Below are 140,431 nucleotides of genomic sequence, written 5' to 3' on the forward strand. Positions count from 1 at the left end.
GATCAGGAAGGTAGCAAGGCGCCTGGGTGACTCAGTCGGTTGAGCGGTTGAGCGTCTGACTTCAGCTCAGGTCAGGATCTCATGGTTGGTGAGTTTGAGCCCCGCCTCGGGCTCTGTGCTGACAGCTTGGAGCCTGGAGCTTCATCAGATTCTGTGTCTCCCTCTCTCTCTCTGCCCCTCCCCCACTCATTCTCTCTCTCTCTCTCTCTCTCTCTCTCTCAAAAAATAAATAAACATTTAAAAAAATTAAAAAAAAAAAAAGATCAGCAAGGTAGCAAGATCTGACCCAGTTGGCAGGTAACACGCAATAAGCTTGGGTTCCCCAGAAAAAATCAGAATCATCGGGAATTAGCAGTCATAGAAATAATCATCTGGTCACTGAGGATAACCAAAGCATGCTAATTTTGAGGATGAGGAAAAAGATTTGTCTGGAGGTGGTTTATGGTGGTTGGGCTCCCTCTGAGAAACTAGGTAAGAGGAGCATTGGGGACATTTTCTTTCATATGAGGGATCTCCAGGGAACCCTGTAGTGGCTGAGGCGGAGGTTATGTTGGACTCAGTGATGGCTAGGTAAGTGTGTCAATGAATGTACATTCTCAGAAAGGGGTCCATGATAAAACTACAATGGAAAGGACAGGACCCTTGTGAGGATAGACTGGAGCAGGTGTGGGGTTTTCTCAGAATGCCTAGTTGCAAGGTTTAAAATGGTGGCGGGGGAGGGGCACCTGGGTGGCTCAGTCAGTAAGCTTCAGACTCTTGGTTTCCTCTGGGGTGATGGGCTAGGGTCATGATGATGCCAGGCCCTGTGTCAGCCTGGGGCCTGCTTGGAATTCTCTCTCTAGCCCTCTCTCTGTGCTCCTCCCCTGCTCACGCTCTCTCTCCCTCAAAATAAATACATAGACAAACTTTAAAAAAAAATTTTTTTTTATATTGCCACACCTTTATGGTTTTTCCAGGCTTATGTTTCTGGCCGTTGAGGTAAGGGGAAAGTGCTTGGTCAAAATAAAAGCCAAACAGTCCAAACCACTGTTTGTCTACTATATCCTGTATTTTGTCCCTTTCCATGTGAGCTGTGTGGTTTAAACCACACACAATGATTCGAGAGATAAACTTGGGGCCTGTGGAGCAGACGTCTTGGTATTTCCAAAGTCCACCTGAATGGCTAAAATATCCAACTCTTCCCCATCCAATTCTTTCTGAGTCTGAAGCTGTCCTTTGGGCCATGTGGATTTCTTTTATGATTTCCTTAGGAGTCATCCTAAAATAGTTTTCTCTCTCACAAGGGAAGGTGAATAATCCTACCAGGGATCTAGGTGCTCAAAGAGGATACAAGGGTGTAGTCCCAAGGCCTGGAGACTGCTTGGATTTCTTGGGTGGTCAGGGAGGAGACTGCTGATTTAGCATACTTATCAGTCAATCTATTTCCTTAGGTCTCCTCTGAATTTTCTGTACAGTGTCCCTCAGTTTTTACCATAGTAATCTGCTGGGATAATAACAATGCCTCTAGGGGTGCCTGGGTGGCTCAGTCGGTAAGCGTCAGCCTTCAGCTCAGGTCATGATCTCATGGTTTGTGAGTTTGAGCCCTGTGTCAGGCTCTGTGCCAACAGCTCAGAGCCTGGAGCCTGCTTCAGATTCTGTGTCTCCCTCTCTCTCTCTGCCCCTCCCCTGCTTGCACTCTGTGTCTCTCTCTCTCACTCTTAAAAACAAATAAACATTAAAAAAAAAAACAACCTAAAAAACAATGCCTTTAGAAGTCCTGCTGTTTGGGGTCCATTTTTGACTGGGGTATTGGCTGCTGTCAGGAGTCCCATCTGTTTTGCATACCTGAATCATGTATTACCCCAAGGGCATAGCAGCCATAAGTGTATGTTAACCTTTATTCCTTCTGCTCTTATGCAAGCCACAGTAAGAGCAATTAACTCAGCAACCTGGGCTGATCTGACACTTGGCAGGGCTCAGTATTCTAGAAGTTTATGTTGATCAGTGATGGCATATCCAGACTGGAAGGCCACATCCTCCTTCCAGAGGTAGGAGCCATCGAAATGAAGAGTAAGGTCAATGTGTGTGGGGGGCGGGGATGGGCGGGGGTTGGGGGGTTCTGATTAATCTCACCTAGGACAGGACCAGGGACTAGTGTTAAAGACACCATCTTGAGGCATCTCATTAGTGGGTAAGGGAAGAAAGGTGGCAGGGTTTTGATGGTGATGTTTGGTGATGTGAGAGAGAGAGAATAGTAAGATTTCATAAGAGGTAAGTCAAGATGCAGAAAAGTACTTATGTGTTTTCATCAAGCAATAGGGTCTGTGCAGTAGGAGGAACATGCATATCGAGCAAATGAGCTAATGCTAAATCAGAGGTAGGTCGGACAAACTTGATGGTTGTAGCCATGGCTCATAGGCAAGGTGGATATGTCTTAGTCACTGGGTCGAGGTCCTCCATGGCCATTATGCTTTTTGGACAACACTCTGAGAGCATGACCCTTTTGTTCATGCACAAAGAAAATGGCAGGGAGTAATTGGTAAGCCTAAAGGTGGGAAATGGAAGTAGAGAGAGAATCCTCAAGGTTTTCAAAAGCATCTTTGGATAGGGGGCCCCAGACTTCTGGGTCTGAGGATGACTCCTTAGTCATGACATAGAAGGGTGAGGCAATCATAGAGAAGGTAGGTATATCTGCATCCTACAATATCCCACAAGACCCAAAATACCTATCAGTTATCGTCCTCTTTCAGGGAGAGGAAAATGTCGCATAGGGGAGCCTTGGTCTGTGAAGATAGTTTTTACCCTACAGCTGAAACACCATGACCCAGATGTCAGACACACAAAGAGCATAGCTGAAGTTTGTCTTTAGCCACTTTGTGGCCCTTTCTTGCTAATGCCTTAAGAAGATAGCTGTCAGAAACGTCGTCATAACTGTCATTCTACTCTTAGCACCACATTGTGGCCCTTTCTTGATAATGCCTTAAGAAGGTAACTGTCAGAACGTCGAAGGAAGTCATCTACATACTGGATTAAGGTGGAGTCTTCTGGGATTTTTAGTTCCCTCAAACTGCCATGTGGGGTGTGTGAGAAGTACTAGGAGCCTCTGCAAAGCCTTGGGGCACAACCGTCCAGGTACATTGGTGGTTATTTCCCGGGTGAAGGCACACAAGTATCGGATTCCTTACGAAGGGGAATTCTAAACAAGGCGGAACACAAATTGAAGACTGAAATATTAGGGGTTGGAAGGAATAGCAGACAGGATAGTGTTAGGATTAGGAATCAAGACAAATCTGGGTTTAACTGTTTTATTGACAGATCTTGGATCTTGGGCTGATAGTTTTGCCTATTTGGTTTGTTTGGTTTTTTTTTTAATGGCCCAAAATCCATTACATGGATTAGAAGTGGGTATTAGAAGTTTTTTTTTGTCTAATAAACCTTGGATTATTGGGTGGGGACCCTCATGTCCTTCTAGCTTTAAGTGATATTGAGGAATCCTGGGGAGGGGCATGGAAAGATCTATTTCTACTTTAAGGGGTTCTGTATCTATATGCGTCCCTATTAGTGGAGTTTTGTGGGGTTTTTTGGTTTTTGTTTTCGTTTTTGTCCATAAAGAAGAAGGAATCCTGTCTAATAGTTGATTTAAATAGTCAGTGACATAGGTATTAGTTGAAGGGGGCAAAGGACCCCAGGGAAGTCAGACACAGCTATTAGGGGACATAGACGTGAAAGGGAGGAGTCAGGGAGCTGTAGGAGGAGTCCTTCCAGCGCAGGATAAACTTTTATATCCCACCTCATGAGAAGATTCCTTCCTAACAGCCTTCCACGGCCGCAGAACTGAGAAGAAAGTAATGCTGAGCTTTAAGAGGTCCCATGGAAATATTAAGGGGTTGAGACAGAGACAGTTTATGAGGTAAATTATCAAAACTCACCACTGGTAAAGTTTGGTGACTCCGAGGAAGGGGGCAGGGGACAATGTGGTGCTAAGGGTAGACTGTGTTGCCATGGGGGGGGGGGGGTCAATGAGAAGTGTGGTGGGTGTCCTTTAACGTGGAGGGTTATTTCTCCTTGTGAGTTTGGTGGCAGTTGAGGGCACTGGACGAGAGTCCAGTGTTTTCTGGTGAGGAAGGGACTTGGGCCTTTTCCCTCCTTTTGAAGCCTGGCACTCCCAGACCCAACATCCTTTTTTCTTACAATTTCAGCAAGCGTTTTGATCAAAGGGAGATCCTGATTTCAGAATTTGCTGTAGATTAAAAATTTCAGGTCCTCCTGGCTGTTTTAACTGCAATACCATAAGCTTGCTTTCTGGATTTCCCAGTGTTTTTGAACTAGTATGTTCTTAATGCTGGGCTAATGTCTGGCACTTACACACGTCTGCCTTTTACCAGTTAATATTATTTTTCTGGAATGTGTCATGGAGCTCTAGTCTGAGACCATTTCCAAAGCTTGTGGCCAGAGCTGAGGCTGTTTGGAAAGGCGGGTCCAGCCCCGGGTGCTCTTTCCATGTTGTCTCTGATTGATGGTGATCATTAGGCACATTTAGTTTCTTTGTTTATAACTTTGAATACATGACCAATCAGTTTTGGTGAGAGAGACCTGAGGGGTGGCTTCTAGTAATTTTTCTTTCCTCATTTTCTAATGGGAATTAGGGGTAGTCTGAGACCCTTGATGGCCTTCAGGTAGGGTGTTCCTTTGGCCTTTCCAAACCGAGGGGTGGCATCCCCCAGGCCAAAAGATAGGTGGATAAGTTGATGTAAACCAGGGAATCTGGAGAGCATGCTCCCAGAACAATCCTAAAGTATTCAACAAATCTTTTCCTTTTCTTTTGGGAATTAAGAGAGTCCTTGACGATGACAGATGACATGTTAATTCTGAGATAAAGGTTTAAATTGGTTGCACCCTGCCTTCCTCCATAAGAGATGGGGGTGCACCTTACAGTTACAGGGCGTTGAAGGACTGGGGTGGTCTTGGTGAAGAACATTTTGGGAGAGCATGACGGATATGAAGGAGAACTAGGAGGGGAAAATGGGGGTGCTGTGAGGAGTTCTAGGGGGTTTACCGAATCAGAACAAATTTTCTGAAGACATTGTTTAAGAAGTTCTATAGTTTGAATGAGGTTTGAATCATTTAGTTGCTGTTCAGCTTCATACAAGTGAACAAAGCAGACCATTGTGCATCAGAGACTTTTGTTCCTTTTTGCCCTAGGGCTCCCCTTAGGTGGACTAATTTGGTCCTATCCCAAGAGCCCCCCAGAGGGCCCATTGTAGCTCAAGAGAGTTTTTAGTAAAGTTTTGCTAATGAGAAAGAAAGTGGACAGTATTCCGCTGTACAAGCATATAGTCATTAGGAGTTTGAGGAGAGGTTTCAGTTGGTTGAAAAGCTCCCATATTCTTCTTCTTCTTCTTTTTTTTTTTTTAAACATTTATTCATTTTTTTGAGAGAGAGAGAGAGAGAGAGAGAGAGAGAGTGAGCAGGCATTTGGGGGCAGAGAGAGACACACACACACACACAGAATCCGAAGCAGGCTCCAGGCTCTGAGCTGTCAGCACAGAGCCTGATGTGGGGCTTGAACTCACAAACCGTGAGATCATGGCCTGAGCCAAAGTCGACTACTCAGCTGAGTCACCCAGGTGCCCCTTCTTCTTCTTCTTCTTCTTTTTTTTTAATGTTTGTTTATTTTTAGAGAGGGAGAGAAAGCATGAGTGAGGGAGGGGTAGAGAGAGAAGCAGAGACAGAGTCCCAAGCAGACTCTGTGCTGTCAGTGCAGAGCCCAACGCACGGCTTGATCCCACAAACTGTGAGATCATGACCTGAGACAAAACCGAGTTGGACGCTTAACTGACCGGGCCACCCAGATGCCCCAAAAGCTCCTATGTTCCTGATTAATGAACTTTATACTTATGAACAGAAATCCCTGGGATTCTAACCCAGCCTCTGTTCCTTACAGAATCTAGCCTTTTATAATCAGAAAAGCCTCGGACTAACCCAGCCTCTGTTTACCCAGGACTCTAACCCAGCTTCTTACAAACAGCTGCTTGGTTGGGACTCTGACCCAGCTTCTAGAGTTTATTCAGAATCCTGAGAATCAAAATCTGGCCTCCCCCTTCAGGGGACGTTTATCTGGAGTGGTGGATTCTAGAGTAGGATTCATCATTGAATACCCAAACCAGCAAACAGACTGGAGACGAAAGGTCTCTGTGTGTACCACGAAGCCTAGTTGTCATGTCTAAGAGTCCAGTGGTAGTTCAGATTTGGGTCACAGCACCAAAAACCATTAAAGAGAAACAGAATTGGATAGAAGTTAAAGCAGTGAAGATAGATTTTACTGAAAAACAAACAAACAAAACCAACAAAACAAACTATTGCAATAGGGGAAGTGACTTCAGTATAGACCTGGGCTCAATTCCCAAAACAACCAGAACAAGGCAGAATTTATAACCAAAGAGCAAGTGGGGAGGGGGGCATTGGTGGATGGAAAATTATTAAAAGGAGACATTAAGTCTGGGGTGGGTTCTGGCTGAGGCAGGCCAGGCCAAGATCAGATATCACCTGGGGTGGGGGGGTAGTGGGGATGGGGAGTTTGATCAGATTATCAAGGGTGGGGATTTCTCACTAAACTGATTTTGCAGGTTTCTTGCTAAAACTAGATTCTAGCAGGAAGTACACATAAAGGCCTTAGTTCTTCAGGGAAAAGGCTGGGACAATTGTGTCCATTTCTACTCCCTTTTCTATGGGATCCCTCCTTTGAGAAATGGATTTCTAAATGGTTTTAAAAGTTGAAGTATAGTTAATGACACAATGTTATATTAGCTTCAGGTGTAGAAATTCAGGCGTAGTGATTCAGCGGGTCTATACATGTACTATGCTCTAAATTTCTAAAGTTTTTACTCTGAAATGTATAGTGGTTGTCAGAAATGGACAACAGGCTTATTCTTGGTTTAACTGAATGCACTGCAATCTTTCACTGTATTTATTGCCAATCAACCAATTAAAAAAGAAGGGTTAGAGGGGCACCTGGCTGGCTCAGTAGATAGAGCATGCAACTCACATTGTAAGTTCAAGCCTCATGTTGGGTGTAGAGATTACTTAAAAAAAAAAATCTTTAAAAAAATAAGAGTTTGAGTTTAGGAAGTTCTTAGTAAAGAGAGGGGCCCAAGAACCATCTTAGAAGCCAGACAGCTTGGTCATTGTTTTTTCTCTGTTGGAGGTTCCTCTCCTGGGGTAAATCCTACTTAAGGAGGAGGCATCCCTTGTGACTAGACCTTGAAGCTCCTGATATTTGGATTCTGGCCCCTACAGGCACCTCTGGGCTTCCAGGTGGGTTTGTCCATCTATCCATGACATGGGTCTGTGGTTCTGTCAGATCTGGCCAGCACCCAAGGCCTGAGGGGACTGGCAGGACAGACCCATGTGGGCCCTAGCCTTCAGTCACCAGCTTTTTTTTTTTTTTTTTTTAATGTTTATTTTTGAGAGAGAGAGAGAGAGAGACAGAGTGTGAGCAGATGAGGGGCAGAGAGAGACACACATACATAATCCAAAGCAGGCTCCAGGCTCTGAGCTGTCAGCACAGAGCCTGATGCAGAGCTCGAACTCACCAACCAACAAGATCATGACCTGAGCTGAAGTTGGATGCTTAACCAACAGAGCCACCCAGGCACCCCCAGTCACCCAGCTTTAAACATTACCCACGTTTTGCTAATGTCATTTCATCTAGAACCTCCCCCTACTCCTTTTGTTTTCTTGGAAACTTTTGAATTAAAGCACAGACATGTGGTTTCATAGCACAGTTTCACTCTGAGACCCTGAGGTGCCGTGAGGGTCTCAAACAGCTGGGGATTAGAAGCCAGGCCTGGGGGCTGCCCAAGCACTAATTTACCAGGCAATCTTCAGCGAGCTGTTTCCCCTCTTTGGGTTTGCCTCCTCGTTTGTACAAGGAAGGTTCTGGCTCAGGTAGTGGCTGTGGTCCCTCAAAAAAGCAAGGCGCTGTGGGTTGGAACAAGGCCCAGGCCCCCCCACCCCCAACCCCACCCACTGTGGGCCCTTCAGGCTCCTGGTACCAAGACAAGGAATAAACAAACAAGCCGAGGTAATTTCCCTCTTCCTTGGAAACAAAGCTGGGGTGGTCTGGAGAGGCGTGTGGAGAGAGCCAAGAGTGCCAGGTGGAAATGGGCCAAGGAGGCCTCGATGATCACTTCCCTGCCCTGCAGGGAACATCTGAGGACACCGAGGCCAGATGTGTTGATTTTGCACTCTCTCTGGTGTGATAAAAGCCCCATCAAGAGCAATCTCTCTATTCCGAGCCAGCCTGGGGAGGGGTGGCCCCCGGCCTGTGCTGGTCTCGTCTTCTGTCTTCGAAGCACATCTCCTCTTATGGAAGAGCCCCAGCTGCTTCTGCACTGTCAGCGGAGCGCTGGTGAGCAGGCGGCTTCAGCAGGCACACTCAGTGTCTGGGCTCCCGCCAAGCCCCTGACGCCCAGCCTTCTGCCCAGCCTCCTGCCCGGCCTGCCGACCCTCCCCCCTCAGTGAGTCTCCTACTTCCTTCCTCTGCCACCACCTGCCATTCCCCACTGAAGAGCCCTTTATTGATCTTGGCCCATTTCTCAAAGTTGCCCTACTGTAATTCCATCCGGGCCACATCCTCCCCTGGGACCAGCCCAGCCAGTCCTCTTGGGTTTGTTAATGGTGGTGGGGCTCTCCTGGGGAGAGCCAGTGCCCAAGATGGGGGAAAATCAGGTGGTCTGTGCCCACAGAGCCTGCCTTGAAAGAAGCTGGCTTCCACGTTGAAATCGGAACGTGCAGGAAACCGGGTGACTCTGCTTGCACTTCCCAGTCTGACAAGTGCGAAATCGGGAGTGGGGATCCTGCTCTGCACACCCTGCTTGCCCCCTCACCCTAAGCATCCAGACACAGAGCCGGTAGCGGTAAGTGCTGGCTGCACAGCAAATTCACTGTGTTCCTTGCATGCCAGGAAGATGCCTGGCTGCTTCTGCCTCTCCAGTGTGACCTCAAAATCCAGCACTGACTGAGCAGTCGGAGTTGAATCAGCAGATCAGTGCAGTGGGGTTGGGGAATCACAGGATGGGATTTCCTGCGTGTCTGGGCACTGAGGGGGAACTTGCCTTGGAAAGTCCGGAGGTGCAGGAGGCAGAGCGAGAGCCAGAGTAACAGGTCCCCTTGCCTCAGGCCTGGGGTGGTGGTGGTGGGGGGGGCGCAGTGGGTTGTGTGCACAGGGAGAGCAGTCCTGACCAGGAGCCCCAGGGCAGGATCGAGGTCAGGGTGGACCAGCGGTAAGACATTTAACCTGTTTCCCTGTCCAAGTGGAAGAGTCATTCCTCCCCATCTTACTTTTCCGGGTTATCACTGGGAGAACAGATGACATGACCCTAGAAAGGGCTGCATTAACAGCAGTGTCAGGTCTGAATGTCACTGACGAGGGGTGGCCGCCCCCCACCACAGGCCAAGCCCTGGGCCAGATGTGGTTTGTGCTACTTGTAGGCCCAGCAGGCCGGGTGACCCCACTGTCGTTTGACTGAGGCTCTGTCAATGCCTCTCACAGCCACCTTAGCAGTCATAACGGATTTCCAAGAGTCCCTCCACACCGTGAAGCAGGCTGGGGAAGGTGGGGGCAGAGGAAAGTCCTCTTTTCACCTAGTTGAACAGAAGCAGTCCCAGACAAAAGCCAAAATTAAAATTGCAATTTTCATTTGTTGAACATAATTTAAGACTACCACATAAAAATATCTCTTTATCCATCACCAAAGATCCAGGTGACAACCAGGGAGGACTGGCCTTTTGCTCTGGTGAAGGCTTGATGAAAAATAAAGGCCCTGGGTGCCCCCTGACCCCACCTCCATGGCCCCCTCAGAACGCCTGCAGCCCACAGCAGGCAGCTGAAGGCAGCGGAAAGAGAACTTTGGGGGAAGACGCCTCTCTGCCTCTTTGGGAAAGCTGATGAGAAGCCAGAGGTCACAGAGCGTTGGAGGCCTGGCTTAGAGCCACCAGCCAGGCCAAAATGAAACATCTGCTCACGTCTCCCCAGGCACCTGGCTGGGGGCGAGTGGGAGGCAGGAATGGAGAAAACCGATGTAGAACCACAAATTAGCACTCTGTACCTTGGCCCTGAAATGCCCTCTGCTGGCACAGGAGGGGTGAGACTAAAAATAAATAAATAAATAAAAGTGACACGCTTCGAGGAGGGAGGGTGACAGACCCATTCAAGCACCTGTGTCTAGCTTGAGTGGGGAAGAGCCAGGACATGATGGTTTTAAAAGCCCTGGTGGCGGCCAAGGGCATCAAAATCCAAACAGCTGAAGGGGGAAGGGTGTGGGAGAGGGGCCATTTGTTGGAGGGGCTGCAGTGGGGATTCTGGCTGAGTCTGGGCGGGCTCATCGGGTCACCCTACTTTCTTTTGTGCGGGGCAGGTCCACAGACCTAGAACTAGGAGGCCCAGGCTGCCCTCTACTGGTGGTTCCTGACAATGACCACACGTACCAGCGCTGGACCTGCGACCCAGAAGGGCCAGGAGAGAACCAGCCCCCAGGGACCCGGGCACCCAGAGACCGCAGCCAGGCCCCCCAGTGGGAGGCTGGGAATGTCCCCATGGACTGGGCAGGCTCTTCCATCTCCACCCAGCCTGCAGAGGGGCCTGGGACGAGGGCCTCTGGTGCTCACTTCAAAGGCATCGAGAAGAACTTGTGCCCAGACTTGCAGCGGACCTGCTCAGCGTGCACACGCAGCACCATCTCGGAGTCTTCAAACTCGTCCACAATTGTCTTCCACCGGGAGCCGAGAAAAGACAGTCACGTTAAAGGGAATCGGGGACCCAGAGGGCACTGGAAGCCAGACCAGCCTACTCAAATCCTTCAGAGGTTGGGCCCGGTGGAGGGAGACTGAGGACCGTGCAGGCTCTAGGCTCTGCGCTCCGGTAATCTCATGAGGTCAGTCCTATCGCCCCAACTTGGCACAGGAGGAAAAGGGTGCTGAGAGCCCCGGATTATGAACCCAGTAGAACTGGAATTGGGGTCGGATCTGCTGGAGCCTGAAACCAGGGCTGTTTGCCCCCACAGCATGATTAGGCCAAGGGCAGAGGTGGCTGCTTGACGATGGCCCAGGGGCTGTATCCCTCCTGCACATGCTTTGTTTGGCTTGCGACATGTTTTTTTAAAAAAAATACACATTAGTTCCACATAAAAATCTGGACTTCTGGCCTCCCTTGAAAAACAAGTGCTAGCAACACTATGTCCGCATTCCCACACGACAGCCCTTCCCTGTTCTCTCCTCTGGCGGAGGTGGTGTATCAGCAACTCTGAAGGCACCGACGGCAAAGTGAGATACATCACCTACTTATCAAAATACGAAAGCTCCCCGGGTGGACGTTCCCTACGCCTGGCATGTTTCACTCATTTCCAACACGAGCCAGGCCCCTGTGGGCACCCAAGCCCTTGGCCTCTGGGTGAGGGGCAAGGACTTCGGGAGTGGCTTCTGGCATACTCTCAGACCAGTGTTCTAGGGTCGTGCTTCTCAAATTTTAACGTGCACACAAATGCCTAGACATCTTGTTCAAAGGCAATTCTGATTTCTTAGGTCTGGGTTGGGGCCAGAGAGTCTGGATTGCTAACCGGCTCCCAGGTGCTGCAGCCACGGGACTGCCCTTCAAGCAGCAAGGAAAGGTGAGGAGGCCCCCTCCCCAGTCAGCTGTTTCTAGGGATTCCGGTTTGCATGCCTAACCCTCAGGGCCCGTCAGCTCCCCTGCCACTCCTGGCATGCATCCCGTCACCCTCTCAGCACCCTCTGTGCTCCCGTAGCGGGAATTCACCTGCAGCTCCCGCAGGCACTGCCCTTCCAGCTGGAGACGCGCGTCACCCACACACCAGGCCAGACTGATGTGGAAGGAGGGGTCCTGCGGAGGAATAGCAGGGAGTAGGCGGTCACCTGGATGCCTTGGCAGGTCCGGACACGACCGTAGGTCTGTCACAGTGTTGTCACAGGATCCCTGCTGGATCCCTGGCCTGCTTCATGAGAGACCAGACCCTCAGTGTTGATCCCAAGCACCCTCTGCTGATAGAGAAAACAGCCCGGGGCTGGCGCTTGCTATGGGCTGAATTGTGTCCCTCCCCCCCCCCCCCAATTCATATGTTGAAGCCTTAACCCCCAATGTAATGGCATTTGGAGGTGGGGCCTTTGGGAGATAATTAGGTTTAGAGGAGGGTATCAAAATGAGGTGCTCATGATGGGGTTCATGCCTGTGTGAGAGCAGAAAGCTGGCTTCCTCTCTTTCCTCTGTATGAGGACAAAGGGAGTAGACAGCTGTCTATAAGTTGGGAAGAGAGTCCACACCAGAAATGGCCAGAAATGGACCATGATGGCACCTTGATCATGGACTTCTAGGCTCCAGAATCGTGAGAAAATAAATTTCTGTTGTTTAAACCACTCCATCTACAGTGTTTTGTTATGGTGACCTCAGCTGACTAAGACAGTCCTGTTCTGAGAGGCTTTCCTTTACACAGAATCATTAGATCTGGGACATGGAAGAGAACGCAGGCTCCAGCTCTTTTTTCTGTCTAAAGATTTCAATAGGTGACATACTTTCTAAGATGAAATGACAAAAACTAAAATGTCTAAAGTTATAACTAATAATCTCCACTGACACTCATGCTCCTATACGTCAGCATGGTTTTAAAAGACTGTATCAAACCCTTTAAAAACCTGATACTCCATTTGGAGTTCAAGTACCCCTGGAGGGCACAGGGCGAGGGGCAGGAAGGCCTGTGAAGCTACAACTCTTCCTGGTGTGTCAGTTTTACTAAAAAAAAATTTGGGAGAATTACTACTTCTTAAAAAATAGATAAACACGAATCCATATGGAGTACAATGGGTAAGTCTTATGCATATCTGAGATATAACAAAGATTTGTAAGAAATGTTGGACTTTCCATGGGCTGCACCTGATTACACCTCAGACCCCTCAACCCCCCCAGAGGTGTGTCCCCTGAAGACTGGCATTCGGGACACTTCACATGGGCCAGTTCTGGAGGGCTTGCTTCAGTTTGCCTCCAACAAGGGCTTCTTTAAGGATGGTTTTATTCCAGTTCTAGGTGGGCTGGTGGAGAAGAAAAGGCTGTTACCTGGTAGAAAGTGGTGAGGTCAAATTCCTCCATGACTCTGTCTACCTCTGAAACCAGGTCCAGGAACTGGGCGTGCCCTGAGGTGACCTCGAGCCCAACAAACGTTCTGGGGAAGGCAGAAGTGGAGACAACACGGGCATGAGATGCAGCCACTGAGAACATAAACCATCCCCGCTGGGGCAGAGGACGTGAGAGAAAGCAGTTAGGTCGGGGCCACAGGTTCTTGCCCCATTTCCTGGCTGGCTCTTTCCTCTGTCTGTAACCCTCCCCCAGAGTCTCACAACCCTTCAGGACTGCCTTCATCTCCCCCTGCCATGTCTACAACCCCCAAGCTTCTGTGGCCCTGCTCTCCGCCATCGCATCACTCCTGAGTCTGGACCCTTGGCTCTTGGGTGCCAGCTACCCTCCCCTCAGCTCTCAACATGCTCTCATCTTTAAAAACCCTCCTGTGAGCCTATATCTTCAGCCACCCCCCTCCTGGCCTCAGTAAAACTTATTAGTTGACTTGCCTACTGTCACTATCTGTAATCCATTACCTCCCAGCTTCAACCCACTCCACCACTTACGGAACACGGTTGGCTCATTCAAGCTTCATGACTGCCCACTGATGGATGTATCAAGGACAGGCGTGTGACAGTGTGGAAATGAGAGGTCACGGAGGTGAAGGTATGAGCTAAACGTTCAACTGGAGACAGAGCTGGGCAGGGGCCCAGGTTTTCTTCCAGTGGCAGGCTTTTGTTCACTTTACCAAGATGTTTTTCTCTACCTCTGTCCCTCCCCCCACGTTCCTCTAGTTATTTTTCTTAATGAAAGGTTCAGATTTGGGAACAGATGCTTTTATAGTCATAGAGTTGGTTAAAGCATAAACAAAGAAAAAATTGGGGCAGACAAGGCCAGACCCACCTTGTTTTCTCTTGGTTGGTATAAATCTTTACCCGGTTGGCAATAAAGAAGAATCTGGAATTTAGAAGAGGAAAGACCACATTTCAGAAAGAATAATTTTAAAAAATCAGAAAAAATTTATATTTAAAAAAGAGGATTTTGAAAATACAGTTAATTCATTTCACACTTCATTTTGTTACCCTATTATACAGATGATATAACTGAACACTAAAATATTAGAGCAAGATAAGACCTTACATAATCACCCAGTTAAAGTTAACACATAGCTTCACTCAGATGCTAGCAAAAATTTTATCTTATTTATTTTTAAAAGATTTTTATTATTTTTTTTTAATTTGAGAGAGAGAGCATGCATGCAAGTAGGGGAGAGGGGCAGAGAGAGAGAGAGAGAGAGAGAGAGAGAGAGAATCCCAAGCAGGTTCCACTCTCAGCATGGACCCCAACTCGGGGCTTGGTCCCACCACTCTGGGATCATGACCTGAGCTGAAATCCAGAGTTGGATGCTCAACTGACTGTGCCACGCGGGCGCCCTTAAGATTTTATTTTTAAGTAATCTCTACATCCAATGTGGGGCTCGAACTCACAACCCTGAGATCAAGAGTCAACTGAGCCAGTGAGGCACCCCAATATATCTTTTTGAAATTATCAAATATATTTTATTTATTTATTATTATTAAAAAATTTTTAATGTTTATTTATTTTTATTTTTGAGAGAGAGGGAGAGAGAGAGAAATACACAGGATCTGGAGTGGGCTCTGCGATGGCAGCAGAGAGCCTACTGTGCAGCTTGAACTCACTACCCATGAGATCATGACCTGAGCCGAAGTCTGACGCTTAACAGACTGAGCCACCCAGGTGCTCCTTTTTTATTTCTTTAAAGTAATCTCTACACTCAACATGAGGCTTGAACTCACACGAAGTAGGAAACGCCATGCACCAGCAGGTGAGCATCAGGGGGAGCCAACTCAGTGATCTAGGCGCTATTCTCTGGTCCCAAAGTGAGCAAGAGGATAACGTACATCTGTGCCCCCTCAGGGACCATTATCTCTTGTAATGGCCCTTGGGCCAAGTTTCCAGAGGTCCCAGAAAGGGAGTTGTCCAGTCAAAGAACCACCGCATGCAGGGAAGCCCAGGGCCACGGCTTCTTGCCAGAAGTTTCGTTCACTCACAGTCTTCACAGCCCAGATGCAGGGTGTCAACAGGTCATTTTTACCACAAGTAACATGGCCCCAAACACAGCTGACATTCCACCTTTATCCAGAGAACAGAGCTGGAAGCAGGGGAACGGAAGCATTCTCACGGAGAAGGGGAAAGGGTTTTGTTAACTGTACTCACAAACAGAGAGCATGTTAGCCAAGTCGGACCAATCAAAGTCATTCCCGTGACTTTTGCTGAAGCCATTAGAAAAAAGGGCTGTCTCCCCAGGCTGGTAGACCAGCAGCCCCAAGTTGCCGGTAGCCTTCTTTGCCTTTGTGAGAATGAAGCCCAAAGTGGAGAGGGCCTGAACTAAGAGATGGTGACAGTCAGGTGCCATCTGACATCTGCTGGTCACCCCAATCCACGCATACATGAAGCCAGCACTATTTTCAGCTTTTTAGTTATAACAGCCTATAAATTCCCCCTCCCCCTCCAGTTTAAGCCACTTTGGGTTGGATTTCTGGTACCTGTGACCAAGAGAGTAGTGACTAATATACATATTGCTCAATAAATTTGGTGGCGACAATAAAAAAGGTCAGGGGAGGGAGTCGAATGAGGCAGAGAGAGGAGTTTTAGTTCTGATTCTCAGACTGACCTCCTCCCTTCCTCTTCTGGCCCTCAGAAAGGGCTGAACCAAATGGGCAGTTCCCTACCTGGGAAGAGTACATCTATGGAATCCCTGGGCCTAAGGCCTCCTGCATTGTGGGAGTGAGGCTTGCGCTAGAAGATTTCTGTGCTTCTCTCACCCATCTACACAACGAGGCTTTTGGTTAACACCTCATTTAAGAAAGGCTCTGCAAATAAAACCACCACTTGGATGGCTTCTTAGGCTCCTTCCGGAACCAACATTTAGAGAATCCCTCTCTCCTCCTGTTCATTGGCTCAGCAAACATCCACTTGATGCCTACAGTCAGCAGAGCACCTGGAGGAGAGATGCAGGGGATTCAGAGAGAAGTCGCATTCCTGGGCCTGCGGGCGCTTGGCTCCATAGAGGGAAATGGACATGGCAATGACTGGGTATGAATGAAATAAGCACAAGGGTATGCGCCGCCATAGCATGGGATGATCCCTGGGACTGAGGAACTCTGGGGGAGACGCCAAATTGCGGAGCCCCAGTGAAGGAGCGGGGCTTTGAGCTGCCCAAGGGTAGGAGGAAAGGCTCTCTGGTAACAAGAGGAGAGAGATATGAAAAGGTGAGGAAGAAAACGTCTTAGGCTGGCAGACAAAACCGGAGGCAGGGTTCAGTTCTGATCCTTCGCCAAGTGCCATGCTGCTCACAGGTCCCCTTGGAGGCAGCCACTACCGCTCCTGTGACCTGCCCACAGGTAAGGACTCGAGTTTTCCAGAACTTAGGTCACATGCCCAAGGTTGCTCACGATGAGGCATATGGCAGGCGGCTCCAGGAGATGTGCAGCATTCTAACCTTTACGTCTGGCCTGCCGGCTGGGGTAGTACCCTCCACACCTGCCCACCCACAGGAGCTGAGGACAGGAAGAGGAGCGTGGAGAGGAGGTGAGAGGCAGATGAAACACTGGGCACTCACCCCTGGAAGGAGGCCACGCGGTCTTTCAGAGCCTGCACGAAGGGGAGGATCCAGTGATGCCGCAGAACCACGCTCTGGGACAGGCTGAGGTGGAACGCCTCCATCCGAACCAGCCGGGGGACGTAAGTCTGTGCGCAGGGCAGCAACATGTCGAGCAGGTCCAGGAACTCCTCCTTGGCTTCATCTGGAGGGAAGAGCAGATAGGGTGGGCCATTCTCTTAGCCAGGGTGGTGTGACTGAATGAAGAATCCCAGAAGGCAGAGGAAGGCCTTTGTTACTCTGCATTTTAGGAGGAAATGACTTTGAGAGCAGCCTAGCTATATGTATTTTAATAAAACTTTAATATAATTTAATGGTTAAGGAAGTAATACACATATGCCCACTGTAAAGAATTTAAGTGAAAAAGGAAATATGCAGGGGTGCCTGGGTGGCTCAGTCGGTTAAGTGGTAGACTTAATTTTTGCTCAGGTCACGATCTCACAGTTTGTGAGTTCGAGCCCCGCATTGGGCTCTGTGCTGACAGCTCAGAACCTGGAGCCTGCTTCGGATTCTGTGTCTCCCTCTTTCTTTGTCCCTCCCCCACTCATGCTCTCTCTCTCTCTCAAAAATACACAAATATTAAAAATAACTAAATTACAAATATGTATGTTACAAAATTGTGTGTTGTAAAATGTACACTCTCAAGAACAGAAATTTTATTTTATTTATTTAAAGCATTTTTCTTTCTTTTTTAGTAATCTCAATGTGGGGCTTGAACTCACAACCCCAAGATTCAGCTGCGTGCTCTTCTGACAGAGCCAGCCAGGTGCCCCAAGGACAGAAATTTTAAGAGATGAGAAAAAAAGGAATATGTAAAGAGGTTCTAATATTTTTCTTCCAAATGGATCATCTTGACCTCTCCCCCAAGGGGAATATACCCCACTTTCAAGATCACTACCCTAGGTATCCAGACTGCCAAACCTGGATGCCTATCTCCCCAGCCTTTAATTTTATTTTAAATGCTTATTTTTGAGAGAGAGAGAGAGAGAGAGAGAATGAGCAGGGAGAGAGGGAGAGAGAGAATCCCAAGAAGGCTCTGCACTGTCAACACAGAGCCCAACGCAGGGCTCGAACTCATGAACTGTGAGATCATGACCTGAGCCAAAGTTGATGCCTAACCGACTGAGCCACCCAGGCGCCCCTCCCCAGCCTTTTCTCAGTGTATGTACTAATGTATGTATTTTATTTGTTGAAAAGATGACAGTGTACCATTCAAACTGTTCTTCCACCGGCTTTCTTCATATAACATGATATGCTGGATGGCCTTCCTCTCAGCGCAGAGGGCAAGCTCATGATTACAGCCTCATAGTTAATCCATAATCACAAACAGCACTTTTTATCAAGCCTCCTATTAGATGTTTAGAATCTCCTGATAAACACTTAGAATGCTCCTAATTTTTCACAAAGACAAACATCACTACAATGACCACCATTGTATGTTCACTTTTTTTTTTTAATCAAATGTATGACTAGAGCTGCATGGTTAACAGTCTGCTCACACCCAGTACGTTACTCGATTTGTCCAAATGGCCTGCTGAGTAGGCAGTACAGGAATCATTCTCATTCTGTGGATGGGGAAATGGAGGTTCTAAGAGTTGACCTGATCTAATGCAAAATACTAAGAGCCATCACTTACTCTGTGTATGGTGCTAAGAGCCTGACATAAATGATCTGATTCTATCTTCACAAAAGTCCTAGGAGATACCTGTTCCCCATTTTAGAGATGAGGAAACTGAGGTTCTAAGAAGTCCAATAGCTTACTAAAGGTTACCCAGAGCAGTGGGTAGTAAAGGAAGGTCTGACTCCAAAGCCTGGGCATTTTTTGCCTGCCATTCACTCATGAGGGCTGGGAGGAGAGAGGGACTTGACCCCAGCACATCTAGGGCCCTCTTAGAAATAAGCTGCCAGGTGCAGCCACACTCTGGGATGGCCTTCACACTCTGTCCTAGACCCTCCCTTGGTCACCTCCTCATGAGTGAGAAAACATACCCGGGGTTAATAAAAAATATTTCAGGCAATGAATTTGAAACTGAAACCAAGTTTACAGAAAAATTCCCCAATTCTTGAAACTTGTTCTCTCTCTGCTAAGTCCATCTCTCTCCTACCATCAATGTCAGAAGTTTCTGGTTTCTTCCTTCTGGTTGGGGCCAGCTTCCTCCCATCAAGAGGCACCTATCAGTCTCAGCCACTCGTCTTTTACACGCTACTCACACGGCACATAGACGTGGGTGGCCCAGTTGCCCCGCTCGTGGGGGAACGTGCGCACCCGGCCCCCATGTTTTGCACTGTCATCTTCAGGCCCCTCCTCGGTGCCCAGGAACATGTGCAGCACACTGTCAGGTACTGGCAACCTCTGGCTGGGAAGGGGGCTCTGGGCACTGCAAGAGAAAAAAGGAAAATGAGCACATTTATCCTCCTAGAATTCTCTACCTCTGTACATATAAAAGTTGTAACCCCTTATACGGGATGACTGTGTGCACCTACTTCCCACCAGGTGCTGTAAGCAGCTTCCAGATAACCACAGAGCTCTTTCCCCAGGGCTGTCTCACGGGTCGCTCACCAACCCCAGGAGGCGGACTTTAGCTGGGAGCATGGTTTCCATGGGAGACAAGTGGGCAGGCAGCAGTGTGTGGTTCAGAGGTCACATTCCCTAACTGGACAAGACTGAACTGCAGTAGCACTTCTTAGCTTTGGGGTCTTGAACAGGTCATGTGCAGTGTGTGGGCCTCAGTTTCCTCATCAGTGAAGTGTACCTGATAAAGCTATCGTGACATCAACCCAGATACTGCTTGAAAGGCGCTCTTCAAAGCACCAGGCATGGCACTTGAGAACTGAACCTCCACGAAATAAAGGCTTCGACGGTTTTGTTCACTGCCGAATGTCCCAGTCCCGAGCCTGGCCCCGAGCTCAATGAGTATTTACTGGATGAATGAAAACACTCTCCGAATGAGGAAACAGACCCAGGGGTGGTGTTGTGGTGCACCCCAGAGGCGGTGGCTGGACCCGAGCGCATGTTACCTGCCTCCTAATCTTAGCCTAGCCAGGAGGGGGCACTCTGGGGCTTTGTCCAGGGCTGTCCACTGGATCCTCCTTTCCCGCTGCTTCTCTTGTCCTATCCTGGAGAGCCGCCCCGCACCATCGCCCCTTCTCCCCAGACGCTCGGGTCCCGTCGGGGTGTCGCGCTAACCAGCACCCTCCCCCAAAAGACTTCTTCGCTCCTTACCGAGGGCAGCTTCCAGCCCCCGGCTGCGCCTGGGCCCCGGCCTTGGCCTCATCCTCATCCTCCGAGCTGCTGCTGCTGTAGCCCACCAGGGGCGCCGCACTCATTGGGCCTCCTCCAAGACCAGAGGCCGACTCAGCGATCACTCGCACCCGGAATTCCGCTGCGCCGGAAGTGCCCTCCAGGGGCGGGGGCCGGGTTAGCACCGCCTCGGGGCGGGGCCTGGAGGGGCGGGGTCCGGCGGGACTCGGGCGAGACTCTACCACCGACACCACGCTGCCTGCCCGACTGCAGCGCCTGGACCGCTACCTGGAGCCTCCCGGAACCCCACCCCCCAGCCTTCGTGTGCCCATTTCACAGATCGCTCTGGGCCCTGACCTCTCTGTCCGTTGCTCTGTCTGCAGCCATCCGCGACCAGACCTCCCAGCCACGGACGGCCCCTGGGTCAGCAGTCAGTGCCCTAGATCCAACGGAGATGGGATCAGAGGTCCGGGAGCGCCCTCCTCAAGCGGGTCCAAAGGCCGAGCTCCAGGGACCCGTCCCCTAAGAGCAAGCTGAGCAGTCAGTGGCGGTTCAGTTCCAGAAGATCAGAGGGTCTAGGAGGCCTCTCTTCTCAGGTGCTGGCGTCGGGCCCCCGGTCGGGCCGCTGGAGCCTCCTTCCCCTGAGGCCAAACAGGTTGGTCGGAAGAGAGCGCCCTCCCTGGGTCGGTTGAGGAGTGCCGACCGGGTAACTGGAGAGCCACCTCGCACGCCTGACTGTCCGACCCAGCCTGGCCGCGGGGTCCCCAGCAGGGGGCGGCCTCGCTCCGCGCCGCCCGCTCCTCCCGCAGCCGCCGCCGCCCCGGCTGCCGCTCCTCCCCCGGCCCCGCCTCCCTGGCCCCCGCGCCGCCCGCCTGTCCGCCGGTCTCTGCAAGGCCGTCGGTCCGTCCGTCCGCCCTCCCGGCGCTCCTCCGCCCTGGCCCCGCTATCCCGGCCGCGCACGTCGCTTCCTCGGTCCCGGCCACCGCTAGCTGGTTCCCCGCCCCCGGGCCGGCCGCCGCCGCCGCTACTCGAGGCCGGGGATTGGCAGTGCGCGTAGGCCGCGCCACCGCCGCTGGAGCCGGAATAAAGGGGCAGCCGAGAGAGCAGCCGGACGCCACTCGCCCCGCGCCTGACCCCGCGGGCGGCCTGGAGCAGGTGAGCAGCCGGGGCGTCTGGGGCTGCGTCTGGGGGCTACTCCCGTGCCCGCCGCACCCCTTTCCCAGCCAGTCCGCCCGCCCCCCCCCCCACTTCCCCCCCACCTCCGGCCCGACCCGGCGGCCTCCTGGGCCTCTGGGCGCGTTGCTACTAACCGGGCCCAGTCTGCGGCCCTGGGGCCTTCCTCGGGCTCAATCGCCCTCGGGGCCGGCGCTCTGGCCGTAGCAGCCTGGCCATTCTCGGTGAGGGCTGACAGGAGGCAGCCCAGCTGGGCGGGTAGCAGTGCCCGCGGTGGGGAGGTGATCGCCTTTCATTCGGTTTTCCAGGGAGGAGGAAGGGCTGGCTTGGGACGCAGGTGGGGGCCTCCCTTTGCCTCCTTTACACTCGTCTCTCTTTGCGGAATTATCAGGCCTCCCCGTTCTACCTTCCTGGAAAGGGCAGGGGTGGGCAGTGCAGCTGGGGGCCCAGGACCGGGGATCCTGGTTCTGGCAGCCATTCATAACGGGGAAAAAAAAATCATCTGGGTTGGCGCATCCGGACCTAGATTGCGCTCAAAGTAGCCCCACTCCCCACTTTCCTGGGGGAGGCTTCCTACCTGCTTGCTCATGCAACCTGCTGCGTTGACCCGGAGCAGTGACTCCTTTCCTTCTTTCCTTCCCGGAAGATGCTGTGGATGACAGTTTTCCCCCCTGATTCTTATGTTTCTTTGGCAGAACAGTTAGCAGCAGGGCTGGCCTGTGAAGGCATCCCCCCCCCCCTTTTTTTTTCCTACTCTTTCCCTCAGGAGAAAACTTAGAAACTTTTTGATGTTTGAGGCAGAGGAGCTGGAAACCTGAAAGTGGGTTGCCTGTAATTCTAAAAGTTCTTCCCTCTCACTGTTGTTACCTTATGCTGCCACAAAGTGGTGAGTTAGAGATTTGCCTGGGCTGGGTGGTCTTTACCTTCCATTGATAACCCAAAATGTTATGGACTTGGAGCAAGGGAACAGGGCTCTCTCTGGAAAGGTTGTCTTTTCCAGGTTGTCCTGGAGAGAGGAGAAATGCTCTGTGGTTAGCATGCTACTTCCCACATTGTAGAGGCAAACTTCTAATTGCTTACCTTTTCCTCTAGGCCTTGGTACTGTCAGATTCAGAGGATTCAGGAGTTTTTTGGTGCTCAGGCAGATAACTAGAGTGGGGGCATGTTCTGCTGTGGAGACCTCCAGGCTGGGTGGGTCTACAGCCCTATCACCTACCCCCCATCTTACAGTGGCTAAGGTCTCTGCCAGGCCAACCAGACTTTTGTATGGAGAAAGAACAGGCATATGGTCAGGATAGAGGGCCTGGGGAATACTTGAGAGGGATGTGGTTCAGTCCTTCACAAAAGAAGGTTTTTGAGATGCTCCTCGGTTCCTGTAGCTGTTTTAAATAGTGACTGTGAGGCTGTTTGCTGTTGGGCCCTCAGATCTGGGAGGCCTGGTTCTCTGTTCCGGCAGGCTATTATCCTGAGCACCAATGTCCTGGGTTGAGATTGAGGGCTCTCAGGAGCTGGAAGGCCTCAGGGAGTCCTGCACCAGTGCGTCTCTGCTTTTATCTAATATATTGGGCTTCCAAGTAAGAATCTATTTGCAAAAAAAAAAAAAAAAGAAAAAGTTATGCTGCTAAAATTATTTTGGCATAACGGGTCAGTCTTCCCCTCCCTCTTCCTTTGGAGCATGAGCAGAATTTATGACTTCTTGTATTATGGGAAGATCATCCCAGCCCCTTATCTGTGAGACAGCTGACTGAAGAGGGCTGGTCATAGGCTGGGGAGCTGGGAGGTTTTCTGCTGGAGGAGCTGAGCTGCCAGCAGACTTCTGTGGACTTGTGTGAAGACAGCACATCTTCCAGCCCTGAACCTCTATCCCTTCCCTGATGTGGCAGTGGTGTGGCAAGTGCAGGCAGAACAGGGAGAGGGCCCAGGGACCAGCTGTGTATCTCTGCCTTGAGCTCACGACTTTTCTCTTCTCTACAGCACCAATCATCGGGGAAGGGCAGAGCCTTTCTGGCATTGCTGGCATCCTGCCTCGAAGAGCCCCCTGTCCTGCAGGCAGAGCCTTGTAATCTATCTTGGTTAATGACTTGGGCGGTCTGACCAGTCCCTCTTCCGTGCCTTGTCTGAGGTTTTTGTCCATACCTGGTCCTAGGCAGCTTCTGTCTGGGTTGGATCACCTTAAGTGGGAAACTGAAGCCATTACTCTCCAAACCCTGTTTCATCCTCCCAAGCATGTCGGAAAGCTGGCAGCAGCCACCACAGACGCAGCCACAGCAGCCTCAGCCACCACAGCCTCAGCACCATGCAGAACCGCCGCCGGCCCTGGCTGAGCACGCGCTGCCCCCAGGCTCAGCTGAGAACCCCCTGGGCTGTGCTGTCTATGGCATCCTCCTGCAGCCCGACCCGGGCCTCCAGCCCCCGCAGCACGTGCCCCTGCAGGCAGCTGGTGAGCCGGGCCCCAAGTGCGGTGTGTGCGGTCACGACCTGGCACACCTGTCCAGCCCACATGAGCACCAGTGCCTGGCGGGCCACGACCGCTCGTTTCAGTGCACGCAGTGCCTCAAGATTTTCCATCAGGCTACCGACCTGCTGGAACATCAGTGTGTGCAGGCCGAACAGAAGCCTTTTGTCTGTGGCGTCTGCAAGATGGGCTTCTCGCTGCTCACCTCGCTGGCACAGCACCACAGCGCGCACAGCGGCACCGGTGGCCTCGTGAAATGTTCCATCTGCGAGAAGACCTACAAGCCCGCCGAGGCTGCTGAGCCCGCAGCCACCGCTGCGTCTGCGCTGCCCCCGGCAGCCGCGCCGCCCGCCGTGGCTCCCGCCGAACAGGCCGACAAGCCCTACAGCTGCTCCATCTGCCAGAAGCCCTTCAAGCACCTGTCGGAGCTGTCGCGGCACGAGCGAATCCACACGGGCGAGAAGCCGTACAAGTGCACGCTGTGCGACAAGAGCTTCAGCCAGTCGTCCCACCTGGTGCACCACAAGCGCACGCACAGCTCCGAGCGGCCCTACAAGTGCGCGGTGTGCGAGAAGACCTTCAAACACCGCTCCCACCTGGTGCGCCACATGTACGCACACTCGGGCGAGCATCACCTGTTCCGCTGCAACGTGTGCGAGCTGCACTTCAAGGAGTCCTCGGAGCTGCTGCAGCACCCATGCACGCCGAGCGGGGAGCGGCCCTTCCGCTGTGGCGAGTGCCAGAAGGCCTTCAAGCGGCCGTCTGACCTGCGGCAGCACGAGCGCACGCACAGCGCGGAGCGTCCCTTCAAGTGCGATCTGTGCCCGATGGGCTTCAAGCAGCAGTATGCGCTGATGCGGCACCGGCGCACACACAAGACGGAGGAGCCCTTCAAGTGCGGCCTGTGCGAGAAGGGCTTCGGGCAGCCCAGCCACCTGCTCTACCACCAGCACGTGCACACCCTCGAGACCCTCTTCAAGTGCCCCGTGTGCCAGAAGGGCTTCGACCAGTCGGCCGAGCTGCTGCGGCACAAGTGCCTGCCGGGCGCGGCCGAGCGGCCCTTCAAGTGCCCCGTGTGCAACAAGGCTTATAAGCGGGCATCGGCCCTGCAGAAGCACCAGCTGGCCCACTGCTCGGCAGCCGAGAAGCCTCTGCGCTGCACTCTGTGCGAGCGCCGCTTCTTCTCATCCTCGGAGTTCGTGCAGCACCGCTGTGACCCAGCCCGCGAGAAGCCACTCAAGTGCCCGGACTGCGAGAAGCGCTTCAAGTACGCGTCAGACCTGCAGCGGCACCGGCGGGTGCACACGGGAGAGAAGCCCTACAAGTGCCCCAATTGTGATAAGGCCTTCAAGCAGCGGGAGCATCTCAACAAGCACCAGGGTGTGCACGCCCGCGAGCAGCAGTTCAAGTGTGTGTGGTGCGGCGAGCGCTTCCTGGACGTGGCCCTACTGCAGGAGCACAGCGCGCAGCACAGCGCGGCGGCTGCGGCTGCGGAGGGCGCCTACCAGGTAGCCGCCTGCCTGCCCTGAGTGAGCGCCTTGGCCCCCATCCTGTCCCCGCCCAGACTCCTCGCATTGAGCCCTCTACCTGGCCCGTGGTCTGAGGCCCTGGGCCTTGAGTGACCCTGAGGACAGATGGCACTGGGCAGCCAGGGGGTGGGGGTGGGGGATTGGGGACCTGGAAGTGGGGGAGCCAGATTGCTGGGGCTGGTCCTGATCCCACAAACCTCTTTCCCATTACAAGATTCCTTTTCTTGAGAGCCATCGGCCTCTCTTGTCTCTGGTGGCCTGGAACCAGGCTGGAAGTCAAGTGGCCTGTCTCTACCCTGCGGAGGGATTGGTGCCAGCCCAACCTTCCCAAACTTTTCAGCCTAATTAGAAACCAGATAGTTTCTAGGAAGGAGGATGGCCATCGTAGGGCCTGGGAGAAGGGCCAGACCCCATAGGTGGGTTGGATGTAGGGCATCCTCCTTCAAGTTGCTGTTTGAGGGAGAAGGCCAGCTTTGTGATATGGTCCTGGGGACCAGGAGGTGAGCCACAGGCCTGTCGGTCTGCTCCAGCTAGGGGTGATGTGCCCTTCTAGTTTCTGATCGTGAGACATAACAGGAGGGCTGCACGTCTGTGAGCTGGGTCTGCCTGGAGAGAACTGGCCCGGCCCAAAGGGAGGAGGCAGAGAAGCTCTCCTGTGACACATTCAGCCAGGGACAGTGCCATCCACAGGGAAAGGAGGAAAGGCAGCTTTTGTACTGAGGGCTAATCCTGCTGTTCGAGAAGTGCCCCTTCCTACCTTTGCAGCATAGTTCCAAGCTCTGGGGAATGTGTTCTCGGCCAGACAGGACCGCTGATGTGAAAGGAGGGGATTGTTAGACCACCTTGGTGCCTGGGAGGAAGCAGGGCCAAGTGCATGATCTTACCAGTGGATGCAGACAAGTGTCCTCCCCCTTGAAGGTGTGAACCAAAGTGTCAAGGGAATAGCCCCAATCAGCTTGCCTTTGCTCTGCTTCTGGGCCAAGACCAGGCCTGGGCACTGAGGGTGGGGGAGGTGAAAGGACTCTGATCCCACAGTGCTCTCCCAGCCCGTGGGCACCCTCCCCATCAGTCTGGCTGTTGGCCTGGACCCCAGGGGTCTTGCACTGCCAAGATGCCCTGGACAACATCCAGTGACTTCCAAGGCCAGAGCATTCCCTCAGGGGTCCTCCTGGGGTCCCTCTAGGTCTCTGGCTGACCACCAGGGGTCAAGGGTATCTGGGGCAATAGGGAGCAGGCTGGGGAAGAGGGTTAAGGGAACCAGTAGGTGGCTGGAGTCGACTGAGATCGCTGGCCAGTGATCTCCTCCCCTCCTTGGGAAGCCCAGAGGACTTTTATTATCAAAATGATTCTTTTGAACCCAGCTGTGCCCCTGTGCTCTACCAGCCTTCCTCCTTGGGTGTGGGTCTTGAAAGACTTTAATCAGTGCTTGCACCAAGGGCCCAGAGGAGCAGAGAGGCCCCACTGTCTCACTGTCACCTTGAGAAGGCTGAAGAGCCCACATCCGCCTCTTCTATGAGACTGGGCTCCCTTCCTGTGCCTGCGGAGAGGGGCCGGTCCTTCCCCTCGGTGCTGGCTCTCTGTCACAATGCCTCAAAAGACATGGAACCCAGGCCGACCACAGGCCCAACTGCTCATTTTCCCCCCTTTCCTTTTGCTTTCTAAAAGCAGTTGTTATACTGTTCATAACATTGTATAGTTTAATTTCATGTCATTTTGGATCTTCTATTAAAATGTGAAAATTTGGATTTTTAAAAAGAATGACTCCATTTTAGATAGCCCCTTTTGATGTTAATATATAGTGAGTCCAATGTATGCTTTAGAAGTAAAGACATTGACCATCACAGACCAAAGCACTGCTTATTCTGGTCATTCTTCCACTGGGGGATGATGGGGCATGGAGAGGGAGAGAGAGGTGTGCAGGCCTGGGTGGTAGGCTTGGGGCTGCGACATAAGGCTGGGTTTGAATCCCAAGTTTTGAATGCTGTGGTCACACAGCTTTGGGCAAGTCACTACACCTCTTTGGGACTCAGTTGCTGCATCTGCAAAATAGGGAGGTAACCCTTGCCTTGCTCAGTTGCAGTGAGAATGAAAGGGCCTCACGTGTGGAGGCCCTGGTGGGCAAGCTGTGAAGGTGCTCACCAGGGCCCCAGGGAATAGGCCTGCAGCCTCTTGGCCTCCCCAGGGGTCTAACTGCAGCTCCTGCAAAGGGAGCTGGGCTGTGAGGGATGGGCAGCTTGTGGATGGTCAGAAGCCAGGAACCTGGCCTAGGAAGCAGGAGCGCTTGCTCAGCCCCAGGGGAGAACCAGGGCTTGCTTGGGGCAGCAGTGGCCCCAGGCAGATGCCCTGCCCCAGAGGGTTGCCTGCTCTCACCCTACTTGTACTCACCCTGTCACATGGCCATCTGCATGTCCATGTCCCCTCTCGGCCTTCCAACCCACCTTTCTTCTGTTCCCCTGCCCCAGTGTCCCAGTGGGCCAGCTGTGACTTGGCTCCTTCCATTTCTCAAGGGCAGGGGTAGAAGGGAGAGAGGGAGAAAGCCTGCCCAGGTCTGGGCATCTGAGAGCCAGTGGAGGGTGGCTAGCTGGGTGGCCAAACACCCTGCCCTGGAGGTGGGGGTGGTGAGGGCACAAAGTCAAGAGGACAAGGAGCTGCCCGGGCCACAGGGGGCTCAAAACTGTGTGCAGAAGTCTTGGTAGAAAGGCCAAGAGGAACCTCAGATGTGACCCAGAACTAACACTCCCCTTGTCCCCTCTTTGTGTGCCCATGGGAGGACCTCCCTTGAGGAGCCATGTGGCCCTTCCTGCAGGTGTCCACCTGTCAGCAAGAGGACACCCAGGCCCCTTGTCTCTGTGTCAGGTTTGAAGCCTGGCTTCCTTTCTAGCTGAGTGACCTTAGGCAAAACCCACCCACGTTGCACAGACACATGCAATGCAGAAAGCACTGGCATGTGTTTGGTGCTTAATAGCTTCAGGTTGCCCTTCCTGAATGGAGTGGTCTTCATGTGCCTTGGGGCAGGAGGAAACCTGGCTGGCTATAGCTGAGCTCATGTGGGGCCTATGATGATGTTCTCTTCTTCTGTCCCCACCCCCACCTCTTCACACAAAACAGCCGGTCTCCTAAGGCTCCCACCTGGCCCTCAGCCTCAGGGCTCCAGCCTGTGTCAAAACCAGGGCATTGAATGGAGCCCGGGAGCCTGGGTGTATGTCCAGGTTCAAGTCCTAGTCTTTTGATAAAAAGTGACCCCAGGCGTTTGTTGACTGCCCCTCCTGGGGCCCCAAATCCCCATCTGAAACAGAGGTCTTGACTCTGATTTCTGAGGGTCCTTGGAGATCTGACACTCTGATTCTGGGAAGGTGATAGAATCAACCCGTGTCCTCTTTTCCTCTGCCTGCCTCTCCTGGCCTCCAGCCTGCTGTCCTGCTGCCTCAGCCTTGCTTCAGTCATAAGTGACAGAGACAGCATAGACTGGCGTAAGCAACTGCCCACTGCAGCTGACCGCACCTCCCACCTACCTGCCCAGGAGCCCCACAGCCTCCTGTGGCCCATAGCTGATGTGAGCCTCCCTCTTGTAGAGCATACCATTTTCGGGAGGGCACTCCAGACATTGTGACTAGCCATGTAAACCAGCACTACCTCCTTTAGTCTCTGGGCAGTCATTCCCTTTGCCCCAACCACTGACAGGATAGGAAGAGGGTGGTTGCTTGGGGTGAGAGGTGACACCTGACACCTGGATGACAGAGCTGAGAGGAACAAGAGGGAGAGGCCGACATAAACCCCCCATTTTGGAATTAGTACCACCCCATCCCCCACCCCCTCCTGGGACAGACGTGCTGCACTGGTGGGGTGGGGCAGGGGTGGTGGCATTCTCCCAGGTCCTAGAAGTCATTGCCAGGGCAGGCTGGGCCCTCAAAGATGACTTTCGTAGGAAGCCTGTCATCTCAATAGCTTTGTCACTCTCCCACTGTGTGGCTGGCTGTGGGCTTGGCCCTGCACAGGGGTCGGGAGGTGGGGGGGGAGGACCCTGCTCTCTGGGGGTGGAGCCTGTGCTCGCAATCCATGGTGGCAGTGGCGTGATGTTGTGGTGAAGAGCACCACAGTCAGACCTGGCTAGAGTCCCGCTCTGCCACTCAGCAGCAACAAAGCATTGGGCAGGTGGTGGGACTTCTCAAGCCTCATTTTCCTCATCGGTGAAATGGAGCTAGATGCTGCTGTCCTCTGGGTGTAGGGTGAGGGCACAGTGAAATGGCCTGTGTGGAGGGTTTGGCATGTAGCGGCCACTCAGGAAAGCAGAACAGTGGGAGGCCAGAGGCCGAAGGGAGCTGGCCTAACTCTCCCATCTGAATGTCAGGGCTCTCCCCACCCATACACACCATGCCATTCATAAGACCCTTTTCTTCTGCCGGCTGGTCACAGCCTCATAGCATCTCCATGAGATGGGCAGGGCGCACTTGAGTACGCCCTTTGGGCTGACCCCTGAGATCCCAAAGCCATGCATTTGGTGATGAGAGAGGCCTGGAATTGTGGGGTCTGGCCTGGTGGGGAACAGATAGAGAGGCTGGGACAGCCCTCGGCTCTGAATTTCACAAGCCTCGAGCTCTGGCCGCTGAAGCCTGGGGCTCTGGTTCCAACCCACTCTTTGTGGGCCAGGAAGCCAGGCACAATGGCTGGGACTGGTGCCGGCACCCGGTCTGGCCAGGGCAGCAGGAAAGCTCTTCACCATCCGGCAGAGGGGGCGGCCGGCCCTCTGGTGGGCCCTTGACTCCCAAAAGGGATTAAAGCTGCTGTGTTCTGTCTCCCCATCCGTGCAGAAGCAGCTCCATAAAGAGCCTAGGCCTCCTCAGACGCCTTTGTGGAAACCTCTGTCTCCAGTCCTCCGTCCTGACTTTCTACCTCCCCACCTCATTCCCTCCTCTGGAGCAGGCCTCAGCCAGGACCATGGGCTGTTCAGGCTTTGGACGTTTGCCCGGGGCCTCCCAGCCTGGGCCAGGCTCGCCTGTGATAAGTTCCACATCCCATCCTCAAACGGGTACTTTCTTTGTTCCTTGAAGGTCACGGCTCCAGGAAAAGCCTTGGCCGCTATTGATTTTCACAAATCTACCAAGATTCCAGGCCCAGAATGCCCAGTCCTCCTCAGGGCCCTGAAAAGGAGGTCAAGGGAAGGGGTGAGAATAGGGGGTGCGCTCGGGGTCTCCCCCTTCGCTGTGTGTGTGCAGCCCCAAACCTAGGTCTGCATTCCTGCCTCTGTTCATCCACAAGCATTACCAGTACCGGCAGCTTGCTGGGCACTGAGCGGGTGCTGCAGGGCATGAAACTGAAACTTCAGATGAGGGACTTTTGAGGTTTTCATGTATCAAACGGTAGGGTCAGAAATGTCAGAGCTGCTGACTTTTAGCACAAAATATCATATGTGAGTCCTCCCTGACCCTTGATCCATCCCCATTGCCCGCCCCAGGCCCTGGGTGAGGATGTGTATTGTGTTACTTTGTAATAAACACAACTATTACTTTGTAGTAATTGTTTCATTTAGTCCAGATCTGACTGTTGGTGTTGGGGGGCCCCAGGCCCCATTCCTGAGCACCCGCATTCACTCAGAGGAAAGGAGCCACCAAGTGCAGTATTTCCTTAGAACCAACTGTGGGCCAGAGGCTAGGAGTCAGTCCCCCCAAAATAGCTACCGTCAGGTCCTCATGGTCTTGGGGAAGACTGGGGGGGGGGAGAGGCGAGGCCTGGAGGGAGCCCTGCTTGGGAGAAATGGTAGAATTTGGTTAGGAAGAAGTGCAGAAAGCATTTCAGGTAGGATGAAGGCTTTGAACAAAGGGCAGACAAGAGCCTGCTGTGTTCAGAACAGCAAGGAGTCTGGTGGGGGAGGGGGGGTTGTGTTGGAGTAATGCCTTGAGGCCCAGGGCCAGGGAGGTGGGCTGGGAACTGGCCAAAAGACCTGCAGGTGGGGCCATGGAAGCTGGACAGTCTCCAGGGCAGAGGCCATAGGGAGGATTTCTAACGTGATTGATTGATTGATTGATTTTTAAATTATTGCTTTCCCAATAGAAATTATTTAAAAAAAATTTTTAATGTTTTATTTATTTTTGAGACAGAGAGAGACAGAACGTGAGAAGGGGAGGGGCAGAGACAGAGTGAGACACAGAATCCGAAGCAGGCTCCAAGCTCTGAGCTGTCAGCACAGAGCCCAATGCGGGGCTCGAACCCACAAACCGTGAGATCATGGCCTGAGCTGAAGTCGGATGCTTAACCGACTGAGCCACCCAGGTGCCCCTAACATGATCTATTGATGAGTAAAGAGCCTCCTGAGGCTGAGAGGGCTTTGAGGCCAGGGCACAGTGGCCCCAGGTTGGGTAGGAATGGGGCTTTTCCCATCTCTTGGCCTCTGGATGGGGTTAACAAATGTGTTCACCCCCAGGAAGCCCCCTCTGGTTTCTTCCCCACTCTTGGCTTGTATCTCTCTCATCGCAGAAAGGCGGTGGAATGTGGTGGCTGCAGGCTCGAGGGTCAGGGATGCTGGCTTCAATTCCCAGCTCTGCCAATCACCAGCAGTATGACCTTGGGCCAGTCATTTAACCTCCCTGAATCCATTTCGTCATTCATAACACAGGTTTAAAATTACCCATCTCATGGTGTCTGCAAAGTGCTTACTTCATACATTATCTCGTGCTTAAAAACTAGAAAGTGCGGGGGTACCTGGCTGGCTCAGTCAGAAGAGTGTTTGGCTCTTGATCTTGGGGTCCTGAGTCTGAGCCCCATGTTGGGCATAGAGATTACTTAAAAAATAAATAAATAAACTTAAAAAAATAGAAAGTGCATAGCGAATCAGGCTCGTTGATGCTCATCTACTCTGTATTTTCTTCATTCTTGGGCACATGTTTTTATGCCTATGGAATCAGGATTCAGTGTATACCTGGTGGGCAAGAACCAAGTTAAACTGCTGGTGTGGGTTACCATTCACAGTGTCTTGGGCTTGAGGAACGTGGCCTAGGTGTGCCCACATTCTCACCTTCTGCTTTCAGGTTTGAATCAGCTGGGCCTGCCTTCCTCCTACTAGGACTGGAAGCACCTCACAGGCAGGGATGGCATCTGGTCTGTGTCTTTCCCACACCCAGCACTGGGTGAGACAAGGCCTCAAATATCTGCTGGGCCAAATTCCTGGAGGGCCTTGCCCAGTCATTCAGTGTCAAGGAAGCAGGGCCAGGAAAAAACTCCCAGGGACTTGATTCTCACTGGAATACTGAAGCATGCCCTCTGGCTGTCCCAAGACCCACACAGGGCAGGACTGTTGTGATGTGAGCTTTGGGCAAATCTATCCATTCTCGGAGCTGTCATGCTGGGGGTGGCACTCAGGGCTGCAGAATGTGGCTCTGACACCTCACGAGGTTCTGCCTGTGGCTTCCCAAGGTTCAAGCCAGGTGGACTGCCCTTTGGGCTTGGAGGAAAGGGTTTCTTCCTGCATGAAATGGCAGGAGGCTGGGTGCCTTCTGAATAGGCCCTCAAGGATGCAGGGACTCTGTGGTCTGCTTACTTCTTCCTGTCTGCTCCTCCCCATGTTCCGGCTCTGTTGTCAGCAGAACCCCACACATGAGGACAAACAGACACCACGGTTCCTTACCTCGGTATAAGGATAGTACCCATCACCTCCACCCCTAAAAGAAATTTAAAAAGCCTAGTGTCTGTTAGGCAGCCTCTGTCTGCATTATCAGAAAACAACACAACTCATCTCCTTGTTTTTTTACCCGAGATTGAATAAAAGACTTCCCATTCTGGGAAATAATTTATTCTACAAATCTTGAGTGCAAACTATACATGAATACCGTGTCAAATACTGGGACTTTCTTTGAGTCCTGAGCCCTGGGTTTGGCTGGAGGTGAATGACTTCCTGATCTGGGCCTCAGTTTTCCCATCTGTGATGTGGGATAGCGTTGGTTCTGGTCGCTTTGCAGAGTGTTTATAGGGCATGAGGTCTGGAGGAGATAAATGAGCCACATGGCATTGTGCTCTGAATAGTGTAATATAGGCTCCAGAAATAAGAGGTTGGTAGTAGTCTTTAAATTCCTTCCACACGAGGGCTGCCTGGGTGGCTCAGTCGGTTGAGCATCCGACTTCAGCTCAGGTCATGATCTCAGAGTCTGTGAATTTGAGCCCCGCATCGAGCTCTGTGCTGACAGCTCGGACGGAGCCTGGAGCCTGCTTCTGATCCTGTGTCTCCCTCTCTCTCTTCCCCTCCCCCACTCATGCTCTGTCTCTCTCACTTTCAAAAGTGAATAAATGTTAAAAAAAAATTAAAAAAAAAATTCCTTCCACATGAGACCTGGCCTGCATGCAGTAGGTGCTCAGTAAATATTAGTGGAAGGAGATGGGGAGGGTGTAAGTAACCTAACCTTTGTGGACGCTGACTCTCCAGAAAATCAGATGACAACAAGGAGCCTCTCCATGAGAAAATGTATATGTGGGTGGACACATCATTTTGTTCATGATCTCACAAGGTTCATGGATCCCTGAGGTTCCAGATCCTAGCAGCAGAGTCTTGTTCAAACAGTGTTTGAGCTGGGTGGCTATTTACCTGATTGGGATCTGTCCTTGCACACTGCCCACCAAGTGGGATGTGGATGGGGTATCTAGAAGGTCTGGGAGCTCAACATTTATCCTGGCTCTCTAACCATGCCAGAGACACTCTTCCTTAACCCCTTTGAGTTCGGTTATCCTGGCCCTGGCCCAGGACTGCCTATGGCTGGCCCCAGGACATCGTGCTTTCCTCTCTGTAGTTTGGATAGATGAGGGCTAGTCCTGAAGCTCTGTGGATAGAGCAGACAATGCTTGCTCTACACCCAGAGGCTGCCTCTAGGCCACCAGAGCCTGCCAGGCCCAGAGAAGCCCCCCACCAGAGTATATTGGTATGGTGGAAGCTTTTGAGAGAGGTGTCTAACAATTCCTTTTGACCCGGGCCCAAGTTCAGCATCTGAAGTGGAGGGAGCCTGGTTGTGAGGCTGCAAGCAGGGGATGGGGCATAGGGAAAACCCATTTTGCAGGCAGCCTATCTCTACACCTCACCCCTGGCTGAGCCCTGGGGCTTAGACTCTGACTCTCTACCTGGGGTCATGAGACAGCTTTCTCCAGCCTCCCACCAGTCCTCAGGAGTTGGCAGGAGACAGGTAAAGGTAGGACATCATCATCCTGAGGTACTGACCCCTCTCCCAGTCCGTACAACACACACACACACACACACACACACACACGCACACGCACATATGTGCCTGGTTCCTTCCTGGGGGAGCATTAGGTTTATTTCCAGTCCGGCTGAACTTTTAGGGAGATGGGTGGTGCCACCATACCCGCTCTGTCCTGCTGGAGAACCGGAGATGGCACAGCCCAGCAGCCTGAGGACTGGTTTCCTTTTCACAGATTAATGCCAGGGGGTGAGGTAGTTGACACGACTGTGGAGAGAAACAGGGGTGAGGCAGGGGCCTCCAGGGTGTCCTGGAAAGTCAGGCTGTCCTTCTCTAGGCTTTTCCCCCAAACCCACCACCCTGTCCTCGAGGCTCTGAAAACACACCTTCCATCCTGCCTTTCTATGGCTCAAGAGCCCTCAATGGCTCCCTGTTTCCTTTTATTTATATATTTTCAGTGACTCTGCTTGACTTTCAAGCCCCCCCTCCTCCACTTTCACCTTGCCTCATCTTTTGTTTCCCATTGATTACCCATTGATAATGTACTGCTTTGCTCATTTTTCAAACATTTAGTGCACCTGCTCTAGCAGGCACTATGTAGCAGTAAGAAATCAGAAAGCATTCCCTTGTGTGTGCACAGGGTGGGTGAGAGAAGGCAAGCTCTCCAACGATAAGTATAATGCCATAGTCTGCATGCTGTCAGATATGCGTGCACATGTGGTGAGCGACCCAAGGGGGTTTAAGCTAGAGGGGAGAGGCAGGGGATCAGCAAAGACTTCAAGAAGGATGGAACATCTAGGCTGGGCTTTCAAGGGTGGGGAGGGATTTTCCAGGCAGAGAGGGAAGGACTATCTAGGCCCAGCAACAGCAGCAGCAAAGGTGTGGAGTGCCTGGTTGTGCTGGTCCTTTGGATGATACCCAGGAGTCTGGTACTGCTGCCGTGGAGGGAAGGGGGCTGGGTAGGTGGGAGATGACCAAATGATGAAGATGCCTGAATACCTTGCACACTCCTGCTGGGAACATGAGCCTCAGCCCTTACCACCTATCCACATCCTGGAAGGCAAACTCTCAGTTCTTTCCATCATGTGTCTTACATGCCTGTTTAGTTTTCCAGCCGCTTTCCTCCCTGGTAAACCCTCCTCCTTTTGGCCTAGTCTGAGCCAAATCTGGTGAGACAGGCACCGTGCTCCCCCCCATCTCCCAGCAGGCCATCCTTTTGCCTGGCGAGGATCTCTTAGGAGGGAGGCAACTCAGTCCCCAATATCACCCAGGAGGTACCAATCCCTTGGTGCAAGGCCCCATGGGTGCAGTGGGGTCTGAGAATCCCCAGAGTCCAGAGGCGGCAGAGGCACAGCCCCAACGGGCGAGTGGCTAGGTGCGAGCAGGGGCGGGGTCACTCCCCTACCTGTAGATTGAGCCGAAGCGTCGGTAAGCATTCCTGCGAAAAACGGAGGAGGAAGGTGAGCCCGAGGTGGGGAAGGGCGACCCTATCCAGGAACCTCACTCCCATCTCCAGAAGCGCCATCCCACCAGAAGGATTACTAAAGTCCACCCTCGTCCCACCTAAGGCCTCCACTCCGAAAGGGTGGGGTTGCCAGGGGGGACTGGGCGACAGGGTGTTCCGTTTGATAGGAATTAAACACCCATTCATTTTGAGACTGCAATTTTTTGGAGGTGTATTGGAGCCCAGCAGTTCTTCCCAGGTCTCACAGTTTCAAGAGTCACTAAGTGTACTCTGAAGAAGATGGCCATGTACTCTGAGGCCCATCCTCCCTCCCTGAGGTATGGGGTCCCGGGGCCTGTGCCGTCACTTACAGGGTGTCGAAAGGCAGGGGCTTCTGTCCGTAGCGGTCCAGGCTGGGGTTCTGGTTGAGACAGTACTGGCGCAGGGCCAGAGGAATGGGGGGTCCGTGAATCTAGGGGGACACTGACCCCCGCCCCCGCCCCGCACATTGCTCTCTGCCGGAGATCTTAGCCCTGGGGACTGGGAAACCCTGCCTGGGCGTCCTTTCCCCTCCCCGACCCCCGTGTTAGCCTCTTCTTCCCCACCCCCTGGTCCCCAGGGACAGGTCAGCGCGCAGCCCTCCTTACCCGCCAGTTCTGGGTCACCTCGGGCTTCAAGTACCGCACCGCGTAGCCACTGAAACTCTCCACTGCGGAGAGACCGCCCATAGGCAGCCCCCAGCCCTCCGCGGACAAACTCCGCCCCCGCTCTTACCTGAGCCCGCCCCTAGATCAAACCACGCCCACACACTTGTTCTTTGAGCCAGTCCCGCCTCCCCTGCCCCGCCAGAACAAGCCCCGCCTCCAAACCCTGCCCCAAGGGCCCCAGAACCAGCCCCGCGCGCAGCCTCCGCCCCAATGGCGTCCTCTGGCGTGGGCCTGGCCCCTGCCTCCTCCACAAGACGAACCCCACCTCCCTGTCCCTCAGCCCATTTCGGTCCCGCTCGCTCTCTGTGCCCAGCTGCTCCTCAGCTTCCCCGCTGTCCTTGCCACAGCCCACCTGATGCCGCCCCCCTCAGCCCCCAGCCGCAGTTGGCTTCCCGGGTCTCTCCCGCCTTATGGCATCCTCCGCGCCCAGTAGACTGACCCCTCTTGTTCAGGCAGGGCAACTTGAACTCGCCAGCCGAGGACACGAAGCGGGACCAGTCCTCAATGGCGCGAGTGAAACAAGGCCAGTCCACCCGGTTGATGCCCGGCGCGATGGGTACCAGCTTTCCCTCATGGCACCTGTTTCGGAGTCGCCGGCCGGTTTCGGTGATGTCCTGCCGGGCGATGGGAGTCAGGGCCGCGTGGTAGGTGCCGAAGCCTGGGGGGCGACCCAGACCGCCCCATAGACAGGAGCTGATAACTTGGCCCATCTGACCCATGGGCCTGATGGAGGGCCTTGAAGCCCCTAAAGGAGATGGGAAGGGGGAAGGGCCACAAGCAGGCAGCTGGAGAACCAGAGGTACTTGGGGCTGGGCACAGGCAGGGCCTTCACACCGTCTCCCCTGAGCAAACCCAGGGCCAGAAGCAAAGGACACTCACCAAGCACTGCAGAGGTTTATTGGGGACACCGAAAAGTGTGAAGTAGGCGTTGTCAAAGTCATCTGAGGAAGAAAAAGGAGGGAAGAGGTAGGTGTCTCCTCTACTTTGGACCCGAGTCCTACTTCTGGGAATTTATCCCACATTACAGGTACACAACTGGGAAATGATATGAGTAAAAGATCTACCCATTTCAACATTGTTCGTAAGAGAAAATGGCCGGGAATAGCTCAAGTGTCTCGTTCAAGGACTTGTTAAATACACTCTGATACATCCTGGCTATGCAGCTACTTAAAATAAACAGGAAATTCTCGATACAGGAACTCCAAGGTGCAGAAGAGTATATGCTGTATGCTACCTTTTGCTTTAAAGCACAAAACTGAGGAGACTGGAGGCAGAGAAGAATATACATTCAGGTCATCACCTTAACTATGTCATCAAACTTGGCATCACGAATAGCAGGATAACAACATTATGTGCCTCCTGCTGAAGCACTATGGCAAGCATGCAAGATTCTGGCCAGCGATGTTTTACCTGGTTAATCAAGCCTCCCCAACCAGCTTCTCGTTTACAGAAAACAGTCAAGGTAAACAACACCCTAAGGAAACAATCACTCGCATTCACAATGTAGGACTGTCTATCATGTAACTATTTTGAACTCTAAAAAGTCGATATGAGGGAAAAATGGAAAGTGGGCAGACTATTTCAGACTGAAACTAAAGATATGTAACACCCAGTTGCAATGCACAATCCTAGATTGCAGTCTGGTTCCAGAAAGAATTTTATTTTATTTATTTATTTATTTATTTATTTATTATTTTTTTTTAATAAATTTTTTTTAACATTTATTTTTGAGACAGAGAGAGACAGAGCATGAACGGGGGAGGGTCAGAGAGAGGGAGACACAGAATCTGAAACAGGCTCCAGGCTCTGAGCCGTCAGCACAGAGCCCGACACGGGGCTCAAACTCACGGACCGTGAGATCATGACCTGAGCCGACCTGAGCCGAAGTCGGCCGCTTAACCGACTGAGCCACCCAGGCGCCCCTTTATTTTATTTTATTTTATTTTATTTTATTTTATTGTTTTTTTGTTTTTGTTTTTTTTGTTTTGTTGTTTTTTTTTTTTTTTGAGAGAGAAAGAGCACGTGGGGAAGGGCAGAGAGAGGGAGAAAGAGAATCCCAAGCAGGCTCCAGGCTGCAAGCACAGAGCTAGATGGGGCTCAAAGTCACGAAACTGTGAGATCATGACTTGAGCAGAAACGAAGAGTTGGACGCTCAACCAACACCCAGGTGCCCCCAAAAGGATTTTAAAGCTATGAGATATCTTTAGGGGTCATTTGGGACATTTAAATATAGACCACATATTATGTGTTAGGGAATTATTGTTAACTTTCCTAGATGTGATAATGGTATTGTGTCACAGAGGAGGCTGTTAGCAGTGGGAGCTGCTTGCTGAAGAGTGTGGGAGAGTGTGAGTGTGTGTGTGTGTTAGAGAGAGAAGAATCAAATATGGTAATACAGTACCCGAAGCAGGTGGAAGGCAACCGGTGTCCATAGTATTATCCTTCCAATTTTTCTCTATGTTTGAATACACTCATGGTAAAAAGTTAGGGAGCAGAAGTATATATATTTGTATTTGCATTAATAAACAATGGAAGGATACATTAGGAACTAGATGGACACCGTAAATCAGCAGAGGTGGAGAGTGGAGGCGGCAAGGTGTTAAAACGTACATTATTACAGCATTTTGAATTTTGAAGCTGTGACTTGCTTACTTTTATTAAAAGCATATACTTGCCATAAAATACGTATCTAAATCAAGAGCGTTCCCTAAAAATGTAAATTGCTGGTTTCCAAGAGCCTTCCCACGCAGCAGTTAGTGGGAGCCCCGTGGCTGCTCCCTCATAGAGGGACAGGTGGGGGGACCCCACTTCACCTTCCATCCCTCCCCCTTCCCCACCTCCCCACCCACCTCTGGCATGTCCCATCTTGGTCCCTGCAGGGCTCTGCACGGGACCTCTGGAGGTCTCCATGCAGTCTCTGACACCCTCACCCCACCTGTCACCTCAGCTGCAACCTGGGCCTCATTCCAGACTCCCTGCTCTTGCTCAGCACCCACTCTGTTACCAAATCCTGTTACTTTATCTCCTAAATACTTTCCGAAACCCTCTCCTGTGGCCAAGACACTGTCACTCCTTCCTGAAGACTGTGTTCCCTCCCGGTGTCTTAACACCCACCCCCCTTATCCACCTCTGGTCCCTCTGGGCCATCCTCCACCCCCTCCCCACCCCCAGAATGCTCAGACTTCTTTTCTGCTTCAGGTCTTCAGAGGTTCCTCTTTCTCTCCCAAGTCCAGACCCCTGAGCTTAGCAACAGGGCCCTTTCTGAGCTGTGCCCTTCTCCCCTCCCCAGCTCCTACTGTGATCACCAACTTTACCCTTTGGCTCAACCAACCCCCCCCCCCCCAAGTTCACCCAACACCTCCTGCAGCTTTTCTTTTCCAGGTCCCTGTACATGCTGTTCCCTCTAGCTAGGACACCTTTGCTTCCCCGTCACCGCAGCTCAGTGTCAGGCACCAAGCAAGTGCTTAATAAATGTGTGGAAATGAATGTGTATTCCTGCATCCATGCATGCATTCATGCATTCATTCATTCATTCATTCATTCATTCATTCATTCACAGGCACCCCCACCTCCACACCCAAGCCGCTCAATGGATGAAGACTTACTCCTTGGGCCTATGTGGCCTTTTCACCCCAAAGACGCTCAGGTCCTCCTCCCATTCACGGTAAGCGTGAGGAGGCTGTTCCTCTTTTCCATCTGGAGAGCAGGTTGGGCAGAAGCTGTCATTATTGCTTTTATTATCACTCCTACTACTGCGACAACTGACTTCTGCACAGCTCTCTCTCTCTGAATAACAACCGCCACATTGTTGCGCACGTACTATGTGCCGGGCACTACGTTAAGTGCTTCTCTTGGCTTGTTTTAATCTCACGGTAACCTTGCGAGGCAGGGGCTGTTATCATCCCCATTTTCCTGATAGGGAAGCAGAGGCTCAGACCTAAGCAGAGCTGGGACTAGCCCTTTTAATGCTTTCATGTGCCACCGATGGCCTTGCCCTCTACCAGGGCTCTCCTTGAAACCCTCCACCCACTCCTTTCCCAAAGGCCCAGAAGGGCCGCGGACACCAGCGGCAGCCAGGTGGCCTGACCTTTGCGGCAGTAGGTGGTGGACCGGCAGTGCTCGTCTGAAAGACAGGCCCTGACAGAGTCCATGTCCATGCGGCGCAGGCTGGGCAGGGCCGGGTGGTACAGCTGTTGCTTCATGCCCGCCAGCTGGTTGCGCGTCCGCGCCACCGGCAGCGAGATGGCCGGGGACGCGTACACGTGGGTGGAGCTGTCCTTCCAGGGCACCAGGTCGACGATGCGGGCCATGGCTGGGGAGCAGAGACACCCAGACCAAACACTCTCCTGTGGGGTAGCGCGACCTTGGCCAGTGCGGATTTGTCTACTCGCCCAACGGTTATGGACGATGTACCCTCGGCTAGGAGCTCCCCATGTGGTGTCAGGGAAACCCGGACTCACGCACGCATGCGCAAACACACGACGTGCTCAGGGCTCTGGCAGGTGAGCACAGGGTGTGTGTGGTTGGGAACGGTCTAAAAGAGGAGGCGTAAGAGTCTTCTATTCTTAAGTAATGATCAGGAAGAAGCAGCAGCAAGTGGGTTCAGAATTTAGCTCAGTCTGCCTCTGGGTAGCTAATTATGGACTTCTGGCCTTAGCTAAAGTGCCTGGCATTTACTCAAAATTCTACAGGGAGACATAGGAAAGTTTTAAATAAGGGGAGAGGCATGAACTACAAGAGATATGAACTACAAAAGCATTGCTGGTTGCTCAGTGCCTCCCTTTAAAGAGAGGCTATTCCCACAGCCTTTCGGTCATTTAAACGTTAGGAGAATTTGTTGAGCCGGCTTGCTTTCTTCCTGACCCAGTTACAGGTGCGAGAGGGAGGTGGGCGGTAAGTGGGTAGGAGGAGCGAGGACCTTGGACCATGGAGGAGCAGGGAGAGGGCAAGGTGACTGGCCTGAGGAAGCTGTCTCAGGGGGTAGGCCTGCATGGGGAGGATGGGGAATGGGGCGGGGAGAAGTGGGGGGGAAGGGACACACTGCTCCTCACCCACCGACAGTGGCTACCTTGTCTGCAGGGCACAGGCCCCAGATGCACAGGCCTATGAGGGTTTTCTGCTCTTCTGACTACTCAGTGGGGAGAAGAGGCAGGAAGATGGGCTGGCCTCAGAGCCTTATACAGTAGGAGCACAAAGGAACATTCTGCGGAGACAATGCCCACTGCAGCCTGATTGTGAGGACGCCTGCTCCTCGGCAACCCTGGCAACTGTAGGCTCTGAGGAGAGGAGCCAGCTAGCAAGGGTGCTGTGAACTGGCCCCCGCTTTCAGCTTTCCTGAAGGTTGCTGTCTCCCAAGCCTTAGCACAAGCCAGGCATGTTGAGAAATGTCCGAAAGGAAGTGGGCTCCCTGGAGGCAGCCATATGAGGGCTAGCCAGGGCAGGCTGTGTGATCCTGGACTAGTCGCTGTCTCTCTCTAGGTCTCAAGGCTCTGTGTTAGGCAAGACCCTAGGTCCTGCCATGCAGGGCGACTGTGGGCTCTCCTGGAAACCTGAGGGCACTGCCCTGCCTGCCTGCCAGCCCTTGGGTCTCCAAGGGTGGCGATTAGCAGTGGCCAGTATCCAGGGTCAGCATAAAGGGATCAGGGAGAGTGGTGGCCTCAGCAGGATAGGGATTAGCAGGTGATATTCTAGCCCTGGCCCACTGGAGTCCTGCAGCCTCCCTCCCTCCTTCCCAGGAAACAGAGGTCATGAGTGCCTAAGCCCAGCACCTGAAAGCCCCGGGGCCTGCCCACCATCCTGGTCACAACCATTGGTGATGGACCCCACATGTGAGGAAACCCTGAGGAGAGTCTGACTTGTTTGCCTGTATTGGCATATGCCCCACATACAACTGTCCAGGTGCTGAGAGTGACAAGTCCAGAGACCCCTCCTGTGAGGTTCACACAGGATTTGGCTCCCTACCTGCTCCACCTCCAGGGCTCCATACAGCTCCCAGACAGCATCCCCCAAGCCCTACTCCTCAGAGAAGACTTTCCCAGAGTTGAGTCTACTCACCACCCCACCTCCAGTTTATTTTTCTTTTAACGTTATAAAATATAAAAAAATACAGAGAATGCATAAATATAGAATGTAACTAATAATTTATAAAGCGAGAGCTCGTGTACTATTATTCAGGTCAAGACAAGAGGTACTACTTTGCAAAACTGATTAGCAGTTTCTTAAAACATGAAACGTAAAATTACCATATAACAGCAATTTTACCCCTAGGAATCTTCCCAAGAGAACTGAAAATATATAGGTCCAGGCAAAAACTTACATGCAAATGTTCACAGCAGCATTATTTCAAACAGCTAATAAGTGCAACAACCCAAGAGTCCATTGACTAGTGAGTAAATAAATTCCACCATGGAATACTCAAGAATTAAAAATTATTATTGTTTATTAAATTTTTTTTATTGTTTATTTATTTTTGAGAGAGAGAGAGAGATACAGAGCATGAGCAGGGAAGGGGCAGAGAGAGGGAGACACAGAATCTGAAGCAGGCTCCAGGCTCTGAGCTATCAGCACAGACACCGACACGGGTCTTGAACCTGTGAACCATGAGATCATGGCCTGCACCGAAGTCAGACGCTTAACCGACTCAGGGCCCCCCAAATTAAAAAAAAATTTAAGTTTATTTACTTATTTTGAGAGAGACAGAGACAGTGTGAATGGGGGAGGGGCAGAGAGAGAGGCAGAGAGAGAGAACCCAAACAGGCTGCATGCCACCAGCACAAAGCCCAATGCAGGGCTTGAACTCATGAAACCGTAAGATCATGACCTGAGCCGAAACCAGATGCTTAACCAACTGAGCCACTCAGGCACCCCGGAATACTCAAGAATTAAAAAGAAATGAGGTATTGATATATGCTCCCATGTGGAAGATCCTCAAAGACATTTTGCTAAATGAAAGAAGTCCGACAAAAAACCAGTCTGCTTGTTGTATGATCCATTTATATAAAATGTCCAAAAAAGGCCAATTTTAGGGGACAGAAAGCTGATTAGTGGCTGTCGGGAGCTGTGGCTGAGTATGGGGAGTGATTCCCATGAAGCATGAAGGGTCTCATTGGGACAACAACGGCAATGTTCTAGAACTGGATGGTGCAGGTTGCAAAGCTCAGTCAATTTACTAAAAATCATTGAGCTGTACAGTTAAAATGGGAAAATTTTATGGCTTATAAATTATACCTCAGTAAAGTTGTTTTAAAAAATTGATGCCAGCTAAAGAAAGCAAGAAATGATGCCAGGCCCTAGAAGCTTCCACCTGCTCCTCCCCAGTTCCAACCCCCTGCAAGAGGTAACCGCTCTCTGGCTGCATAACGTCACCACATGACTGCTGCTTTTCTTTTTCCTCTTACTACCTACGTGTGCAGCCATAGACAAGACAGGCTCATTTTGCCCCTTTTGAACTTTGTATATACGGACATTGGGGTCTTTTGAGCCTGGCTTCTTTCCCTCCATACATATGTGCACATGAGGGTCATCCAAACTGGTGTGTGGCCAAAGTTTGCTCATGTTCCTCGCCCTAGAACCCTTACTCTTCCCCCAGTCACATCTGGCTTTGCCCACTCCCCAGGGGCTCCGCTACCTCCAGGTTGCTCAGCCCAGGGAGGAGGGCACAGACCAAGCCTCACTCATGCAGGGTCCCGTGCCATTACTCCTCCCCCAGCGCCTCATTCCCCTTGGCTTGCAGCATGCTCGCTTTCTGCTCTCCCATGTGCCAGAGGGCTCCAGGGGCCATCTTTGTCCCCTTCTCTTCTTTAGTTGCATTGAATTTCCCGGGGGTTCTGAATCTGGCTTGTGGCTTTACACAGCATGTAGAAGCTGAGCTCATGAGTCCAACATTTCTTTTCTTTTTTTAATTTTTAAAGTTGATTTATTTATTTTGAGAGAGACAGAGACAGCATGAGCAGGGGAGGGTCAGAGAGAGGGAGAGAGAGAATCCCAAGCAGGCTCTGCACTGTCAGTGCTGAGCCTGACGTGGGGCTCCAACTCACTGACTGTGAGATCGTGACCTGAGCAGAAACTGAGAGTCAGATGTTTAACTGACCGAGCCACCCAGGTGCCCCTAACATTTCTATCTCCCCAAACTCCAGACACACACGCACAGCCCTCGCCAGCTACTGCACATTTCTACTTGGACGTCTCTCAGACATCTTACCAAAGTAAAGTTCATGATTTCCCCTCCCCTCCAAACTCTTCCTCCCACCTCCCAGCTCCAGGCTTCCTCTTTTGGGTAAGTGGCACCACCTGCCACCCAGTTGCCCGAGCTGCACCCTCAACACCTCCCTTTTCCTCCCCCTCCCCTTTCTCTCTGCCTCTGCCACCCACCAGCCCAAGCCATGTCACCTCTGCATGGGCCTCCATCCAGCTAGAGGCGAGGGTGAATATCACCGATCTCACCAGCCATTGCTTGGAGGCCGGGCAGAGTTGAAGAACTTGCTGTCCCCAGCCAGGGCCTGGCCAGAGGTGCTGTGGGAGGAGCCCTTATGCTCTGCAGCCTGGCATATTTATGGAGGACACACAGGGGCCACCTTGAGCTCCGTTATTGCTGTTGGCCCTCGCTGGCAGAAAGAACATCCTCCCATGCCAGCCACCTTGGGGAGTTGCATAACAGGGGCCATGCACGAGGCTCTGGGGAGGAGTGATCGCATGGGACTGTGTGTGAGTGAGGCTTGGTCTGTGTGGCTCCCTCCCTGGGCTGAGCAACCTGGAGGCAGCGGAGCCCCTGGGGAGTGGGCAAAGTCAGATGTGCTTGGGAGAAGAGAAGGGGGTTCTAGGGCGAGGAAAATAAACAAACTTTGGCCATACACCAGTGTGGATGACCCTCATGTGCATATATATGGAGGGAAGAAGCCAGGGGTCATCCGGTCATAGAATGATTTGTTGCTCTGCAGGCTCCTGACCAGTGCACATGCTCACTGCACATCAGCTGGACAGGTGGTGCCTGGCCCCTGTTCAAAATCATCATGGGCTTTCCTGGTCCGTCCACTAAAACCCAAAGTCCTTACCATGGTTTACGGGCCCTATGTGATCTGTCCTGGCCGACCTCGATCTCATCTCCCACCGCTCTTCATTATACCCACTAACCCTCCGACCCCTCCCTGTTCCTTGGGTGCATCCAGGCTCATTCCAGCCTCAGGACTTTACCCTTGCAGTGTCTTCTGTCTGGAACACGGTCCATTCAGCTCTTGCTTTTCATGGCTTGGCCCAAATCTCCCCCTCTGGATGGAGGCCTGCCTGCCCTCCTCCCACTGACACACTCGTGTCTCTGCCCTGCTTGTGCACACTGCTGGGCACACAGGAGGAGCTCAGGAGATGGTGTGGGTGACCTAGTCCCCATCCCTTGCTGGCTACCCCTCTCCTCTACTCTCACCCAGTTCTTGTCATCTCGCTGAGCCCTTCTTCACTGGGCTGCCGTCCCTGTCTCCCTGAAGATCTCTGTCTCCCTGCTAGGGCCGGACCTCAGTTTGCGGGGCTAGCTCACAGGCAGTCAGCCATCCCTCAGTCCTTGGATTCTTCCTAAAGGCCCAGCTCTGGGACCATGGCCGACCGGACAGAGCCCAAGGCAGGGGCTACTGAGGTCCTGCCAAGCTGCAGAAGACTCTGGCCCAGAGAGACTCTGCCTGAGTCCTGGATCTGAAGCTGGAGGGCTGGGGTGTGCCTCCTGCCACTGCTGACTGACAGTTGACAAGCCTCTGCCACCTAGAGTCTCCCAGGATCACATGGAGACATCAAGCTGTTATTCTCCCACCGGCCACCCTGTGGCTTGGTCAAGGTATGTGGCAAACTGGGCCCCTGGAACCTGGGGAGGTCCCCTGGTGACTCATGGTGTCCCAAGCAGGTCCACATGGGGCTCCTTCCCTGGGACCTAGATCCCTGCTGGCCCCTGGAGGGTTGCTGCTGGCTGCCTGGGCCTGGAGCTCCTGTCTTCCACCACCACCTCCCCACCCCTGTTCGGCCCCTGCTAATCCTTTGCACACGGCACCACTGCTGCCTGTTAATCCCCCCTGTGTCTGAGCGACCAGCCGCAAGTGTCAGGGACAAGGCAATTCCTGGCTGGTGGTTGGCATCCGAGCAGGTAACTCGGGATGAGGTGGTAGCTGGGTGTGGGGCCTGGTAGGAACCCCCATGCTCTCCTTCTAGCAAGGCATCTAGACTTGGAGAATAGGGCAAGACAGGAAAACTGGGCTTCTCTCTCTGCCTGTGGGACTCAAACCTTAGTGAATCTTCAGAGGCAGCTTATGACCTGCAGATTCCAGGTCCCGCAGAGGGTTTAGAGGGGCATAGGAACCTGTATTTTCCCTAGCTTTCCAGAAGATTCTGAAAAGCTGGTGATCCCAGCATCATAGTTACCCTGGGCTCTGAAGTCACCCTTCCCACCTTAGCCTCCCTTATCAATGTGGAATCAGCAGGGCCATGCAAATATTTCCATCCTGGAGGAAATGACTGGGTCTGAGGGAAGAAGAAAAATTGGGAGTGGGGAGAGCTTCCCTAATCATTTCCAGGAGGTTCAGAAACAAACTGGGAAAAGGTTTGCAGGACTGGCCTGCAGAAGCCAACCCTGGGCAAATGTCAATAGCACCGGAGGTGGATGTGAGACACCTGGAGTCCAGTGGACCTGAATGTAACTTGGCTTGGCTGCTTACCGGCCGGGTCACTTTGGGCAAGTCTACTCCTCTCTCTGTGCCTCTGTTTCCTGAGCTACAAAGTGGTAACAATTATTTTCCTGAGGCTGGTGGCAGGCAGGGAGAACGAGGATGAATGTGATCAAGGGTAGAAGACACGTAGCTCAGTCTTGCCTCATGGGGCTGGCTGGGGCTGGCTGGGGTTGGGGGAATCCTCCATCCTAAACACATGGCCTTGGGCTCTACCAACCCTGGAAATCACTGTGTCTGTGTCCCCACCCAACAAGGAAATGGAAGGCCGGAGAGGTTCATGTCTGGCTCAGGTTCACCTTTTTGGAGGCTGAGTCAGGGATCTGATTTCCCACCCTGAGCTCTGCCCCTGTAGCACAGCCTCTCCCAGGACAGCTGGTGCTGAGGCCAGAGCGGGGGCAGAAGTCGGGGCTGTGAGCAGAGGGCAGGAGGCACAGCCAAGGGGCTGTGGGGAACGGGCAGTAGGGCATGGATCCTGGGTCCTGTGCCTGTCCTTTTCAGCCTGGGGCCAGTGTCCTTGGCAGAGGAGGGACAGAGAAGCACTCTATCATGTTGGGCATCTCCCCAGAAGGGTCCTTTCAAGGGTGGGAGTTTGCACCTACTGCCCTGTGTGGTGCCCCTGGGCCAGGCCATCCTGCGGGATTTAGTCATAAGAGCGGAGGCCTCCCATTCCCAGAAGATAAATGTTGCCAGAAACTGTACCCATAGAAGGTAGGGCTGAAATATCACAGTAAATCTTGAAAAAGGGATTTAATTGTCATTTTATCTTAAAATTGTTTGAATCATGAAAACAGGTTAATTTTTATGTTAAAGCATTTTCTGTTCATATGCTATTCACAATGTAGTTTTAAAAATCCATGTTGGGATCATGCTGAATGTGATATTCTACAATTACTGTTCTTGCTTGACACCAAATAATAGTCATAGCCATTTGTTAAGTTCTCAGTGTGTGCCTGCCATGTTCTCACCAGTTTATTTTATCCTCACAATGATCTCCACGAGATAGGTACTGTAACATCCCCATTTTACAGACAAGCAAACTGAGGCACAGAGAGTTTAACTGATTTGTTCATTCCTGGAGTCCAGAGTATGTACATCTTTCCATATTAGTTCAAACTGATCCACCTTTTTTATGGCTCCATGGTATTCCATTATCAGATGTATTGTAATTTATTTAATATGCGTTCCTCTTATAGGTGAACATTTAGGAACTTTCTAATAACCAGATCCCTACAGGTAAATATTTGGGTGTTTTTCATCTTTTGCTATGACACTGTTGTGACCAAGCTCTTTATACACGTTTTTGGCCTTAGTATCTCTATCAGGTGAATACCTGGAGGAATAATTTGCAAAAATGTTTTTAAAGATGAATGAGAGAAAAGGGAAATGTGTGACCCACCTAAGTGGCGCCCAAATGGTGGGAGCAGCAGTGGACACTCTGGGGAGGCCTAAGGACTCTGTCTCCTACAGGCATCAGGATGTGGAGCTGGGTCCAGAGGGTGCTGCCTCAGCCCCCAGGGACCCCTCAGAAGACAAAGATGGAGGAGGAGGAGGAGGGGGCAGAACCAGAACCGGAGGCGGAGCTGGAACCAGAGCCGGCGCCTAAAACAGCTCTGAAGGAGGCCGAGCTAGGGGAGGAATCCCTGGTAAGAGGCTGCAGCCATGCTGGCCTTATGGCTCCGGAATTCCCAGCTTGGGTCAGCTGCCCCCCCGGGGACCTTCTACGAGGGGACTCGAGCACATCCAAACTTGCCAGTTCTGCATCCCATCCATTCAGGAGCCTGATGACAACTAGTTCAGAAGCTCAGTTAAAAAGATTTGATTTAGCATCTAATGGATGCCAGGCCTGTGCACTGTGCTAGAAGCGTAATGGTGAATAAGACGTTGCCCTGGGGGTCAGCAGACAAGTACCAGCCAGGTCATTCTACCAGGAGACAGAGGTGATGAGAGAATTTGGGGGAGCTCCAACACTGGATTCAGCTCTCCCCTCCCAGGAGGGCCAAATGAGTATATCAGACAGAAGTATGCGAGCTCAGAGGAGGGAGAGAATCATCTTAACTTTGGAGAGTGGAAGCTGGTGGGGTTTGCTCCTACACACAGAGGGTGAGCCCACTTGTGACTGGAGATGATGAGGCGGGGCGTGCCTCGTAGAGGAAGGGCTTGTCCTGGGCAGCACGGGGTATATACAGGAAACAGTGACCACCCAGGTAGAGAGTTTGTGTGCATATGTGTTTGCACATGCACACATGTATGTACACATATGTGCATGCCCTGTGTCCTTAAGTGGTATGTCTGTGCATACATATGTATTAGCAAATTGTGTGCACACAAACACATGCACGTATTTACATGTATTTGTATGCACACGTGTATGTCACATGCCTTGGTGTGTCTGTAGGGTGTGTGGGGTATGCTATAAGTGTATGAGTGTGTACATGTATATGTTTCTGAGTTTGTGAATGTACTCATGTGTTTGTGTATGCATGTTTGTGTTTCTGTGCATGCATGTGTGTATGAACATATTTGTATGTAGCTGCATGTTTGTATACATACATATTTTATACATCTGTGCATGCAGGCTCATGTGTGAGTGTTCAGATGCAGACCTTTGTATGTGTAGGCATACATGCATATGTGTGTGCACACACGTTTATTCATCTATGTGTGTATTTGATTGTGTGTTGATGTACATTTGAAATGATGTGTTTGTGAATATGTGTTTGTATGTCAGTGCATGTGTATGTGTGTAGATGCCCCTGCTTATGGAACTGAGCTTATATATATGTGCATGTATGTATACACAAGTATCTGTGTCTGTGTATATATGCAAATGTATGGGAGTGTGCATATGCATGTGTTTGTGTGTCTGTACACTTGCAGGCATTTGCATGTGTGCATGTCTGCATGCACGCACATGCATATATGAATATTTTGCATGTGCCTCTATGCACATGCATGTGTATTGGGGCATGTATACATACGCAAACGTATATGCACATGTGCTTTGTGTCTTGCATATACACGTGCATGTATGAGCAGATCCACTTATCTGTGCATGTGTATGCACACACCGCTGTGTTACTGCACGTGTACCTATTTGTGCTCATGCATGTATGCATCTAACTGCACATATATGGACATTTATGTGAGCTCATACATTTACATGTATAATGAGTGTGTGTGTGTGTGTGTGTGTGTGTGTGCATGTCTGTACACGCACATATGTGCACGCAGCACTAGGAGCTGCAGCTACAGAGGCAGATGAGAGGCAGATGGCAAATGCTGAACTGCTACCCAGCTGCTCCAGGGGAATGGCAGGTTTGGCCCCCCCAGGAGAGGGATAGCTGGTGGGGGGTCCTCTCCCCTCCCTCCCCCCTCCCTCTCCCCTTCAGTTTGCCTCAAGGCTTCATAACTGTCTCCAGTGTTCCTCTCTGTTCTCAGGCCACTGGAGTGGGGCAGCTTCCTGGGGGAGGTGATAGGCTTGGGGCTACCTTGGTAGGGGGGCACCTTGGATGTGGGACCCGTGGTGTTGTGAGGGAGGAAGTGTCCCAAGTAGAGGGTGAAGCTGCTGGAATTTACAGGGATGAATGTGAGAATAGAGCTGTTTGGTCCTGTGGGGTGAGGGGGTCCTTAGTGGGTGGGGTGAGGGCTGCCCCTACCTGAACCAGGCTGGTCTCCCTGAGGGCTTACGTGGTCCTGTTTGAACCTTCCAGCCACCGGAGGAGCCATTTGAGGGGGAGGAAGTGGCTACAGCTGAGCCAGGCCCTCAGGGTAAGTGCTGGAAGCCCAGGCTGGCAGGGCCAGCAGCAGGGAGGAGTATGTTCTCTCTCAGGGCTTTGCAGAGTTCATAGGCCGGCAGGCCCATTTCACAGATGAAGAAACTGAGGCTCAGAGAAGTTGAGGATCGGGCTCCTGGGGACTTTTTAGCTGAGCTGAGCTGGAACCCTGGCCTTCTGACTCCCTTGGGGTTCTCCTCTTTCCCCTACCTCTGACTTGACCTCCCTCACAGGGTAGACCTCCCTAGGTACTCTGAGGCTCCAGATCTAAGTATGGGGAATTCTTTTCCAGAAACCCAGGAGGCTGCCCCTACTCCACCCACATCCCTCCAAGCCCAGGTTGCTGTGGTTCCCAAAGTGAACAGGTACCACACCACCCTTCCCTCTCCTCGGGGCCAGCTCCCACCCCCCCAAAAAACCAGGGAGCCACTTGGGGGTGGGGACCAGCACTGTCTCAGGTCTCCACTCATTCGCTGGCAACTGCCCAGAACATCTTGGGAACTGGCTGAAGGGATCCTCAGGCAGAGGCAAGGATCTCCTGGGCCAAATGGGCAATGTGACCAAGAGAAACAGAGAATAGGGGCTGGGGCATTCTCAGTGCTTGGGAGAAATGCAGATCCAGTGTGGCCAGGGCTTCTGATTTTCCCAATGAAGCCAGAAATCCAGACTTTCATGTAAAATCTCCAAGTTGGCTCATTTTAGACCATCAGTGCTTATCCAAGTGAGCATATCTTTTGGGGGGTGGAGGGAGCAGCTAGCCTCAGGCAGTGAGTCTGTGACCCTCATATTTAGGCTGCCCAGTCTCAGCCACAAGGAAAACGCCCCACAGGAAATCCCCAACCCTTCTGACCCTTCTGGAGCACATGACGTATGCCTGGTGTAGGATGGGACCCCCTGGAGCCAGGCTAAGCAGGAAGCAGGATACTAGAACTTGGCTGCTTTGGACCAAGTATCTGATGGGAGTGGGCTCAGGATGGTACTGTGCATACCTGCCTTGCCAAGGTTTGGTGTCTGCCATTTTCCAGAGTTGGATGCAAGCCTTGGGGGAAGGTGACATATCTGAAGCCTCACAGTGGGGAGATAGACATTTGGGATTCAACCCAAGTTCTTTAGGACACCAGAGAGTGCCACTCGGATTAGGGAGGGGCCGGGGACCTGAGGGCAAACTCGGATCTTTGTCCCTCAGCACTCCCAGTGGCTGGGTGCTGACCTGGCTCAAGAAAGGCATGGAGAAAGTTGTCCCACAGCCGGTCCTCAGCAGCGGGCCAGCCCAGACCACTGCTGCTGGCTTGGAAGGCCCCACCCAGGTACTTGTGGGGGTGGGAGCTGAGGTGGTTTTGGTGGGGAAGGGCAGGGTGGGAGGCCATTGGGTCTGGGCTCTCTGCCCTCACGTGTCTGTCTGTCCTGGCAGGCAGGAGCACAGATCCCTGGGCAATGCAGCAATGGGAACTCAGGTAAGGCCAGGAGGCAGGATGGCTTTTTGGGGGTGGGACTAGCGGAGCTCGGGCTGGATCTTGCCCCTGTGGAGAGCTCACAGGCTGGGAACTCTCATCTGCCTGGCTCTGGATTCCAACCCTGGTTTGAGTGAGGCTGACCAGGAGATGGGGTCTGGGCAGGTCTCTTGCTGCTGACCACCTTCCTTTCTTCTGCAGATGGACTCGATGTGGCCCCTGGGGCCCAGGACACTGGGTAAGTCCCCATCCCTGAGCAATGGTTTGGCCCCTGAACCTCATCTATAGTGTGTGTGGTTGGGGGAGCTGTGTGCCCAGACCTGAGGACCTTGTGTTCAGGACCACATCACCTCCGTGTGTGACCTTGGACTTGCCTCTCATCTCTTCCGGACCTCACTTTTCTCATTCTTAAAATGGAGCCAAAGGGCCCTGTGCTTCCCATGGTTTTTTGTGCTGATTTCTGGGAGATGCTCTGGTGGGAGGCCATGGGGAGAAGTCATGGATGAGTTCCTCATAGATGGGCTCGTGTATGTGGGCATTGTATGGAGCCCAGGGGCAGGGCTGGGACCACTGTGGGGGACATAGGGGTACCTAGGTTGGCCTCACAGTTGGCAATAGCTTTGTACTTCTTAGACTTGACCAAGGTGGGTGGCTGTCTTGTTATTAAGGGTGGGTGAGGACTATGGTAAACAGAGGAGGCCATGTCCTTCTCTAAGAGGGCCCCGGTCAGCTCCCATTGCCTCTGTCTGGCAGGAGTTCAGGCCCAGTGTGACCAGATTCTCCAGTTTTTTAGGAGAAGCTAGAAATTTAGGGTTTTATGGAATACTTAAATTTTAGATGTTGCCAACTAACTGAAAAGTTTTCAGAATACTATGGGCCCCCCGGATAAGCCTGGAACCTCCAGTTTGCAATCTCTGCTGGGGACCCGGAGTCATGTATTCACCTTCATTCACCCCATTCATTCATTCCTTCCCTTGTTCATTTGTTAGACTGCTGGCTTCTTGAGTGCAGGGACTTTTGTCTGGTCACTGCTGAACCCTGGTGCCTGGCACAGGGCCTGCTATAAGGAGGGGACTCAGCATGGAGGGGATGAATGAATGAATGTATGTGATTGCACTCATTCATTCATTCATTCATTCATTGTTCCAGTCACTGTGGTCTATTTCTTTTTGTCCCTGGAGGCTGCCCAGATCAGGGGTCCCCAGGGGCCACTCGGCTGACTCATGAGACCAGTAAAGCAATTTAGGATGAAGTCCCCCAGAGGACTTGCCAGCCTTCTTTTGGGGCCATACCTGAGGGGATGGGATCCCCTGGGAACGTGGGTTCCCCCTGAAGAGGGAGGGGCTGCCTGGAGGCCAGGTGGATCTGGGACCCATTTGCCCCAGGGCTAGCTATATAATTTGCGGGGCCCAATGCAAAATGAAAATGCAGGACTCCTTTAAAAAAATCACTAAGAGTTTAAGATTGTGACAACCGCATGAATATCAAAAGTGGGCCCTTATAAGTATGGGGCCCTGTGTGACTGCACTGTTCACAGACCCATGAAGCCAGACCTATCTGTCCCAGGCACAGGGAGTCCCCCATGCTGCGTTCAGGTCCCCAGGCAGCTGCTGTTTCTCACCTGGGGCCCAGGTGGCCAAGGCTGGGCCTGCTGTTCCAGGCCTGGTGCAGCCATGGGTCAGAATTTGGGGCTGGCAGAAGTTGCTCCACTACCTGAGACCCTTCTAGAGTGTACAATACAAGGTCCCCACTGTGCAGAATGGGACCAGAGGTGAGAAAGGACTGGTTGAAGCCTGGGATTCCAACAGACATTCAGGTCAGGGTGATTAGGTTGCTCCACTGATCCATGTCCCCTTTGCAGGCCTGGGCCCTGGCTGCTCAGGTGGCTTGAGCAGAATCTGGAGAAAGTGCTGCCTCAGCCCCCCCAGAGCTCCAAGGTAAGTGGAGGAAAAAGGGGGAGTAGGCAGATGACCACCTGGGAGGGTTTCTGGGTCCCAGAAAGGATGTGTGTAGTCCAGCAGGCTATCCCCAACCCCTGGGACATGTAGAGGGAGTGCTGTCCTCCCTGGAGGGTTCTCCTTGATGGAGAGGAGTGACTGCAAAACAGCAAGCAGATTCGTGGGGAAGGAGGGGGCCCCCTGCTGCCTGCCCTGGGCACCACTGGCTGGGGAGGGAGTGCACAGGGCTCACTTTGCTCTGTGACCTCACTCCCTGTCTCTGATCTAGGACTGGGGAGATGAGCCTGCAGATGCTGCCTTGGGCCCAGGTACAGGGAGGGGACTGGGGAGGGCTGGGCTGGGGGTGCCACTGGGGCCTGAGGGATCCTGGGGGAGGACCTTAGCCCTCACCAAGGCCAGGGAGGGGTTCAGGGCTTGTGGGGGCTGGGCTGTTGTGGTGGGCCTTGGAACCCCTCCCCAGTGCAGGCTGGGAAGCCAGTGGTGTGGGACCGTCCTGTGAGGTCTTGACAAGCCCCTTGAGCTTCCTGGGCCTCAGTGCCCTGTCTAATGAGAGGCATAGTTGGAGTGGTTCCAAAGGGCTCCTTACTCAGTCCTGTTGGTGCCTGGGATCTGGTCCCCTGTGCCCATGAGGGATTGCATGGAGCCCTGCTTTGTCATCTTTAGACTCCTGCTCTGCCTGCTGCTTAGAGCCCCCAGGACCCCCTTTGGAAAGGGAGCCCATGCTGCAGGCCCCGGAGAGCCCCAACATGCCCACTGCTGGCCCCCTGGAGCCCAAGGAAGAGCCACCTTCAGAGCCCCAGGCCACCTTCCATGCTTCCTCCTTGCTGCCTGCTGGGGACCCTGCCAGGTGAGCCCCCCAAATGTCATGCCTTCCATGGGGAGCAGGATCAGTGCTTTGCCCCAGCCCAACATCCAACACTTCACTGAACATTGTTTGTTTCGTTTTTGTTTTGATAGAGAGAGAGAGAGAGAAAAAGGGAGTGTGAGCAGGGGAGAGGGGCAGAGGGGGAGAGAGAGAGAGAGAGAGAGAGAGGATTTTTTTTTAATGTTTATTTATTTTTGAGAGAGAGATGGAGCATGAGTGGGGGAAGAGCAGAGAGAGAGGGAGACACAGAATCCGAAGCAGGCTCCAGGATCTGAGCTGTCAGCACAGAGCCTGATGTGGGGCTCAAACCCATGAACCGTGAGATCATGACCTGAGCCAAAGTCGGACGCTTAACCAACTGAGCCACCCAGGAGCCCCAAGAGAGACAGCATCTTAAGCAGTCTCCATGCTCAGCACAGAGCCCAATACAGAGCTTGATCCCATGACCTGAGCTGAAATCAGGAGTCTCATGCTCAACCGACTGAGCCACCCAGGTGCCCCCAGACTAGTTTTTTAAATTTTCAAAGTCACCCATGCACTGGGGAGAAAATTTAAAGGGGTTTCTGGGGTCTCTTCCCATCAACAGCTCTCTGCCATTCAACACATTTTCTACCCACAAACAAGCTGGGAGGACATTTCTCCTTCAAACCAACACACGGACCAGACAACAGCAAACTGCATACCCTGTTCTGCATTTTGCTTTCTTCACCAAAAAGTGCATCTTAGGGGCACCTGGGTGGCTCAGTTGGTTAAGTGGTTCAGGTCGTGATCTCAACGTCTGTGGGTTTGAGCCCTGAGTCGGGCCCTGTGCTGACAGCTCAGAGCCTGGAGCCTGCTTCGGATACTGTGTCTCCTTCTCTCTCTGCCCCTCCCCTGCTCGAGTCTCTCTGCCTCTCTCTCTCTCTCTCTCTCTCTCTCTCTCGTAAAAATAAATAAACATTAAAAAGTTAAAGACAAAAAACACATAAAAAGTATCTTAGAGGTGGTTTTATCTGGATTGGTCTGCTTCACTCTTTCAACTGTTTCGGAGTACTCTATTATAGGGTGGTACCAGCTTTTACATAGCTTGTTTCTACTCTTTCACTGCAATCAGTGGCTTGTACAAGCATCATTTCACTCACATGCAAGTAAATCTGTAGGGCAAATCTGAGAACCTGGCATCGCTGAGCCAAAGGATGCATGCATTTAAAATCGGGATATGTGTTGCCAAATGCTCCTGCCCTGGCAGTGTGTGAGACACCTGCATGCACTTCCGGGGTGGGGGTGGCAGAGTGGGTGCTGAGCTACCTGCTGGGGTCTGAGCGGTACCCAGAGGGAGGAGGGCAACAGTCTTTGGGGCTAGAGACCTGGTTCTGGTCTGCCTTCTGGTGGGCTTGCTGTCTGCCTTGGGAGGGACCTGACTCTGGTCTCAGTTTCCCCGTGAGCCCCACCACTTAGACATGGCCTGCTTTCTCCCATTTGCAGGTTGATGGCTTGGCTCCGGCACAGGCTGGAGATGGCCCTGCCGCAACCCGTGCCCCATGGGAAGGCTGGTGAGCAGGTCTGTGCAGGGCTGGGGGCGGGGCCCTAGGGAGTGGTGGGAGGGGCCTTGCTGAGGCAAGGACTGATGGGCTGGGGGCGGAGCTCAGGCAAGGATCTATAGTTTGAGGGCGGGGCACCGAAGGCACGGAAGGCACAGAAGGAAGAAGGGAGGCTGCAGTGAGCGCCCGGGGAAACAGCCTGTCTATCTAGTCAGCTCACGTTTATTCCACACACTTTCCCTGAGGGGCTGCGGCCACGGGGCTGAGAAGTGCTGGCCCAGCGTGCTAACCAGGAGGCCATAATCAGTGGGGGAGATGCTTCCATGGAGGGAGCAGAGAGGATGTGGGGTACAGAGGAGGACCCCCACCACTGCCCCCCAGCATGAAGGAAGGCTTTCTGGTGGAGGTGGCTTGCAAGCTGAAACCTAGGGAGAGGTAGCATGGGGGTGGTGTAGGAAGAGCCCTTCGGACAGAGGATCAGCAGGTGCAAAGGACCAGAGACAAGAGAGGCCAGGAATGTCCTGGAAAGAAGTGCGGCTTGGGGCTTATAGGAAGCCAGAGAGCCCTGTGTGCATTTCTGAGAACCTAGGACTCTAACATGAATGGGTGGAGGGAGCAAGTCCTCTGTCACCTCTTCTTCCCCCTCTCCAAGAACCTGGCACCTGGTCCTTCTCTCTTGGGGACAACTTTTTTTAAGCTTTATTTGTTGACTGGTTTTTTGTTTTTTGTTTTTTTAAATGTTTATTTATCTATTTTGAGAGAGAGAGAGAGAGAGAGAGAGAGAGAGAGAAAGCATGTGTGGGAGGGGTAGAGGGAGAGGGAGAGAGAAAATCCCAAGCAGGTTCCATGCTGTCAGCACAGAGCCCAACATGGGGCTCCATTCCATGAACCGTGAGATCATGACCTGAGCAGAGATCAAGAGTCAGACGGCTTAACCGGTTGAGCCACCTGACAATTGTCACCTGGAACTGGGAGGCGAGAGGCCTGGTCCCAGTCCTGACTTCGGTAGGAGGTGGGCAGAAATCCTCAGGGCCCCCGTCCCTGCAGGCTGAGCCTGTAGGCTCTGTGTCCATGTGGCCTCTGTGGGTGGCTGAGGTGGCCTCTGTGGGTGGCTGAGGACACACAGCTTTGGAGTTTTCCAAGAGGATGAAAAGGGCCTGGTGGCAGGAACATTCTGTGGTGAAGATGCCCCCACAGAAAGGAGGGGCCCCCTCGAGTACGGGGCTGGGGCAGGGGAAGGTGTGGTGCTTTGGGGAGAGGCCTCTCCTGCAGACGCAGCTTTGACACAACCCTCCGGGGAGGGCTGGGAGGAGGTTTTCCCTACATGGAGAGTGGAGAGTGGAAGGTAAGCCGCTCAGGCAGGGGGCCCAGCCTGGGCAAAGGAGCTGAGGTGGGACCAAGTGGTGACCCAGGGAGGACAGTGCCTGGAGCACTGGGCGAGCTCTGAGAAAGGAGGGGGGGAAGCAGACCAGAGAGGAGCCGGGAGCCACGGGACCTTCTGCGGGAGTCCTGATAGGGGTGAGGAAAGCCCTCTTGCCCCTGTGTGTGCCGGGAGGGGTGGTGGAAGCAGGGAGGCCGGTGAGGAGGACACGGCATTTTTCTCCCCATGCAGGAACCTGATTCCCCTGTGGCGTGTGACGTGCAGACCGGTAAGTGACACCTTAGTGGGTCCTCGTGTGTGTCTCCGGGAGGGTTGCTTGGTCTGAGTGCACAGTGGGGTGGTTGCTGGCCAGGCCTGAACTTACTTGGGGGCTACGTTTGGGGCCTCCTGACCTGGAGCTGAGAGAGTCCATGTCCTGCAGGCCTCATCTCAGGTCAGCCCGGCCAGGTAGCCAGAGCCTGTCCCAGGGCCGCATGGTGGCTGGGGAGAGACGTGGTGGGGACCTGGCTTGCCTTCCAGTTTCTACCCAGAGAAAACAGTTGTGAGGCTGAGTCGGATGGATCCCCTTCCTCTGGGAACACCTAAAGAGAGCTCCCCACTTCCCCCTGGGCCAGTGGGTTTGGCTAGGCAGAGTCCCGGTGGAGGGATGAGGCGAGAGGCATGGGGTCTCCCTGGAGGAACTAGATCCCATAAACTCCAGCTCCAGTGAGGCAGGAGGGTTCCCCTTACCTATGGGTGGGGAGGGTGGAGAGGTATGTGCTGCCTTTTATCCCAGCCCTGCACTAGTACTGAGGGATCGACTGAGGCTAGGAGGAGAAGGCCAGGGTCCAAAATCTGTTCTTCCTCCATTTCATGGCCTCGGGACAAGTGTGTGGTGTACAGGGCATTCATTCATTCATTCATTCATTCATTCATTCATTCATAAAGGTCATGGAAGGCCTGCTATGTACCAGGCCTGTGATAAGTTCTAGAGGTGAGCAAAGCAGAGTTGAGGGCCAGTGGGTGGTGGCCCTATTCCACCCTGGACACAGGCCCTCAGACCATGGTGGGGTCCCTAGGACCCATGTCCTAGGCTAGAAAACCCTAACTCTGCCAGGCTGATGGTGGTCTTTATGAGCACCCTGAGGGTGAGGATGGCCACCATAGCCTGGAGCATGGACAGAGCAGTTGACCATGCAGCGGAGTCTGGCAGAGTCTGGCAGAGTGGCCATGGGAGGAGATGGGATTTGTATAATGGTGACAACGTTGTAAGGGGTAGGCTTCAGAGCAGGGTTTGCTCAGCCTCGTGGAGTCTGTGCAGAGCAGGGACCCCCATGGCTGTTGGGGCTGACAGAGGTACAGGGATTTGCCCAAGGTCACAGAACCAAGTTGTCACAGAGCGGCGACTAGCATCCGCTGGGCCTGGCAGCAGTTGTCAAGGTTAAAGGAACAGAAAATTCCTGGAGCACAGCTTCCAGAGTGGAGCGCTCCGAAGACGGAGCCCCTGGCCCTGTCTCCTCCTCCTCTCTGCTCCTCTGGAGGAGGCAGGGTGCTCAGCTGGCTGTGGACAGGACCTCCCCGTGAACCCGGAGTGTGTGGCTTGTGGGTGGGCACTGGGGCAGCGGGGCCAGGAGCCCAGTGTGTTAGCTCCCCAGGTTCTGACAGAACAAAGGACCAAAAACTGGGTGCCTTTGAACAGCAGAAATGTGTTCTCTCACAGTTCAGGGTCCAGAAGCCCCAGCTTGAAGTGCTGGGGGGTCGGCTCCTCCTGGTGCTCTAGGGAGAAACCATCCCATTATCTCTCTCCTGGCTTCTGGTGGCTGCTGGCAGTCCTCCAGGTCCCTTGGCTGCTAGCTGGCCTCCAATCTCTGCCTTTTCCTCCATGTCTGTCAGATCTTCTCTCCTTCCTCTTATAAAGACACCAGTCATGGATTTAAGGCCCGCCCTAAATCCACGATGAGCTCATCTTGAGATCCTTAACTAATGACATCTGCAAAGATCCTATTTCCAAATGAGGTCACATTCACAGGTTGTAGGGATCAGGACTGAATATATGTTTCAGAGGGACATGATTCAACCCACTCTATGGGGTGACCCTAAGGGGCTGGGGCAGGAGTTCCCTCTCCTGCTGCCAGCTCTACCCCCTGCCTCCCTGCCCTTTCATTCATTCATTCACGCACCTGCTCATTCATTCCCTCCGCCTGCCCACCCAGCCACCCACCCTTCTGTCTTGTTTCAGGCGTGGCAGCAGCGGGGGGCCTCTGAAACAAGAGAGAAGGGATCCTGGGAGAGCGCAGATGGACAAACGGACGGATGGATGGAAGGAGACAAGGGTGCCCTGAAGACCTGCAGGGGAGGGGGAAGAGGTGGCTGTTGACCCCATGCCCTCCTTGAACAGTGACCCCCCTGCCGCTCCCCACACTCCCAGGCTAGGTGAAGGGAGCCAGTCCCACAGCTCCTTCTCTGAGACCAAAGCCGGCGCCTTTCCATGGAAGCAAGAAGGGCAGCCAAGGGCAGCGTGTGGGACTCAGGCTAGACAGCAGGAGATTTTCCCACCAGAAGACTGTGAGGAAGCCCATGGAGGACTCTCTTTGAGAGGTCGCCTGCACAGCCCTCAGCGTGGTGCCTGGCACACAGGCGGTGCCCCAGTGGGACACAGTTTCTCCCAGAAGAGGATCCTCTTAGGCTAGGCTGTGTTCTCTCCCTCGAAGAATTTGGGGTCCAGCAGTGGACAACGGCACATGACTTCGGTGACATTAAAAAGCATAAATTAGACATCAAAGCTGTGATTGCATGATATATTTGCTTCAGATGAAGCTAAAATGAGTACTTAGGTTTGAAAAGTGGTTGAGTTAATGTGGCCCATGGTACTGGGGTAGCAGGAAGGAGGAGTTTGCCAGGGATCCTGATCCCCAGCTGGCCCACAGATGTCTGTGTTTGGGGCAAGGAGTGATTTTAAATATTAGAATTAGTTGCCAACATCTAAAAACAAGGTGGCTTTGCATTGGATAAGTCTGGCTTCTCTATAGCAATTATAATAGACCCATGCTGTGCTTCTGAGGACACTCCTGAGGGCAGGCAGCACATGCCCCCCCTTCACCTATAATACCATCTCCCTGGCTACCTAAGCCTTTGACTTTGAGACCCTTCAGGTCCCCAGTTGGCAGTGAGGGGAGGACAACCCAGGAGAGGGAATAAAGTGAGCAAATGGCTGGAGGTGGGAGAGGGAGAGTGTTGGGTACCTCAGCAAATCCCGAGTTTTTGATGCAGAAGTTAAAGCCAGAAAAACTGGGGCCTGGGATGCCTGGATGGCTCAGTCGGTTAAGCATCCAACTCTTGGTTTCAGCTCAGGTCATGCTCTCGTGGTTTGTGAGATTGAGCCCCAAGTCAGGCTCTGTGCTGACAGCTCAGAGCCTGCTTGGGATTCTGTCTTTCTCTCTCTGTCTCTCTCTCTGCTCCTCCCCCATATACATGTGCTCTCTCTCTCAAAATAAATAAATATTGGGAAAAAAAAGGGTAGGGCCTGATCTTACAGGACTAGGCTATAGACAATGGGGAACCACTGAAGGTGGTTGAGCAGGGGAATGACTTCACAAAGACTACCCTGAGGCTGAGCAAGCATTGGAGGCAGAGAAAGCAATGGAATCAGGGTTCTTGAGCTTTGGGCCACATCCAAAGCATCTAGGACCCAGGCATGCCAGGGAGGATAAGCCAGAACTTGGGCTTTGCCGGCAACCCAGGGTCTGGTGCGGGCCTTGACCTAGAATTTATGCCTCCCGCCTCCCTGTTTGCTGATTGGAAATAGGAGCTCCTTCCTCAGATGCAATTGATGACCTTCACTCCTGGAGCCAGAACCCCATTCAGTTGCCCTGAGGGACATCCTAGGCTGGCAGAGAATGCTGGCCAGGAGGTGGTGGGACAATGAGGGACTCCAGGAGCAAAGTTTCAGCCCCAGATGGAGCAGGAGTTTCCGTATGAGCTTGAACACCCACAGTGCTTCAGTGGCCCCATCTGGACCCAGGGGCAGGGCCCTGAAAAAGCTAGGGAGCTCTGACTCCGATGCCTAATGAGAGGGTCTCAGGGCTCCACCAGGCCTGCAGGGAGCTCTGCCACTGGATCTGTGTGGCCGAGTACCCTGTGCCTGCCCTTCCCCTCTGGTACCCTGGCCACCAGTCTCTTCTCAGAGCCGTAGAATCTCTGGCTGTAAAATGGGGATTGTATAGGGCATGGCTCAGCGGCCTGGCCCAGAAATGAAAGGAGGAAAAGCTTGTAAAATGCTTCCTCACTAAATAGTATCTAAAAAGAAAGCGAGGATGTAAACAAAGACGGCATCAACTCTTCAGGACACCAAAGGCTGGGGTCATGCAGTGCCCAGCACGGAGAGGCCACCCATGCCAGGAGGCACTCAGGGGCATGTTTCTCGCCTGGGGTAGCAAACCAGGGAATCGGGAGTCAGGAGACCTGGCAATGCCTCTGACATCCTTTGTGGCCTTGGGCAAGTCATTAGCCTCTCTGAGCTGGCTCTGTGCTTTATAAAATGGCGAGAGTACTATTGCCACCATGCTGTCACCATGCAGGGTTGCTGTGAAAGCTAATGAACTCACGAGCCAGGGGATGTTTGTTCTGTCTCCCGTATGCCATTTAGGGACTTGTACCCCAAGTGGCTGCTCAGGGCAGAGATGCTACACTGTTACTGGATGGCAGTCTAGAATGACACGTGTGACATGTCCCACCACTGGATTTGGGGCCACGCTTGGATGAGCCTCCCCGGTCAAACCCCAGGGGTGTTTGTAGGGCTGGAGGGGCCAGGACCCACGTGGAAAAGCCTAGTTCAGGATGCGTGTAGGGGATTTCCCTGGAGGGCAGGCGGGTGCCTCTGTGTGAGGCAGGATAATGTCTATACCTGGGAACCAGGAGGCAGGAGCAGGGGAAGACAGCTCTTGGAAAGCAGACATCCCTGTGCCTGGCACATGGGACACACCTTGTAACAGAAGCTGTGAGCCTGTGTCTCAGTTTGCTCATCTGTAAATGAGGAAACAACATGAAAGAAGGAAAATAAAATGGGGGGGGGTAACAATTATTCCCACCTCAAAAGGTTGGTTTGAGGACTAATTGAGTTAATCCATGTATGTCATTAAGCACAGGGCTAGGAACATATAAGTGCTCGATAAATGTAGCTGCCATTATATTATTATTATTTTTTCTACACCATGAGCAATACTTTCCAAAGTCACAGGATAAGACTTCAGACCAACTCCCATTTAAAGTCACTATTCATAATTTCATGCTTGGCTTAAGGATCACCAAGATCCTGGAGCTTTTTGGGAACACCTGATATCTAGACAATCTCCTCTCTTCTCCCCTTCCTCTTGACTACGGGGGACTTAGGTCCCTGATGGGAGTCCCCTGCACCCACTTCCGCCTAGCTCACAGCCCCACACTGTTTGCACTGTCAGGGACCTGAGTACGTGGAGAAATGGTGAAAATGACAGATCCTATCTGAAGGTGGGACCATCTCTGCCAGAAGGTCAATCCCCGCAGAAGCTGGAGCCTCTAGGCCCAGGAGGGAAGGACTGCTAGAAATGGGTGCTGAGGTTATGAGCATTTGTATGCTGTCACCAGTGGGCGGCATCTAGAGAACATGCAGGAGGCAAGCTCTCTCTGTGTTCCTCTGGACATGTCGGGTCACCTTGCACCTGGATGTGCCAAGGCAGACCCCAAGCTTGGATCTTCCGTATCTCCTATGATGCTGTGGTTAGAAGCGTTATTTCTGCCTCTGCACAAACCTCCAAGAACGGGGGCCCTAAGGAGACACAAAAGCTAACTGTAATTGAAGCTCTATCTCAAAAGGAAAAAAAGGGGGAAAATGACCAGAAGGAAACAGGGTGAACGATCATGGGCTTCAGCCTGTCACTTTAGCACTGATCTGGCTGCTAACGGTCCTGTGGATAATGGTGCTGTTTCTGCTGCTTGGCTGAGAGCTGGCCCATGGCTGGTGATGGCCAAGGCCCCCTGTGTGGTCCCTGGGACTCAGAAGCCCAAGCCCACTCTCCCCTGTGCCCTGTGTCCCCTGCAGTCTGCATCCTCCCTGGAGGCCAAGAGGAGCCCGATCTCGTCCTAGAAGAGGTTGACCCTCACTGGGAGGAGGACGAGTATCAGGACCGGGGCACCAGTCCGCAGGGCTCAGAGGCAGCTCCAGCTTATGAAGAGGAGAATGAGGCCATGGAGGAGATGCCCAGGTGGGAACCAGAGAAGGCCCTGGAACAAATGATCGTTTGGAAAGATAACAGGCACATGGTACAGAATCCCAAAGGTATCAAAGGACATAGAACAGGAGCCAAACCTGCCTCTACTCCTTCCTCCTCCTCCCTCCCCCAGACATCCAGTCCTCTCCCTGTGAATAGAGACAGTAGCTGCCAGTTTTTTCTGTGCTGGTCCAGGGAGCATCTGAGCATTTACAGGCATGATTCCTTTTTTCTTTTTTTTTTTTTTCCACACAAGATAGCATATCACATGCACCTACGTATCTGCAACTTGCTCTATTCATTCAACAATATACCTTGAGGTGTTTCCACCTTCAGTGCATAGAGATCATCCACAGATTGTTTTTTAACAACCGCATAGTATTCTATTGTGTGGATGTGCCAGGATTTATATACATTTGTGATTGCGAAATTTTGTTATTGTAAACAATTTTGCAACAAACACTCTTGCACATGCACGTGAATAGGCCTGCAGGATAAATTTGTAGAAGGGGGGTTGCAGGGTCATTGGGCATGGGAATGGGTACCTAGGGTAGTGATTACCCACTTGCCCTCCGTAGGGACATAATGATCTTTGTTCCCTCTAGCGATCTTGGTGATAACCCCTCAAGCTGTCAGGTCCTCAGGCCCATGACATACATCGTAAAGGTGGGGAAACTGAGGCCCAGAGAGGCTCAGAGGCTGACCCAGGGTTGCCACTAGGATGGTGGAGGCTGGGCCAGGCCCCTCATGCTGTGGAGAGGCCTTGCTGCTAGAGGGAGCCTGAGGTTGCTCAAGTGGGGTTCCCCAGGTCAAGTCTTGGTTGAGATTTTCGGGTCTGGTTTCAGGGGTCATGGGACCTGAGGTGGACTGGGGGTGGGGCTGCAAGTGGGCTCACCTCCTGCTTCTGACCTCAACTCAGGGAGCTGCCCCAGATTCAAGAGGAGAGAGAAGATGAGGAGGAAGATGGAGAGGAAGAGGAAGAAGAGGAGGAGGAGGAGCCTAAGTAAGGCACTTGTGTGTTCTCAGCCTGCCCACAAGGGATGGCCCAGGGAGGGGTTACAGTGTGGGACGGGGGGGCTTTCAGGGTGGGGGAGCTCCTTCCTTTGTTCTGTGCTGTGTGCTGCTGTGTACTGACCAGGGAGGCTGGGGAAGCTGGGGGTCCCCCCCAGCACTCATAATGACCCGAGACTCATATTGCCCACCCCTTAACACCCTCCCAGATGCTTATACACACACACACACACACACACACACACACACACACACACCAGAACACAGCCTCCTCGGGGTGGGGGGGTTGTTGTGCTCACTCCCATGTCCCTAGATCCTACAACAGTGCCTGCTACAGCAGGCGCCAAATAAATGTCGGCTGAACGCATGGATGGATGAGTGAATGGGCCCATGCGGGAGGCTCACAGCCCCTGTAATTAACCAAACCAAGGCATAGGGCTGTGTCCCCCTCCACACCGTCCATGACGGTCCCATGGGTGCCTTTGAAGGCTGTTCTGGATTCTGCTCTTCTGCCCATTAATGGTTGATTCTCCACCCACATCCATAAAGATTTCAACAGGAACACACAGAGAAGTCAGTTAAAAGAAAGGAGATCAGAAACCACTAACAGTTATAATCATCAAACTACATCTTAATTATTGAAACCACTGACAATCATTCTGTGACACGATAGAGGTGCTAATTAGCACAGTGGCAATCATATCATAATATATAAATTCATCAAACTGACATGCTGTATGCCTAAAGTTCACACAATGTTATATGTCAAACGTATTTCAATAATTAAAGACTGAGAGGAAGGTGTTCAGCAGTGCGGGACAGATGGGGAGGGGGGTGCATGGGGAGATGAACAGCAAGCAGGCAGTTGGGCCTGAGCCTGGAGTCGGGGGTGAGAGGTTGGAGATAGAACGTCGGGAGTCTGGTCATGTGGACGGAACCGGAAACCGCGGGGCTGGAGGAGATGCTGGGGGAGCCAGTGTGGACAGAGGAGAGGCCCAAAGGCCAGAACAGAGCCAGGGAGATTCGAGGAAACAGAAGCGCCTGGGGAGGAAGTGCCCGTGAGGAGGAGGGGGTACCAATGAAGAGAGTGGGGGACAAGAAGAGTGTCCTGGGGGTTTCGAACAGGGGGGAGTGGTTTGCTGCCTCAAAAGCAGCCCGCATGTCGGGGGGACAGTGACACTGCAGCTGGTGGACATGGTGGGGAGATGATGCTTCAGAGGCGGGGGGCCAGATTGTGAAGACCTGGGACTTGCTTTCTCAGGAGCAATGGGGAGCCATTGAAGGTTGCTGAGCAGGGAAATCCAGACGTGATCTGGCAGCTGCACTGTGGGGAGACTGAGGCAGGGAGAGCCGTGAGGAGGCTGTCATCAGGGGGCAGGCCAGACTGATTGCATCTGTGCCTTGCATTATTCCCTGTCCCTGTTGCTCTGCTCTCTGTGGTGCCCCCTGGCCCACACCCTTCTTCGCTGACTTGTCCCTCTGGCCCTGGCCTGAGGCACGGGCTCTGCTTCTCCTGGCAGAGTGACCTGGGCAAGTGCGCACTGCACAGAGCTTCTGCCTCCGCGTCTGTGGAACGGGGATTCTAACACCTCTGTGAAGCGGTCACGGGCCAGCTGTGTATGGGGCATATTAGGACCTTGGTCGCAGTGAGCGCGCCATCAAAGGTCATTGATGTTCTCATCCCCGCGGAGGGTTACTTTCACTCCCAGTCGGGAAATAGTTATACCACGAGACAACACAGGACTCCAGGGCTGGAGGCCTGCTCCGTGTCATCTGCTTTTAGTCCACCTATCCCTTGTTCACATGGAATTTTTTCATCCTTGGCAGGAGACCACATGGCTACTTGTTTGCCTCCAGTGATGGGGAACTCATGACCTCTTGAAGGCTGTCCATTCCATCCATATACACCTCTGATTATGAGATGATTTCTTCCACCAAAAATAAACGTGCCTCCCTATGGTTTCTGTAATGTGGTCCACATTCTGCCCTCTGGGCCCCCCAGAGCCAGGCTGCTCTCACTGACCTGCGATAGCCCGTCTCCTGGGTGAAGACTTAGGTGCTGCCTAGCTTTGTTAGTGCTGGTTTGTTAGTGCTTATGGTGGCGAGTTGTCCCCCGACTAAACCTGTGTGCCCAACACGGAGGCCTGAAAACCCCTTTATATGCCACTGCTCCTGAACTGAAATACCCCCCGAACACCAGTGATTTAGTGTGCTCGCACACATGCACTAACTACATGCATGTTCTCAGTGCACGGTACATGCAGGTACATGCACACGTATCTGCACATACACACCTACACGGACACAGACACACGGACTGGGCTGGGCACACACTTATATGTGCGGGTATGCACACAGTCATACCCACACACAGCCTGCATACATGCACAAGCACATTCAGCACACTTGTTCACGTGTCCACATGCACAGGCACATTGGTACATGCTTGCACATAGGCACGCTGTGCCCTGTGTGCACGCTCATGCACACAAACACACGTGTACAGTTACCCACAAGTGCTGCACACACATACATATTCATACAGATGTTTACCCAGAGTTTCAAACTCAGGGGACTTTTGGGCTCCGGGGCCCTAGGCAGGGACGCGGGCACTGGGTGAGAGAGCTGAGTGTTCCCAGGGCCAGGACCAGAGGGTGTCAGGCGTGGGCAAGTGGACTGAGCTGTCACTGACTGGGGAAGGATGCTCTTGGCCAGCTTTGCAGAGGCACAGGGGTTACTGATGACGTGCGCGCGGGCCCTGGTAACAGGCAGATGGTCGCCTAGCGACCTGGTCTCTGCCGGCAACAGCTCGGCTTTTCCTAGCAACCACAGCCTTTTGGTCCCCACCTGCCCTCCCTGGGGGCATTTCTGCAGAGTTCCCCACCGCCTGCACACTCCCTCAATCTGATTAGAAGCAGGAAGGATCAGTAGCTCATCTGCTACCTGAGCCACACTGGCTCCAGAGCTGGCCTGGCAGGCTCGGGGGCTGGACCGGGGCTCTCCACATTGTCTACCTGTGGGCACCCGACATGGGGCTTGGGATGAATACCATCGCCCCCAGCTGAACTCCTGCGTCATGGGCATTCTTATCAGCCAAGACAGCGAGACCCAAGTAGGTGGCTGCTTTGTCCTAAGGGCTCCCCTTCTTTCTTTCAGGGTGGGGGTGCCTGGTGAGGACCTTAGCATAGGGGCACAGCCTGCCGGGGGACTTGGGGGAGGAGAAGCAGGATGGGCAACTCTTAGCTACTCCCTGCATTTTTAACTTGGATAGCTGGGTGAGGAGGTTCTCCGGGATGCCCACCTCAGCGAGTCTGTGTGATCCTCCACTTGGAAATCTCTGGGATTTAGGAAGTTTCTAGAAGTTGATGGCCTGCTGCTTCTGGGATGGGCAAGAGGGGGCCTTGGGCACATCGCCGACCGGGAACAACATGGCTTTGGGTACATAGCTCCCAAACAACCTCTGGTAGTCCTGACAGGGCCACAGTAGGGCTCATTAGGTATCTTGATAGCTGGAGATGTTTGTACAAGATGCTCCCTAATCCACGTGGGTGATTCATAACCCTGCAGGACGCTCCCTTCTCTAGTGTTAGTAGCAGTCATGGCAAGAACAATCATGACAGCAGCTGCCATTTGAGTAACACTTGTTTGCTATGCCAGAGTCTGGGCACCTATTATTAATCCCATTTCACAGATGGGAGAACTGGGGCTCGCAGACAGTACCCTGTATGTCCAGGGGTGCACTGCCGGCAAGGGCAGAGTTGGTACCGAAACAAACACTTGGTGGCCCAAACGAAGGGAATTGCTCGTTGGTGTTGATAGATGGAGGACCAGGAACAACACCAGATATGGGAAGTCTTTTCTGACTTTCATGAGACTCTCACTGGCCCTCCTGACCTCGCTTAAATCTGTCAGGCCGTGCAGCCTGGGCAATTCCTCCCTATTTGACAGATAAGCAAACAGAGGCAGCCCAAGGGCTTCCCAGTGATGTGTTAAAGGCCCTACAGTGATTTCCTGGCCTGATTCTGGAATGAGCAACACCTCACTGGACTGTGGTAGTTCATTTCCCGGGCCTCTGTGTTCCCGAGAACTGGGAAGGGCATAGTTCCCACCATACTTTTAGGGACCTTCAAGCGCATTTTAATTTTTTAAAAAATCAGACACCAAAATGAACTTTTCAATGGAAGAGAATGTTTGAACATATGAATCTTCATATAAATGCAGTCACAGAATATAATTTTTATTTTACTTTTAAGGAGGAAGGAGCCCACAAAACCTTAAAGTGCCCAGACCCCATGAAAGTCATCATGTGCCTTGCTTTTGTGACTCAAATCTCTTTAAGAAAATCTGTTTCTTCCTGGGCAGAGTGGGTAGTATGATCCTGACAGCTGAGGCCCCTTTTGATGGAAAGAGCTATGTAATGAAGGGAAATGAAGTGAGTTGGGTGCTCAGATCTCAGGACCCTGGACTTATTCCTCCGTGTCACATGGAGCAGAGGCAGGCAACCAAGTATTACGGACATGGCCTTGAGGGTCAGAGACACTTGTGTTTTATCCAGGCTTGCCTTGTGCCAGCTGTGTGACCGTGGACAGGCCATCTGTCCTCTCTGTGCCTTTGATTGCTAAGCTAGGACCAGTCACAGCCCCAGCCTCTCAGTGTTGTTTGGGTGAGGATATGGGGAGCGACAGCCCATGAGGGCTGCTGTGACAATGTGATTGCTGACTGATTCCTGCTGCAGTCTCCAAACCGACTGGGGCTGCAGTTCTGTCCCCACCTCCTCACCCACTTCAGGAGGCCTGAGGCTTGGCCCTCTGGAGAGAAGGTAGTGAATCCAGGTTTTCTGGATGCCAGAGAGAACACCCTCTGTGAGCCCTCGCTGACAGAGGTTGGGTAGGGTGGGCCACTAGGAACCAGGATCCAATTCTAACTACAAAAGTCACATCGGCTCCTGGTTCTGAGTCACCATTTTAACCCAGAGGCTGCACACAGGCATCTAAGGGTCCGGTTTCGCTTGTAGACAAGCTCTTTTATCTATATATTGCTATGAATATATTAATTTGGATTAATTATCAGCACTTGAAGATTGGAGATTCTACCTTTAAAACATGTAGTTCAGGCTCCTCTTGAAAATCAGAAGATTTTTCTAAGCCAAGTGGGGTTGCTGACTCAGATGAGCACAGATTCTCTAACCATAGCCCTCTCTGCACCCCTGGCCCCTGTCACCCATGTACACCTGGAGCCTGGGCCAGGGACCCCTGAAACCTTCAGCAGCGGTAGTGTGGCTCTGATCTCATGGCATGGAAAGAACCAGGGCCCGCATTCGAGGTTTGTGTGGTATAAGACAATCTGCAGTGTGATTTTGGCCGGGTCACATTACCTCTCTGGGCCTCACTTTTCTCATACTCCCTGCCCTGCCTGTGTCACCAAAGTTTCCTGGAGACTCACAGAGGGGAAATGCCTTTGTGCCCTTTGGTCACACCCACCCAGAGGACAGTTTCTCAAACCATCCACCCCGCTTTTCCTTGTACGTGCTATTCCCCCTTCCTGGACCCCCTTCCCTATTCCTCATGGTCAACTCATCATCCCTGAGGTCCAGCTCAGAGCCTACCTCTTCCAGGCAGGCCTCCTTCCTAGGCAGAACTGTGTTCAGCCTGTCCCGTGTGGGGAGCCTCATGAGGGTGAGGACCTATTCTTGGACATCTTTGTGTACCAGCTCCCAACAGAGGGCCTGGCTCTCAGCAGGGCTCAGGAAATGTCTAACACTCCTAACTCTAGCCCTTTCCTCCCCCTCGGTCGCAGTGTCCTGCTGGATAGCTGTCTGGTGGCACAGGCTGGCGAGCACCCGAGCGGAGTAGGCAGGACCCAGCCCCAGGAGGCCGCCCACCAGGTATGGAGCCACACCAGGCCGGGTACCCAACTACCTCTGAAGCCTGGGTGGGCATCAGCAGAAGGGGCTGGGGCTTTGTCTACTTTGTTTACAGGTGGAGTTTCAGCTGGCGAGGTGCCCGCTGGACCGGGAAGCAGGGTGGTGGGTACGGAAGGCCTTGCTTATGCCGGAGGTCAGTGGTATCAGGAAGGGCCTGGGGTGACGGGCCCGTGGGTGGGGAGCAGCTGGACCTGGACACCGAAGTCCTCACATGGTTGTGTGACCCTGGACAAGTCACCTCCCCACTCTGGGACTCAATGGCCACCTTTGTAAAATGGGGTTAACATCCCCTCCCCGGGGTGTCGCACACAGTTGTATACTGTGGAGTGCAGCACCCAGGTGGGGAGTGCTGTTGGTGGCTGCTTTAGTTGTTTGGGCCCCACCTGCACAGGGCTGCGTGAGAAGGCCCCCTGTTATAAGTCACCGATCCAGGTGTTGGGGCCCAGGGCTCCTGTATGCCCTACTCTCCACACAGTAGAGGCCACCTCCTGGGATGCCCCAGAAGGTGGGGTGGCAGGGCCTGATGGGTCAGGCCGGGCAAGGAGGGGAATCGGGGCCCATGAAGACTCTTGAATACAGATCTCCCAACAGGGTCTGGGAGGGCCGGGAGGAAGGTTGATGGTCACAGCTTCTGTTTCCACTTCCCTGTTTGCAGGAGCCACAGGAGGAGGCCGTGGCTGCCAGCCCAGAAGGTAGGTGTGTGGTGGGGGTGGGGCGCACAGAATGTTGAGGATACTTTCAGGCTGGGGACGGCCTGGCCAAGGGCACCCATCCCTTCTCCCTCCATCCCTACACCTGTCTCACCTCAGGCCGCATTAGCAGAATTTGGTGATGTACTCCAAAGGCCCAGGGGCGTTGCCGGAGGCTCCCAGGACTCCCGGAGGCCTGCGGAAACCCCGCTCCTAGTCAAGCCCTCCTGCCACCCCTCGCTGGGAATGCAGCTCTCTGAACTGCCATCTAAAGAGGGTTTGGCAGCAACGGAGCATGTCTGAGCGGGAATCGGGACCCAGGCTTGCTAAGGGTCCATCCTAGACTCCACGTGTCTTGATGAGCTTTTCTTTCCTGCTAAGATTCCCAGGCTGTACCCAGCACTTTGCTATTATTTACCATCCCCACCCCCAAGCGCGAGAACTCCAGGGAGGGTGGGGCAGAGTGTAGAGGACCCGAGGATAGCCAGGCTGGGGAGCCTAGGGCAGACGGACATGCAGCCCTGGCCTCATAAGGCTCCGTGTTTCTTAAGCCAGCCTGTGAGGTAGACAGACCATTTTACAGATGAGAAAACTGAGGCTCCAAGTGCTCAGGACGTGGCTGAGGGACCACTCAGACCTGCGTTTCACTCTTGGCTCCTCCCTCTTCCTTGCTGTGTGACCCGGAGCCAGGTGTGTGACCTCTCTTAATTGTGGCTCCAAATCAAGAAAGACAGGGCAATAATAGTACCCACCTCACAGGGCATTTGGGCAGAGTAGGGTGGACAGTGTGTCAAAGGTCCCCAACACCGTGGCTGGCACTGAAGCAGGTGGCTGTAACGGGGACCATGATGCTTGTGTCCCAGGCAGCCAGTGACTGACACGGGACTGGACGCAGGTGTCCCAAACTTGCTCCCCACCTGGTCTTTGAAAAACTTCTTCTATTAACTTCAACACATAATCCGTAGGAAACCTACTAAGTCTGCAGCCCACGTGGATGAATAAGACTAGGGTCACCCGGGTGCAGACTCAGGTTCTGTGGGGCTTGTTCCGCCCCCTCCCCCCGGTCATCTGGAAGCAGGTGGCCTGGGAACCACACTCTGAGAAACACTGAGGCATGGCCATCTGTCTGCCGCTACTCATAAGTGTGGACCTGGAACCGGCAGCTTTGGAGTCACGAGGGAGCTGGTTAGAAATACAGAATCCCAGGCTTCACCCCAGACCTGCTGAACCAGAATCTGTGTTATAACAAGATCCCTGGTGGTTTGTTTGCACATCAGTGTTTGAGAGGCAATAGCCTTGAGCCCTGATTCTCAAACATGTCTGCACATCAAAATCATTTGGAGAGATTTTAAAAATCAGACATTTCCAAATGTCCCCAAGTGATTCCAATGTGAGGCCCAGGAGAAGTTCCTGCTTCTGGTTGGAAGTGAAATTCATTGAACTCCAGAGTTTCTTTGGGATGGAAAATCCTACTGGGCCAAGAATGTTTGGCCAGTCCAGGAGGTCTGGATTCTTTGATTTTAACTTTTTCTGTCTGAGGTGGGAAACGCTACTGGTGGTTGGTTAACAGAGAGAGATAAGAAGTTGGGGGGGGGGGCTCGGCACTGTCCCTTAGAACTGTCACGTAGACCAGCCACATGACTTGATGATGTTTTTGACGTTGGGTCCAGGGACACGAATGATGTTCTAGGCTTTTGGTGTAGCTGCTACAAGTGCAGGCGGGCACTGGGCTGGTGTGAGTTGGCACTGGAGGGTAGGAGCCTACCTACATGCCTTCTCTGACCCTGTGTTCGTTGTTGCAGTGCCTGGGGACCCACATCTGCCTAAGCCCCTCTGGCCCCAGCACCATGGCTAAACCAAGGCAGGATGTGGAGCTGAATCTTCTGGTCCAGGACCAGCCACCTGGTCAGATGGCCCCAGGGCTTTCTCCCCCTACCCTGGCAGAGCACCTCCCCAATGTGCCCAGCTACCGCCCCTCAGTCACCCGCATCCCTGTCCTCATCACCCGGAGGACGGCCTTGTCCAACTCCAGCTTCGCCAAGGAGACCAGGAGATCCATCCATCGCCTAGGTAGCGTGATCTCGTGCAGCCGGCATGCTTGTGCCCGTGATGTGTGCTTCCGCATGGCTTGGGCTGTTTCCTGCATGGGTGCCACGATCAAGGTGTGGGACTACCAGTTGAATTCATGGAAAACCACCCTCTTTTCCTGTTGATCATTGCCTTCATCTTGCTTTGTGGTGACTGAGGGGTATTTAGTCCCCTCATCCCTGTGCCTAAAATCCCGCAATTAGCAATTCATTTCTTTGGGTTAAACTTTGCATTCTGTAGATCATCATATATATATATTTTTTACAGGTAGTCAATCACAGCCTAGTTTAAACAAGTTATTAAGATCTCTAGGCCAGGAGACCTGAGTGGAGGAAGAGAATAAATTGAGGGGGGTGGGGCATAAAAGGAATGTGGGGGCCCATTTCAGACAGAATTCTACTGAGCTTGAGGATTTTCTGGGAGCTGGACTTTCTGAGGGTTGTTGATATCTGCCTAGCAAATTCCATTTCAGGAAAGGAGAGGCCGCCAGGTGTCTGCAGGCAGACTGGGAGGAGAGGCATCCTTAGGGGCCAGCAAAGAAGGAGGGCCTGTCTGGATCTGTTTAATTGTGATGAGGTTCCTGCAATGGCCTTTGGGCTGGGCTCCCGTGGCTTGCTTCCTGATGACAGAGTACTCAGGGATGTCCTGGCGCCTCTGGACCAACCCCTGTCACTTTCTGCCTTAACTCAAGACAGACCTGCCCACTTTCCCTTTTCATTTGTTTATTTTTGGATGATACTGTGCAAGGGCACCTATGAGGTCAGTAGACAGGTAGAACTGGACATTTCATGAGACTAGATCCACCACGGTCCCTCTCTCTTCCTAGCTTGTGATGGACAGAGAGTGGAGGTGAGGTGGCACGCAGACCATCCCCACCGCCAGGGATGACACCCCCCAGGAAAGACCGACATCTACTCACTCTAAACCATCCCCCATCTTTCCCCCACCCCCGACGGATCCCTTCTCAATGTTTGCTATATTCTGTGCCAATTCTACTTTTATTGGCTTGCTAATTTTCTTGCAGTGGATTCATTTTTTAAAAATTTAATTAAGTCTGTTTAATCAGGAACCTTTACATTACTATTCCAACGGGAAACCAGCACTGCTTGCCATCAATAGAAGGTGTAAATAGAAATAACCACGAGTGACCTGAAAACAGAGTCGTGTTGATAGTTGTAGTCGATAGATCTGTGGGCTGAGGGCTCACAGCTGAGGCCCACTCTCTTTGCCGCAGACGGGAGTTAGGATGTGTCAGAGAGGGGTTAAGGCCATGGGAGCCCCAATCTGAGACTTCCTCTCTGTGCATTCAGGATCTCGAGAGAATTGAAATGGGAGGGATGTCTTCATTCTCCATTTCCTCTGCCTCGTCTGTGCCATCCCAAGTCATCTTGTGTCCTCCCTGGTCCCTGGGAGCCCCAAACTTGGGGAAATAGTCCCCCCTGACACGTTGGAACAGTGGACAGATCCAGCTGTGGTGAGACCTGCGATGATTTTAGATGCTGCAGACAAGACATGGCAGGGTGTAGCAAGAACATTATTCCCATCTCAATGATGCTGCTTGGCACGGGGTGGGGTTTTGTTTAAACAGAGGCCTGTATGTGTGTGCTGGTCACCGACCTCAGGAGGAAGTAAGAGTCTAAGAGCTAGAGCCAGGCTGCCTGGGTCCAAATCCTGGCTCGGCAGCGGGTTTCTTAACCTCTCTGTGCTTCGGTATATCCACAAAGTGGGGATGGTGATCACAAGGGCCTCCCAGAATGGCCAGGAAGGAGAAAAGAATTAATGTATATAAAGCAGTGGGGCACCTGGGTGGCTCAGTGGGTTAAGCATCCGACTCTTGATTTTGGCTCAGGTCATGATTTCACGGTTCGTGGGTTTGAGCCCTGCATCAGGCCCTGTGCTGACAGTGTGGAGCCTGCTTGGGATTCTCTCTCTCCCCACCTCTCTCTGTTCCTCCCATACTTGTGCTCTCTCTCTCTCTTTCTCAAAACAAATAAAGAAACTTACATATATATATGTATATATGTATATATATACATATGTATATACATATATAAACACTAAGAGTTTACTAGAACAAATGCCTGGCAGGCACATAGGAAGAGCTTCATAGCAAATATTACTCTTCTCTACACCAATTTAATCATACCATATTATTCTTTCTATTTTTAAATAATATTATTCTATAAAAATGAAACACTAAGGTTAGGGGTTTCCCCTCCTTTCCCAGGGCCCACTGAGGGTGCAGAATCCTTCTCAGGGTGAGGCAGGGGTAGGGGAGCATCTGCCCCCTCCCATGCTCCCTGAGACAGTGTTGCGGATGCCCAGGCCAGGGCACTTTCTGCGGCCCAGGTGCCATGCTGGGGGCAATCTGGGACCCTCATCATCCCTGACAGACTACCCTGGTCCTGGCTGCCCCCCATACCCTGCCCCACCCCCAGCTCACCTCTAGAGGTCTGCGGGGAAGCAGGGCGAGGCCTCTCCTCATGCTCTCTCCTGCTTTCCATAGCCTGGAGTATCTCTTGTTAGTCTGGCAAAACTTCTTCCTTGAGTTTTTAAAAACTTCTTCATTCTGGCTCATCCTCTTCCTCTGAGGGCTTCATTTAAGGCTTTAGTGGAACAAGTGCCAACTGTCTTGCTTAGGTCCCCTCCGCCAAATTTGGGGCACCTGGGTGGCTCAGTTGGTTGAGCATCTGACTTTGGCTCATGATCTCATCATTCGTGAGTTTGAGCCCTGCATCGGGCTCACTGCTGTCAGCACAAACCTGCTTTGTATCCTCGGTCCCCCTCTCTCTCTGCCCCTCCCCTGCTCATGCATGCACTCTTTCTCTCTCTCAAAAATGAATAAACATTAAAAAAGAAAGAATAGGTTCTGTCTGCCAAATTCCACAAGTGCTGGCTTTTCCCATGGTGGCCATTTAAAAAGAAAGTCATCCAAGCATTTCAACATGCAACCTCTCTCCACTTTGGGTGGTATGCACCTGCCTTGCTGGTGCCCAGGCTTGTGGGGCTGCTATTGAGTGGTCCGACCCAGGGGTGGTGGGGAAAGGGCACACCATTTCAGCCCCTCAGCATCCTCTGGGCTTCACCTCAGGTAGACCTGTCCTCACAGTCTCCGGGTGGGTGATGAAGCCTGGGGTAGGGCCACACCCAGACTGGACAGGGAGGACCGGTTCTGGGGATGTGAGACATGGCACGAGGCCTCTCAGAGGTCAGGAGAGGGGTTGGGGTGCTGAATTTCAGGGGCTCCTGGCCTGTACAGAAACAAGGAAATACCAAAACGGATTTCCAAACAGGGGTAGCATACACTATAAGGACAAACTGTTTGTTATCCTTGATTGTAAGGAATTTCCAAACATCTCCATTTGAGGCCCTTCAAGAGTGTGAGGCCATGTGTCTTTATCACCCCTACCTTGGGATGGGGAAACTGAAGCCCAGAGAGGGGAAGCAGCTGAGGCTGTGCTAGGCCAGGCCCTGGGACTTGGGCTCTCCTGGCCTCCCCATGCCCTCTCTGGGTGCTGCCACCCAACTCCCCGCCCCCCAACCTCCCCACCAAACCCCAGGTCCTCGATGCTTTCTAAGCAGTCTGAGCTTTGGAGAGCTGGACTCCAGGCAGCGCTCAAGAGCTTCTGTGGCTTCTATGGTGTCCTGGCTTCTTTTGCAGCTGCTGGGCTGGTGTTTGGGGTGGCCAAGGCCCTCAGAGGCCCCTGGGCTCTGCATTCTTGGACCCCCTGCATGGAGCTCTCCTGTGGGCCCTGTTGGGAGGTGACGCTGCCAGAGGCCCCTCCAAACTTGCTTTCTGTGCCTTTATTCAAGAACACAGCAAGGCCCTTGGGACCTGGCTCTCTCTCTCTCTCTGACTGTCTTCTCCTTCTTCTCTCCAAGTGCCTGCTACAGAAGAGCACCCGGAAGTGCAGGTGGAAGATGCCGATGCTGACGGCCACCCCGTCATCTTGGAGAACCCTCCCTCACCCGAGCTGCCGCCACCTTCTCCTGCCAAATCGGACACCCTTACGGTCCCGGGATCTGCCGCAGGGACCCAAAGGTCACCTTTTATGCTTCGCTTGGGCTTTTCACTGCACTGTGCCATCTGTCCATTTGGCAGATGGGGAGACTGAGGCCAGAGTGGGAAAGCAGCGGGCACAAAGTCACTCAGCGAGTTGGTGTCAGAACTAGGACTATGGCCCCACTTCTGGGTCCTAATCCCTGGCTTCGGACTCTATAAAGAGTTCTCCAAGGAAGTCCTCTCCCAAGTACCCTCAACTGTAAGTTAGAGGGGGTAATTAATGTAACAAGGCTAATTTCCACCCCCTCGTTTTAGTATCAAAATAATGGAATGGAGATACCAAAACACGCTAGAAAAACAAGCATCCATAGTACGACTGCACTGGAAGGTGATTTCATTTTGCTTCCTTCTCTTCCATATCTTGTTTGTGGGCCTGTGCTTTTGCGTGGTTTCATCTGAAGGGGTGATTTGGATCACATCTCATTTGAGACCACGTCTCATTTAGTAACCCCTTTTCCATAGTGTTAGGCTGTCTCCCTAGCACTCATTTATGGTTACTATGTGACATTCCTCCTGCTCCTTGTGCCAGAACAGACTTAACAAATACCTCTTGTTAGGTACTGCCCATATGGGGCTCTTAACCTCTATGTGGGCTTCTTCTCTGTGTCCTGGGGCTCCTTTCTCAAAAGTGGGAATCCTGGTCAAGGTTGCGCACGTCTTTATGCTTCTTGATAGAAATTTGTTGCATGATTAGAGTTGGTTTTGAACAACCTGAGCCAGGTAACTGAGAGAGGTCTTGCATTCAGCTGTAGGCAAACTGTGAAGTGCAGTACAGTGCTTTGTGAACAACTGCATTTAAGCTACTCCTTAAATGCTTAAATGCTTAAATGCTTCTCCTGCAGTGGTTGGATTGGGAGACAGTTCCTTTTTCTTGGTTAATCTTGCTCTCACCCGTGGGTTCTTGAGTAAATTTCTCAGCTAAGGTAAAAAACCTGCCATAAGAAAGATGGCTAGATGTGACCAATTGAGGGCTCTCTGATTTTAATGTAAAGAAAAGAGTCACGATCTCATAACGCCTTGGAACACAGCTCACCATCCCATCAATCCTCATGTTTCATTCATTGAGCCACGTGCAGAACACAGATAGCAGAAGAAATAGAGCCAACATTGTTGCAGACATCTGGTCTACCTCCCTCTGTTCCCTTTATACAGGCTGGATTGGGGGTTGGATACCTGGGAACAGAGAGGGGACTAGGCTCACTTGGGGATAGAATCTAAGCCCCCTGCCTTCTGTTTATGAGCTGGGCCTGTGAGGCTCCTCTTGTCCCTATCATTCACTCACTCACTCACTCACTCATTCATTCACAAACATTTACTGAACATCTTTATGTGTCAGACTCTGTTCTGGGTTTTGGGGATGCATCAAGGAGAAGCCTGACAGGGGCCTGCCATCATGGAGCTGACATTCTGCTGGGGCTGAGATAGACAATTAACAGGGAATTGAATAAACAAACAAGATCCAGAGAGCACTAAGTTGAATATGACTGCTAGAAACCAGGGGAGTCTCTGCCTGAGTTGGCCCCGAGAGGGGAGAATTCTGATACCTGACTTGAGAGGCCAGTGGGGCTGCCCCTGGTCAAGGGTGGAATGAGCATTGTGCAACCAACAGGCACCAAAAAGCCATGGAAACCACAGACCCTGCCGGAGGGGTACACAGGCAAGGCCCTGCCACACAGCTTAGTCTTGGTTTGGGGTGAGTCCCAGCTCACCACTTACCGATGTGAGGCTTAAGGCAAGCCATGTAACATTCCTAGTTCTCCATGTTCCTACTATAAGGTGGGGATAAGCATACCACCTGTCTACTAGATTGCTGGAAGAATTCAATAAGCTGACTCATGCCAGGTGCTGTGCACAAGGCAGGACTGGGGGAGCCTGAGATCCACACTCTGGGGTCTTGTGCAGCATGTGCTCTCCTGGGCACAGGAGAACTGAATTTGGGTCCCACCTGTGCAAATTCTGGCCTTTGTCTTATCGGGTGTGAATTTTAATTAGAGTGTGAAAGAGGTAAATCCATGAGTGTTGTCATCCTCGGTGAGCTGGCAGAAGGTAATGGGATAGTTTCAGAGCCTTCTGAAATAAAGGCAAGTACTGCACACCCCTCCATCCGTATCCCTCTAGAAGCCTCTGGAATCTGAGTTGCGGTGGTTGAGGATGGGAAGAATGACAGGTAGATTCAAACCCAGACACCATCAGCCGGGACTCCAATGGCTCCAAATGCAGTGCCCTGTGGCAGACTTGGACTGAATGACAGGGGGCCCGGGGATGATTTAGTCTTCCTTCCTCAGACAGGGAGCCTGGAGCCTGGGGCTCGCTCCAGGTCACTCCATGGGCTGGAGACCAGACTCCATGGACCATGGATGTTTACTGTTCTGGCTGGTGGCCCAGCTGTGAGGGGAGGGAGGTGGGGCTTCCAGGAGAGTTAAGGCCTTCTCTGGCAGCTGAAAGGGTGGTGTGAGAGAGAACACCGGGGATGTGCTGGGGACACTGTGACTGTCGACTGGAATGGGAGGGCAGAAGAACATTTAAGCTGAGGCCCCACTGAGTGCTAAGTATCTCATTGAGTTGGGTAGATCTAGTCCCATTTTACAGAGGAGGAAACTGAGGTGGTTCAGAGAGTTTAAGTAACTTGCTGATGTCACACACTGGTAGGAGGCAGGACTGGGAGGCAAGCTCGGGTTTGCCTGATACCAAGTCAGTGTTGTTACTTTTACACTAGGCCATTGAACAGATGCGGGGACTGAGGTCCAGAGAGTGGCTGCTCCCCTCTCTTCTCCCTTTTTGTCTCCCTGCAGGCAAGTGGGGACACTTTGGCGGCACCAACCATCTCCTCCCCATTCCATTCCCAGGGTTGAGCTCTGGGTGATCTGCAGGGGTCAAAGTCGGTCACTTCCCCCTGTGACCCCTGCCCTTGCTGAAGGCCCCTTCCATTTCCGTGTCCTTGCAGGAAGGGGCCGCCCTCCCAGGATGATGAGGCTGAAGAGCTCAAGGCACTGTCGCCAGCTGAGTCTCCCATGGTCGCCTGGTCAGACCCATCCAGCCCGCAGGGCACTGAGTGAGTCCAGGGTTTCAGAGAGTTGGAAGTCTGGGTGGGGATAAGCAAGCAAGAGGAAGTGAGTGGTGGGAGGGAGAGCATGGACATTTTTAAAACCCTCCACGATAGCTTTGCCAGTGGCTTCCGAGCAGTAAGACAGGGCTGGGTCTCCTGTCCTGGCTGCTCCTGGCTGGCCTAAGACTTCGGGAACATCTGCAGAATGCACTCGGACTCTGGTCCCAGCTGTGTTCACAGCCAGGTGTCTCTGCACAGACACCTCATTGTAAAGGAGAGGTTGGCTGCTGGCAGGAAACCCCTGAGAGGGTTAGTGGGTACAGCAAGGACCACAGGGACCTCCAGGAGTCTGAACACAAGGAGCTTGTTAAAAATACAGATTCCCAGACCCTGGCCAGACCTGCTGGATCAGAACCTCAGACAGTGTGCCCTGGGGGATTCACATCTTCACAAGCCTCCAGGTGATTTGGATGCACTGACCTGTGGGACAATGTTTAGAGGCCATGGTAAGGGCATTGGGACCTGGGTCTCTGACATCTAACTATTTCAAGGACTGGGACAATGGGAGATATTTTCCTGAAGAATCTGAGTTGTCTAGTTGATGATGAGTACCCTGGCCCCAGGCTCTGGCCTGGAATCTCCAGCCTGTCCCACCACAGCTCCTGGAAAGGCCACAGGAGGCACTGGGCTTCTCTTCCAGCCTTTTTTTTCCCACCCACAATTTTATGGAGTTGTGTGGAAAGTTCAGAAAAATTAAAGAAGCAGGAAAAAAAACCCAAACCTCATCCAGAGTTCAGTGGTCCGTTTTAGTACGGAGTCACATCTTATGCAGTAGGGTAAGGATAGGGTTAGAGTTTAGTATCAGAAAACAAGGCAGAAACCAGGTATAATAATAAAAATTACTCAAAGTCTCTTAAGAAGTTCAATGTGGAGATCCATGTATTAGCTAGGTAGGCTAAGCTGCTGTAACAAATAGACCCCACAGATTCAGTGGCATAAGTAACAAGATGTCTCAGAAATCATAATCATGTCACTAGACACATGTTTCAGGTCAGTGGACCTGAAACCCCCATGCAGTCATTTAGGGACCCTGCCGACAGCAGTTTTGCCACCTTCATGTGGCTTCCAAGACCCTGCTGGTCACCCCTAGAAGGGGGGAACACCAGACAAGAGGTCCAGGAGACCCATGTAGTATGTGCATCACATCCCCCCGATGGGAGCTCGCCTGGCCACACGTGGGAAATGCAGTCCCTGGCCGGGTGTCTACGTTCCAGCGACTACTCTCCGTGGGAGAGAGCAGAAGTTGGCAAGCAACCAGTGTCTCCACCATACCTGCACGTTGTCTATTGTCAGGACCCTCACACTGCCTGTCTCCAGCCTGCTTCCTCCAGGGAGCACAAGGGGAGTAGCTGGCTTGAGTTCTGGGGCCTCAGTGTATGAAAACAAATAGAGGTGAAAACACTTGTATTACACTCAACTCAGCAAGATGGTCACAGTGAGGCTACAGCCGATTCACAGCCTGTCTCAACTCAGCCAGGGTGCTTGCCTCACCTGATCACCCGAGGGGGGTGTCAGGCAGACTCGCTCACGTTCATTCCCTCTCTGCCTGTCTCTCTGTCTCTCTTGCTGCAAGTGCATACAGTTTAAATTCCTGTAAATTAAAAGGATATCTAATGTATCTGCACCATTTTTTCCACCAATATTTCCTACGCCTAAAAAAATAGCCCTGTCCCCTCTTTGATCTGTCCCAGGCACGAATCTCATGTGAGCCCCAAACTGATTAACAGCCCTGACCTGAGTTCCAAGAGTTTCCCCCTCAATCACGAGTGGAATCAAACTTTTCTCAGAACTGCTCATCTGAGGCAGACCCTACGTGGTACGTTCTCTAGAAGCTGGGCACTTGGGGGGTAGCCCCAGACTGAATTTCCTCCCCGGAGCCATTAAAGTGGATTCGATGTTTCTGATGTCATAGGGAAGCTGGGGCAGTCTTTACCTCCTCCAGGCCAGGTGGGATACAGATGCTGTTCAGTTCTCGCCCAGAGGCACAGGGGTCCCGTCCCGTTCAGCCCACTCAGCTTTGGGTGGTGTTTCCACAGTGGCCAGGACCGCGCAACCTCCACGGCCAGCCAGAACAGCGCCATCATCAACGACCGGCTCCAGGAGCTGGTGAAGCTTTTCAAGGAGCGGACAGAGAAGGTGAAGGAGAAGCTCATCGACCCCGATGTCACGTCTGATGAGGAGAGCCCCAAGCCCTGTGAGTCCAGAGCTGGGATGGCTCACTCGGCCAGAAACAGGCCCCTCTTGTAAACTCATGGTGAGGGTGGCCCCAGGGAATGGTTGGGCTGCTCAAGAGAAGCCCAGATCCCCACTGTCTGGAATTTTGAGTCCTTATATACAGGTTTAGCTATGTACCCAGGGGAAGGAGTAAGTTCACAGTTCTGTCCGATGATCCAGTTGTACTTGGCTCCCCTCCCACAGGGCAAGTACCTTCACTGCCCCTTTCCCGTTGGTAGGCAGGTGGTTCAGCCTGGGATGCATCTCATGGCCTTATACTCAGATAGTATCCACAACCCACTCAGGAACCAGTCTTCTTTTTCAGAGGCCCCAGCTGCAGTATTCTCATGGGGCTACCTGAAAGTTTCCTGTTTTCAAGATTTCAGGAGGAGTGAGAAATCTCTTGCCAGGGAGGTTTTCCAGGTCTTCCAAAAGGAGGACTGTGCCTCAGAACTCAGGGTGCCAATGATGGACCTCACAGGGCCTGACTCCAGTCCAAATGCTAGAAAGGCACATTGCACTTAACAAAAGTCAATCCCTGGGTCACCAATGACATTACCTTCGATGCACAGGGAGACTTGGCCTCATTCAGTGTCTGGTTTCAGAGATGTAGGAGCTGAGGTTCCTGCTCTGAAAAACCCAGAACAAGGTTTCTCTAGTCTCTGGCTCCAGGTGGCGGGAGGCTGGGGTTATTAAATGCCCCCAACCCTCCAGAGGGACCCAAGGGGGTCTAAACACAGATGCCTAGACACCTGGTGGAAACATCCAGCCTGCCCAGAAACACCTCATTCTGGGCAGCTCCTGGGAGGCAGTTCCAGACTGGTAGCTGGTAAGAGAGTCTGGGCGGGTGCCCAGGGTGCCCTGATCAGGAGCTGTGCAGTTTGTTGCACGCGGAGCTGACAGCAGGCTGTGGGGTGGGGACAGGGTCCCCTCGGCTCCAGTCCCGGAGTCTGCGGTGGGGAGCTTTCTCTCTGCATCCTCTGCCTGAGCCTCAGGGCTGGGGTAGATGGTCACTGGTGTCATCCCACAGCTCCAGCCAAGAAAGCCCCAGAGTCGGCCCCGGCGGTAAAACCCACTGAAGCGGGACAGGCGGAGGAAGAGGAACACTATTGTGACATGCTCTGCTGCAAGTTCAAGCGCCGCCCCTGGAGGACGTACAAGTTTCCCCAGAGCATTGACCCGCTGACCAGTGAGTCTTGGGTGTGCCCGGGAACTGCCACCACGTACTGTGTGAGGGCAGGAGAACAGGAGGGAGGAGGGGGGGAAGGACAAGGGCAAGGGCACGCCAGAAACAAACAAAAAGCCCCTGAAATAGGAACCTATGATCACACCCACCTTACAGACAAGGAGACTGAGGCACAACTAATTAGTGGCAGACCCAGGAGCCCTGACTCTTAGCCAAGTCTACTCTCTACTTTGCTCTTGCTGGCTCCTTCTTGGAGCTGCTGCTCTAAGCAGAGAAGGGCAGAAGTTCCTCTGACATCTAAAGTGACTTCCCCTCACTTCCCTTTCAGCCCATGTGCTATTCCTCAGGAATGACAACCCTTCCTGTGGCGCAGCACTTTATAGTTTACAAAGAGTCTCCCGGCCTTTCTTAGCTGAGTTCCCTGGAGAGGCAGGCAGGTGCCTGAGACAGACTTTCCCAAGGTCACATAAGAAGTCCTGTGGGCGCAGGACTCCAACCTTGGTGTCCACTGGGCCTCTAAAGTGACCGGGTGACCTACGGTATCTATCCATCCATCCATCCATCCATTCATCCACCTGTTCATGTGTCCATGTGTCCATCTTCTATGCATTATTTACTATGGTGTATTTACAAGCAGCAAATACATTTTTGGAAATTTTTCAACAAGAATGAGAGCAAAAGTATTTTCTAGTTAGCTGCCTATTTTGAAATAATGCCCCTATAGTCCCACTTCCCCCTCACTGAGTACTCTGATTTATTAGGGCCTAGCAGTGATTTATGTTTAAATCAAAATAGTTTTATACACACACACACACACACACACACACACACACACACACACACACACCAGTTACAGAAGCACCACATCTAGTACTTGCGGGAACAGACAAGTGGAAAGGGAGAAGTCCCGCCCTGAACCTACTGTGAGGAGCCCTTCTCCAACTGACATTCTAGCACGTTCCTGCCCCCTCACTCCCCTGCAGACCTGATGTACATCCTGTGGCTGTTCTTCGTCGTGCTGGCGTGGAATTGGAACTGCTGGCTGATTCCCGTGCGCTGGGCCTTCCCCTACCAGACGCCAAACAACATCCACCTCTGGTTGGTGATGGATTATCTGTGTGACCTCATCTACTTCCTGGACATCACCGTGTTCCAGCTGCGCCTGCAGTTTGTCAGAGGGGGAGACATCATTGTGAGTCCCGGGCAGGTGGAGGGGGCGGCCGGGGCCTCAGGAGAAGGCCTGCCCCCTGCTGCTGTGGTAGACGAGATAGATGAACAAGATCTCAGAAACGTCCACCCATGCTTGTTCAAATCACATGCTTCAAATACTGCTCATGGGTGAAGTGGTTACTGGACCACCCGATAGAATTAAAGATGGAGAAGCAGACCAGAAAATGACCTTCAGGTGGACCTGGTTCAGATCCCAGCTCTACCACAACCAGCTGAAGCACCCCTCTGAGCCTCAGGTTCCTCATCTGTAAAATGGGGGTAGTAACTGTTCCCACCCCATAGCGTTGCTGTGAGGGTGGATTGAGATGATGTACGCAGATTGCTCAGAGCCTAGAACTGCTGGCAAATGACATTTCCTGGGGGTCCTGCAAAGAGCATGCCGTTTGAACCGGCTTGAGACCCTGTGCACTGGCGCAGGCCCCATTACCGGGGAGGAAACTGAGTCCCGATTCTGACTTGGCGAAGGCAGGGGGCCCAGTCCCTGTCTCCCTGTGCAGGTCACTTTCCAAAACGCCACACTGGTGGTGCCTGCTCCTCTGTGTGCAGGCAGGTTAGGGTTGTGTCTCTTAAATGATTTAGAGGAAAAAGAATTCCATGGGCAGTCTTTTTCCAGGCCTGATCCAAGCAGTTGCCAGTTTCTCGGTAAACAGGGTTGCAAATGGTCCAGTTAGGACCAACATGCTAAGACAATAAGCCTGATACTGACTTTCCAGCTAGGAAATGGGAGTCTAGCTGGGTGACCTTGGACAACTCCCTCCTTCTGGGAGCCTCCACCTCCCTACCTGCAGACGCCGAGGCTTTCACAGGAGCTCCCAGCGGCTTCTCTGAGAGGAAAGCTGGAGGCTCTGCAGGCATTTCCAAGCTGCTCCCATGGGGTCAGAGATTAAGGTCTCGGGCCATTTCATGGTCAACATTCCATTTCTTTCAGACGGACAAGAAGGAGATGCGCAATAACTACCTGAAATCTCGTCGCTTTAAGGTACGTGCCAGGAGTGCAGATCCCAGTGGGTCTTGGAAGGTGGTTTCTGGGGGCCCTGGATGCTTTGGGGCTTGTGTGATGCGATTCCCACCAGGATCGCTCAGGGCAGGCAAATGGGCTTGGTGGCGGAATGCTCTCCGTCCCTTCCTGGGGCAGTCTGACCTCACCTTCCCACTGAAGGTAGAGACCCTGTCACTCACCTAGCCCCAAACCCTGGGGCTGCCTGTTTTATACACCCTGTGCTGTCCCACTGGGATTGCAGATGGACGTGCTCTGCCTCCTGCCCTTGGACTTTCTCTACTTGAAGTTCGGTGTGAATTCCCTCCTGCGCTTGCCCCGCTGTTTGAAGGTAGGCTTCCCATCCAAGGCCTCAGCCCCTCTGTGCTCTGCGCCGGCACTGACATCTTAATGTCTGCCCTGAGCGGCACCAGGGAGGGGGCTGGGGATCGGGGGAGGAAACCAGGGTGGTCCGAGGGGAGATGGGAATTTCCTTACAATAGTTAGAGCTTCTTAGTTGTGCTGTGTGTTAGGTATTGTCCTGGAACTTTAGAAGTACTTACGCCTCAACCCCATGAGGTGAGTGTTGTTAGTACCAGTATTTCACCAGAGAGGTTACATAACTTGCTGTAGGTCACACAGGTAGGAAGGAATGGCATCCGGGTTTGAACCCAGGCAGCCTATCTCCACCGTCTATGCTTTCAGTAATTACAGAAACACAACAGAGGAACTTCCGCTTTATGAGGGCCTGCATCTGAAAGATGGGAGCACTGAAGCTTGAAAAGCTTGAGTGACTTGCCCAAGGGCACAGGAGCCAGGAAGTGCCCAGGGTGGGTTTGGATCTGCAGCCCTATACCTGTTTCCTTGGTTGTTGCTCAGGGTCATTACAGCCGTCCCTCCCGCCACTGGGGCAAAGCGCCCTGTGTCCCAGTGAAGGTGACACAACGTAAAGTAGAGACCTGGTCGCTGTCCTTTAATGTGACCGGGATAGACAGCCAGAGCACTTGGGATCCCCAAATGGGTTTTCCTGGCAGACCCATTAAATTCAGCTCTCTCCTCACGTGATACTATGGCCTCTTCCCCAAAACAGTAATGAGGGAATTTACAGAAGAGGCAAACACAATGACCTCAATAACTTGGAGAAACAGGGCAGAGGAAAATAGGAAGCGTGCAAGTCCTCTGATGAAAAGAAAGCACATCTTGCTGGGATCGAGCACGGATGCCGCTACTGAGCTTCCCGGCTGCCAAGAGGCAGGAGGAAAGTGGAAGTGGCACCAGTCCTCGCTGACACATGCCAGCCCCCTGGGGCTGCAGAGGCAGGTTGCTTTAGAGCTCGACACCAGAGCAAGGAAGGCTGGATCCACAAGCCAAGTTTTCCTCCACATGTGGCAGCGGGATCCATCCCTGCGTTCGCACGGTGGTTGTGAGCGTGCGTCACTCGGCTGCCTGATGTTTACCACGACTCCGGACAAAACTCTGAGCCTAAAGGGAGAGAGATCCAAGCCCACAGCCCCCTGCATCCAGTGCAGACTCCGGAGGGACACTGGAATGACCACCCGGAGGATGACCGGCACATCCCTCAGGGAATTTCCCTCACTGCCATTTTCCAATGTCAAACAACATGTGTGCAGTGTAGCGTAAGGGAGGGAGCTTGCGGCTTTGAGTATGATCGGGGTTCAAATCCTGACTGTCACCCAGCAGCTGTGTGCTTTGGCCCGGTGGCTCAACTTCTCTAAGTACCAACTTCCTCTCTGTAAAAGGAGAATGACAACACATACCAATAAGTAAAAAAGGTGATGCATATAAAGTGCAGTCGTCGAAGGTGCTCAGTAAAGAAGAGCAGTTACTATTACACTTTTATTGTTATAAACAAGTCTTTGAAGGATCTAAGTCAGGGGCGTTAGAGATGCTGTTTCTTTATAAAATGTCTTCCTTTATAGGTAAATGTTGAAAACAGGGTCCTTAACCCGAGATGCGTGTATCCCTAAAAATTTCATGGCAGGCTTCAGAAGTCTGGGAGTCCCCTGACCCCCATGCAGACTGTGAGAGCATGACTGGGTGTGATTTCTAGGGGAAGAGGGGCTATTGTTTCCAGCAAACTGGTACATGGAGTTCTTCGCCCCCACCCCTCTCAAAGGGCTGAGGACCCCTGGTTTTGAATGCAGACTCTCTGCCCTCCTCCGGGGGGCACTGCAGAGACAGCCCTCTGTTCTGGGGAAAAGACCAGGAGAGTAGAGGGCCACCCCCACACACGGGCTGTCCTGATGTTTTGCCTTCTTCCCAGTACATGGCCTTCTTCGAGTTTAACAGCCGCCTGGAATCCATCCTCAGCAAAGCCTACATTTACAGGTGAGATGCCCTACACACACACACACACACACACACACACACACACACACACACACACGACACAGGCCATTTGCAGCAACTATAGAGCTAGGCATTCTCTACCCACATTTCTTCTTTCAAGCCCCCCTAGCCGTGCAGGCCCCAGCACTACCGGAAGCCAGGCCTTTTCCTGGCCCTTCTCTGAAGGGATGTTTGTTTTTTTTTTTTTAGAGAACCAGGAATGTCCCGTTTCCCCCAATTGTGAGGAGGGCACACGTAGGTTCAGATGCATGGCTCACCCGTGTTTCCAGGGAGCCGGGCCTCATTTTGGTCTCAGCTCAGGGAACTGAGCCCTGAAATCTAGCTCAAACATGGGGGAATGGTGGCCACCTCTTGGATGTCTGAGAACAGGGCACAAGACCAGCCAGGCCACGCTCAGGGACAAAGCTTCCCCACATTGCTCACGGAGTGGCACTTCTCTGCACACATCTGTCCCTTCTCTGCCCCTCTCCAAGGGTGCATCCCCATCTGGTCCTTCACTCCCCCAGAACTGTCTGCACATGGAATTCGGGGTCATTCCAGCCCCCGGCCTTGACAGCTGGCTGTTCACACACCACCGGCCTTAGCTGGCGCAGTCTCAAAAGAGCATCCACTTGGTGCAGTCCGGCCACTGGCTGGGTCCCTGCAGCCAGATGTTCATCCTGTCAGGCAGCGGGGCAGGGCTGTGAAGCTCCAACAGGGTGATGTCTGAGGTGGGCGTTGGGGGAGGTGAAGGTGGACTTGTTCCCAGCAGTCCTACCCTTGGGGTGAGGTGTCATGGCCGCCCTTCCTGCCACTGTGTTCATGCTTTTCCTTCTTTCACAGGGTGATCAGGACCACGGCTTACCTGCTCTACAGTCTGCATTTGAACTCATGTCTGTATTACTGGGCGTCAGCCTATCAGGGCATCGGCTCCACTCACTGGGTTTACGATGGCGTGGGAAACGGGTGAGCCACAGTCTTCTTCCTGGGCTATAATTCACAGTCCTAAGAGTCCCGGAAGGGAGTCCCATCGCCACCATGTTACTGAGGCCACCTTGCTCCCAAGCCACCATTGACATGATAAAGCTTGAGGACCACGTCTCCGTGTCCTCACTGAGCTAACATTTCCTGAGCACCTGCCACGGGCCGGGCAGAGGCGAGCACAGACGTGAACAAGGCTTGCTAGAAAGATCCTTTCAGCCTCCCAAAGTGTAGTAGAGTTGGCAAATTCACTTCACATGTGCATCTACCCTTCTACCCCATGGTCACATCCAAGTGGGAAGGAGCAGAGCACACTTCTCAACATTGCTTCCTGGCTAATCACCAGCCGTGCAGAAGCTGGCACACAAGGCAAACCTTCCTGCCAATCCAGAGAGCTGCCTTACATTGTGGGACGTGCTCAAATAATGATGATGGCAACGGTACTGCTACTAATAATAGCGACAAGCACTTAGAACAGACAACACTTACTAGGTACTGTTTGAAGTACTTAACCTAGCAATTCACTTAATCCTTCCAGTAATCTTCCAGGACACGAGGTAGGTACCGTCATCATCTCTGTTTCACAGATGAGGTAACAGATGTGAAATGATCTCCCAAGGTCACACAGTGACTTCATAAGCTCAAGAGCTGGGATTTTAACCCTCACAGTGTGGCGACAGTCTACACTGGCGTACCATCTGCCCGGTGCTGGAGAGGTGTGGAGAAGGTGGCATGGGACAGTCAATTACAAAAAGTTAAGTTTGATTTTGGCCTCGGTAGGTGGAGAGAAGGGACAGAGAACCCCTGGGGGAGGGAGCAGCCCATAGAAAGGCGTGGAGGTGCAGAATGGTGGCATCAGGGCACTGGGAGCCATCTTGTGTGGTAGAGAAGATGGTCCAATACTGTGGCCACTAGCCACATGGGGCCACCAACTACTTGAAACGCGGTGTGACAGATGTGAATTACACGCAGGTTCGGAGGACATGAAGAAAAAGTCAACTGCCTTATTGCTAATGTCTAAAATACTGGTTATGTGTCAAATATTGATTTTGATATTTTGGGTTGACTAAAAAACATTACTGAAATTAATTTCACCTGTTTCTTTTTACTTAGCAAAAAAGTAGCAACTAGAAAATTTTAAATTACATTTGTGTGGGTCACATCATATTTTTATTGGATGGTGTGGTTCTAGGCAATGGAGAACCAGTAGAGAGTTCTTTTTTGCTGTTCTTTGTTTCATATATCTTTATTCTGACTATAAAAGAAAGATCAGGGAGCACCTGGGTGGCTCATTCAGTTAAGTGTCTGACTCTTGATCTCAGCTCTGGTCTTAGTCTCAAGTCTGTGGGTTCAAGCCCCATGTTGGGCTCCATGTGGGCATGAAGCCTACTTAAAAAGAAAGAAAGATCAGGAACATACTTTACTACATTTCTTTGATTCTAAGATTCAGTTAATTATATGATACAATATTGAGTCAACACAGCCTTTTGGAAAAAAAGAAATATTACAATAAATGTACACATATTGTAAGATACATCCTAATTTTAGAAATGTGAAAATGTGGAAAAGTATGTAGCCCACAGGGATATGCATTATATCATGCATATTTGCCCATCACTGAATTGTTTTCAAGCCACTGTCTACACCCGCCCCCCACTGCCCCGCTGGACAGAGAGGCCAGCATCCCTTCAACCATTCCATCATCATTGGGCGTGGAAGGTGTTTCCATTTCTTCTGTCTGACACGTGATATCGCAGTGTGCATCTTTGTATATGAATCTTTGTCCTCTGGCCTGATTGTTTCCTCACACTGAATTCCTAAGGGGAGATGGCAGGGCCAAGGATATGAACATTTTTAAGATTAAAAAAATTATTATTATTTTAATTAGTACACTATGTTTTTAGAGCAATTCTAAGTTTACTGAAGAGCCGATGGGAAAGTACAGGGAGTTCTCATATGCTGCCACATTTTTTTAATGCTTAAAATTTTTTTTTTTTATTTTGGGGACAGGGAGGTGCAGAGAGAGAGAGAGAGAGAGAGACAGAGAGAGAGAGAGAGAAAGAGGGAAACAGAGAATCCCAAGCAGGCTCCACACTGCCAGCACAGAGCCTGATGTGGGGCTCAAACTCACAAATGGTGAGATATGACCTGAGCTGAAGTCAAGAGTTGGACGCTTAATGGAGTGAGCCACCCAGGCGCCCCTGCCACATTTTCAAAGGTCGGATGGATATGGAAAGCTAGCCCAGTTACCCTCTCACCTCTTGCCTCAAAACCTTTTAAGCGGGGGGATGACAAGACCCTGGGGGATCTCAGAAAGGGGACTCTGCTGGTTTTGGCGGAGGTGGGGACAAACATAGAGGACAGGAGCAGAGGAGCCAGTTAGGGGGAGCAACAAAAGGCCCAGACAAAGGGTTTCTGTGATCGAGAGAAGGGAGGGCAGTGTGGGAAGGAAACCAGAAGCACGCGAGGTCCTGACCAGGGGAGTGAGCCTGGAGATCCAGGGCACAGGCTTTAGGGACAGGAGGCCAGGGTAGGAAGAATAGAAGCTGTTCATTGAAATTAGCTCAGTGACCTTGGCCGAGGCCCTTCCTTTTTCAGAGACTCAGTTTCTCCTCTACAACATGAGGATAGTCTTGTATTCAGATTTCTTGTGAGGAATAATAAACTAATGTGTGTAACACGTCCAGCTCGTGCCTGGATGGGAGTCAGTGACCACCTCCTGGCTACACTCATTCTTATGGGGAAGCCGGCATACCAGGAAAGGGGTTCCCAACCTGGGATCCAGAGATATAAGGGGGTCCCACTCCCAACCCTGGAAATTGGAGCCCAGTTTTGAGAACTTGCTGGCTTCCCTAAGGAGAAGATTGCTAGCTTTCCATATCTATCCATCAAAGGGGTTTGTGCCCCAACAAGCTTAAACCCAAGTCCCAGGAGAAGGCCTGGCAGGCCCATCATGGGCAGGCCCAGGATGGAATGGCAAGCAGGGAGGGGGAGGGCAGGGGACAGCTGTCTGGGACTCCCTTCTGCAGGGACCTTGGAAGGGGCACACTGTTTTGGCCACACTACTCTTCTCCAAATGAAATCCTACAGGGAACCCCTAATATGTGCCACAAAACCACAAATGGTAAAGGATTCCTCCAGAAGTCCAATAACATGGGTAATAATCACTTTCTTTTTAAATTTTTTTTTCAACGTTTTTATTATTTATTTTTGGGACAGAGAGAGACAGAGCATGAACGGGGGAGGGGCAGAGAGAGAGGGAGACACAGAATCGGAAACAGGCTCCAGGCTCCGAGCCATCAGCCCAGAGCCCGACGTAGGGCTCGAACTCACGAACCGCGAGATCGTGACCTGGCTGAAGTCAGACGCTTAACCGACTGCGCCACCCAGGCGCCCCGGTAATCACCTTCAAAATAATGACCATTTGTTGAGTGTCTGCTGTGAGCCAGGGGCTTGAGGACCCAAGTTCCCTCAGAGCTGGGTCCTTTATCCTGCTCTGCTTCTGCCTGGCCTGGAGCATGTAGGGGTCCCCACAGGACACAAGGACTTCAGGGAGGCCTCAGAAGTGCCAGGCCAACAGAAGATTCCTCCAATCAGAAAGAGTGTGGGGAAAGCTCTGGGGACGTTGCTCATGTTGCCTTTCTGCTCATGTTGCCTTTCTGTCGGGTGGCCTGGCAGCTCCCCCCCCCCCCCCCCCCCAGCTCCCAGCTCCCAGCCAGAGGTCAGCTGTGTCTGTGCTTATGGCTGCGCCCTCTGGTGGCTGGGACGAGTATGATGGGGACTTAACAGGGGAGGCCTGTGTTGTCCTGGGATCTCTGTGTACTAGGAGGGGGGCGTGGTGAGGAGCAGGGCTGCCCAGAGCCCTGCCCCAGGCCTTGTAGCTAGTAGTCAGAGGCAGAGCACCCCCCTCAACTTCCCAACAACCTCTGCTTCCCCCTCCCTGTGCTCATTGCACGATTTCTTGCCTGCCCCCACCAGGAGGTGAGCTTCTTGAGGACACAGACGAGCCTGTTCCCCACTGCCGGCATGTGGCAGGCACCAGTAACAGTGAAGGCTGTGGCCGCTGACGTGTACTGACAGCCTGTCAGTTCTAGCACCTCATTTCGTCCTCACGATCACCCTGTGAAGGATGTTTCACTGCTATCATGCCCATTTTAGGAGAAAGAAGCTGAGGCTTGCTGAGACTGAGTAATTCGTCCGCATCACGCAGCTAGGAAGTGGCAGAGCTGGGTTCTAGCTGGGCCAGTCCAGCTCCAGGGAACGTGTTCTAACTATGACTCTGCATAATTAGCTGGTGAATGGAGCTCAGGGGAGGACCTGTTTGGGGCCATCCTCAGGCTGGATTATCTGCTAGCCGGATCATGTTCTTGATTGTGGAGCTGTGCAGGGACCTTGAAAGTGTGCGTGTGTCAGGACACGGGAGCCAGGGCAGGCTCTGGATGCCCTGGTAGGAAGACAGGAAAGCCAGCTGGGATTGCCCTGTCTTTAAGCTCTGTTGACCTCACCCATTGCTGACCCCTGGGAAGGCATAGCCTGAAGGCGTGAACAGGTATATGAGGGACTCTTATTTCTTTGTGATAATGAGATCAGCTTGGGGCATCTCCTATTCCTTTTACCACCAAGTGGGACCCCATCACCCATACCTCCCTTCCCTGGATCATGTGCCTGTGTAGAGTGATTACCAACAGTGGGGTGATAGCTCAGAGAAACAGATGGCAACCTGAGTTCTGATTCCAGCTCCAGACCTTGCCAGCTGGTGACCCTGAGTGTTTCCTTTCCCTTCTGGGGCCTCAGTTTCCCTGTCTGGAAAATGGATGGGCAAGGGAGAGGGTCAGAAAAGATAGCCCTCAAGGTATCTTCCAAGTCTGATGTTGCTCTTGCTTTCCATGAACCAACATGGTGGGATGGCCAAGGGAAGTTGGTGGAAATTGAAAGAATATTGAGGGAGCCCAGGCATCAGGAGTCAGAAGACCCTGGTCTATCCTCCTGCCAAGTGTTTTGAGCAGTCTCCCAGAGCCTCAGTTCCCACATCCGTAAATGGGGGGTGATAACATGCCCCTTCAGGGCTGGGGCAGAGCTACGACCCAGCAAGACAGCATCTGTGAACACACTCCAGAACGTGCAGAGCGCTCTATGCATGTGCAGCTGTTTTCCTTGCACTTAGAAGGTGTAAAAGGTTTCCTTTTTTGCACAATGCACATCTGTCAGAGCAGGACACCCAGGCTCAGCACGGTGGGGCCTTTGCTGACCGCAGTCCCCTTCTTCTTCTCTCTCCAGCTACATTCGCTGTTACTACTGGGCTGTGAAGACCCTTATCACCATTGGTGGGCTGCCTGACCCCAAGACACTCTTCGAAATTATCTTCCAGGGGCTGAACTATTTCACCGGTGTCTTTGCTTTCTCTGTGATGATCGGACAGGTACCTGGGTCCCTGGTCTGGCTTGCCACGCACCTGCCTGCGGGGCCCGTCTCCTTCCCACTGCTGCCACAGATGTCACCATCTGTGGCCATTTCTTTTGAACTAAGCCTGGGAAAAAGCACAGGACCTTGAGTCAGGAGGCTGGAGCCCTGGGGCCTGCCGGGTGAAGAGGATGGTGCAGAGGTCTGGGTCCGATTCTTCTCTGCCGTTGCTTCCATTTGAAATGTCAGTCCCTTTGGGGTGTCTTTGGAGGGCTGGGCCGAATGGCTTTCTGCAAAGCCTGGGGATTTGGGCTGTTCCCTTGGAGAGAAACCTTGAGAGTATCTATTATGCTGGGGGTGCATCTCATGTTCTAATCAGCACATGGGGCCGCAATCAGCCAGCCTCAAAATTGCCTCTAGGGGCCCTGTCCTGCAGGGCAGTACACTGAGTTATTTCCTCCAGTAAGTTCAAAGTGGCCTCTGGCACCAAGGGGCCATGTCATACCAGAATCAGCCCAGCCCAGCGAGGCATCTCCTCCTGGTGGGGCCCCAGGGGCCCTCACGTCCCATGTCCACCCTGGAGGTGGAGTTTCCCTTGTCAGACAGTCCCCTGTCTCTGTGTGTAGACATGGATCTCCCTGTCTCCTGATCCCCCTTCCTCGAGCACCCCTGGTCAGTGTAGAGTAAACATGCTCATGACACATGTCCCCAGAGCCCCACTCTGACCCTTGACTTTTCCTCCCCGGACCTAGATGAGAGACGTGGTGGGGGCCGCCACTGCAGGGCAGACCTACTACCGCAGCTGCATGGACAGCACAGTGAAGTACATGAACTTCTACAAGATCCCCAGGTCCGTACAGAACCGTGTCAAGACCTGGTACGAATACACCTGGCAGTCCCAAGGCATGCTGGGTAAGACCAGTGCCCCGGCTGCCAGGCAGCTACCCCCTGGCCACCTCCTCCCGGGGCCCTGCCTTTTTGGTCCCAACCTTTGACCCTGTGTCCCTGAGGTCCTGAACACTTACTTAAGTGAGAGGGGCCTAGGGAGGCCTGTGAGGTGCCCCAGGCTGGGCCGTTGAGAGAGCCCTGAAGACTTGAGAGCCGTGTCTTCTGGATGCCCTGCCCCCTCACTTCACCTGCCTTGAAATACATCCCCATCAGAGATGGAAGTACAGTTGAAGTCAGGAGAGAAGGAAGACCCCCTCTCGCTTTCTCTTTCCATATACACACCTACACATATATTGTTTGTCAACTTTTTGATGTTATGCTTTCCTTCTGAAATTATTTGGCTACAACCATGCATTTCATTCACCACTGTTTCTGCCTTCTTGTCAGAAGAACTGGGGTGTGCCCAGGAATTCTTGCAAAGTGGGAGAACCTTAACCCGTACGTTGTTTTCAAATGTAGTGAAGTTTTTGTGAATTCTAAACGGAACCCTTCATAAAATTTGCATATGCTATTTGTATGTTGATTTATTTACAATTATGTTTTTTCCAGTTTCTTTTTTATCTTTGGGAGCTAGTAATTTTGTTTTCAGAGCGTAGACATCATTTTGGAGCCCTCTGACAAGCCTGTGGGCCAGTGACTGTGTGCCTTAGAGCCCCCTCAACTCTCTCAGCTAATTAAGGAGCCCCCCACTGCTTCCATGGGCTTCCCTCTGGCCTTGAAGAAGCTACACCTCAACTCCAAGCTCTCCTGAGCTGAAGGTGTTGTCAAATCTGTGAGTGTAGAATCTTCATTAGCGCCCGTTGCTACTGTACTCACTCTACACAAGGCACATTCACATGCATGGCCTCGTCTGTGCCAGTGATGGACTTGTGACATCTGAATCATTGCCCCCTTTCACAAGGGTGCACATTAAGGACCAGAGAGGGCTCGGACCTGCCCAGGGTCATACAGATCAGCTCTTGAGCCCATAAATAATTGTGGTGGAGTAGAAGGGAATCGGGATTGGGGTCAGGTTGTGCCTTTCTTGTCCCCAGTACCGACATTCATTCTGTGCCAGGCTCCCCACTGAGCACTGCAGACCCATCATGGGGAAAAACAGACAGGGCCCCTGCTCTCCTGGGACTGGCCTTGGAGCCCCACGGCCTGTGTGGGAACTGATTCCATCCCCCTGGGCTGCGAGCAAGTCACTGCCCTCCTGAACCTCCCTTTCTGTAAGGTGGGGGTTATAGTAGTGGGCACCTCTTGTGTTGCTGGGAGATTTAATAAAACCATCTCTGTAAAGCTCTGTAAAACAGTGTTTGAAATACCTTAGTTCTTGCTAACATTCTTAGAGCATGAGGAGGACAGACTAGTATTAACAAACCATTGCAATAAAGAGTGTGATCAGCACTGCAGCACAGAGACTGCTAACATAATAGCGGGTGGGGGAGTCTCAAGAGAAGGCTTTGGGGGAGTACTGGGTTCTGAAGGATGAGTGGAAGTTAACTACGGGGGTGTTTCCTGCAGAGGGAATAGCATCCAAAAAGCCCAGAGAGGGTACTCTCCCAGTATAGAGTGGTTCTAGATAGCAGAGGAATGGTGTGGCTGGGGTCCCATGTGGGGGGAGTTGGGGGGTAGAGGCCTGGATGTGTCTCTGACCATTGCCAGGGTCTCCTTTGCAGATGAGTCAGAACTGATGGTGCAGCTTCCGGACAAGATGCGGTTAGACCTCGCCATCGATGTGAACTATAACATTGTCAGTAAAGTGGCTCTCTTCCAGGTATGGCCCACCTAGCGCCCTCATCCCCAGGGTTCTGGGAAGCCCCAAGCCCCCACCCTCCTCTAAACGGGCATTCTTTCCCCCTCCTCCTGGGGACAGGGCTGTGACCGACAGTTGATCTTTGACATGCTGAAGAGGCTTCGTTCTGTCGTCTACCTGCCCAATGACTATGTGTGCAAGAAGGTGAGTGGCCCGAGGCATCTGCAAAGCAGTCTGGGATTTATAGCGCATCTCCCTGCTAGGAGCTGTGCTGAAGGGGGTGCCTCTGAAGGCCCAGGGGGTTTGCAAGCCCAGGGAGAGCAGAATTGCTGGGGAGGGACAGGGACTATAGCACCAGTGAGCTGACCCCAGGGCTCCTGGGTTGTTTGGCATTGAACTCAGGTGTGCCTCAGGCTTTGCTCCTTTTGACACAGGACCAGGGGAATCAGGATGAGGAACTCCACTTTCCAGAAAAGAAAAGTGACCAACCTAACGAGAAGTAGGTCCTTGACTGTGTAGATGAAACTGCTCCCAGGGTCTTGGTCTTCCTTTCAGAAAAATGGGGCAGCAGAAGGGCTGGGATAGGTCAGAGGTTGCAAACTGATGGCCTTTGCATAGCAGCCAGCCCATTCGTTGTTTTGTGGGGTTTTTTTCCTAATCCTAAAAAAATGTTGAAATAGTCCCCAACCTTTAAAAACTTGAAGGTTTTGGGGTGCCTGGGTGGCTCAGTTTTATGAGCATCCAACTTCAGCTCTGGTCATGATCTCACAGTTCGTGGGTTCAGGCCCTGCATCAGGCTCTGTGTTGACAGCTCAGAGCCTGGAGCCTGCTTCGGATTCTGTGTCTCCCTCTCTCTCTCTGCCCCTCCCCCACTAGCTCTCTCTCTCTCTCTCTCTCTCTCTCAAAAATAAATAAACATTAAAACTTTTTTTTTAATTTGAAGCTTTGCATAGAAAGTCAGATTTCTGGCTGAAAACAGAAAAAAATCTGTTAGCACTGAGCCCTACTTTCCCAAATAGCAAGAGTCCCCTGAAGGGGAACATTGCCCTCCCTCCTGATGCCACAGGCCCCACCCCTCCCCACTGCCCCATACCAGGCTCCCCTCACTCCTTAAACCACCCCTCTGATCCTGGAAAACATTTGGATTTGAACCCAGGGCTACACATGTCTAGGGCTTCTGCTTCCATTCTTCAAGGTGAGACCAAGGTCACCTGGTGAGTGAGTGGTTAAGGTGGAAGGACAGGAACTCAGGTTTGAGTCCTCTTGTTCCCAAGCTGTCAAGACAATGTGTGTACAGGGGTGAAAAAAAAAGCCCAAGCAACCCCTGTAAGACTCAGGAAACCAGCCCAAGAAGGCCCCCATCTCCAAGTTGTATGCTGTGCAGCAGTGAAGTTTCTGGAAGCAGAGAGCCCAGGGAAATGGGGAAACAGTGTTACAGCTGGTTGAGAATTTAGAGAGGCAGCCCTAGAGGCCAAGGGGTTTGGGAGCAATAGAGTGATTTGTCTGATGCTGGAGCTGCTTCCTAGCTGTGCAGCCTTGGGGCACTGGCTTCCCCTCTCTGACTCTCTCTCTTCTCATGGGTAAAGTAGGGATGTTGAGGGTACCGCCTCATGGGATGGTTGTGCAAATTGAGTAAGTTGTGCCTACAGAGTTTGGCACCATGCTGGCACAGAGGAGGTACCATTGCTGCTGTTATTATCCTTGAGGGTAATGTAGAATCTACTGCAAATGAGGAAGCGTCAGCCAGGTGGTTGGAGTCGGCAGGTGGAAGTGAGCCCTTGATGAGCAAGTGCGAATGGCACCCTCTGCTGTCCAGTTTTGCTCTGCGATGATCTCTCTGAGACACCCCTGGGGCACCCCCCCCACCGCCCCCCCAAACAGGGCTGGTTAGTTAGGTGAGGGTGAGCTCTTTAGACCCTTCAGTCCGTGTCAAATTGAACACAGAAACAGGGAAATGAAACTTCCCATTTGTTAAGAAGCTCATGCACGTGTGAGATGTCCAGGAAATGTTTGTCAAATGAATCAGAAGTGTAATCGATTTACCTGCCCTTGATCTCTGTCCTTTCAGGTGTGACCCACAGGAAGTAGGGGTCTGTTGGGGGCATGAGGATCAGAAGGTGCATAACAGACGGGGTTTCTAATGGCAGTCCAAAGCAAGCTATTCATTCATCATTTGTTTTAATTTGGGATTAAGACCATTGAAATAGTTTGCTACAGCTTCTGTAACAAAGGACCAGAGAGTGGGTGGCTTAAACAACAGAAATGTATTGTGTCACCATCCTGGAGGCTGGAAGTCCAAGATCAAGGTGTCGGTAGGGATTGGTTCCTTCTCAAGGCTGTGAGGAAAGGATCTGCTCCTCTCTCCTTGGCTTATAGATGGCTCTCCCCTTCCTGGGTCACTTCATGTTGTCTTCTCTGTATGCCTGTCTCTGTCCAAATGTCCCCTCTATAAGAACACCAGTCATGTTGGGTGAGGGGCTCACCCAACTCCAGTTCGGCCTCATCTTAATTTAACTAATTATATCTGCAATGACCCTCTTTCCAAAGAAGGTCATATTCTGAGCAACTGGGGTTAGGACTTCACCAAGTGAGTTTGGGAGGGACACAGTTTAACCCACAACAACCATAAAGTCTGGAACCAGACCGCCTGGGTTCAAATCCCTGCTCTCCCCTGGCCTAGCTTTGTGCCCTCAGGCAAAGAGTTCGTATCCCAGAGCTGTTGGGGATTAAGCAGGCTCAGACACATATAACACTTAGAACAGTGCCTCGCACAGACGAACGTTGTACAAGGGCCAGACAACATGACTGATGTTGTTCTCATTCCTATTTCAATCAGCCAATGCTTACCAAGCTCCTGAAGTGGTATGTGCTCGGCACAGGTATCAGCTTATTGTATGAACCACTGTTGGACTTTCCATGCCTCTGGGCCCTCCACTGGAGTGTATCAATGGGAGTTTGCAGAATGCATTGCACCTGCACCTCCTAGCTTACCCTGAATTTTGCTTTCCATCACACCACTAACTCCCCATATAACCCTGTCAGGCAGGTTCGGGGTGGCCACTCTCCCCAATCCACAGATGGGGAGACTGAGGCCCCAGAGGGGAAGCGACCAAGTTGGTGGTGGGGCTGGATGCCGGCTCACATTCCTCTGTGCTGTGCCACCAGCCTCTGGGCCCAGCCCTGCTGCCTTTATGGTCATTTTGGGAAAGGACAGAGGGGCTCACCCTTTCTCTGTTTCAGGGGGAGATAGGCCGAGAGATGTACATCATCCAGGCAGGAGAGGTGCAAGTCTTGGGTGGCCCTGATGGGAAGGCCGTGCTGGTGACGCTGAAGGCTGGATCTGTGTTTGGAGAAATAAGGTCAGAGGGACGCTGGGGTGAAATGAGGAGACGTGGGCCCCAGCTGGAGGGGCGGGTGGCCAGCGGGTGGGACTTCGTCCTCAAGGGCTGTGGATGCTGACATATGCAGGGTCGGCCCCGGCTCTCCGCCGTGTGGGGCCGCCACCGTGCTCCAGGCAAGAGGTAGAGAGGAGCACTTTAGTGGGATCACAGCCACAGCCTGCCACATCTCACCTCCCTCCCTTTTCTGCCCCAGCTTGCTGGCTGTTGGTGGCGGGAATCGTCGCACCGCCAATGTGGTTGCCCACGGGTTCACCAACCTCTTCATTCTGGATAAGAAGGACCTGAATGAAATTTTGGTGCATTATCCTGAGTCTCAGAAGTTACTCCGGAAGAAGGCCAGGTACATTAGTTTTATTTTAAAAAGTCTGTATACACTTCAGTGTGCATTTTGTAAAGACTAAAACTTTTGCTTATATAACCGTTGTACCTTTATCAAAATCAGGAAATTCAGTATTGAAACGATGCTATTATCTCATCCCTAATCCATCTTCAAATTTGATTAATTGTCCCAGTCGTGCCTTTTACGGCCTTTCCTATCTTCTTTTCTATTCCTGAATCCAGTGGAGGACCACCTGTTCATTACACTGCCTCGTATCTGCAGTCTCCTTCGATCTGGGTTCGTTCCTCAGCCTTTTTCCATCTTTAGTGACTTCGAAGAGGACAGGCCAGTTATTTTGTAGAATGTCTCTTCATTTAGATTCAGCTGATGTTCTGATATTTTCTCATGATTACCTTCAGGTTCTGCATTAGGGCAGAAATTACTCAAAAGTGATGTTGTGGGAGCGCCTGGCTGGCTGGGTCGGTAGAGGATGTGTCTCTTGTTGTTGTTCAAGCCTCATGTTGGTTGTAGAACTTACTTTATTGTTTTTTTTAATTTTTTTTACGTTTATTTATTTTTGAGACAGAGAGAGACAGAGCATGAACGGGGGAGGGTCAGAGAGAGAGGGAGACACAGAATCTGAAACAGGCTCCAGGCTCTGAGCTGTCAGCACAGAGCCCGATGCAGGGCTTGAACTCACGAACTGCGAGATCATGACCTGAGCCGAAGTCGGATGCCCAACCGACTGAGCCACCCAGGCGCCCCAAGCTTACTTTATTTTATTTATTTATTTATTTTTTTTTTTAATTTTTTTTTAACATTTATTTATTTTTGAGACAGAGAGACAGAGCATGAACGGAGGAGGGGCAGAGAGAGAGGGAGACACAGAATCTGAAGCAGGCTCCAGGCTCTGAGCTGTCAGCCCAGAGCCCAACGCGGGGCTCGAACTCACGGACCGCGAGATCGTGACCTGAGTTGAAGTCGGATGCCCAACCGACCGAGCCACCCAGGCGCCCCGCCCCGAGCTTACTTTAAAAAAAAAAAAGGGATGTTGTATTCTTCTTAGTGCAGCATATCGAGAGGCATGAGATGCTGGTTTCTCCCAGTATTATTGATGATTTTCCTTTCCATCACTTGGTTAATTAAGCCTTCTGGACTCTAAAGTTAACATTTTTCTCTTTGAAATTGATAAGTAATTAGTGGGGAGTCACTCTGAGGCTATCTGGACCTCCTGTTCCCCATCAAGCCTTCACTTGCTACTTCCAGTGCCCATTGAGGGTTCTTGCTAAATCAGTGATTGCTGCAGTGGTTGCCAAATGGTAATTTTCTGACTCCTACGTATTGTGCCTTCTACGTTTATTAGTGAGCATTCTACTTTAAGGAAGAGCTTTCTCTTCCTTCCCATTTATTGGTTTATTCATTTATCTATATCAATATGGATTTGTTTTGTTCCATAAATATCATGTTACAGTCATTGTTTTGGTGTCAAATTGCACTAAATTTGGACAGCAGGCGCCTCTTCAGGCTTGCTCTTGTGACTCTTTATAACGTCCCCAACACGTTTTAGCACTTTCTTGCTAAGAGCCACAATAAGATGCTCTGGGGTCATCTTGTACTTTCCCTGCCACATCCCTGGAAATGGCCATTTGATTCCTTGTAGGTGGAAATGGTTTTTAGAAACCAACATTTGAGCACTCCATGTGCTCATTGCTACTGGGGTGCTACTAGGCTCTGAAGTGGGCAGAGCTGGGAAATACACCCACATGCAAATATACATAAATAAGTGTAGGAGCACCTGGGTGGCTCAGTCAGTTGAGTGTCCGACTTCAGCTCAGGTCATGATCTCATGGTTCATGAGTTCGAGTCCCGCATCAGTCTCGCTGCTATCAGTGTGGAGCCTGCTAGGATTCTCTCTTTCCCTCTCTCTCTCTCTCTCTGCCCCTCCCCCACTTGTGTTCTCTCTCTCTCTCTCTCTCTCTCTCTCTCTCTCTCTCTCTCTCAAAAATAAAACAGTAAACATTAAAAAAATAAGTGTATCTATATATGTGTATATATCAATATCTATTTTGCTGTCTGTATCTGTGTCTGTACCTAACGATTTCAGTCCAACACCATGGAAATCCTTCTAATCTGTTCCTTTCCCATATTTGGTAAATTTCTTCTCCAACCCTGAGAAATTTAGCTCTCTTTACCCTCATTACATTAACTCCTTTGTTCAGTCCTACCATATAGAGAAAGCAGTTTCAGAATTGCTCTCCCATACCACTGGGGTGGGGGCTGGGGAGAAGCCTTCTCAGCAGAATTCAACATTTGGTACATTTCCTTTGGTCTTTAGCCTGAGTGTCTACGATGTAAGTGTTGTGTTCAGAGTTATTTGGATTCATTTCTTTTTTCTCCCTTTAGTGTGGGTGTTCTGTTCATGTGAAATACACCCAGGTTTGCATCCCACTTTTTATGATTCCTCTCACCCCCAATCCTTGTTGATTTTTTGTTGTTTTGAATATGTCAAACATTAACATGGCACCCAAAGTCATAATGCAACAAAATGGGATGCCCGGAGACTGTCCCAGCTACCCCCCATCCGGTTGCCCCTATACAAACCCAGGCTCATTAGCTTCTGCTGCTTCCTCAATGTGTTTCCTTCTGCAGAAATGGGCAGATGGGTGAATATTTTCTTTTCTTTTCTGTCTCACACAAAAGGTAGCATACTGTAGACTTTCTTTTGCACTTTGCTTTTTTTCACATGACAACAAATCCTGAGAAGCCTTCTCTATCAGGCCATAGACCCATCTGCATTCCTCTGATGCTTGCAGACCATTTCTATGAATGGGCGTTTAGGCCATTTCCAATATTTTGCAATTCTCAACAGTGCTGCAGCGAACCACCTCATGTATCTGTGTTTTGTACTGTTGAAGAATAGGTAAGTTTTTAGAAAAGCAGTTTTTTTTGTTTGTTTGTTTTCAAACCCTTCAGATCAGGTTTTGAGTTGAGTGATGGAGGCAGCAGGGTGTGGTAGAAAATCCACAACAGGCTTGGGAAGTTACAGGGCTCAAACCCTGTCCTTGTGAGGTACTGGATGTGTGGTTTTAGAGAAGTTACTCAACTTCTCAGGTCTCAGTTTTCTGCAGTTCTGTAAAATAAGGGTAATCCCCTCTACTGTGTTGTTGGGAAGATTAAATAAAATAGTGTGTATGAATGTCTCCAGCAAGGTACCTGGCATGTGGGAGAGCTCAGTGAACATTAATAATGGTTCCTCTTTATCCATTAAATCCTCTCTATAATTTTCTCATTGGATAAAGCCTTTTCAAATCTATATATCTGGTTTTGCCTCCCTTGCCTTTTATCATATATTCCTATTTTCTACCTCATTCTATGAAATGACACCATAAATAAACTGCCTTCATTCACAGCACACAATAATGTATTGAGTACATAGTTCTAGGCCCTGGGGACACAGCAGGGACCACATAAAGCTTGAATTCTAATAGGGGAGACCAACAATGGAGAAATGAATGGTTATGTGATATCCCCAGCTGGGCACAGGGCTGTGAGGGGACACAAACCACATCGAGGAGACAGAAGTGATGGAGGGAGTTACTTGAGATAAGTTGGCCAGGAAAAACCATTCTGAGGAAAATGGTATTTCAGCCGGGACCTGCACAGAATAAAAGCATGAGCAGGACTGATTGCAGGGAAGAGCATTCCAGCCAGAGGGAACAGCATGTGCAAAGGCTCTGTGGAGGAGCAAGCTCAGTGTGTGCGTGGACCAGCAAGAAAATAAGAGTAGCTTGATATGGGATGGGAGAAGTCAAGGGGATGAGCTTGGGTAGGGCCTCGCAGGTGACGCCTTGCAGTGGCTTTGGGTTTTATTCTGAGGGAGATGGCAGCTGTGTGGGGTTTTACACAGACAAATGATTTGACATGACTTAAGTTTTAAGAAAACCCTTTCGGCACCCCCAGGTGAATGGAGGCTGTGTTGATGTTGGCCCATGATACATGCAGGATGCTGGGGTCCCCTGAGGAAGGAGGCCGCCCTGTAACCCAGCTTCCCTGTTTGCTCTTAGGGAAGCCACTGGGCCCTTCCAAAGGCCAGTCTGTCTGAACTTCTCCCACAAAATTTGCCCGTTTCCTCCTGCTCTCCCGAGGAACAGGGAAATATAGCCAATCCTCATTAGTCGCGTATTTGCGATTCTGTGTTTGCAATTTGCCTACTCACTAAAATTTATTTGTAACCCTGAAATCAGCACTCACGGGCATTCCCAGTATTCCGTGGATGTGTGCAGAGCAGTGAAACTTTGAGTTGCCCGAAGTGCACGTCCTGGGCAGAAGTTGAACAAGGTGACGCTCTGCTTTATTGTTTCAGCTCGTAAGCGTCTGAACACTTGGAAGCAAGCGTCCTTTTGTGGTCTGTTTAGTGCCACCTTTTTCACATTTTTGTGATCCTTATTGGTGATTTTGCTATTTAAAATGGCCCCTAAGTGTAGTGCTGAGGTGCTGTCTGTGTTCCCAAGGGCAAGAGGGCTGGGATGGGCCTTACAGAGGAAACACGTGGGTTAGACAAGCTTCGTTGAGGCATGACTTTCAGCGATGTTCGTCGTGAGTTCAATGGTAATGAATCAACTGTGTATTACATAAGATGTCTGTAAACAGAAACACACACAAATATTGATTAGTTGATGAAAATGTTGTCATGAGAGGCTCGCAGAAACCTAAGCCTGTGTTTGCCCCACAAACAATGACTCGGTGTTCACTAATTCGGTGTTTGCAGGGGCTCTACAGAGCGACACTACCAGGAATAGTGAGAATCGACTGTTTATGTCGGAGAGTGGGCTCCAGGTCCCCCTACCCTACCTTCTTCCCCAGCAAGAGGAGCAAGGCCCAAGAAAGCCACCCATTTCTTTGGCTAGGTTAGGTGAGGGTGTGGCAAATCAACTAGCATCCCGCAGAGGCTCCTGACCACGTGTGGTGAGCCTGTGCCTGGCACTGGAGGAGGCCGAGGGGCTGAGGTGCTGGCCTGGGGTGGGGAGCAGCCAGAGAAAGGAGTTGCTGACGGGCCTTGCAGCACAGAGGCCCTGGGACCAGAGCTGTGGCATGATTCATCAGAGAGGTGGTTCTCTGGAAAGGCAAGCTTGAGGACAGAGGCAGGGGATCATGTGGGAGCTCTGCCCATCAAAGGAAAAGGCACGATCTGAGAGCCATAGAGTCTGGGGATGTCTGAGTTGGTGACAGCCACGTGTGGGATTCTGTCTAAACTACCTGCTTTACAGATGGAGGACCGGAGGCCCCGAATAAGTGAAGTGCTCAGCTCTCTGGCTTGGCCACTCCAAGAAATAGGGCAAAAAGGTCTCATGCATGCTACTTTCTCCAGGGATGAATGTGCGATCCTACTTATAGGAAAATGCGTCATCGGAAAATGAGGCTGAATTTCCTTAATCTGGCAATGTCCCAGAAGCCAGCTCAGTGTCTCAAAAGAGAGACAGCCCCTTAGCAATCAGAAAAAGTCCCATAGATAGTTCTATTGTGTCATTTTTGTACCACGCCGAGCCTTCCCACAGACTGTCATGCTGTGAGTTATGGACTAAATGACACAGGTGACAGTGCCAGGCATGGAGAGGCCGCTGATGAATTATCATGTTTGTGTTCTCCTGGGGGAGTCCCAGCCGGAAAATGCAAGTCTTGGGCAATTAATATCAATATGCACAATTTAAATCCATTACCTCTGATTAGATAAGCAGCCAGTAATGGCCTCATTTTTAAACAAACAAGTTTTGCTGGAGCCCTGGTGAATGAATTTGCCAATTAGGAGTCTAGGCCCACTAGACTGCAGACACAATTCATTTGTTCTTGAGCCAAACCACTCATCACATATCTGTAGCGTGAAATATTCCTTATCAAAGGCTGGGGCTCTGTTCGATGGAAGATTGTCTCCTTATTTAGAGAGCAGGGTGGCAAACTGCATTTAAATCTGGGTTTTAATTCTGCCCCTGTGATTTCCTCACTGTGTGACCTTGGGAAAATTACTTACCCCTCTGGCCTTGCATATCTTTATTTGAAATGAGGGAGAAAAATAGGGCCTACCTGTGAGGATTCTGTGAGATTTAAATGACAGAATGTGTATCAGTTATCTGTTGTTACGTAATGATATTACCACACACTGAGTAGCTTTTAAAACCACACGTATTGATTACCTCAGAGTTTCCGTGGGTCAGAAGTCTGGGGTGGCTTTGGTGGGTCTGCTGCAAGGCTGTAATCAAGGTGCGGGCCAGAGCTGAGTCCCATCTCAAATGTCCCCTGGGGAAGGACCTGCTTCCAAGGTCACATGCTTGTGAGCCGACTTCAGTGTCTTGTGGTTGTAGGACTGGGGGTCTCAGTTCCAGCTAATTGTTGGCCGGAAGCTGCCCTTGGTTCTTGCCACGTGGGCCTCCCCCAACATGGCCACTTGCTTCATCAAAGCCAGTGAGGGAGAGTCTCCTTGTAAGACAGAGATCACAGTCCCATGTGACATGGTGGTATCTGATCACCCTTGCTGTATTCTGCTGGTTGAAAGCAAGTCACATGTCCCACTCACCCCTCAAGGGGAGGGAACACCAGGGAGGGGGATCTCAGGGGCCACTGAAGAGGGTCTGTAAAGGACTGAGCATAGCACCTGACACATACAGACACTCAGTAAGTGTTGACAGAGGTGATGGTGAGGATGGCAAAATGACAGCAAAGCAAAAGGAAGAGAAGGGAAAGGCTTTGGGTCTTTTTTCAGCGGAGCATCCTATTTCTGAGTCCATATGTTATAGTATCATTCAGTATTTCCCGTGTGACCTCAGAAAAGTTCTTGACCCCTCTGAGCCTGCATTCCTCCTCTATAAGGTACAGACAATAAACCCACATCGTCCCGGTTGCTCCCATCACTGACTGAGATGCGACGCATAAAGCACTTCGCGCCCTGCTTACTCACAGTTCGCCAGCCAAAACCACCACCGCCACACCACAACCCCAGTGGATTCTACGTGAATGATGCTTTCTTCTCTCCCAGAGCATGCTTGTGATGTTCACGGGCACTGCTTTCTTTCAGGCGCATGCTAAGAAATAACAACAAGCCCAAGGAGAAGAGCGTGTTCATCCTTCCTCCCCGGGCAGGCACCCCCAAGCTGTTCAACGCCGCCCTGGCCATAGCAGGAAAGATGGGCGCCAAGGGGGCAAAAGCCGGCAAGCTTGCCCACCTGAGGGCCCGGCTCAAGGAACTGGCTGCGCTGGAGGCAGCAGCGAGGCAGCAGCAGTTGCTGGAACAGGTAACGCGGTTGGTTCCCCAGCCTCCCTGTCCATTTCAGCCTCGTGCCAGAGAGAGGGCCAGGGTGCCTCAGAGAGCGGGGAAATCTCTCCCCCTTCTTCACATCAGTCAGGACTCATTTGGTTGCAAGTGACAGAAATGCAAGTCACGGTGCCAGCTCACGTTAGCTTAAAAAAACAGGGAATTGCTGGGGGTCAGGTAGCTGGGCAGTTCAGGCAAGGCTGGATCCGGGAGTTCAGACAATGCCCAGGGGACTGGTTTTGCCATTCTGTCATTTCTGCTTTCCTCAGGGACGGCGTCCCATCACAAGGGCACTAGGGTTACATCCTTCTGGTTTAGCAACTCCCAACAGAAAGTCCCTCTTTCCCCATGATTCCAGCAAAAGTCCCAGGGCTCACTGTCACTGGACAGAATCGGATCGCGTGCCACTTCCCCAGCCACCGACTGTGGTGGTGTGGAGAGACCAGGCTCCCCTGCCTGGGCTGAGGGGGGCAAACCCTCCTACAGGAAGTCCTCCTGCACTTGCAGAGGTAGGAGCAGTGGGTGTGGGCAGGGAATGTCCCTCCCCAGATGGCAGTGATGTCCTCATATTTTATATTTGTGTCTGTGACACTTGAAAAGATTTGAAGAGAAAAAACTCTGCAGCAGGCACAGTGCCAACTGTCCTACCCGCCCCAGTCCTCAGAAATCTGAAGGGAATTTTAAAATTAGTTCTGGGACTCTTTTCTGTGACTAATGCCAAAAATGCCAATTAGAAAGATTGCACTAATTATGACTATTCATGACTGTCCTTTAGGGAGGCTGTTGGGAAGGAGGCCGTGGTTAGGTAGCAGCTCCGTGGCAGGGAGGGGACTGCAGTCCACATGACAGAATTCAAAGGGGGCACCTGGGTGGCTCAATCGGTTAAGCATCTGACTTCAGCTCAGGTAATGATCTCGCAGTTCATGGGTTCCAGCCCCGCATCGGACTCACTGCTGTCAGCGCAGAGCCTGCTTTGGATCTTCTGTTTCCCCTCCCTCTTTGCCCCTCCCCCACTTGCGTTCTCTTTCTCAAAAATAAATAAATCTTGGGCGGGGGGGCAGGGGGGGCGCGGCAGGAAACGAGCCTAGTGAACTTATTCTCAATCCAGGCTGGTGTCAGAGTCTGGAGGACCTGTCCAGAGATCATTTGATATCTGGAGTCTGGGAGTTGACATCAAAGCTCCCTGGGGTTCCAGTATCTTCTCAAGATACAGCCACCCAGGGCCTCAGACTGAGGACAGATATGATTGCCTGGCTCACAAACTGTCAGAGTCAAGGTCGAACCAGCAAGTTGGGGTCCTTAGTGCCGGCTGCTGCGTGGGACTGAGCAGACGTGAGCTCCAAGGCTCTTCTCAGTACAGTGAAAGGCTTTATCTGAAATGGGGCTTATTGCTACTGAATATTAGCTCTTTACCCAGGCAGCTTGGAGATGTGAATTAAATTTGCATGAGAATTCTAATAAAAGTCAGTTTTAGAACAATCAGGGTAGAATGGCAGAGTGCAAGGAGCTCTTAAATAATAATCCAAAGATACGGGTCTAAATCCCAGCTCTGTCACCACCAGGTCTGTGATCCGGGGAAGTTCCTCAAGCTTTCTGAGATGCAGATTACTCATGGTTGCCACATGGCATTGTATAGATGAAGGAGGATACCTTGGATGTCTTTTTTTTTTTTTAATATTTGTTTCTTTTTGAGAGAGAAAGAGAGAGAGAGCATGAGTGGGAGAGGGGCAGAGGGAGAGGGGGACAGAGGATCTGAAGCAGACTCCAAGCTGTCAGCATGGACCCTGATGCAGGGCTCGAACCCACAAACCATGAGATCATGACCAGAGCTGAAGTCGGATGCTTAACTGACTGAGCCACCCAGGTCCCCCTTGGATATCTTTTATAAGGCATTTTGAACATGGCGAAGCACTTGACCAACCTTCCCACGATTCTTCTGGATCCATTCACAGCAGGATGCTTCAGGAAGCCCCATTAAATGGGCACCATCTTGCCCTGGAAGAGTGTTGTCAGAGTTTAGGGCAGATAGGGGAAGGTGGAACAGGTGTACCAAAACATGCAGGAACACTGAGACAGAGGGAGTGGTTTGTCCCCAGAGCTGCCTTGGGTTCTTGGAGTGGGGTTCCCTACCCCACTTCCCTTCCTTCAACACCCTATGACTTGAGCAAACTTCAGACGTCTCTGTTCCTCACGAGCATGCTGACCGCCTTCACTTTAATTCACATGTGGGTCTTGCACAGCTGTGGACCATTCAGGCCCCCTTTTCTGGGGGCCACTCTCTCCCATTTATTTTCATGCAGAGATGGGTCAGACAGGGCAGGTGGGGTCACGAATATCCATGAAGGCTTGGGTTTTTACTGATACACAGACCATGGCCAGTGTCCATAGGAACCGCAAAGGCTGGGGTTGGAAGTACCCACCAAGTCCCCAAGTATGGGGGCTGAGCCCCGCCTAATGCCAGTGGTATCCTGCCCATTCTTCTCCCCGGGGAGGAGAGGTCTCAACCTTTGAGAGCTTCCAGAAAGGGGGACAGCCCACAGCTACTTTTGCCATCTCAGCCTTTTACCTTGTTTGCTTAGAATTTGTCTCATTCACCCAGGAGCACCCAGCCCTGGTAACTGGACAGTGGACAGGGCCACCGGCTCAGCTTTGCAAAGGCTTGGTGGTTCTCCTTCTTGGTCTCAGCCTCTCCTCCCTCAATGGCTCAGGGGCAGGCTTGAACCTGCAGCTCCACTCTGGCTTCTAGCCCTGCCCATCAACAGAGACCCAAAATATCCCCAAGACCTTCCGCTAAGTCCAGCCAGGACTTTTAATTCCTAAACTTCACCATAATATACTCTGTGTCTACCAAATAATCCTGATGCCTTCCATCCCCCCACTTCTCATCCATTATATTGAACCCCTGAGTGCTCTGCCATTCTCCTCCTTGGGGGTATGAGGAAGGGGAACAGGGAGGTGTGCAAGACCCCTCTAAGACCCCTCCAAGAAATGTCCGATGTTCTTTGCCTCACCAGTCACCCTTTCCGGTTTCAGGCCAAGAGCTCGCAAGACACTGCGGGAGAGGCGGGATCCGCCGCCCCAGACCAGCCAGCACCGCCAGAGCCCCCAGCCCGCAGCTCTCCGCCACCTGCCTCCCCTGAGAGGCCCGAGGAAGGCAGGGAAGGGGCGGCTGGGCCGGAGGAGCACTCGGTGCAGATCCGCATGAGCCCAGGCCCAGATCCCGGTGAACAGATCCTGTTGGTGGAGATCCCGGAGGAGAAGGAGATCCCCGAGGAGGAGGAGATCCCGGAGGAGAAGGAGATCCCGGAGGAGAAGAAGGAGATCCCGGAGGAGAAGAAGGAGATCCCCGAGGAGAAGGAGATCCCCGAAGAGGAGGAGATCCCCGAAGAGGAGGAGATCCCGGAGGAGAAGGAGATCTCGGAGGAGAAGAAGGAGATCCCGGAGGAGAAGAAGGAGATCCCCGAGGAGAAGAAGGAGATCCCCGAGGAGAAGGAGACCCCGGAGGAGAAGAAGGAGATCCCAGAGGAGAAGCAGGAGGCCGAGTGAGGCTGCCGCCAGCGAGCCACTTCCGGCAGGTGCAGGCGCGTCCCGAGCAATGCGCCCCTCTCCTACAGGCCCAGACTCCCGGACTCAGTAGCGTCTGTCGTTCTGGCCCAGCGGGCTTCTGCCAAGGCTGGTTTTGAAGTCAACAAATGTCGTTAGTGTCCCTGAGTTCCCACCATCACCTGAGAACCCTACATCTTCCGACTGTTATTTTTAAAAACAAAATTCTTTTCTATTTAAAAAGTTTGTGGGGAAAGGCTAGGCAGAATGGGACTCCAACCCTCCGGGAAGCTTTGTTGGAGACGAAAGCGTTATTGAATGTTTGGGTTTCAATCTCCCACATTTCAAGGATAGAAAACCTGCCAGCAGGTGGGAAGCCTGGCTGGCTCAGTGGGTAGAACATGGGACCCTTGATCTCAAGGTTGTGAGTTCAAGCCCCACATTGGGTGTAGAGATTAAAACAAAAACAGCTTGTCAGCAGAAGGGTAGTTATGGTCTGCTGCTCATTTGACTAAATGGGAACTGTGGCTCACCTGACCTGATTAGGGACAGGATGCCCATTAGGGTAGTTAAGCATGGATCTGTCCCCGGGTTGCATTCAGTTCTGAGTCCGATGTCTTCACCTAGTTCTGGTCTGCAGGGATTCATGCTTGCTTACTTTAACACCCTTGCCATAGAGATGATGGTGGCAACTTCCATTAATCCTGGAAGACAAAATTACAGCTGACACCACTGAAGTTCCTGATGCTTCCCCAGATCAAGTCAAGTCATGTTGCTTTAATGATTCAAAATAAAAGGGGGGGAGGTGGGATGGGGAGGAGTCCTCAGTCACGGAATATTGGGAGGATTTCATTTGCATATCTAATGGCTCTTGGGGGAGTGGGTGATTAAACACAAAAACCCGTCCTGGGCCATTTGTTTCCACCAGCAACAATGAACACAAAAAGCCCCGGAATTCCAATAGGTACTGCCCATTTTATATAAAATTGCAGGACATTGTGAACTGCTGAAGAGGCCTTTGAGGGCTTACAAATGTGTGTATTTGTCTATCGGCCTAAAACCAGAACATTCATTTCCCCTGTGAAAAAAATGAAACAATATGGGAGTTCTCAGCCTGGTCTAAACACTTCCAAATCCCAGGGTAACAAACAGATTTCTCTAGTTGATGACATACCATGTGATCTGAGTAATCACATTGTATATAGTGATGAGCAGCATTATTTTAGCCTTTTAAAAAGCTTTTATTAATTTATTTTAATAAATTTTTATGGGTATGAAAGGCTACCTAGTTAAAATGATCCCTCCTACCCCTGGTGCCCAACCTCCCTGGTCCCCTTCCTGGAAGCAACCACTATTACCAATTTCTCATGCTCTTCCTTTTTTTTTTTCTTTCACAAATAATAACATACTAGAGCTGCTGTTGTTTTTCATTTGATTTATTCTGAAGATTCTTTCTTCTTACTATATAGAGGGGATGCTTATTTTTCATGCCTACAATCTAGTCCATTGTCTGCAAGTATCATAACATTTAACGGCTCTCCAATTGACAGGCATTTGCCATGTTTTCAATCTTATGCTGTTAAGAAATAGTGCTGCAATTAAAAAAATCATATACATAACTTCACTGGGAAACACTGTTTTTAAATAGGGGAAATCTGGAGGTTTGGGCTAATTTTTGCTTTACCATCCCCAATTATCATATTCATATTTACACTACATATTCTGTTTTCTTTCTTTTTTGAGAGAGAGAGAGAGACAGAGCGTGAGCGATGAAGGGGCAGAAAGAGAGGGAGACACAGAATCCGAAGCAGGCTCCAGGCTCTGAGCTGTCAGCACAGAGCCCGATGCAGGGCTCAGATCCACAAACCAAGAGCTTGTGACCTGAGCCCAGCTCGGATGCTTAACCAACTGAGCCACTCAGGTGCCCCCGCACTTCCTGTTCTAAATCCAAGCATAGAGAATGCTTCCATTTTTAGCAAGTATTTCAGATATATCAATCAAGTCAGTGTATTACCCTTCAGTAGATGGCAAAGTGTTTTGAAGGCACCTTCACTGTGAGATCCTATTTTATAAGGAAGCTTTTTGTATATGAACATACTCATTATTTTAGATACCAACTCTTGAATGTATACTGCTTATTATATAAAGCGAGAGATTCTTGAGGTTTTCCAAGAACTGTCCTGGAAATAAAATTGATTTCTTTTCTTTTCTTTTTCTTTTTCTTTTTTTAATTTACATCCAACTTAGCATAGAGTGCAACAGTGATTTCAGGGGTAGATTCCTTAATGTCCCTTACCCATTTAGCCCATCCCCCCTGCCACAACCCCCTCAGTAACTGTTCTCCATATTTAAAAGTCTCTTATGTTTTGTCCCCCTCCCTGTTTTTATATTATTTTTGCTTCCCTTCCCTTGTGTTATCTGTTCTGGTCTTAAAGTCCTCATGAGTGAAGTCATATGATATTTGTCTTTCTCTGACTCATTTCGATTAACATAATACCTTCTAGTTCCATCCATGTAGTTGCAAATGGCAAGATTTCATTCTTTTTGATTGCCGAGCAGTACTCTATTGTATATATATATACATCTTCTTTATCCATTCATCCATCGATGGACATTTGGGCTCTTTCCATACTTTGGCTATTGTTGATAGTGCTGCTATAAACATTGGATGCATGTGCCCCTTCAAAACAGCATACCTGTATCCCTTGGATAAATACATAGTAGTGCAATTACTGGGTCATAGGGTAGTTCTATTTTTAATTTTTTGAGGAACCTCCATACTGTTTTCCAGAGTGGCTGCACCAGTTTGCATTCCCACCAGCAGTACAAAAGAGATCCTCTTTCTCTGCAACCTCGCCAACATCTGTTGTTGCCCAAGTTGTTAATGTTAGCCATTCTGACAGGTGTGAGGTGGTATCTCATTGTGGTTTTCATTTGTATTTCCCTGATGATGAGTGATGTTGAGCATTTTTTCATACGTCAGTTGGCCATCTGGATGTCTGCTTTGGAGAAGTGTCTATTCATGTCTTTTGCCCATTTCTTCACTGGATTATTTGTTTTTTGGGTGTTGAGTTTGATAAGTTATAGATTTTGGATACTAACCCTTTATCTGATATGTCGTTTGCAAATATCTTCTCCCATTCCATTGGTTGCCAAAAGTTTTGCTGATTGTTTCCTTCACCGTCCAGAAGCTTTTTATTTTGATGAGGTCCCAGTAGTTCATTTTTGCTTTTGTTTCCATTGCCTTTGGAGACGTGTTGAGTAAGAAGTTGCTGCAGCCAAGATCAAAGAGGTTGTTGCCTGCTTTCTCCTCGAGGATTTTGAAGGCTTCCTGTCTTTCATTTAGGTCTCTCATCCATTTTGAGTTTATTTTTGTGTATGGTGTAAGAAAGTGGTCCAAGTTCATTCTTCTGCATGTTGCTGTCCAGTTTTCCCAGCACCACTGGCTGAAGAGACTGCCTTTATTGCACTGGATATTCTTTCCTGCTTTATCAAAGATTAGTTGGCCATACTTTGTGGGTCCATTTCTGGGTTCTCTATTCTGTTCCATTGATCTGAGTGTCTGTTTTTGTGCCAGTACCATACTGTCTTGATACTTACAGCTTTGTAGTATAGCTTGAAGTCCAGGATGGTGATGCCTCCTGTTTTGGTTTTCTTTTTCAAGATTGCTTTGGCTATTCAGGGTCTTTTCTGGTTCCATACAAATTTTAGGATTGTTTGTTCTAGCTCTGTGAAGAATGCTGGTGTTATTTAAAAAAAAATTTTAATGTTTATTTATTTTTGAGAGAGAGAGAGAGAGAGAGAGAGAGAGACAGATTCAGAGTGGGGGAGGGACAGAGAGAGACACACACAGAATCTGAAGCAGGCTCCAAGCTCTGAGCTGTCAGCACAGAGCCCGACACGGGGCTTGAACTCACGAACCGTGAGATCATGACCTGAGCCGAAGTCAGACACTTAACCAGCTGAGCCAGCCAGGTGCCCCATGGTGTTATTTTGATAGATACTGCATTGAATATGTAGATTGCTTTGGGTAATACTGACATTTTAACAATATTTGTTCTTCCTATCCAGAAACATGGAATATTTTCCCATTTGTTGGTGTCTTCTTCAATTTCTTTCATAAGCTTTCTATAGTTTTCAGTGTATAGATTTTTCACCTCTTTGGTTAGATTTATTCCTAGGTATTTTTTGGTGCAATTGTAAATGGGATCGATTCCTTGATTTCTCTTTCTGTTGCTTCATTATTGATGTATAGGAATGCAACAGATTTCTGTGCATTGATTTTACATCCTGCCACTTTGCTGAATTCATGGATCAGTTCTAGTAGTTTTTTGGTGGAATCTTTTGGGTTTTCCATATAGAGTATCATGTCATCTGCAAAGAGTGAAAGTTTGACCTCCTCCTGGCTGATTTGGATGCCTTTTATTTCTTTGTGTTGTCTGATTGCTGAGCCTAAGACTTCCAATACTGTGTTGAATAACAGTGGCGAGAGTGGACATCCCTGTCTTGTTCCTGACCTTAGGGGGAAAGGTCTTAGTTTTTCCCCATTGAGGATGATATTAGCGTTGGGTCTTTCATATATGGCTTTTATGATCTTGAGGTATGATCCTTCTATCCCTACTTTCTTAAGGATTTTTATCAAGAAAGGATGCTGTATTTTGTCAAATACTTTCTCTGCATCTCATCTATTGAGGGGATCATATGGTTCTTGTCCTTTCTTTTATTGATGTGATGAATCCCATTAATTGTTTTGTGGATATTGAACCAGCCCTGCATTCCAGGTATAAATTCCACTTGGTCGTGGTGAATAATTTTTTTAATGTGTTGTTGGCTAATATCTTGTTGAGGGTTTTTGCATCCATGTTCATCAGGGAAATTGGTCTATAGTTCTCCTTTTTAGTGGTGTCTTTGTCTGGTTCTGGAATCAAGGTAATGCTGGCTTCATAGAAAGAGTTTGGAAGTTTTCCCTCCATTTCTATTTTGTGGAACAGCTTCAAGAGAATAGATGTTAACTCTTCCTTAAATGTTTGGTAGAATTCCCCTGGAAAGCCATCTGGCCCTGGACTCTTGTTTTTTGGGAGATTTTTGATTACTAATTTGATTTCTTTACTGATGATGGGTCTGTTCAAATTTTCTATTTTTTCCTGTTTTAGTTTTGGTAGTGTATATGTTTGTATGAATTTGTTCATTTCTTCCAGATTGCCCATTTTATTGGTGTATAATTATTCATAATATTCTCTTATTATTGTTTCTATTTCTGCTGTGTTGGTTGTGATCTCCCCTCTTCCATTCTTGATTTTGTTTATTTGGGTCCTTTCTTTTTTTTCTTTTTGATCAAACTGGCTAATAGTTTATCAATTTTGAAAATTCTTTCAAAGAACCAGCTTCTGGTTTCATTGATCTGTTCTACTGTTTTTTGTTTGTTTGTTTGTTTTTTTGTTGTTGTTTGTTTTTGGTTTTGATAGCATTGATTTCTGCTCTAATCTTTATTATTTCCTGCCTTCTGCTGGTTTGGGGTTTTATTTGCTGTTCTTTTTCCAGCTCATTAAAGTGTAAGATTAGGTTGTATTTCTGAGACCTTTCTTCCTTCTTTAGGAAGGCCTGGATTGCTATATACTTCCCTCTTATGACCACCTTTGCTGCGTCCCAGAGGTTTTGGGCTGGGGTGTTATCATTTTAATTGGCTTCCATGTACTTTTTAATTTCCTCTTTAACTTCTTGGTTAGCCCATTCATTCTTTAATAGGATGTTCTTTAGTCTCCAAGTATTTGTTATCTTTCCATTTTTTCTTGTGGTTGATTTTGAGTTTCATAGTGTTGTGGTCTGAAAATATGAACGGTATGATCTCAATCTTTTTGTATTTGTTGAGGGCTGATTTGTGTCCTGGTATGTGATCTATTCTGGAGAACGTTTCATGTGCACTGGAGAAGAATGTATGTTCCGCTGCTTTAGGATGAAATGTTCTGAATATATCTGTTAAGTCCATCTGCTCCAGTGTGTCATTCAAAGCCATTGTTTCCTTGTTGATTTTTCTGATTAGATGATCTGTCCATTGTTGTAAGTGGGGTGTTGAGGTCCCCTACTATTATGGTATTATCAATGAGTTTCTTTATGTTTGTGATTAATTGATTTATATATTTGGGTTATTCCACATTTGGAACATAAATGTTTACTATTGTTAGGTCTTCTTGGTGGATAAACCCCTTGATTTTGATATAATGCCCTTCTGCATCTCTTGGTACAGTCTTTATTTTAAAGTCTAGATTGTCTGATATAAGTATGGCTACTCTGGCTTTCTTTTGGTGTCCATTAGCATGAAAGATGGTTCTCCATCCCCTTACTTTCAATCTGAAGGTGTCTTTAGGTCTAAAGTGGGTCTCTTGTAAACAACATATAGATGGGGTCTTGTTTTCTTATCTATTCTGTTACCCTATGTCTTTTGATTGGAGCATTTAGTCCATTGATGTTTAGAGTGAGTACTGGAAGATATGAATTTATTGTCATTATGTTTCTTGTCGAGTTGGAGTTTCTGGTGGTGTTCTCTGGTCCTTTCTAGTCTTTGTTGCTTTTGGTCTTTAATTATTTGTTTTTTATTTTCATCTTTTCTCCCCGCAGAGAGTCCTCCTTAAAATTTCTTGCAGGGCTGATTTAGTGGTCACAAACTCCTTTAATTTTTGTTTGGGAAACTTTTTATCTCTCCTTCTATTTTGAATGACAGCCTTGCTGGATAAAGAATTCTTGGCTGCATATTTTTCTGATTCAGCACATTGAATATATCCTGCCACTCTTTTCTGGCTTGCCAAGTTTCTGTGGATAGGTCTGCCACACACCTGACCTGTCCTCTCTTGTAGGTTAAGGACTGTTTTTCCCTTGCTGCTTTCATGATTCTTTCCTTACCTGAGTATTTTGTGAATTTGACTATGATATGCCTTGTTGATGGTCGGTTTTTGTTGAATCTAATGGGATTCAACACTAGATGAATGTGCTCTCTGGATTTTGATGTCTGTGTCTTTCCTCAGGTTAGGAAAGTTTCCAGCTATGATTTGCTCACATAACCCTTCTACCCCCTTTTCTCTCTCTTCATCTTCTGAGACCCCTATGATTCTGATGTTGTTCCTTTTTAATGAGTCACTGATTTCTCTAATTCTTAAATCATGCTCTTTTGCCTTAATCTCCCTTTTTTTTCTGCTTCATTGTTCTCCATAAGTTTGTCCTCTGTATCGCTGATTTCTCTGCTCTGCCTCATCCATCCTTGCCACCATGGCATCCATTTGAAATTGCAGCTCAGTTATACCATTTTTTATTTCATCCTGGCTAGCTTTTACTTCTTTTATCTCCACAGAAAGGGATTCGAATCTATTTTCAACTCCAGCTAGTCTTCTTATTATCATGATTCTAAATTCTGGTTCAGACATCTTGCTTGCATCTGTGTTAGTTAAGTCCCTGGCTGTCGTGTCTTCCTGCCCCTTCTTTTTGGGTGAATTCCTTCATTTCATCATTTTGAAGGGAGAAAAGGAATTAATGAGGTAAAAACATTTTTTTAATTAAAATAAAAAATTAAACTTAAAAAACTGAAAACAACACACACACACACACACACACACACACACACACTAAAATTAAATAAATTATGGTAGATCCTATGTGTGTTTTGGTCTGGGTGTTGAAAGGAGCTTGATTAGAGAAAAAAAGGGAAAGAAAAAAAGGAAATCCTTTGAAAATTTGAAAAAATGAATACACTGCAATAGAAATAAAATGAAACGATGGAAGTAAAATAGAATTTGAAAAAATTTACACAAAAGTAAAATATATAGTAGAAAAAAATACAAATATTTTTAGTAAAAATTGAAAATAAAAATAAAGTTTTTCTCTTTCTGTATTCAAGAAAAAGAAACGAAAAAGAGAAAAAAAAGAGAAAATGGAATAGATGGACCAGCGAACAGACTGAAATACGATTGAACTTACTTTGTTTTCCCCTAGAAGTCAAACCATGAATCTCTTTATAGTCCGCAAACTAAGCAGGCAGAGAGACTAGTGTTCCTGAAGACCGAGGTTGGCTCCGTTGGGCGGAGCTTGGTGTAATGGCTCCGTTCTCCACTAGATGGCGCTGCTTAGCTTACTGGGGTGGATTGTGGCGGTGCTTGTTGGTGCGTATGCGCATGCGCGGGATTGGTGACAATGGCGGCATCCAGGTACCCATTCTCTAGGATTGGAACTCTGTTCTACCGGATAAGCAATCCCGCACCCATCCTTTGTCTCTGGCTTCCATCCACTCCCCACTTTTACACTGTCCATGACCAAGCTGTCAGGTTCCCAGGCGGTACCTCCCTCCTGAGTTTTATCTCAGATGCGACTGTGTTTCCTGACCCCTTGTTTCTGAGGGACTGTGGTTTGACTTGCTCCGCCCCTCTGCGGGAGGGTCTTACTGAGAGAGGGAGGTGTGGGTCTGGAACGTTTGTGGGTCTGTGCTGCCACTGATGCCCAGACTGCGGCCCCCGCCCCAGAAAAAGTTCACGTGATCGCGTAGCAGCAGCGTTTCAGGGGTTGTGGCAAATCACAACACGCATCTGGCACCAGGCTTCACCCCCGACGACCTTGTTCCAGCACCAGCGAATGTGGTTGTTCTCCGGGGTCCGCTGACACCTTTGCCTGTGGGGGCGGGGGCCACACAGCCTCTACCCGATGTCCTGTCTGCAGGGGAACCACCACTCCCCATGTGGCCCGAGGACCGCCCAGACTTCACTCTGCTCCTGGGGACTCGCCCTTCCCACCAGAGCACCGCCAGGTATCAGCTGCGGAGTTTCCGACTCTGCGCTCCCCCTGTTACAGAGTCTTAGTGGAATTGAAACCCTCTCCTTTCTCTCTTTTTAGTTCAGTCCCTGCAGCTGTTTCCACTTTTCCACTTTCTCTCCAGCTGCTTTTGGGGGGGTGCTTTTCCCATATTCCACCCTTCGCCCCCCACCCCACCGCCATCTCCTACCTCTCTCTACAAGCAAAAACAACTCCCTACCCTCCATGGCTTCTCTCTCCCCCAGTTCACCTCTCCGCGCCATGTACCTGCTGAGTTCTGTGGTTCAGGTTGTGCAGATTGTTGTGTTAATCCTCAAATCAGCTTTCTAGGTGTGCAGGATGGGTGTTGATCTGGCTGTACTTCATGGACGCAAAAAAAAAAAAATTGATTTTGAAATGAGATTAGCAGTGTCTTAATTTAACTGTGATATTTCATTAAACTTGACGCTTTCACAAAAGTTGGATATTAAATAAATTGAATTTGAGGCTAGCATTATTCTCCAAGCAGAATTAGACTGGGTGATTGCCAAGGTGTGGATGGCATAGCTCAGAATATTGTAATTCTGCAGCTGAAACAGAATCTTTATTTATGTGTGTTGAATCTCTACTAATTTAAAATGTCTTAGTGTTCCCTGTACTGTGGTAGAAAATGAATAGCAAGCTATTTTTTTAACTATATAAATATTTTAAATAAAATTAAAACCAAGAGGCTGTTTAAAATTCTATTATCAAAATATATTTGGCTACCTGGAGTATTTTCATCTGTTTTCTTAGCAAACATGAACACTGCCTTTAAACTCCAGCTTTTATCCTATTACAGTGCATTTTAATTAAAGTATTTAGGTAAATGTTCCGGGCTCGTGGGTTCCTTTCAGAAACTGTGTGACAGACCCTTTTGTGAGGAAAACTAAGTTTATTTCCTGGCTCAGACTCCCTAGCTTATTTGTGATTGACATCCTTGGAGCTATCATCCACCCTGCATTCCTGTTTGTGGAGGGATATCCTTGGACACACCTGTCCATGGACCCTAGGACTCTAAGACCTTGAAAAACAGCCTGGTCAAACCTACTGCTTACAATGACCCCAACTCCATTAGACTTGTCCAGTCCCATGGAGTGCTGATAAACGTGGACTCTGGATTCAGACTGCCCAGCTTCCAATCCTAGCTTGACCATGTACCACAGATGACCTGGAACTCTCTGAGCCCCAGCAACCTCATCTAGAAGACAGAGATAATACATTACACTGCACGGGGTCATGCTGATGATCAAATAACACACAGCAGTGCCAGGTCTGAATGGGCACGCGGGGTGAAGCTGGCTTGCCACCCTCTCTTCCTCTGCTGCAGGTGGGGTACAGTGGAAGCTCCCTGAGAACTTGTGTTCCCTGAATTCTGCCTCTGTCCAGGGTTATACACCCAGAAGAGGTGTGATCACCTCTTCCTTTGTTCTTTAACTGAGAGTTTGTACAAATGCCTGGACGTATGTTAATTATACCAATACAAATCACAGTCCTCCCCACCGTCCACGAATGTATTTAATCCAATTTCATACAAACACAGACCCTAGGGGCACCTGAGTGGCTCAGTCGTTCAGCATCTGACTTTGGCTCAGGTCAGGTTCTCATGGTTCGTGAGTTTGAGTCCCACATTTGATGAGCTCGAGCCCCGCTTTGGGTGAGCCCCACTTCTCTCACTCCCCCTGCCCCTCCTGGGATTCTCTCTCTCTCTCTCTGTGCCCCTTGCACACTTGTACCCTCTCTCTCAAAAACAAAAACAAAAAATAGACCCTAAAACACCACACCTCAGGCTTGCTCTCCTAGGATGATGGCCGCTTCCATTCTGGGCTAGGCCCAAGGCAGGCCTTATGGTTGTGTGACCCGCACAGTCACACACGGCCCCATGTTCAGAAGTGTCTCATGTTTGTTTAATGATCTTCTACCCACCATCTTGAAATTCATAACAGTTTTTGAATAAGGCATCCCACATTTTTATTTTTACTGGGTCCCCCAAATTATAGAACCTGTCCTTGCTAGGCTAGAGTACCTCCTGATATCTGAAAAGGCCAATGGGAAAGAGAGGGAGAGATGTGTCCTTTTTGTACTCAGCTTTCCTCCCCCTTCTCCCAGCCATAGGGTCCTGCTCCTTTTTGAAACAGTACCTTTCACTCATGCCTTCTGACTCAAACAGGGTGACCAGAGCTATGTTGGCTGCCTTTCCAGGGAAGATGAATCCTGAGAGCTACTGCCCCTTCCTTCTTGCTAACAGAACTCTGATTTAGTTTTGTGCATCAATATGCCAAGCCCGAGGAGATGAAGCCCTGGTGTAAGCCAATCACTGCTCTTCTCATCACTTATGCCAGCTACTCACTTTCCCAGCCTTCCTTGTGGCTAGAGGTGGCCATGTGACCCAGTTCCAACCAAAGGATTATAAAGGGAAGGGTGATGGGAGGCTTCCTTAATAAAAAGGAGCACCCCCTACTTCTGCTATTTATCTTTCTTTCTGCTTGCAATATTGGGGAAAGAATACATTTGGAGCTGCAGCAGCCATTTTGTGATGGAATGGCCAAAGAATCAGAGATGTAGACTGTGACTTGGTCGACCAACCACAAACCACTCATCTCCAGAACACTTGTTACATGAGGCAATGAAATAGCTTTATTATTAAGCCATTCTTAGTCATGATCTCTTATCTGCAGCTGAAAACATCCAGCTAGGAGGGCAATGAGACGGTGAGGAAGAGAGAGAAAACAGAAACAGGTGCATCATGGTCCCGACACCCTGACTGCACACACCCTTTGTTCCCGTTGCCCAGATCCCTGTTACTGTCGTGTTCCTGTCCTTCCTGGCCTGGTCTTCAGCTTTTCCTTAATTACATGGGCTACCTTGTGCATTTTGAATAAATTCACCTCAGCCTTAAGTCAGCCAGAGCTAGATTCCATTGCTCACTATGAAAGAAACCTCCCCGATGCAGACAAAAATACTTTGGGGAGTTGTCTGGATGTTAAAAATTCAAGATCTAGGCCACCCACCCTGGGTGTGATTCTTTGGTCCAGTACAGGCACTTGTGGTTTCTAAATTCAAGCACCAGGAAGAGACCTTCAGAGGAGGGAACGGAGGAGAGAGGAGACTGTTTTGACCAAGATCAAATTCAAATGCTTCTCTGTGGATGGGAGACCCACTGGGAGGCAGTGATTTACCCCACAAGGAGAACTTGGGTATTAAGATCCATTTCCCACAGGTTCCTCCCAGCTCTCCTGTCCTGCAGAAGGAAGCAGCAGCAGCGATCCTTGAGACAATCCCTCCTCGTTAACAACACTTCAGACTGGTCTGCCTCTGCCTGCTGTGTTTTGTGAGTAAGACTAAGAACACAGTTGATTGTGCTCCCCCTTGTTGGAAGAGCCTTCTCCTTCAATTAGTTTTGTCCACTGTGCTGCTGTGAGGTGATCAGGCTGGGAATTAGTAAACCCAAATTAGAGATGAGGACATCCAAATGTGCTCAGGCAAAGGGATTTATCCTCAGGGAATCCGCAGCCCTGGGCTGGAGGCAGAAACAGTGAAAAGACCCCAGAGGCCACTATCCCGCCTCTGCGACAGACGTTCAGTGCCACCTCAGCTGGGTAACTTTCATTCATTAAATGAGTATTTCTAAAAATTATTTCTATGTGCTGAGCACTGTCCTATCATTTTCTGAGCTTTAGGAGTTCTATCTCCAAGCTGGGAGAGAGAAAACAATCCCTCAGGGTGGTCGTGAGAGGATTCAGTGCATGTTTGCTGAGCTCACTGTACCCATATTGCCTTGGTTTGCTCGGGCCGCCATGACAAAGCACAGACTGACTGGCTTAAATGACAGAAATTTATTTTCTCATAGTTCTGGAGACAGGAATACCCAAGATCGCAGGTTTGGTTTCTGGTGACAGCTGCCTTCCTGGCTTGCAGATGGCCGCTCTCCCACTGTCCTTGCAAAGCCTTCTGTGCACATGGAAAGACAGCTTGAGTTCTCTGCTATCTCTACTTATAAGGGCACCACCCCTATTGGCTCAAGGCCCCACCCTTATGACCTCATTAGCCTTAATTATTTCCTCAGAGGTCTCATCTCCAAACACAGCCACACTGGGGGGTTAGGCCTTTACATGGATTGGTGGGGGGACACCTTCGGTCCATAACACATAAGGTATGGGGGTCAACATTTCCCGGATTCAGTATCTGAGCACAGTCTCCAACATCCCTTCAGAAATGAAAAGAAAGGTCTATGTGGCCTTTTAAATTTATTCATTCAGGGGCGCCTAGGTGGCTCAGTCTGTTAAGCGTCTGATTCTTGGTTTTGGCTCAAATCATGATCTCACACTTGGTGAGATCGAACCTGGCGTTGGGCTCTGTGCTGACAGTGCTTGGGATTCTGTCTCTCTCTTCTCTCTGCCCCTCCCCTGCTTGCTCACACACACGCTCTCAAAAATAAACTTTAACAAATAAATAAATTTATTCCTTCAATGGACATGAGTTGATGGTATCTCCCAAGAGGTCACTGTCGTCATGGTAGAGTGTCAAATTTAGCAAATGAAAACACAGGATGCCCAGTTGAATTTCAGTTTCAGATGAAGAATGAATGGAGGTTGGTTGGTTGGTTGGTTTGTTTTTAAAGCATACGTATGGCCCATGCAATGTTTGGGATATGCTTATGCTATTAATTATTTGTTATTTATCCCAAATTCACATTTGATTGGGTGTCCTGTATCTCACCTAGCACCTCCACTCAGCGCAGACCAATTGCACCACAAAGGGCTGCAGCCTCTATTGTTGACCTTGGCCCTGAGGCATTCTGGGCGCCTCCCAGCCTAGAAAGGCAGGACTAGGCTTGTGATTGGACATATTACTCCCTCCCTTCTCCTGAGCTGGTTGTAATTGGTGGATGAGGAGGTAAAAGATCCACCGCAGTCTAATAACCCAGTCTGTCAGTGTTTGGTTTTTAATGTTCATTGTTATTAATTTTATCCTGAATGCACACATACAAGGTGTTCTGGATCTGAGACAGATTTCTTATTAACCGTTTTAAAGTAAGAAATAAGTATATCACCACCACCCCCAGTTCCTCCAGAACTTACCTCTCACCAGGGGTCAAATGTCCTGTGCCAGGAAAAGTAATGGTTCTCGCTCATAAAGAGGAAGGAGATAGCTCTCACCTCCCTTCTTGAAAGACTCTTCCTTGGATACTTAATGGGTCTGAAACCTAAATCCAACCCTTTGGTGTGTAAATAATCTCTCCAGGAGCTAGACCACCTCCAATGTCTCTGCTTTTCCCACCTTGTAGATTCTCCAAGTTCTCAGACCTCATTCCTTTTGATGTAAATACCTACCTATAGATGTAGCACTGCAGTCTTCCTGTGCCTTGGGGCTTAACCTAGGGCCCTAGGTCCAGCTGGAGCCATTTGGCCCTCTCCCTCAGGTAAGAGGGACTTTCCCATCCTCTTAGAAGAGCAATCAACTAGATTAATGACTACAGATCTAATTATCATGGCATGTGAAGGGCCCCAGGAGGCGAGGGCTTTTACCAGAGCATTAGCACTGGGAAATCCAGAAAAGTTGTATTTCCCCATAACCAATGTGTACAGAAACGTGCATATAGACTGCTGTGGTCAACCCCCCCTTTCACATTCCCAAGTTTCTGAAACCAAAGTGTTTTTGCTCCTTAAAGAAAGGGACAAAAGAATTCAATGTGTTTCCAAATGAGTCCAAAAGAATAATTCAGATAAGACTGCAAACTTCCATAGATAAGCCTAAGGTTTTTAAAAGCAAAAGGTTTTAAAATCAGATTTGCCTCATTTCTACAGAGGAAAATATATTGATGACTCTGGGCAAATTTCTAATGAACAGCACTTAGCAGGAAAGAAAGCTGCTGGGAAGGAGTATGAGCCACAAAAGTTTGTACCAAAAAATAATATTCTGCATTTTATCAGAAACCACGTTTATCTGAAAGGGTAGAACTGGAGACACAGGTAGATCCCCTTTTAAATTACCCCTTTGGAACACTGCATGACAACAATGGAGAAGAGATTTTGGAAGACAAGGAGATCAGACAACTTTGTATGATCCAGATTTGAATTAACCTGGGGTAATCCTTCCAGCTATGAGTAATGCCCCTGGAGACAGTAAACCGAAACAAGGAATAATGCTTGCTGAATCACAGAATTTCACAGACTTGCTTACAAGGAAATCAAAGGGCACCCACCTGCCGGAAACAGCAGGAGCCTAACCATACATGCCCAAGGTTGCTAACATGAGAGAAATACGAATATTTCTCTTAAATTGTCAGCAAATGCTGGGACAGTGAATAGCACAACCAGAAACAGCACTCAGTGCTCGGGTGCTTGGGGATTGGGAGTGGTTCTCCTTGGCATTTCTTTTTGGTGTTTGTAGAGTATCTAGTAGAACGGTCCGTTGCTCTCTTAGAGCAGCAAAATGAAACAATGAAGTGGTCAGCTCTAGAGACGTTGTGGGTTTCTCCAATGTTTTATTTCATCATGAACTTCAGTTTCTGCTGAATGCGTGTTTAAATCTCTTCATCCTCCCTGCGTTTGTAAGCTGGATATTTGCGGTATCTTTGATGAGCTTTCTTCTTTTCTTCAAAAATATTTTTTCTTTTTTTAAATGTTTATTTATTTATTTTGAGAGAGAGAGCATGTGCTTATGAGCTGAGGAGGGAGACAGAGAGAATCCTAAACAGGCTCCGCACTGTCAGCGCAGAGCCCAACACAGGGCTCAAGCTCACAAACCGAACCATGAGATTATGACCTGAGCCGAAATCAAGAGTCTTAACCAATGGAGCCACCCAGGCGCCCCCACAGTTTGCTTTCTTCCTCGTATTTGGTCGAGGATTTTATTACTTAGCCTCTCCTCAAGGCCATTAGAATGTGAATGCCATCCACAACGTTCCTATGTTGCAATTGATTCTTTATTGGGTTTTTGACCTTTAGTCTTGATGTTGCTCGAATTTGGTATTTATAGGACCTCGATGTCCCTGCTTCATCCTAGTCCTCAAGTCCTGGCTGGTCCAGCCTCCACCAGCCCTGGAAACGCCATCCTGCGTTTACTTTCCATGAGATGCTGTGTCTAGCTATTTTGGCTCTAGGCTTCTATTCCCTTTCTTATTATTTAAGAACATTTTAGATTTTTATAGTTAGGGAAATTATATGCGATACTCTAGTCCTTGTTTCTTTTGAGGTCTACAGTATATACATATATATCCCCAGACATTGAGACAATGTGTTTCTTGCTTTCCTTCTTTTATTGGGGTCCCAGCACGGCATTTGGTGATTTCCTTTATTTACATTGTGGAACACGCTGAGGTAGTCCACTGTTTTATAACTTTGGGAACACTGGTCTTCATAATACCCTTGAAATTTATTTTATCCAGACAGTTATGTAATTTTTCAAGAATATTGTCTATCTAGGAGAGCCTGGCTGACTCGGTCGGTAGAGCAGGTGACTCTTGATCTTGGGGTTGTAAGTTTGAGCCCCATGTTGGGTACAGAGATCACTTAAAAATAAAATCTTTTAGGGAAAAAAAAAAGAATATTGTCCATCCAGAGGCTCAGAGTTGCCCATAATTCTGCTCATTTATAATCTCAGGGCTCCGATTCCTCCATTGAATGGATCCCAACCACATAAAAGCACATGCAAAATTGACTTTCAAAGCATACAGCCTTAATTTTAACGGATACTCTGTCTTTGACTTACTAAAGCAGAATAATTTCATTTAAGGACTTGATTTTTTTTTTCCTCCCAAGCAACTCTATTCTTGCCAGGCTTTAACTCCAGGCAGAATGGAGACAGAAATGCATGTTGTTTATATTGATCTATACATTGATGTAAATGGTTAGGTAGCAGTTCAGCCGACAGAAGTGAAAAAAATAGGAAGACAAAAACCACACTCCATCATATGACGCACATTGTTTGAACAAAAGAAATTATTTCTATTGGATTAGGTAGTTCAATTATCTACTTTCATGTAACTTTCTTTATTATTAACCAAACCCAAAACGAAACACTAGGTACGTCTGGTAGGTGCACAAAGCTTGTAAACCAGAAGTGCTTGGGCAGCCAGGATAAGAAGTGACATTTTTCAGGCTGAGCCTTTGTCATATGATAACCGCTGATCGAGTTGACAGGTCCATTAATCAAGGGACACTTACATCCAGCAAGCTGAAAAGACGGGCCTGAATTGTTGAGTATTCATTACAGGAAAGATAACTCTTATAAAAACCTCTAAGCAGAGCACACTTATCAACAAAAAAGAGGTAATGACTGTGACATCGATAGATACACAGTTTCCAAATGGAATTTCGGGAGGAAAAAAAATGGGGGAGTTTGGAGACTAAAGAAAGAACACATTTACATTTCAATGGGTGCCAGTCCAGAAGGTAATTTTTCACAAGAACCTAATATATTTTAAGTCCCCATGAAATTAATTGCAGGGGTTTCCCTTAGTTGGATTTTATTATGAAGCTGATGACTTTGCATTGAGCTAGTGGACCTTCTCCCCAAGTGCTTTGGTGACCTATTTGAGCATTGTTAGAATTTAAATTTTTTGTTTGTTTTGAGTTTGTTTTTCAAGGCTGTACCTGTGAAACTCTTTTTGAATTTGTCAGGTAAAACTGAGCTGATCCAAATAGAACATATGGTCTTTTATGTAACTGTATTAGATATAAAAGAGATACCTCTAATAAGCTTACAGGTTGAGGCATATATTCAGTGGCAGGTAAAATGTAAAAATCAGGCACAGACCTGCCTCCTGAGTCCATCATTCATAACTGCTACATTCTTTTATGTTGTTAATGCCTGAACCAACTGCACCTGGCCAGTCATTCTCTTTCTTCAAAGCTGTCTCCGAATCCGGCCCATTTCATTCTGATTCCAGTCAGAAAAGGGCCAAGTCGTTTTCTGGTGGCAGTTTTTGCCTTTTCCAGACACTTCTAGATTACACATTTCCCAAGACAGAATGCAGAGGTGATATGCCCTAGCAGGGCCCACTTCCCCCTTTGCGCCGGTGTGCACATACGTTCTTGTCAATGCAAGTGGCCTTGGTTTTGGTTTGGAAGATACGGTCCCTACAGTGGAATGGTCTGGTTTCAGTGTTATACTATCTGTGTTTCTGGGGTTGTGCAATAATAATTACTGCATATCAGTGATGTAAGTAGGTGTCAGCCAGTAAGCAGTTAGTGGGAACAGGTTTATAGAGTCATGCGCTCTGCAGATGTAGATTACTTTTTGGCGAATGTGATTATGCTCTACAATGGGATCTGCCTTCAGAGACAGTTTATACATAGGACCGGTCAGTCTTGCTCCCCACTCAAAGGCCCTTCTTCCCTCAAGTGTCTGTAAAGCAGCCACCCTTTTAAATGTTTGCTTTGCCCAGAAGGTGGTCTCAGGAGCACGGCTCCTGGGGACAGATCATACAGCAAAGACACCGCATCATTCTCCTTCAGTTTTCGATTAAAAAAAACCAAAAACCAAAAACCTGTGTTTATTTGTTCCGTTGGTTGGTTGAGTCTTGCTTTTGGCAACCAGAAAGTAATTTAGAAAGCAAAGATCAGGTTGATAAAATGTTTTGGTGAGTTTTAAGGGGATGTGCCCACGAGCATTCCATAAGCACTAAAGTTTTTGATATTGTTTTCCTTCTCCCAGAATTGTCTTTAATATTTTCTATATTGCTAGTCAACCATATTTGGATTTTTTTTAACGTTTATTTATTTTTGAGAGACAGAGAGATAGAGTATGAACAGGGGAGGGGCAGAAGAAGAGGGAGACACAGAATCTGAAGCAGGCTCCAGGCTGTAAGCTATCAGCACAGAGCCTGACATGGGGCTCGAACTTGTGAACAGCAAGAACATGAACTGAGCTGTGGTCAGACACTTAACCGACTGAGCCACCCAGGTGCCCTGACATGTTTGGGTTTTTAACATTTCTTTCTTCTTCTTTTTTTTAAAGACTTTCTTTTAAAGTTTATTTATTTTTGAGAGAGAGAGAGAGAGAACTCAAATGGGGAAGGGGCAGAGAGAGAGAGAGAGGGGAAGAGAGAGAATTGAAAGCAGGCTCCACAACACCAGTGCAGAGCCTGACGCAGGGCTTGAACTCATGAACCGTGAGATCATGACCTGAGCCAAAGTCTGAGGCTTAACCAACTGAGCCACCCAGGCACCCGGGATTTTTAACATTTCTTTCATCCCACTCTGGTGAAGGTTAAAAAAAAAAAAGATATTTGAAAAGACATATATACTCTTAATGAAATAATTTGTGCTTTTATTGGGTTTTCAGAGTTCTACACCATTGGTTCCTCAAAAGTACATTTCCTCCCAAGGAAAAGAGTTAATCGGGACAAGCGGTAACTTAAAAAAGGAACAAGTGGACCACGGCACACAGGTGTTGTTTTCTTGACTTTTTCATGTTTTAAGGATCCTAGTTGGCTGTTTCTTACATGTTCTGAGATTTACTCATTAAGCCATCACCAACAGAAAGGACTCTGAGTCACCCAAGTTGGGCCTCTCGGCTAACTTCACATTTGACCTAATTTCTTGCTGCTTTATAAAATAATTAAGCTCAGGGTTTCCTTCTTGAGCCTACAGTCGGTCCCCATTCCCCAGCCTTTCTCCCCATTGCTACTGGAGCTCTTTATCACTAGATGGTGCTAAGACTCGGGTTATAGCTGCCAGGACTCAGGAGAACAGTTGTTCTGGAGCCCGGCCAGCTGTAATTGGAGAACTGGAAGATTCCTTTAAAGCTCCTTCTGGCAGCACTTTTGTTTCCCGAGTGAGGAAATAGAAACTCCGTGAAAATAAGTAATTTGCCAGAGTCCCCTCCACTTCTCCCCTTCTGTTCCTACTTCATTTTGTTTGTTTGTTTCTTGTTTGTTAACAGCTCCCATGTAAACTCATGGCCAGAGAAGGAGCCCGGGAACGAATGTAATTCAGAGAGAGACATGGTCAGATTCAGTTCGCAGAAGGAGCATTCTGGCATCTGCAGGGTACCGTTAATTCATTCATTCATTCACTCATTCATACATCTACAAAGCAGCTATTGAACACTTACCTTTTGGTTTTTGTTTTTTTAATTTTATTTTGAGAGAGAGTTGGTGGTGGGTGGTGGAGAATTCTAAGCAGGTTCCACGCCAAGCATGCAGCCTGACTTGGGGCATGATCCCATGACCCTGGGATCGTGACCTGAGCTGAAATCAAGAGTTGGATGCTTAATTAAGCCAACCAGGCACCCCTGGATACTTACCTTTTGTTTTGCACAATGCTAGGCACTGGGAATTTTTAAAAAATTAGACAAGGGTTCTATGAATTCATATTCTCTTAAGAAATACAGAAATGGAAAAAAAAATCACACCCTAAATCAAAGATGCTATAAAAGAGGTGATTATAGTATGCTTTGGTCACTTGGAGGAATGTGCAAGCAGCTGCTTGAGGAGCTGAAAGGGAAGATTTGTGGGAGATAATATTAGAGGCTGAAGGACACAAGGGCTTGTAGGCTGAGAAATGGGAGGCAGGGAAGAGAGCATGGGGGAAGGTGGGTTGCTGGGTAGCTGCAGGCTGTGGCTGAGCCCAAAGGGCAGGGGCAAAGCTGTGGCTGGCAATCCTGGAAGCAGGGCTTCAGACTCTGAAGCCCTCATCCAAGGTGATTCGGGTTGTAACCAATATCTTTAGAGGCTTGTTACAGGTCTCGTGCTTGATTTACTTACGAAGCGTTGATGAAATTAATTTTTAATTAAATGCACATATTACTTGGATGACACCTTTGAAATATTTTTAAAATGCAATTTAATGGCATTCCAAATTAAAGGACAGAAAATCCTCCCATAGTGCACTCCCCCCATAAAAGGATAAAAGGATGGAGAACCCCTGTTCCCCACCTCCCCCAGCACTGCCTGATAAGAATTAGGGAGAAACAGACCTCCCCTGGCCCCCTTTGTCATCTCCTTCCTCTTCTGGAACATGCTACTGATGTTTTCCTCTTAGCTGTCCAAATCTGCTTCCACCAGAACTTTTCTCTTCTGGCTACCACCACTGATGACTGAAGACATTATTTCTCTCTCCTGGACCCACCACGACCAAGACCAGCCGGAAGTGGCCCACCTTGTGGGTTGCAGGACCTTTTCTTATAGCTGGAGGGGCAGGACTTTTGGGGCCATTGACGGGGGCTGCTCTGGGTAGGCTCTGAGCTGCCACTTTCCCCTGGAGGGGCTTGTCTTTTTAAGAATCTCCAAGTCCAGAGCCATCCTGTGTTCCCTTTGTCCTACTCAAGCACTAATTATATTTGTTACTACTGTGAACATCACTCAAATTAAACGTCCTGTGAATGGAATTACATTTCAAATGTGTCCTGGGGGTGAGGATGGGGGTGGGAGGGGCTGTGGGTGGAAAGAGGAGAAGCAAAGGCCTGGATAAAATGAAGACCCTTGAGGGGTGCCTGGGTGGCTGTTGGTTAAGTTTCTGACTTCGGCTCAGGTCATGATCTCATGGTTTGTGAGTTCAAGCCCTGTGACGGCTCTATGCTGACAGCTCACAGCCTGGAGCCTGCTTCAGATTGTGTCTTCCTCTCTCTCTTCCCCTCCCCCACTCATACTCTGTCTCTCTCTCTCTCTCTCAAAATAAACATTTAAAAATTTTTTTAAAAATGAGGACCCTTAAAATGTTCTAAGCACACGATAATTTCTTTGTTTCATTTGCATAGATTTCCAAGTTCGGTGTTTCCTTTAAGAGGTAATAAAAGTTCCTATTTATCGAAGGCTTACTCCCTTACCAGTGTCAGGCATTTTTAGCATTTTGTCTCTAATCCTCAGGGATCCTCCCCTGCCAAGAAAGTTCACCTCAGCTCCTCTCTTTGGCTCCCTACCATACCCTCAGAGCCTCACTCTGAGCCAGCACATTATGGGGGCTCAGTGAAGGTCTGCCCCCATTGACTGTCCTCATTACAAAGGAAGAAATTCAACTCCCCAGTGGGCCCCATTTCTTCATTCACACGTGCATTAACTAAGCACAGTAAAACCCTGGACTGCAAGTAACTTGTTCTGCGAGTGTTCCGCAAGATGGGCAAACATTTCTAATACATTTTAACTTGATAAACGAGCGATATCTTGCAATACGAGTGTCACCGAGCATCACATCCTCACAACTGAGCCAATGGGTCTCTCTCTCACTCGGGATTGTGGGTGATTGTCACTGCAATGTCACATTTCTGCAAAATCCTGAAAAGGAGGCAAAAGCAAGTGTTATTGCATAGGTTCCCTGTTAAAATTGCACGAAAAGAAAAAGATTCCATTGAGCCAATAGATAGCAGTGATTCCGTTAATGATGGTGAAAGTCGTCCTACACAATAACCCTCCTCTCTCTTGTCTCCCTCACACCAGCCACGGACGTTTTCCAAGGTAAGTGCAGGCTAATTTGTTTATTTTTCTTTAGATTTTGTATTTCCTTTATTATTTTGTATTATATGACAGTATTGTAATCATTTTCATATGGATATTTTTGGGTTGCAGGATGAATTGTCTGAGTTTCCATTATTTCTTATGGGGAAATCCGCTTTGACATACAAGCACTTTGGATTACAAGCATGTTTCCGGAACAAATTACGCTTGCAAACCAAGGTTTTACTGTACTTAGTTTAGAAAGAGGTTAAGGGAAACGTCTCTGAGGTGACCTGTGAGGAACAACAGAAGAGATCCCGGACACAGGCAGCCCGAGATAGCCCAGCCCACCAGGATTTGCACCCCGAAGCTCATTCTCACTCTTTGATGGTCCTTACACACTCCCGTACTGCCATTCCCTGAGCTGGAGACGACTTTGCCTGTAGGAAAAGGTTATGTTGCTCACATTGTACCCTTGTGCCCGCCCTGCCCCCTTTGTACCATGGTGAACGTGCCACATCACCAGCGACTGCTGGGGAAGTGCCAGCTCCCTGGACCACGGTTCTTCCTGCCACTGGTGACGTCTCCTTGAGAGCTTCCAGGGATGCTCTTCACCCCAGTCGACCCTGTGGGATCTAGGAGACTGACAAGTTAGTCATCGGAGGAATCAGAGGGAAGGACGTTGAGATGAATTGATCATGGTGATGAGTGCAAACACATAAGTTAATTTCATTCGTATGCCCAGTTTGATTTTCTACCCTTCACTCTGCCCTTAGGTGATTTCCTTGGTAGGCATGAGGAGCCCTTCATCTGCCGCACTCGTGGTTTACTTGTTTGCGTGTTTGTTGTTTTGTAGGTCACGTATTTTGAAATAAAACCAGTAGTTCAGGGTATTTAGTTACCTACACATTCCCCACCCCCCCGCCCTCATTCTCACTGTCTATCACTCAGGGTGTGGAAGGGGAACGGTGTGGGGGAATTTCTAAGGCCAGTGTAGACAACATAATCTTGGGGTCTGTAGCAGCTCGGTGGGGATGAATGAGCCCCCTGGGGGAGCTTCTGAAAGCTTGGGGTGAGAACAGTTATAATTAGTGTATCTCTTTCACTACTGCCTTTTTATTCCTAACTAAAGTCAGCATGCCATTTTAACTGCTCTGCTGAACTTTTCTCAAATTTGGAAGTGGAAGCAGGGAAAATAAGCAGAGAGCACACATTAGTGAACTATTTTTGGCGTGTGGAAAATAAGTGTCTTTAGTGAAGACATTTCTGGAAAGGCTTGGTCTCTCCTCTCTGAATCTTTTTGCCCACCCCAGTAAAAGTGGTAGGTAGGGCAGACATGGCTTTGAGAAAATCTAACTCTGAGGTGGCCATGGTCCTATATATTACTTTAAGACTACAAGAATGTGGGGTGCCTGGGTGGCGCAGTCGGTTAAGCGTCCGACTTCAGCCAGGTCACGATCTCGCACTCCGTGAGTTCGAGCCCCGCGTCGGGCTCTGGGCTGATGGCTCGGAGCCTGGAGCCTGTTTCTGATTCTGTGTCTCCCTCTCTCTCTGCCCCTGCCCCGTTCATGCTCTGTCTCTCTCTGTCCCAAAAATTTGAAAAAAAAAATTAAAAAAAAAAAAGACTACAAGAATATAAAGCAAAAGTGTCTGTTTGTTTACCTTCTTTTCCATAAACCCAGAGAATATTTGGTAAAATTTATTTATGCATTTGTCTGTCTTGATACAAATGGACACTAAGTTTGTTTTGAGAATTCAGTTATATATATTTTTTTTTCTTAAAATTTTCAAGGGAGCGAGGGATAAAAAAAAGGTGTGCTTGTGAATTCGTGAGCAGTAGAAAGTAAGCGGCATTTAACGACCCACCAGGAGCAGAGTAACAGAGAAAGACAATGCCGGCTGCCACGTTGTGCACTCCATTTCTCTACGAGTGGTGCACAAAACTCAACATCACATGTCCGTCTACTATGGGACAGGAAGGAAAAAATAAAAACAAATGAGACAAAAACAATGACAAAACACAAACCTAAAAGCTGTTCAGCTGCTTCTGAACTCTGGGAAAAAGAAAGTTTCATCAAGCGGAAGCGTGCTCTTCATCCTGGGGACATTTTATCGATGGACCTTCAGGTTGCGCAGTGAGGCTCTGAGACCAAACTAAACTACAGTTCTCTGCTTGCTAAGTGTTAAGTTAATTTGAAAAGGCAGAGAAAGGAAATTTTTGTTGGGGTTTGGGGAGGCAGGGGAGGTGGGGTCCAAGGAGACTCTGGGAAGTGAAAAATGAGAGAAGAATTTCAGGAGGCCCAGGCTGAAGTCAGGGGACTGAGAGCAAGGTTCAGAAATACGCTTTCCCAAGGAGGGAGGGCTGGCGTCTCAGGGATGCTGATGCCTGGCCTTCAGGTTCACTCTGTTTCCTGGGGAGGCTGGCAACAACCAGGATAATACGCACTTCCCTCTGGAGTTCCTTGGAAAGACACACAGCACCAGGGAGGGTGGGCCTGCGCCACCCTACCTGGAAAGTAAAGCCTTGACCTATCTTTAGAAAATGGATTTTATGACATATGAAATGTTACTGATATTACTAATACCAAATTCTGGGCTCATTGGTTTCCGTGATGCTGGCCTCATAAAGGTACTTGGGAGGTGTCTCGTGCCTATTTTCTGGAAGAGATTGTGCAGAGCTGGTCTGACATCTTCTCCAAATATTTGGTAGAATTCCCCAGTGAACATCTGGTCCTGAATTTTTGTTTTGTTTGGTTTTGTTTTTCCAGAAGGATTTGACTGTAAATTTAATTCCTTATAACAGATATATAACTGTTTAGTGTGTCCATTTCTTCTTGGGTGAGTTTTGGTAATTTGTGGTTTTAAGGAATTGGTCCATTTCATCAAAGTTGTCAAACTTATGTGGGTAGAGTTGTTTGTAATATTTCCTTAGTATTATCCCTGAAATGTCGGCAGGGGGTCTCATTTCTGATATTGGTGATTTCTGGCTACTCTCTTTTTTCCTTTGTCCATCTGCGTAGAAGTGGATCAGTTTTATTGATCTTTTCAAAAAACTAGCTTTTGGTTTGATTGGCTTTTCTCTATCATTTTTCCAGTTTAAATTTTATTGATTTCTGCTCTTAACTTTATTATTTTCTTGCTTTTGCTTGCTTCAGATTTAGATTTATTTTATTCTTATCCTTGTTTCTTTTAACATTTTTTTTTGTTGTTGTTTTTGAGAGAGGGAGAGACGGAGTCAAGAGCAGGCTCCAGGCTCTGAGCTGTCAGCACAGAGCCTGATGCGGGGCTCCAAACTGTGAGATTATGACCTGAGCTGAAGTTGGACACTTAACTGACTGAACCACCCAGGTGCCCCTATTCTTATCCTTGTTTCTTAAGGTGGAAGCTTTGCTTTCGGGACTGAGACCTTTTCTAATGTAAACACCTATACATTTGCCTTGAAGCACCTCTTGTTTTCATCCTACAAACTTCGTATGTTGCGTTTCCATTTTCATTCCATTTCAAGTATTTTCTAATTTCTATTGAGACTTCGGTTTTGATTCATGTATTATTTAGAAATGTGTTTAATTTCCAAATACTTAGAGATCTTCCAGATATTTTCTATTGATTTCTAGTTTAATTCCTATATGGTCAGAGAACATACTTTATGGGATTTAAATTCTTTAACAATTATTAAAGTTTGTTTTATGACCCAGAACACAGTCATTCATGGAGAACCCTCTATGGGCACTTCAAACGAATGTGTGTTCTACTCTTACGGGGTGGAATATTCCATAAATGTTAATAAGAGTCAGTTGGCTGATGATGATACTCACTTCTATATCCTTGATGATCTTCTGCCAATTGTTCTATTAATTACTGAGAGATGTGTTGAAGTTTCTAACTATAATTTGGGATTTGTCCATTTTGTCCATTTTGTTCTATCAGTTTTTGCTGCCTGCGTTTTGAAGCTCTGATCCCAGGTGCATATGCAGTGAAGATTGTTACATTTTCTCGGTAAGTTGACCCTCTTATCATTATCTAACGTCTGTCTTTTTCCCCGGAAATTTCCTTGCTCTAAATTTGCTTTGTCTGATATTGCTGTAGCCACTCCAGCTTTCTGTCAGCATGGTTTGTATTTTTGCATCTTTACGCTTTTAATATACCTACATCACTATACGTAAAGTAGGTTTCTTACAGGCTGCATAGTTAGATCTTTTTAAAATTCCAATTTAACAGTTTCTGTCTTTTAATCCATATGTTTAGACTATCTACGTTTAATGTAATTATTGTTATATTTGAATTTAGGTCTACCGTTTTATTATTTGCTTTCTATTGTCCTCTCCAGTTTTTGTTTTTCTATTTACCTTTCCTTTTAGGTTATTTGGACATTTTTTTTTGTATACCATTTAAATTTATCTATTGGATGTTTCATTATATTTCTTTGTACAGTTCTCCTATACAAAAAATTTCTTTATTTATATATTAGGGCATGCTAGTTTCAGTTCTATACAAAAAAGTTCTAGATTTTCTATTCAAAGAAATATTCTACAAAAAAATTTTAAACTTTGCACAGTCCACTTAGAATAGATATTCCACCACTTGGAGTGGAATGCAAAAATTCTTTTGGCACGTGTGTTTTCTTTACTCCTTCCCACTTGGGCCCATTGGAACTTACGGAAAATTATTGTTCCTAACATGAATGCGCATTGCACCAACCCCCTTGAAGTAAAAATGAACGTGTAAGACTTCTAGTTAAGCATAAGGGCTTGAGCATACGCATCTATTTCCATCCCTTCCTGAACCTGAATGAAATGACTGTAAAAGGTGTAAAATGTAAAAACCTATAAGGATGGAGATAATAGAAGAGGGCAAACATTGGACAAAAGGTGTCAAGAAATCTGGACTTAGAAAGACCTGGCATGGAGGAGTGGGCTGATGAGGCATCGAACACCAAACAGGGATTAAGTCAAAATCTGACTCTGAACAATGAGACCTCTGGCCTCCTTCTCTCTCAGGTCTCAGAATACCAGCACCCAGGATTATATCCAACCTCTGCAGGAGATGGGACTATGTGCTTGTGGGGAAATTGACCAGCTCAAGAGAAAGGACCTAATAAAACTGACAATCGAGTCTCTCCAGTGAAATGTCCCAGCCATCACCTGTTAGGAAGTCCTCCAACCAGAAGCTCCACCCACACAAACAGCTTCCAATTGCCTTTGTAATACTCCATCTGTAAACATGAACAGAGAGTCAAGAATAATCTAATAGGAAGTCTGGCTGACAAATAGATACCAACACAAAGCACACAGGAAAAAAGAAAGAGAAAACAGGCAATCCAGATGGCAGGAGACAGAGAAAGAGAAAACCCAAACCCTATAATTAATAGTCCCAGAGAGATGAGACGCAATTGCATGCTTGGA

The 140,431-nt window shown here is 50.1% G+C and overlaps 4 protein-coding genes across 7 annotated transcripts; 2 read left to right on the top strand and 2 right to left on the bottom strand.

Moving 5' to 3' along the window:
* Positions 1 to 9,656: 9,656 nt before the first annotated feature.
* Positions 9,657 to 20,243, bottom strand: USB1 (U6 snRNA biogenesis phosphodiesterase 1). 2 transcript variants are annotated; one of them, XM_015074528.3, is made up of 7 exons: positions 20,005 to 20,243; positions 18,993 to 19,159; positions 16,743 to 16,926; positions 14,003 to 14,056; positions 13,100 to 13,205; positions 11,792 to 11,875; positions 9,657 to 10,748 (listed from the first exon to the last, which is right to left on the bottom strand). In XM_015074528.3, the coding sequence occupies exons 1-7, from the start codon at positions 20,106 to 20,108 to the stop codon at positions 10,644 to 10,646; spliced, it is 804 nt and encodes a 267-aa protein (XP_014930014.3). In that variant the 5' UTR covers positions 20,109 to 20,243; the 3' UTR covers positions 9,657 to 10,643. The 2 variants fall into 2 exon arrangements, with proteins under 2 accessions (XP_014930014.3, XP_053067098.1); XM_053211123.1 differs by having other exon boundaries at positions 9,657 to 10,752; positions 11,789 to 11,875.
* Positions 20,244 to 21,039: 796 nt separating this feature from the next.
* ZNF319 (zinc finger protein 319) lies at positions 21,040 to 27,029 on the top strand. Its single transcript, XM_027075874.2, has 2 exons — positions 21,040 to 21,177; positions 23,170 to 27,029. The coding sequence occupies exon 2, from the start codon at positions 23,422 to 23,424 to the stop codon at positions 25,177 to 25,179; it is 1,758 nt and encodes a 585-aa protein (XP_026931675.1). The 5' UTR covers positions 21,040 to 21,177; positions 23,170 to 23,421; the 3' UTR covers positions 25,180 to 27,029.
* Positions 27,030 to 33,419: 6,390 nt separating this feature from the next.
* On the bottom strand, positions 33,420 to 41,676 carry TEPP (testis, prostate and placenta expressed). 3 transcript variants are annotated; one of them, XM_027075872.2, is made up of 8 exons: positions 41,572 to 41,676; positions 40,591 to 40,815; positions 37,383 to 37,444; positions 36,943 to 37,117; positions 36,444 to 36,505; positions 36,168 to 36,217; positions 35,758 to 35,790; positions 33,421 to 34,619 (listed from the first exon to the last, which is right to left on the bottom strand). In XM_027075872.2, the coding sequence occupies exons 2-8, from the start codon at positions 40,811 to 40,813 to the stop codon at positions 34,589 to 34,591; spliced, it is 636 nt and encodes a 211-aa protein (XP_026931673.2). In that variant the 5' UTR covers positions 40,814 to 40,815; positions 41,572 to 41,676; the 3' UTR covers positions 33,421 to 34,588. The 3 variants fall into 3 exon arrangements, with proteins under 3 accessions (XP_053067099.1, XP_026931673.2, XP_026931672.2); XM_027075871.2 differs by having other exon boundaries at positions 33,434 to 34,619; positions 36,168 to 36,232; XM_053211124.1 differs by lacking the exon at positions 36,168 to 36,217 and having other exon boundaries at positions 33,420 to 34,619.
* Positions 35,013 to 120,761, top strand: CNGB1 (cyclic nucleotide gated channel subunit beta 1). Its single transcript, XM_053211125.1, has 35 exons — positions 35,013 to 37,965; positions 40,063 to 40,167; positions 46,071 to 46,320; positions 48,671 to 48,846; positions 50,914 to 50,971; positions 51,269 to 51,341; positions 52,163 to 52,283; positions 52,388 to 52,430; positions 52,629 to 52,665; positions 54,289 to 54,364; positions 54,654 to 54,693; positions 55,049 to 55,232; positions 56,715 to 56,790; positions 58,383 to 58,419; positions 64,207 to 64,369; positions 65,295 to 65,378; positions 71,183 to 71,270; positions 71,965 to 72,001; positions 77,969 to 78,128; positions 81,094 to 81,201; positions 83,292 to 83,449; positions 84,500 to 84,658; positions 85,639 to 85,847; positions 86,814 to 86,864; positions 87,127 to 87,213; positions 89,146 to 89,210; positions 90,054 to 90,176; positions 95,469 to 95,610; positions 96,344 to 96,503; positions 98,201 to 98,298; positions 98,398 to 98,481; positions 101,518 to 101,636; positions 101,872 to 102,018; positions 109,064 to 109,280; positions 112,334 to 120,761. The coding sequence occupies exons 4-35, from the start codon at positions 48,679 to 48,681 to the stop codon at positions 112,844 to 112,846; spliced, it is 3,885 nt and encodes a 1,294-aa protein (XP_053067100.1). The 5' UTR covers positions 35,013 to 37,965; positions 40,063 to 40,167; positions 46,071 to 46,320; positions 48,671 to 48,678; the 3' UTR covers positions 112,847 to 120,761.
* Positions 120,762 to 140,431: the final 19,670 nt, after the last annotated feature.

This window comes from Acinonyx jubatus, chromosome E2 (genome assembly GCF_027475565.1).
Source record: "Acinonyx jubatus isolate Ajub_Pintada_27869175 chromosome E2, VMU_Ajub_asm_v1.0, whole genome shotgun sequence".
Taxonomy (NCBI): Eukaryota; Metazoa; Chordata; class Mammalia; order Carnivora; family Felidae; genus Acinonyx; species Acinonyx jubatus.

What these genes read in the sequence shown, in the direction of transcription:
- TEPP (XM_053211124.1), bottom strand. Translation starts at nt 40,813, where the DNA reads ATGGCCCGCATCGTCGACCTGGTGCCCTGGAAGGACAGCTCCACCCAC. An exon ending in ATAAACCTCTGCAGTGCTTG is followed by an intron (nt 37,118 to 37,382) that starts GTGAGTGTCCTT and finishes ATCGCCCGGCAG; the next exon opens with GACATCACCGAAACCGGCCG. An exon ending in GCCCTGCCTGAACAAGAGGG is followed by an intron (nt 36,506 to 36,942) that starts GTCAGTCTACTG and finishes GTCTCTCCGCAG; the next exon opens with TGGAGAGTTTCAGTGGCTAC.
- USB1 (XM_015074528.3), bottom strand. Translation starts at nt 20,108, where the DNA reads ATGAGTGCGGCGCCCCTGGTGGGCTACAGCAGCAGCAGCTCGGAGGAT. An exon ending in GGGGCTGGAAGCTGCCCTCG is followed by an intron (nt 19,160 to 20,004) that starts GTAAGGAGCGAA and finishes TTTCTCTTGCAG; the next exon opens with TGCCCAGAGCCCCCTTCCCA. An exon ending in AGTGCCTGCGGGAGCTGCAG is followed by an intron (nt 10,749 to 11,791) that starts GTGAATTCCCGC and finishes TCCCGGTGGAAG; the next exon opens with ACAATTGTGGACGAGTTTGA.
- CNGB1 (XM_053211125.1), top strand. Translation starts at nt 48,679, where the DNA reads ATGTGGAGCTGGGTCCAGAGGGTGCTGCCTCAGCCCCCAGGGACCCCT. An exon ending in GAGCATTGACCCGCTGACCA is followed by an intron (nt 84,659 to 85,638) that starts GTGAGTCTTGGG and finishes ACTCCCCTGCAG; the next exon opens with ACCTGATGTACATCCTGTGG. An exon ending in TCAGAGGGGGAGACATCATT is followed by an intron (nt 85,848 to 86,813) that starts GTGAGTCCCGGG and finishes CATTTCTTTCAG; the next exon opens with ACGGACAAGAAGGAGATGCG.
- ZNF319 (XM_027075874.2), top strand. Translation starts at nt 23,422, where the DNA reads ATGTCGGAAAGCTGGCAGCAGCCACCACAGACGCAGCCACAGCAGCCT.